At 41.1% G+C, this 144,179-nt stretch overlaps 2 protein-coding genes across 5 annotated transcripts; both read right to left on the reverse strand.

The window, feature by feature from the left end:
• Nucleotides 1–19,226: 19,226 nt before the first annotated feature.
• ERCC3 (ERCC excision repair 3, TFIIH core complex helicase subunit) lies at nt 19,227–50,578 on the reverse strand. Of its 3 annotated transcripts, none has more exons than XM_045558828.1 (15): nt 50,489–50,578; nt 49,973–50,178; nt 49,076–49,312; nt 47,339–47,388; nt 46,750–46,885; nt 46,402–46,566; nt 45,730–45,934; nt 43,862–44,176; nt 38,670–38,854; nt 33,166–33,368; nt 27,869–27,965; nt 26,528–26,645; nt 23,008–23,126; nt 21,150–21,302; nt 19,227–19,697 (listed from the first exon to the last, which is right to left on the reverse strand). In XM_045558828.1, the coding sequence occupies exons 1-15, from the start codon at nt 50,514–50,516 to the stop codon at nt 19,566–19,568; spliced, it is 2,349 nt and encodes a 782-aa protein (XP_045414784.1). In that variant the 5' UTR covers nt 50,517–50,578; the 3' UTR covers nt 19,227–19,565. The 3 variants fall into 3 exon arrangements, with proteins under 3 accessions (XP_045414784.1, XP_045414783.1, XP_045414785.1); XM_045558827.1 differs by having other exon boundaries at nt 49,826–50,178; XM_045558829.1 differs by lacking the exon at nt 19,227–19,697 and having other exon boundaries at nt 21,215–21,302; nt 23,008–23,128; nt 26,529–26,645; nt 49,826–50,178.
• Nucleotides 50,579–54,490: 3,912 nt separating this feature from the next.
• MAP3K2 (mitogen-activated protein kinase kinase kinase 2) lies at nt 54,491–94,681 on the reverse strand. 2 transcript variants are annotated; one of them, XM_045558831.1, is made up of 16 exons: nt 94,604–94,681; nt 91,876–91,994; nt 91,196–91,236; nt 89,656–89,755; nt 84,768–84,881; nt 84,298–84,385; nt 80,723–80,853; nt 79,722–79,801; nt 78,446–78,513; nt 78,177–78,269; nt 77,389–77,595; nt 74,118–74,266; nt 73,600–73,731; nt 69,477–69,606; nt 64,194–64,371; nt 54,491–63,456 (listed from the first exon to the last, which is right to left on the reverse strand). In XM_045558831.1, exons 1-16 carry the CDS (start codon nt 94,608–94,610, stop codon nt 63,231–63,233), a joined length of 1,863 nt encoding a protein of 620 aa, XP_045414787.1. In that variant the 5' UTR covers nt 94,611–94,681; the 3' UTR covers nt 54,491–63,230. The 2 variants fall into 2 exon arrangements, with proteins under 2 accessions (XP_045414787.1, XP_045414786.1); XM_045558830.1 differs by having other exon boundaries at nt 78,177–78,272.
• Between the last annotated feature and the right edge of the window lie 49,498 nt (nt 94,682–144,179).

Here is a 144,179-nt window from a genome sequence, read left to right on the forward strand (position 1 = left end):
GTGTGGAGCAACAAGAGAGACATATCATTATGGATAGAGATGAGCCCAGAGACAACCAGGCCCCCATCTGCCAGCCCCTTTCCCACAGCCCCAGCGGCTCTACATAAGCAGTGCCCAGCCTGCTCTGCAGAGAGCCCTCCGTGGGCAATCTGTAATGAGCCTCTAAAAATGGTTCCCTGCAAGACAATGAAGGAAAAGGCATCTGGATTGGAAAGGGAGAAATTAAATTTTCTTTATTCAAAGATGACAGGATCTTACCTATAGAAAATCCCAAAGAATCCACTAAAAAACTATTATAACTAATAAACAAGTTCAGCAAGCTAGCAAGTACAAAATCAATTACAAAAATCAGTTGTATTTCTACACACTAACAATGAATAATCCAAAATGAAAGTAAGAAAATAATTCCATTTACAATAACATCAAAAATAATAAAATGCTTAGGAATAAATTTAACAAAAGAAGTGCAAAACTTATACTCTAAAAACTATAAAACATCCTTGAAAGTTAAGAAGTCCTAAATAAATGGCAAGATATACCATATTCATGGATTGGAAGACTTAATATTGTTGAGATAGAAATACTCCCCAAATCGATCTATAGATTCAACACAATCCCTGTCAGAATTCCAGCTGGCTTCTTTGTAGAAATCAGTAATATGATCCTAAAATTCATATGAAAGAACCCAGAATACCCTAAACAATCTTGAAAAAGAAGAAAGTTGGAGGACTCACATTTTCCTATTCCAAAACTTACTACCAAGCTATAGAAATCAAGACAGGGCATTACTGGCATAATCACTGCAATAGAATTGGGAGTCCAGAAGTAAATCCAAACATCTGTGGTCAATTGATTTTCAGCAAGAGTGCCAAGGCCATTTGATGGGGAAAGAACAGTCTCTTAAACAAATGGTGCTGGAACAACTGGATAGCCACAGCAAAGAGTGAATTTGTACCTTTTTCTCACACCATATACAAAAATTATCTCAAAATAGATCAAATACGTAAATATACAAGCCAAAACTATGAAACTCTCAGAAGAAAACATAGGGGTAAATCATCATGCCCTGGGGTTTGGCACAATGTCTTAAGATACAACACCAAAAGCACAAGTACCAAAAGAAAAAATAAACAATTGGACTTCAAAATTTAAAACTTTTGTGCTTCAAAGGACACTAAGGAGAAAGTGCAGACAGTCCCTAGAATGGAAAAAATATTTTCAAGGCACATCTCTAATAAGTGACATGTACCTGGAATACCGGAATACTTAAAACGCTCTTAAAACTTGATAGTAGGCCGGGCGCTGTGGCGCATGGTGGCACATGCCTGTAGTCCCAGCTACTCGGGAGGCTGAGGCAGTAGGATCACTTAAGCCCAGGAGTTTGAGGTTGCTGTGAGCTAGGCTGACACCACGGCACTCACTCTAGCCTGGGCAACAGAGCAAGACTCTGTCTCAAAAAAAAAAACTCGATAGTAAAAAAAACAAATAACCCAATCAAAAACAGGGCACAGGATTTGAATAGACATTTCTCCAAAGAAGATATACAAATAGCTAATAAGCATATGAAATGACACTCAACATCATTAGTCATCAGGGAAATGCAAATCAGACACATGAGATAGCAATTCCCACCCACTAGGATGGCCATAATCAAAAGGACAGGTAATAACAAGTGTTGACAAGGATGTAGAAAATTGGAACTTTTACACTGCTGGTGGGAATGCAAAATGGTGCAAACACTCTGGACAACAGTCTGGCAGTTTCTCAAAAGGTTAAATATAGAGTTACTATTTGATCTAGCAGTTCCACTCCTAGATATATAACCAGGAGAAATGAAAATACATGTCTGCACAAAAACTTATACACAAATGTTCATAGCAGCATTATTCATAATAGGCAAAAGGTGGAAACAATCCAAATGTCTACCAACTGATGAATGGATTAGCAAAATGTGGTACGTCCATACACTGGAATATGATTTATCCCTAATAAGGAATGAGGCACTGACACATGCTACAACATGGGTGAACCCTGACAACATTATACTAAGTGAAAGAAACCAGTCACAAAAGACCACATATTACATTTATATGAAATGTCCAGAATAGGCCAATCTACAGAGACAGAAAGTAGCTCAGTTGTTGCCTAAGGCTGGGGAAATAGAAGAGCTGAGGGTGATAGCTAAAGGATACAGGTGTGGTGATGGTTGTATACTTCAAATGGGTGAATTGTACAGGGTGTGAATTATATCTCAATACAGCTGTTAGAAGGAAGGAAGAAAGGGAAGGAGGGAGGGAGGAATCACAATAAATGTCAACGGACTAAACTGTTCAGTTAAAACGCAAAAAAGGGGGCCTCCAACACAGCTCAGCATGACATAGCCAGGGCTGGGCTGGGAAAGTTGACTAAGGCTCTCTTTGGCATCTGCCCACCTTTCTAATCACCCGAACTGTCAATCTGAGAAGCAGTAGGCCAGACGGACTATGGTCTCTCTACTCTTCTGCCCTCAGGTGGAAATGGCTCACCCCTTCTAGAGACCTGGGTGAGGTCCACCTGCCCTGAGGTGAAGACACCTCAGACTCAACCGGAGTGAGTCAGTCTCCAAGGGGTCACTTCTGCCTAACAAATAAGTGGCCCCAAGAGTCAGGAACTGTGGGGAAATGGGCCACTCCTCAGACAAACCCAGCGACCGACCCGACGGGTGTAATCAGAACAAGGGCGCCGGCGGCAGAAATGATACAGACAGTTGACAGCCCTTCCTGGTGGTGGACCGCGGGGCAACACAGTCACAGCACTGAGAGCTGCTGGGACATTGAGAGTCTGAACCTTGGCGCACGGTTTACTAGCTGGATGACCTTGGGAAGTTTGGTCCCACTGCGTCTCAGTTTCCTCACCTGCAAAATGAGAAATAACAGGATTTGCCTCACACATAGGACTTGGAACTATGCCTGGCATACGAAACGAGTTCTAGAAATGTTCATTGTTCTTATTTATTTATTACGTTTCATAACCCTAACCTCATTTGACCTCACAATGACCCATGAAATGGATGGGGATTGCTAGTCTCCTTCACAGATGAGGAAGCTGAGGTCTAGAGAGAATAACTGACTAGCCCAAGGCTCCACAGGTGGCTACGGAGGGGTAGCACAGGAGGGCAGGACCCCTGGTACCCCGCTGCTCTGCCAGCCTGAAACAGCGGCTGGCAGCCCCCATTATGATGTCTACCCTACCACTAACTAGCTGCATGACCTTGGGCAAGTCACTTAGCTAACATGTTGAGCCTTTTCTGTCTGAAAAATGAGAAGTGATCTGTGTACAAGGTCTGTCCAGAAAGTACCCAGTCATGTAGTATCAAAAATAGAGACATTTACTGAAGAAGACACAAGATACAAGAAACACTGTACATAAGACAATGACATATATCTCAGTCCCCTTCAAAGTAAGAAGGGACCTCACACAGTTCTCCCAGCATCTCTTATTTTTTTTTTTTTTTAATTGAGACAGAGTCTCGCTCTGTTGCCCAGGCTAGAGTGCCATGGCGTCAGCCTAGCCCACAGCAGCCTCAAACTCCTGGGCTCCAGTGATCCTCCTGCCTCAGCCTCCCGAGTAGCTGGGACTACAGGCATGTGCCACCATGCCCGGCTAGTTTTTCTATATATATTTTTAGCTGTCCATATAATTTCTTCCTATTTTTAGTAGAGACGGGGTCTCGCTCTTGCTCAGGCTGGTCTCGAACTCCTGAGCTCAAACAATCTGCCCGCCTCGGCCTCCCAGAGTGCTAGGATTACAGGCGTGAGCCACTGTGCCCAGCCCTCCCAGCATCTCTTAACTGAACCCGTACACATTCAGAATTCTCAGGTGTTCTGCTTGTTGCAGGCCTTCCAGAACGTGGGTCACTTTCAACAGATTCTCGACCATCTTCGAAGCGTTTGTGCCATACTTTTATTTGCACTGCACTCATTACATCATCCCCCAAAGCCTTCGGAATCATCCAAATCATTTCTGCAGAGGAATGTCCAAGCTTAACACATTTGTTGCAGATTGGTTACTCTAGTCGCTCAGTCATGTTGACTGTGACAGCCATACAGTACACACACTCACCCATCGGTGTCTAGTGCCCCACTGACTGGTTCATGCATGCGCATCCCAGTCCGTTCTTGGCTGCCAGGTTCCACGGATGTCCTGCAAACAGTGCTCGTGATATTGACGACGGCTGGATGCTTTGAGGACAGACCTGGACAGACCTCTAGGTGAAAGACCAAGACCCTGGCTGAGCTAGCCTGAGTGACTAACGGATGAGCAAGGGAACTAAGGTGATGCGTGGGGCCACAGTGCTCTTCCCTGCAGCCAGCCTCACAGCATGGGCCACACCGGGTCCAGGGCACCTGAGCACACCTGAAGTCTGGCAAGCGTAGGTAACCTCAAGACCACCAAGTACCCCCTAAGTGTCCTCAGAGGGGCTGCAGGAAGATGGGAGCTCCCACAAGTGCCACGTGAGGGTTAGGGTAGCGCCATCTGGAGAGCAGAGGAACCAGCCAACCCAGAGAGAGGACAAAGCAGGGAATGCTGGGTCTGGGCGCTGTGAGAAGGCACTGAGGGGAGTGAGTCACTGCGAGACTGTGCTCTGGCCCGGCCGCCCCCGGGCCATGGGCGCGGTGCCCGGGCAGGAGAGGCTGGGCACGCGGTGGGAAATGCCAGTCTGAACTGAGACGTGTCCTGATCCGACCCAGGGTAACAGGGGCCAGCCTCTCTCAGAGAACCTGTCCCCACGGAGCCGTGCGCCGGGCTTGCAGTGTGAGGCTAAAAGCAGATGGAAGTAGAGGTGGATAAAAGAAAAATTAAATGAAATTTTAGAAATCAGGCTGTATTGAACTCATCAACAAGCAATTAACAAAATATTTTCTACTCTATTTGAAAATTGTCATCCTGACACCTTATGTTCAGACTCTACGTAGAAAAGAGAGAAAATCATGTTTGACCCCTAAAAACTTGTCCGAGGAAAAGCTGTGTGGGGTTGATGTGAGGGAGGAAGAGGGGCCGGCGGGGGTTTCAGAGGAGGTACAATCGTCCCTCGTGCCCCGCTGCCGCGGAAAGGGGTCGCTGAGGCCCCGGCGCCGTCGTGTCCTGCAGGGGTGACCGCACGAGCGGGTGGCTGAAACCGGGTGGGGGCTGGAACAGGACGCGGCCGAGGCGTGTCCCGAAGGACGGGTAAACTCCGGACAGAAGGACGCGGCGGGCGCGAGAGGAGGGTGTTCTCGGAAGAGGCCACCAGGCCCCGTCGCAGAACTGACTGTGCGGGCCGGAGCCCCGGCGAGCGAAGCCCGCAGCCGAGGGCGCCGCGCTGACCCTGCAGGTGGGCGGCCACCGCAGCGAAGGTCATAGCTCCGGGTGGGCCTGGGAAGGGCACGACTCAGGCTCGAGATGAGAGACGTGCCGAATTAGCCGGTCCCAACACGCCCCCTGAGGGCTCTCGCTGAGTCCCTGCCTCTGGTCCCGGCTCGGAACATTCGTGCGTCCACCCCGCGGCTTAGACGTTACGAAACCCCGAGCCTCCGAACCACCGTTTTTCCAACTAAAAATACAAACAAAAAGGACTAGAAACGAGTGCAACACGATCTCGACCACAGAAGGACACACAGTGGTGCCCGGCGCCCGGTGCTCTCGCCCCAGCTGCGCAGGTGCCGCCCGCGCGCCACTGCCCCCCAGGCCCGGCAGCGCCCACCATGCGCGGGAATCTCCTCCCCGGGAACCTCTGCCCAGGTCCCCCCCCCGCGTCCCGTCCCTGGCCGCCCTCCGCGGCGCCCCCTCACCGGGCAATCCCTGCCGGGGTTCCTTCCCCGTCGCCCTCTCTCCCTGGAGGCTCCTCTCCGAGGCCCCCTCCCTGGGGGCCCCGCCCGCCGCCTCTCCCCGGCGCCCCCTCCGCAAAGTGCGGTCCCCAGTTTCCCTCCGCAGGATGCCTCCCCGTCTGCCCTTCCCTGGGGATCCCTCCCCGACGACACCGCCCCGGACACCATTCCTGGAGCCTCTTCCCCGGCGTTCCTTTCCTGGGCCCCCCTGCCCAACTCCCCCTGCCCGCCGCCCCTCCTTTGAGTCCCATCCCTGGACCCCCTCCCCACATCTCTCTCCCCGCCGCCCCCTCTCGGGGTCCCCTTCCAGAGACCCCTCCCCAACAACCCCTTCCCAGCGCTCCTTTCCCGCCTCCTCCTTCCTGGGTCCGCTTCCCGGCGTGCTCTCCCCAGCTCCCCTTCCCCGGAGACCCCACTCCGGCTCCCCTCACTGGACCCCACTATCCGGGTCGCCTCCCCGCGGTCTCCTCCCCGGAGGCCCTCCCGGGAAAGCCCTCCGCGGGCTCCCCTGCCCCGGGACCCCTCCCCGGCGCCCTCCCGGCCCGGCGCGCGGCTACCTGGATCTCGTGGATGCGGCTGAAGCCGTCCCTGCAGAAGAACTCCACCAGGTTGGCGAGGCTGCGCGGCCCGGGCATGGCGGCGAGGCTGCGGGGCCCCCCCGCGCGGTGCCCGGCCCCTCCGTCCCCGGCCCGCGCCCCCGCCGGGAGCCGCGCGCCCTCGGGCTGGGGCCGCCGCGGGGCCCCGCCGCCCAGAAGCCCGCCCCGCGAGGGCGCCGGCCACGGACGGGCCTGCAGGACCCGCGCCCGCAGAGCCATCGAGGCCTCCGATTGGCTTGTTTGCTGAAGCAATGTTTGCCGTCTGGGGGCTGCCCCTGGGCTTGCTCCCCTCCGCTTAGCTCGTTCGAGCGGCGCTGGGCACTCCGCCGCCTGGACGTCGGTTCCCGCAGGCCGTTGTTAAAGGGTCCCTCCCCCAAGGGCTGGGAAAAAGTCTGACTACACTGCGGGAGAATGAGGCTCTTACTGTTTTTTCTTCACATCACATTAATTCATCACTTATGCGTTCTTTGAAACCACAGTTTTAAGGTCAACCCCACCTCCAACCGTGGCCAAAAAAAGGGGAAAGTCTACTGGAATTTTAAAAATGATTTCCTTCCTTCAGAATTACTACTGAAGGTATGCTAAAGAAATCTTACTGGTCTTTTCTGTATTTTAGAAACAGTGCTTTATGACTTCAAGTTATACTATTGTAATTCAACATTCAAAAAGGAGAATAAAAATGTTAGACGCCTTTGCATATGATTCACAATATTGTGATATGGCCACATTATTATTTTGCCACAAGATTTCATAATGACAATGGGATTTCCATGTTCGCTTTCACTGGGGATCATCACTTGTATTCCGGCACACTACCCGAAGTATGTGAGGGCTGAGTGATTTTGCTTTGAGCATGTGGAATTTCTCCGGGTCTCTCACACGCCCTGGTCCTGTTGCACAGTTAAAGAAGCGAACCCGGCCCTGCGCGGTGGCTCACGCCTGTAATCCTAGCACTCTGAGAGGCCGGGGTGGGAGGATCGCTTGAGCTCAGCAGTTCGAGACCACCCTGAGCAAGACTGAGACCCCCATCTCTACCAAAAATAGAAAAAATTATCCAGTCAACTAAAAATAGAAACAAAAAATTAGCCGGGCGTGGTGGCTGGCACCCACCTGTAGTCCCAGCTACTCCCAGCTGCTCTGGAGGCTGAGCCCAGGAGTTTGAGGTTGCTGTGAGCTAGGCTGACGCCACGGCACTCACTCTAGCCCGGGCAACAGAGCGAGACTCTGTCTCAAAAAAAAAAAAAAAAAAGTGAACCCACCTCCACACAGAGGGAGGAGAAGCAAGTTTGCCAGCATAGGTTCAGCTTGCAGTGTCTAGCTGCAGGGAGGCAGTGGCCAGCAAAGGGAAAGACTTGGCATGGGAAAGGCAAGAAGGGTGTCCTGTGGTTTCAGAGAAGGGAACCCACATTCTGAGTTAGCAGCTTACCAACTTGAACTCCCCAAACCAAGCACATTATTTAAAGACTTCATACAGTTGATACTCGTGCGTCATAAAACTTTTTTAAAAGTCCACAAACAAAAAGTATTTTTACTAAATATAACATGTTTAAGTTTTAAAGATGGGATCTTGCTATGTTGCCCAGGCAGGACTTGGACTCTGGGCTCAAGCAATCCTCCCACCTTAGTGTTAGGACGGCCTTGACTCTCCCAATTTTCTAATAACATTTGAAGATCAATCCTCTGAGCTCTCTCTCTCTGCTCTCTCTGCTGTTTCTCTCCCAAGCTAGCAGGCACACTGCTGGGATTCTGTTTTCACAAACATCCCAAAAGAGCCAAAAGAAAGGAAATGTACATCTTTCTCTCCACATTCACCAGCTCACAGCCTTTAGAATTTGTTTCTACAGCCTAAAGGTGTTCCTGAGAAGCTCCCAGACCAGACAACTGGGGATAAACTCCAGGCCTTTGTTTCCTGCCCAAAACCACATCTCAGGGGCAAAAATCACATCCCCTGGGATAGGCCTGACTACATTTCAGAGATAACCAAGTCTCCAGGAATGGAAGAAACAAGAAAGACGGACAACTTGATATCTCAAGACTGCCTGCTAATTACTGCACAACAATTACTATTTTTCTCTTTGTCTCCATAAAAGCAGCAAGCCACTTGTCCCCACTGCTAGCATCTCCCTTCTCTTTCTTTGGGATGCCATGCCGCCGTCTCCCTGCTCTCTCCCCCCTTCTCTCTCTCTCATTCTCTCTGTCCTTCTAAAGGATAAAATAAATTTTACTTTTATATCTTAATCTCTGTATGAGAAACCTTTCTCCACCCAGGCTGGAGTGTAGTGGCATGATCATAGCTCACTGTAACCTCGAACTCCTGGGAGTGAGCAATTCTCCCACTCAGCCTCCGCAGTAGCTAGGACTACAGGCTGTATGACCACGCCCAGCTAATTTTTTTATTAGTGTTTTATTTTTGGTTAGTAGTTTATACCTTTACAACTCTGTTAAATCTACATTGCATTTGATTAGTAAGTACTCACCAAACTCTTATTTATAAGGATCCAAAGAGTGAGACATTGAGCCTGCCTTTAAGGAGCTTATAACCTATTTGAAGAATAAAACAGGTGCACAAATACAAACCAGATTACTCTGTCTCAAACCTGGTACCGAATATGACTGGAATTTGTGGGCAGGAGTGATCCCATCTAGTTAGAGGGTCAGAAGAAGCAGGGGCAGAAAGACCTCCTGAAGGAGGTGGCATTCAGGCAGGGACTGGGGACAGTGCACTCAGCAAGCAGGAGTGGGCAGTTGCGGCTGCAAGAGGAGGATGATGAAGAAGGCTGATAACCTTGCTCTTGGAGAGTCTTTTTAAAGTTTTGCAAAGGTTACTGGTTCCACTGGTCCTCAGGAACAAAGAAGTCATTAAAGGACCACATATGTCAAAGTCAGTTCAGTCCGTTCTGGACAGGAAACTGGTAAACATAGATACATAGCAATTTAAAATGCAGCTAGTTCTCTATTAAGGCTAATTAAGAAAAAGACTGCTATAAAGAAAGGAAGGAAGAAGAGGAAAAAACCACAGAGAAACATAACGAGGAAGAAAGATTTAAACACACAGGGAAGCAAGATTCCACGGGCTCCTTTGCTCTCTCTGTCTTGGGATATCATCTCTGGTATTTCCAAAGTGAGTTTTCATAATTAGAGGTATACATAAAGATATCAGTCTTGACATTTGTCTAAAGGTCTAATGACATTAAGCAGAAGACTATTTTAGCGTCTTGGTACATTGGTATAAATGATCAGTCTGAAATTCTGCAATAGAACAGTATAATGTTTTCTTATTACTGTTTTGTAGCTAATTAGTATTAGTAGAAAACATATATAAACCCAGAAATAGAAAAAATCATTGTGATTGGAAGAATTTCTTTTACCGTAACGAAAAAAAAATTATATAGGCTGTGGGGAAAGTACCCACCATTGTTAATCTAACAAGAACATAGTACGTGGCTGGATACTTTCTGGATAGTCTTTGTACACACAGGTAACTTACTTTGGTTTCTGTCCAGGGTTTTTGTGATGAATATTGCCTTTGTAATTTAAAAAATTATTTAAAATAAAAGTAAATGATTCTCATAGCTGTCAATAGGGGAAGTCAATGGGGAGGAAACAAAGGATAGATTGTTATAAGAAGTCTTAAACATAGGTAAAAATAACAGAAGAAAATATTTTTCCAAAATAGGAAAATATTGTGCATTACTTTGTTCCTTTCTCCTCCAGTGAGCAAGAGAAACAGGTGAGATTCTGACAGGCGGGCGCCATTTGTCCCCATCTGACCTGAAACCAGGAGATTTTGTACAGATGTTTTCCCTCAGGAAAACCAACTTGTTGGCAGGAGGTAGGGAAACAATGAGCTGCCCTTCCCCAACACCACCAACAACAAGAAATACGGTTGTCCACTGAAAGTTAAATGAATAAAGTCCACACATAATAAATAACCATCTGTGGAGGTGAAACCAAGAGATAGTCTTTAGCACCTCCCGGAACTCCAGTCCAGGCGACCGGAGTCAAGCACTGGGATGCAGCTCGCTAGGCAAAGCTTAGCGAACTATGCAAATTCTTGCAACAGAACGGGGTGATGAAACTGGCCCTCAGAAGAGGGAACTACTGTATAAGACATGCTAGGAAGCAAGGCTCTGGCTTCTGAAACCCAGATCTGCCCGTCGTGGTGGGGCAAGAATGCTCTAGCAACCTTCCCTGTGGTCTTCGAGAAATTCTCTCCCCCACGCCAGCTTCCTGTGCTCCGATTTCATGCCACTGCGTGGTTTCAGTTTAAGAACTAATGGCGTCAAAAAGCAAAAGAATGAATGGTATGATCTCATTCCTTCCCCAGACCCATCAACAAAAAGGCGAGACAGAAAAAAAACAAAGCACAGTTATGTCGGAAGACGGAACTCAGAGACCTCAAGCCATGTTCCCTGGGAACCAGGTGGTGCTACGTGAGCCTCGCTGACACCAGCCACAGCAGTCCTGGTTAGCTGAGGCAGAAAATGAATCTACTTCTTCCCACAAAGGAGTGTGGACATTCTCCAGTGGGATTCGTCAGCCAGCAAAGCCTTAGAAGCAATTTTTAAGCTGCCAAAAAAGCTCTAACTTTCCATGATGAAAAAACTATCATTTCCACTGAACAGCTTTATAAAATATTGGTCTCCACTTTAATAAACACTATTGCGCATCAGGCATTATCCTAGGCACCCCGTAATCCATGTAGTTCTCACTGTTGCCTTATGACGTGGGTGCATAACCTTTGTTTCATAGATGAGGAAACAACCTAAAGAGCCCCCCTCAAAAAAGTTAAATTCATGCCAGGCGCGGTGGCTCACGCCTGTAATCCTAGCACTCTGGGAGGCCGAGGCAGGTGGATCGCTCGAGGATTGTTCGAGACCAGCCTGAGCAAGAGTGGAGACCCCGTCTCTACTAAAAATAGAAAGAAATTATCTGGCCAACTAAATATATATATATATATATATATATATATATATAGAAAATTAGCCGGGCATGGTGGTGCATGCCTGTAGTCCCAGCTACTCGGGAGGCTGAGGCAGGAGGATTGCTTGAGCCCAGGAGTTTGAGGTTGCTGTGAGCGAGGCTGACGCCACGGCACTCACTCTAGCCCGGGCAACACAGCGAGACTGTGTCTCAAAAAAAAAAAAAAAGTTAAATGCATAGGAGCATAGTTAACGTATGAATCCAAAACTGCTTCCGAGTTTTATATACCCTTCCCCGCACCTCCGCACCTACTCTGCATACAGGGGAAGAGAATTTCAAGTAGGCCATGCGTAGGGCACAGTGCTTCATAGCACTCACCACCTCCTAGGCACGAATGATGTGACAGAAAGCGAGGAATGGGACACTGGAGTGGATTCTGAGAGGAAAGCGCGTGTCACCGCAGGAGGCTGCAGCAGAGGACAGCTTGTTTGCCCACTGCCTGCTTTGGAAACCCCTCTTCCCCTGTTCCATTGCTGTCCTGGCTGCTCGCAGGGGTTTGGATGGGCCTGGCTGCCCGTGGCCCCCAACCGGGTGGGGTCAGAGTCCTCCATGGGACTTCTGTTAGAGCAATCAGTCCAGACACTCTCCTGTTTGGGGACTGCAATCTGGAAGGCCCCTGGAAGCCCTGTCCCACCACATACAGAGAGACCATCTGGCCACAGAGAGCCCTGACACACTCATGGGAGACAAGGGTGATCCAGCTATGCCACGGGGATCCATCACCCCCTCTGTGACTTTTCAGTTTTGTGAGTCAGCACATTTTTTTCCTACAAAGTGACATTTGTCTTGGTGGCTCAGGGTGTGGTCCTCAATCTTGCCGATTCAGAGATTGCGTTCTGTGAGAGCCTCACTAAATTGGCCTTTCCAGCCTATTTCCTCCCTGTGGACATTGGCAAGTTGCCCGGTGAGCCCAGCCCATACTCTTGACTGTCACAGATCTGTAACCCTTTGACTCTTTACCGGGCTTCCTTGTTTACGAAACAGTTCTGCAGTCCGGGTCTAGAACTATGAACATCTTGAGGGCTGGGACTGGGTCTGACTGGTGGCTGGACTCCCCCAAGCCAATGTGGAGCTGGCACAAAGTGACACTCAAAAACATTTAAGAACAAATTTCTGTTTGAGTCAGGAAAATAAAGAAATCCAGTCCCTGCTACCAAGAGAAATAAACCACAAAACACCTACTTGCCACGTGGAAACTTTTCTGCAATGGTAAAACATGATTTTATTTATTTTTATTTTTATTTTATTTTTATTTTTTTTGAGACAGAGTCTCGCTCTGTTGCCCGGGCTAGAGTGAGTGCCATGGCGTCAGCCTAGCTCACAGCAACCTCAAACTCCTGGGCTTAAGCGATCCTCCTGCCTCAGCCTCCCGAGTAGCTGGGACTACAGGCATGCACCACCATGCCCAGCTAACTTTTTCTATATATATTTTTAGTTGTCCATATAATTTCTCTCTATTTTTAGTAGAGACGGGGTCTCGCTGTTGCTCAGGCTGGTCTCAAACTCCTGACCTCGAGCGATCCTCCTGCCTCGGCCTCCCAGAGGGCTAGGATTACAGGTGTGAGCCACCGCGCCTGGCCTAAAACATGATTTTAACTTTAAGCAAATTACTTTGTGACCTCACTGTCCATCAGACAGAACTGTTGTCTTAGTCTGTTCGGGTCACTATAATATAGACTGGATAGCTTATAACAACAGAAATTTATTCCTCCCCGGCCCGGAGGCTGGAAGTCTGAGATTAGGGTGCCAGCCCCTCCAGATTGCAGGCTGCCAACTTCTCGCTGTGTGCTGACTTGGTAGAAGGGGCAAGTGAGCTCTCTGGGGTCTTTTTCATAAGGGGACTGATCCCATCACGAGTGCTCCACCCTCATGACCCAGTCCCAAAGGCCCTGCCTCCAGATGCCAACACCCCGGGGGTTAGGATTTTAACCTATGAATTTGGGGGGACACAAACATTCAGACCACAGCAGCTATGGTGCAGACTTTGCCAAGGCCTGGGTGCCTCCTTAGATCATCCTGCAGGTGTAGCCCGGAGCCCTGTGGGGTTTGTCCTCACCTCAGCCCAAGAAGCTCCGTGGCCTGCTCCCATGTGGAGGCTGAGTGAGAAATCCAAGGTCAAGGCTCTGGTGAGAGCCTTCCTGCTGGTGGGGACTCTCTGAAGAGTTCCAAGACAGAGCAAAGTAACACAGGGCAAGGGAGCTGAGCATGCTAACATACTTGCTTAGGTCTCTCTCTTCATATAAAGCCACCAGTTCCACCCCCGTGATATACCATTAATCCATCAACCCATTAATCCATTAACCCATGAATGGATTAATCTGATCCAAGCATCTTTTAAAGGCCCCACCTTTCAATACTGCCACAGGGGATTAAGTTTCCCACACATGAAATTTGGGGTCATATTTTAACCATAGCAGTGACAACAGAATTAAACTAGAAATCAATAACAGAAAATACCTAGAAAACTCTAAAATATTTGGAGATTAAACAACACACTTCTAAATAACTCATGAATCAAAGAATTCACCAGAGAAATTTAAAAATATTTCAAACTATGTAAAAATTAAAATGCAAGTTATGAAAAATTGTGGGATGCAGCAAAAGCTGTACTTAAAGGGAAATTTATAGCATTGAATGCATATATTAGAAAAGAAGATCTAAAATCAATCATCTAAGCTTCTACCTTAGGAAACTAGAAAAATAAGAGCAAATCAAATCTAAAGTGAGGAGGAAAAAAGTTCTAAAAGCTAGAGAAAGGAAAAAATAAAAGTAAAAGCAGAAATTAATGAGGTAAAGGATTGAAAAATAATAGGTCCAATTAGTAAATCAAAATGTTTAATTTTTGGAAAAAATATAAAAATAGACAATGTACTATCTATATTTACTCAAGAAAAAAGGGAGAAATTACAAATATACAAAATAAGAAATATCAAATGGGTAAATAACCATTGAAACAGAAGATACTTTAAAAATCCTAAGGGATCACTTTTCAGATCTGTAAGAAAATATTGAAAACCTATATGAAGTGTATAATTTCCAAGGGAAACAGAGTTTGCCATAACTGACCTCAATTAGGGATAAACAGTTTAAACAGACTAATTCCCTGGAAGAAACAGAGAAAATTATCAAGGAACTTCCACATAAAGAGAACAAAGACTTGATGGCCAAATCTTCAAAGACCAGATAGTCACGGTACGTCACAAATTTTTTCCAGAGCATTGGAAATGAAGAAAAACTTCTTAACTCTTTTTATAAAAGTATAGCATTGACATTTAAACTTGATAAAAACAGTAAAAAAAAGAAAATTATAAATATCACTTATGAACATTGATGCAAAATTATAAATAAAATACTAGTCAACAGAATCCCAACACCACACTATGAAAATGATACAAGATAACCAAGTGGAATTTATTCTAGTAATACACATTGATTAAATATTAATAAATGAACTAACACACCATATCTACAGATCTAAGGAGAAAAATTATATGTTTATTTCCATAGATGCTGAAAAAACCTTTGACAAAATTCCCCAACCATTCCTATTAAACACACTCAAGAAGATAGGAATTCATTCTTTTTTTTTTTTTTTTTTTTGAGACAGAGTCTCACTTTGTTGCCCTGGCTAGAGTGAGTGCCTTGACATCAGCCTAGCTCACAGCAACCTCAAACTCCTGGGCTGAAACGATCCTTCTGCCTCAGCCTCCCCAGTGGCTGGGACTACAGGCATGCGCCACCATGCCCGGCTAATTTTTTCTATATATATTTTACTTGGCCAGATAATTTCTTTCTATTTTTAGTAGAGACAGGGGTCTCGCTCTTGCTCAGGCTGGTCTCGAACTCCTGAGCTCAAACAATCCGCCCACCTCGGCCTCCCAGAGTGCTAGGATTACAGGCGTGAGCCACCGCGCCCCGCCAGCAGCAGGGTTTTTGTTGATGTCCTGTATTGGCTTGAGAAAGTTTCATCCATTTCTGGTTTCTTGAGAATTTTTATCATGAAATGACGTTGAATTTTGTCAAGTGCTTTTTCCACCATCCAGTACATGATCATGTTGAATTACTGAACTGATCGGTTTTCAAATGTTAAACCAAACATCCAGTTCTGGGATAAAATCCACTTAGTTGTGATATATTATCCTTTTTATGGATTTTTGAATTCAATTTGCTAAAATTTTAAGAATTTTTGCATCTATCTTTATGATACAGAGGGATATTGGTCTATAGTTTTCTTCAAGTGTCTTTGTCTGATTTTGTTATCAAAGTAATATTCTCTTCATAGAAGGATTTTGGGGGGAAGGGTGTACAGGTAGAGTTGTTAGTAATATTCACATATCTTTTTAATATCTGTGTAATTTGTAGTAATGTCACTTGTCATTCCTGATATTGGTAATTTGTGTTGTCTGGATTTTATTCATCTGTTCAGATGAGTAGTTTCAGTTTCGTATTTCTGTATTTGCTGTTTCCTGCCTCACTGGTTTGCTGCTTTGGTTTCATTCCCTCGTCCTTTGCTTGCTTTGTGTTTCGGTTGAGCTTCTTTCTCTAGTTAATTGAATTGGAAACTGAAGTCATTGATATGAAATCTTTCTTTTCTACTATAATTTAATGCTCTCATTTCCCATTAACTACTGCATTGGTTGTATCCTGCAAATTTTGATATGTAGGTTTTTGTCCCGTGTCCTTTTTGTGTGACGGTCAGTCAGGTGTGGCCACGAGAGGAGGCAAAGGAGAGGCTCAGGAAAGCACGCGTGTTACAGTCGCAGGTCCCAGAAGCGGGAGGCGCAGGCCAGACCAGCCGAAGCCGCACGGTGGTCAGCGCGCCAAGCAGGAGGGAGGGAAAGCCCAGGCTAGACCCTCTCCTGGGGCTTCCTCAGGAAAAACAAGGCAGGATCGGAAACAGGACTGGCCGGTGGAAATAACTTTGTTGGGCTGTAAGCTACAGGGGTGGTCCCCACCTGTCAGACCCTTGGCACTGGGATGATTAAGACAGAGGTCTGGCTCTGGGTTGCTTGCTGAGCACATACATCAAAGGCTGCTCCTGGCTGGGCCCTTGCTACCTCTAAGCCCAGGCTAGGCCCAGGAGTGGCAGTCTGTCACCAGCCAGAAAGGGTTTTAAGATGTCAAAATATATAATGTACAGACAATAAAAAATATAAATACAGTTTTCATTTTCAAAGGATTTTCTAACTTCCCTTTTTTTTGTTGTTGTTGAGAATATCACATTGTTTCTGTATTATGGTTCTCAAGAAAAACCAACACAGAACCAGTTAAGGTGTACACACACATAGAGGAAGAGATTACGAGGGATTGGCTCCCATGATTATGGAGGCTGAAAAGTCTGCCGTCTGCAAGCTGCAGGCCCAGAAAGCTGGTGTAATTTCAGCACAACCTAAAGGCGTGAGAACCAAGGGAGCCAGTCGTGTCAGTCCCAGTCTGAGCCCAAAGGCCCCAGAATCAGGAATGCCGATGTCCGAGGGCAGGAGAAGATGGATGTCCCAGCTCAAGCAGATGAGCAAATTTGCACTTTCCCTGCTGTTTTGTTCTATCCAGGCACCTCCGCGTTGGTGAGGGCCACCTTCTTTATTGAGTCTACAGATTCAAATGCTAGTCTCTCCTGAAACACCCTCACAGACACCCAGAGATGATGCTTTCCCAGCTATCTGGGCATCCCACGGCCCAGTCAAGTTGATACCTAAAATTAACCATTGTATTTTCCAAATATATGAGGGTTTCCCAGAGATTCTTCTTTTATTGATTTTTAACTTGATTCCATTATATAGCTTCTATGGCCTGGCTCCTTTTAAACTTATTGGGACTTATAGGGCCTGGAATCTGTTTTATCTCAGCAAGTGATCTGTGTGTACTGGAAAAGAATGCTTATTCTCCGGTTATTGGGTAGAGTGTTCTATAAATAAATGTCAATTAGGTTAAGTCAGTCGACAGCACTGCTCAAGTCTTGTATGTCTTCATTGATTTGGATCTCCTTATTCTAGAAATGTACAGAAAAAACTCCTAGAATGAGTGAACTTAGCATGATTGCAGAATATTGATATGTAAAAATCAGTTATATTTTTACATATTAGCAACAAATATTTGGAAATTTAGAGAATAAAAAGAAACTTGTTACATGGTATCAAATAAAAAACAAATCCGGACTTAGTACAGAGAGATTTTATTTGAAAGGATGATGGCAAAGGGGTGAGGCAGAGCGGACTACTGTAACAGGGAGAGTGTACTGAAACAAGCTGTGTGTCTGCAGGGCTGGGCAAAAAGGGTTTTCTTTTATAGGGAGGAGGAAACGAGTAGAAAGAGGGTGACAGGAAGTGGGAGGAGTCCAGTCTGTTCTCAGGAGGGGCTGGAGGCAGCGGGTGGGCCAAAGTTCAGGGGCCTGGGTGAGAAGAGAATCTTAACTGAAGTTTAGTTCACAAGCATTTGTTACAATGGATAGGTGGGACAAGCAGTTTAGCTGATCATTTCTGAAGTGACGAATGGGTATCTGGGAGGTCTGTCTGGCCTCGTCTGGCCGAGGGCAGTGTTCATGGTGCAGGGAAGGGGAAGGGTGGTTCTTTCCAATAAGCTGTTTCCCAAAACACAAACAATGGGGGATTCCTTTAAACATCTGTTTTCTAGGATCACAGAGCTCAGGTAAAATTCAACATTGTTAATTAGCAAGAAAAAAAGGCCAGAGATGTGAAAACTCAGGAAGTGCTTGGTATTGTGATCTTACGCATAAAGGTGTGACAGGAGATGAGGCTCTGCAAATAATGTCTTATTATCAGGCTTGAACTTTGGGTGCCAGCCTGTCAGGGTCAAGTGACGGGCACTTTTGCAGGTCTTTGTGTGCATACCCCTGCACGCGGGCCTCGGGTCTGGCTGCGCAGGGCCCTCTCCTCCTAACGGGGGACCCCACTGCACTTCCCGGGGTCTGCACTGACAGACTGGGTAGCTCCCTGGCAGCACCAGCTACTGACCAGACTAGGAGAGTGTGTTTGTCCCCAAAAAGGCTGCTCAGACTAGTGGAATGGGGGGAGGTGGCTCTTGCTCCTGGTGAAAGAGAAGCCGTCTTCTCTGGTCCAGATGTGCGCAGCTGACGACGCAGGAAAAGGGAGGCCGCCGCTGCTGAGCTGCCTCTACCTGGAGGCCTCGTGTGGCACAGGGTGTCAGCCCTGCCCAGGTGTGCGCACTGTTTGCTATTAGAATGAGCAACTGTTTCTGGCCGGCTGATGCCTTGCCCGTGTCTGCCTTCTATGGAACACCCCTGCCCTGCCCGTCTTCCTCAGCACCTTCCAACAAGAGAGCAAAGGCCCAAAGCCATTTTTAAGAATAAAGGAACCAGCCATTAAAGATTCAAGGGCAGTAAACTGCTCTTAGAAGAGGAACCCAGCTTCCCAGCAAGATCTACATCATACTTTGGGGGAGAAATAAGAGACTGTGCCCTCCAAGATGAATCATCAGGAGCTGACCCTGAGGGCGCACGGCTGTGTCTGCTGCGGACAAGCCTGTAGGGCAGCCACGGCCACTGGAAAGGCAGGCAGCTGTAGCCTCAGTCCGAATCTGCCAGGGCTAAGTGAACAGGGACCTCTGCCAACTGTCCAGCTCTTCCCTCCTGCTGGACCACCCTCTCCTCGCTTCCCGGGCCTTCCGTGCCTACGCAGCTTCTGTCCTGGGGTGTGTCCTCGCAGCAGCTCCCTGGCGGTGGGATCATCTCCTGCCTCTGACTGCCACAAGCCGGGCCCTGGTGGAGCTGGTCATCCAGACACCCCTGCCCACGACGAGGCACAAAGCACATCCAGAATGAAAAGTGGTTAAATGCTCATTTTGGTTTATTCAGGAGAATCTTAAGATAAATATGCCTTAAATATTACAAATTTTTATATACAGGAATAACTCACTTCCCAATGAGTTTGAAAAGACCAAAAAAAACATCGTCTCCCCTCCTTTTTAAGGCCTGGATGATCCCTGAAGGCGGAAGCAAGCCCTTGCTGCGTTTCCCGCAACAGTCGGCAAATGCTGAGCTCAGATCAGTGTGGCTAGTGTCAGTGGAAAGTACGTGGATGTGCGGAGAAAACGTTACCCTGAAAACCCCTTTCCCACGTGGGTGCCCAGCACTCAGTCTTCCACTAAGTAACCCACGGGGGCATCATTTCCTAAAGCGCTTGAAAAGCGGGTGCACGTGTTTGGCAGGAGCCTTGCTCCGGGACGAGTGGTACTCCATGTACACGGTGTCATCAGCCCCGGACATGGAGCTCATGGTGCCAAAGCGTCGCGACGCCTGCAGGGGAGGGGGAGAAGTCAATCCACTGTGAGTCTCCACGGGGAAGAGAGGCTCCTTTTATGACGTTCATAATCATCATAAATTTTATACAAATTTAATACACATTATGTTTAAATAACTTACTGATCACTTACTATGTCTCAGGCACTGTTCCAAGCATTTAACATTTATTTACATGTATTATCTCATCTAATCCTCACAACTGCTCTACGCCTCAATCTACAGAAGAGGAAACTGAGGCACAGAGAAATTAAGTAACTTGCCCTAGATCACACGGCTCTGAAGGAGATGGGATTTGAACCCAGGCAGCCTGACTTCAGACTCTCTGTTCTTAAACATAATGCTACAATGCCTTGCTTAATGACAATTTCTGAACAGAATATTTTTAACAGAGAAGACCCTTCAAATCTCCTGAGGTACCACCACAAGGCTTTGAATTGAGTTGAAAGCCAGAAAGCCCTGGGCCTAAGTCTTGGCTCCGCCTCTCGCTGGGTGACCCTGGGCAGGGAGTGATGTCTGCACCTCAATGACTTCATCTGCAAAAGCGTAACTGCATCTGCCCTGAGATGGGGCATGAACAGAAATCCTGTAAGTTAAGGGTCTGACCCAGAGCCTGGTGCACCACTGGTAGCGGATTACGCGCCAAATATGCAGCCAAGCACTGAAGCAATGCCTTCCACAGCCTGGCCTCAGGGGACCCTATGCTGTGAGGACCCGTCGTCACCACAGGACCAGCGAGAGCAGGACGCACTCCTGGGCTGCCCGGGAGAGCGCCCTTCTGCGGCACGAAGGCCCCGGGCCTTGGCCCAGCTGCTGCTCTAACACCACCCGAGTGTCGAAAGCACCTGACTGAAGTGCACTTCTCTCCTGGAAGGGCCTGGTCGGAATTCTCCTACCGGGCTCTCATTAATTGTGGCATATTAACATTTGCCTGGCACATAGCAGGCACTCAATTAAGTATTTGCAAAATACATGAAAGGCTGAGCATTTTCAGAGAACTCTTAAATTTTCTCAAAGTAAGTACTGAAGCTACCGTGGAGTTGCTTCTCAGAGCCATCTTACGGCTGGAAGGCTCAGCTTTGTCACTGAGGAGGGGAAATGACTCCCCCGAGGCCCAAAGTGGCAGCCCTGGGCCTGTCGTGCTCCACTGTGGGCTCCAATGTCAAGGTACTAACAAATCTCGTGCCAGACTGCTGTGAGCAGAGCAGGAAATCACTGACGGCCACCGTGAGCGCAGCTGCGGACACAGCACATGCAGGACGGGACACACCAAAAGGGGAGCAGGGGCTGTTTCTATTCAACTCACCTCCACATTTATCTGTGTTTTCCAAGTTTTTCAAAAAAAATCCCACAGGCCCATACACACACAGGACTATGTGCATAAACGTGCGTCTACAAACGCCGTCCTCGGGAGCACTGCCGCCTGGAGCCCCTCACCTACTCACTCACCTGGCCGGATCTGGAGCCGAACTCCCCTGCCACCACCTCTTCCTCAGCATCCAGGTCAGTGGCTGCCAGGACTTTCTGTAAGAGCTGCTGCTGCTCTTCTTTCGTCGAAAACGCCAACTCTTCCTCCTCCATGCCAGCAAGCTTTGTGATCACCTGCGAAGCCCAAACCAGCAAGGGTGTTCCCTCCTGTTCCCTCTGCCTTGGCCCTGCCCTGCCTTCTGGGTCCACTGCTCTGGCCCAGCCAACCAGGGGTCCAACAACGGACAGCTCCTGTCTGGCATCCTGGAGACCAGCATCAGGACCTGCCTTTAACAGCGAGCTTGACTCATGATCATGAGACGGGGAGGTTAAGGAATTCCAGAGAAATCTGCTTCCAGCACACAGCATCTAAATGATCCCGTGTAGAAGATCAGTAGGCATCTTAGTGACTTTAAAGACTCCTTTGGGTAGCTTTCCCATCTTGCACCAGGGAAAGGAAGGGACAACAGACTGAAAGGCTAAGGCTGCAGCCCTTTGGAAGGGCCCTGCAATCTGCTGCACTCAGCACCCAGGGCTTCCAGTAAGAGTGAGCACTTAATGACAGGACATTGAGAATCTCCTAAAATTTCAAGAGTAAGATAAGCACGGTGGAGACTATGGGGGTAACTTACTACAAGGCCTTCCTGTTCACTGCAGAAAGCCTGGGTTGATTATGTAAGGGGCGTGCCCCTCTCCAGTTCTCACAGTGTTAATTCAAGGAAAACTCCTATAAGTAAGGATCTGACTGAGTCCTTCGGGTGGCCAGGGATCTGGAAAGACAGGGTACACGTGTGTCCCGGCCTGACCACTCCAGGGTCACGACTCTGGGAACTCTAACTGCTGCTCTCGGTGGGCAGCGCTGATGATGCAGCTCCAACCAGCACAGACAACCAGGAGCTCGTGCGCCTTTTTGCTGAGTTCCCCTTTCAAAGAACTCAGAGCAGCTCTCTCTGCCTTGGTGACTCTTGTACCCTCACGGTGCTCTGGGAATCAGGTGTGAGTGCCGCTGTCAGCACAGGCTTTACAGACAGAGAAAAAGGTCACGACGCAGATCTTCGGGAAAAGTGGACTCAAAACCCAAAGCCCAAACATCCTGTCCTCTAGCCCAGCAGGAGAGGTCTGAAAACTGTCACTGCCCCTGGCTAAAAGAGGAGAGGCCAGACAACCCTGTCCTCCTAAGGTTAAAAATGGGAACGCTCACAAATTCATAAAAAGACACAATTAAAAACATATCTGACAAGGCAGACTGTGGTCTTTCACAGTCAAGGACCTGGGACCTGGTGATGGCTTTTTAGTGGATGACGGGGGGAATTTTCTTCCTTGCTTCTAGAACCCTCCACCCACCTCTTCAAAATAAAGCCCTTTGGGACACTAAATCCTGACATAAGCTTAGTATTTGTGTCAACAGGAAAGAAAGCAAATGCCTCAGCCAATGAAAGCTAGCCAAAGCTTTAGAATTTCCCAAGTTATTCAAACATCTGGAGGCACACCCAGGCCGGGAGCGGACAGCTGACGAAAGGAAGAGCTCTCCCAGCTTCACCCCTGAGGAAGTAACCCCCAGGGGTTCAGTTCACACAGTGCTGGACCCAGTGCCGGCCACAGTGCCTTGGCATCTCAGTCCTACCAGGCTAGTACATTTCCCACCAACAGCCGACACTGCCCCCAGCAATTTGTGCAGAGACGAAGGGAGTTTGAGGCAATTCCCCTAATCCCCTAATGTTCTGTGCCTGCCTGAGGTTTGTCCCAGGCTGCTGTTGACAGTGGCCCTCACTTCTCCTGGAGGCTGGCAGACCAAAAACATCTTGGTCCTAGTCTGACCAGAGGCCAAATCAATATGTACCTTAAAGCTATAACCTTGATCTACCAAGAATCTCTGCCGCTTGGTTGAGTAAGCCATTTCCTGTGTGTCCTGGGACACCAGCGAGTAGAAGAAGGCATTGTACTCCTCTGCAACCATCCCTGTGGGGAGAAGGTAAGAGAAGGCAGGAAAGAAGACAACATGAGACATTAGGATGCCAGGAGCTAAAGGTCCCAGGCTCAAAAGCAAGCACTGTAGTGGGAAAGCTCAGCAGTCAGGGGATGATCACCCGGACTTTGCACAGAGCTGTATCAAAATAAAAGCCTTTTCTGCTTCCAAGGACAACATCAAAAAACCGAAAAGGCAGTCCACAGCATTAGAAAATATTTGGGAAGCATTTATCTGATAAGGGACTTGTATCTAGATTATATAAAGAACTACCACAATTCAACAATAAGACAAATAACATAATTATAAAATGGACAAAAAATCTGAAAAGACATTTCTCCAAAGACAATATACAAATGGCCAATGAGCACATGAAAAGATGCTCATTAATCATCAGGGAAACGCAAAATCAAAAGCACAAGGGGTATCAGCCTCACCCCAACTAAGATGGCTAGAATCAAAATGACAGATCATTACACTTGTTGTCAAGGATATGGAGAAACTGGAACCCTCATACACGGCAGTGAGAATGCACAATGGCACAGCTGCTTTGGAAAACAGTCTGGCAATTTATCAAAATGTTAAACACAGAGTTATAATACCATATGACCCAGCAATTCCACTCCCAGGCATATATCCAAGAGAAGTAAAAACATCCACACGAAAATTTGTACATGAATTTCATAGCAGCATTATTCTTAGAGCCAAAAAGTGAAAACAACCCAAATGTCTATCAGCAAATGAATGAATAAATAAAATGTGGTATGTCCAGGCAGAATATTATCTGGCAATAAAAAAATAATGAAGTACTATACATCCTACAATGTGGATAATCCTTTTGAAAACATTATACTAAGTGAAAAGAAGCCAGTCACAGAAGGCCCCAAATTGTACGATTCCATTTATATGAAATGTCTAGAAGAGGCCTACAGAGATGACAGTGGATCAGTGGCTGCCCAGGGCTGCAGGTTGGGAGCAAGGAGAAATGAGAAGCAACTGCTCACGGGTAGGAGTTTCTTTTTGAGGCTGATGAGAATATCCTCAACAGACTGTGGTGATGGTTGCACAATTTTGTGAATATACCAAAACCACCCAAGTGTACACTTTAAATGGATCAATTGTGTGGTATATGAGTTATATCCCAATGAAATTGCTTAAAAAGAAAAGCTCAGAGAGAAAACTCTGGAACACAGAGAATTACAGTAGTCCCTTATCCTCAGGGGGACCCATTTTCAGACTCCCCAGTGGATACCTGAAAACCTTGGACAGTAGTGAACTCTACATACACTGTGATTTTTCTAATGGGGCACACTTACGATGGTTTATTTTATTAATTAGGCACAGTAAGAGAGTAACAGTAAAACAACAATTCTAACAATATGCTGTAATAAATGTTGTCACATGATATGGCCATAACTTTTACAGTTTGAGGTGCATCAACAAGATTAGCATGAATTTTCCTTCTTTACAAGTTCATGGATAGATGATTTGTTCTGGCTGGTTCCCAGAGCACACAGAGACGGAGAGGTCCCCATGGGGAATTGGGGGTCCTTGTGGGTACAGTGGGGGGCACAGAGATGGGGTCCCTGCAGGCACTGTGGGCACTGATGGGGGGGTCCCCACAGGCGCCGTGTGGGGTGTGGAGATGGGGTGTCTCCACCAGCATGGCAGGGGCCATGGGAAAAAAAAGATTTGTTTTTACTACAGATCTGAGCAACTTCAGCACACGTTTTTTTTCTTTTCTTAGTAAGAACTTTTACTTTTTAACCTTAAGGGAGCACTTTATGGCTTCTCTTTGGCATACTGCTAGTATCTCCTCTTGTGGTTTGGGGCCATAATGAGGCAGACGGATGGTTACTTGAACATGAGCTCTGCGATACCTCCACAGTGGATCTGATAGCCAAGCGGGCTACTAAGTGACTAACCGGCGGGCAGTGTATACAACATGCAGATGCTGGACAAAGGAATAACGCATGTACTGGATGCTACGCAGAAGGGTGTGCAATTTAAAACTTATGAATTATTTCTGGAATTTTCTATTTAATATTTGTGGACCATGGTTGACCACGGGTAACTGAAGCTTGGGAAAGCAAAACCTTGAATAAGGGGAGACTTACTGTATCACAGAAACGAGGACAGAAAATATTGTAGCCTGAAAGACCCGATCCTTCAGGAAAATCTGAATATTTTCACTTCATAGTACAAATGTTAGTAGATTAAGCTTCTGCATATTGCCTTTAAATTCAATTGTTTCTTAGTCTTGTAAGAGCCCAGAGATACAAAGAAAGGGGCCAAATATTTTTGTCAAACAGTATTTTGAGTAAGAAAGCATAATTCTAATCGCAAAGGAGTTTCTAAATTAGAGTAAGGAATATGTAATGAATTACATTTATAATTGCTAGCAGATGATATTCCTGTCTGTTTATAAAAGCTGTAGTTTCTCTAGTTTATAAATTCAATCATCACAGGCGTCTTGGCAAGACAGGACTGTCACCCCCACTTTGGATAGGAAAACCAAGGCTCAGAGGGGCCAATAATTTGCCCAAGTCCATGCCATTTCTACTATCTGTCCTGTCGCTATTCTCAATACGATCAATAACTGCCTCTGAAACATACTTGAATACGGTATGATTCAACACATGCCCACTAATCTTGCCATTTCTAAACAGCCTGGCAGTCTAGATGCCTCCTAGGATAAGCAAATTCCTTGAGGACAGGGCCTGTGTCCTTGTCTCAGGATGTGGCCTGGTTCCAGTAAGAAGGAGGTGGCCATCTCTTAGTAGCAATGTTAGTCCCTGCTATGCCCCACGCTGGGGGTCTGGACCCTTTTTACAGCAGTTAGCAAGCACAGGGTGACATACCTCCTCAGTAAAAGCCTTTGCAACACTGCCTCTCACCTCTTCTTCACGGAGCTTGCGATGCCCCAGCTGTGAGCTGCTACCAGGGCAGCACTCTTCACAGGGTAAGAGGGATGTGTCTACTCTGTGGCTGCCCATGCTGCTCCTACCAAACGCTCCCCTGCCTCGAAATCCAGGCAGCTTCCAGCTCCTCCATTTCTGCTGGTGGCCCTGCTCTCTCTCTTCTATATCACACCATTAAGTACTGCCTAGCCCTGGCTCTCTCTTAGTATCTACCCATGCAGTGGCTCAGGGCTCAGCGTAGGGCCTATCCATGTGAACTCCAGGCCCCTGCCAGGGAAAACACCCACGTTTATACCCAAGGCATGAGAAATAATGAAGGGCCCTGGGAATCTTGGCCTTTGCTCTGGGACTGCCATCCTTTCAGAGTCTACTCAACCCCAGAGCACACTGGCAGCTCACCCCTACGCTCTTTCTACCCAAACTGGTTCAAAAGGAGAGACCTCTTGCAGCTGAAAAGGAAAAGACCACTTTACCTTTTTTGGCACGAAGCACCCGCCCTAGCCTCTGGGCCTCCTGCCGCCTGGAGCCACCATGGGATGAGATCTGGATGAGAACATTTGCTTCTGGAAGATCAAATGACGTGTCACCTACCTACAGAAATGAAGCAGCTGTGAGTCTGGGAAGGTTTTTTGCTTTTTAAAAGAGACAGGTCTCGCTATGTTGCCTAGGCTGGCCTCAAACTCCTGGGCTCAAGCTATCCTCCCGCTTCAGCCTCCCGAGTAGCTGGGACTATAGGCATGACCCACCATGCCTGGTGTCTCTTTTTATATATGAGACAGTAAGAATTTAAATAAGCTCTGTAGATAATTTAGAATAACAATCACTCTTGTCCTCTCTGGATCAGGGTTCATCTGATGCAGGCAGAGGTAAAGCAATGGATCTCAGAAAGGCAACTCCGGGCCTCTAGGACCTAGTGTGAGTTCTCCCAAAAGCCACCCTATAGAACCACTACCACGTTTCAGTAATGTTCACAGTGCTGGGTGCCAGAAGCTCGGAGAGGAGAGGGCCCTTCAACATAGACTCACTTTCAGTAATTTATTTTTTTAGCTACAGAAACAAGTCTTCACAAAGCCATCCATAGTCCTATCTGGTGGCCACTGAGACCAGCAGCACACGTAGGACAACACGACCTGGCAAGGGCTGCTGCCCCACACAGGAGTCTGACTGTAGGTGGACTCCGCAGCTCGGGGGCTCCAACCACTGAGGCTCTAGCCACAGACACGCCAGCTGGTGCTCACTTGCTTAGCCATGGTCACTCTGAAGGGAAATCTCACTTCTTTTGGGCTTTGGGTATTCTTAATCTGAATGACTGCGGCAAACTGTGGGGCCAGAGCTTCTGACTAGAGATTAAAGCCATGGCTCAGCTGGGCCTGTGTGAGTCCATGCTGACACTGGCCACCTACCATCAAGCCACAGCAGGGGCAGGACAAAGGATGGGCGATACATAGGATTCTCCAGCTCTGTAAAGAGAACCTCACTTGAATGCCTATTTCTGCCAGAGTAGGAAATAAACTCTCATTCCTTTTATAGAAGAGATACAACTTAAGTCTCCTACATCCCAAAAAGAGGTAGGAAAAACCTTAGTCAAGCAAGGAGCCTTTATAGATTATCTATGATGCATGAAAATCCTAAATCTGCATCTTCCATTACCTAAGAAACAGAATCCCTGTCCCTGGACATGTGGGAATGAAAACATACTCAGGAATTTCCTTCAACAAACATGAATCAGTGTACAGGAATCACAGTGTACAGGAATCACTCCAGGCCCTTGGGGGTGCTAGGGGCCTCACCCCCACCCTGCATGCCACACAAACCTTGGATATGAAGATGGTGTTGATTTTGGGGTTGTGCTTGAAATTCTGGAGAATTTGCATCCTTTCTCCCTGGGACGTAGGCCCATAGATATAGGGTCTAGAGAAGAATGAAGCTGTGTTAGAAAGACCACAGAATCACATCTCAGTTATCCTGGAAGCACATCAGAGGGAAAAAGGAATTCATGCAAGGTTCTCTCTCACAGAAAGCCCTGTGCCTGTAGGAATATCAGAATATCCACAGAAATAACTGGCTGCAGACCCACCACCTGCCAGTCTCCCCCATAAATTCCACGTTCAGGCCTGCCATTGTCTTCAGGGTTCCCTCCTTTACTTCTTTTTCTTTTTGGACTGTGCTTTTTCCTGCTTCAACATCTCGTACTCAAAGCATGGAGTTCATACAAGGAGGGTCCCCAGATTTCAAGATACCCAATGAGAGTGGCAAAAAAAATAGCCACTGCTATGTCCAAACAAAAGGCTGGAAGTAACTGTCTCCCAATGAAACAGGCATGTTCCCGGAGATGAGCAAAAAGAAGAGAGCCCTTCAGCCTTTCTTTTGTTGCCCTCCCATAACACTAAGTTCAAAAAACTTCTTTTATTTCCAGCTCCCTGACAAAGGCACAACCCTATCTAATGACCTCACTGGTTACTGCTCCATGGTACCTGCAAATGCCATACTCCTGTCTTCTGTCTTGAATACTCTGGTGGACAGTTTCTGCAGCTTCCCAAGCATCATAAGGAGGACAAGCCACCAGGTACATGGGGCCTACTAATGCCAACACTGTGTTAAAACAAAAAAATCCATCCCTGCCAATATTCCTCAGCACTGCAAAAGGCAGGTTTCATGTTCCCCAATTCGCACCTGGGGGACCGAGGGTTAGGAGCCCGCTCCCCAATGCCGTGCTAGGAAACAGGCATGGGCGTGCTGCACAGAGCGAACCCCTGCCCGTGGGGAAGCCGGGCAGGGCCCGGGACAGCTGTACACCCAGGCTGACAGCCTCCCATCAGCCCAGCCACAGACGGCCTCGCCTGGTATCGAGTGTCCAGGCCATCACACAGTCTCCTCATTTTCTACACGTGTCATGCTGTGACAAAAGTTTAGGAAGCCCCACTCATCAGAACAGCCTTTCTCTCGACATCTACATTTTTAGGTGGTACTTTTTCGCCTCTGCTATCAATAGGAAAAACTACTCACACAATGGTGAGCCCTTGGTTTCTCTCATACAGGAGACGACACAAAGCGTAACCACTCTCCCAGAAGAGAACCTAACATTTATTGAACACCTACAAGATGCCGACACACAAGAATCCTCCGAGGTAGGTGGTGGTATCTCCATGTGACCGAAGAGCAAAAGGAAGTTCAGAGAGGTAAATGACATTCCCGAGGTCCCAGCTCCTCCTCTTAGGCAGGCAGATCTCCTTCCTCCTTCCTCCAGCAGGTGGGAGGAGCTGGGACCCAAATCTAGTCTGTCTAACTCCAAAGATGCTGCTCTGCCCACCACCCGGCACTGCCATGCAACCCTAACAGCCTCTCCTGCAAAGCGCTTCAGTGACACCCATTCCTTTCCCATTAAGGCTGGGAGAAGCCAGAAGCTCCGAGACTCCACACACACCAGAGCATCACGCTAAGGATGCAGCAACGCCCGGAATCCACAGGATCATTTCAAAAGCAAGAAAACAAGACAAACTAAAGCACTTCATACTTTTAAAGGCTAAAGGTACCAAAAAAAAAAAAAAAAAAGGTATCAAGTACAAGCTGTAATTATCATTCTAGTCCACTGAGACAGCCACAGTCTGCTGCCCTTCATGGTGCCAGACTGGCTCAGTGGACAGTGCCAGGCAAATTAACATCCCTGCCCAAGCAGATGCCCAGAGGCTGCAGCCAAGCAACAAGCCTCAGGTGTGCTGCAAACGTAGGTGGGGGAGGCCCTTGAGGGAGGCCCCAGGAAGAGTCTGGATGGAGCACTGCAATGGGGCCGGGGTGGGCAGGATGATGGCCATTAAAAATGACATGGTAAACATAGGCACTATCTCACTGCCCTGCTCTAATTGACACTAATGTGACAGTGAAGGACACATGCCCACAAGGAGAACAGGAGAAGAAATAACAGCACATGAGAGAAGCAGGTAACATTTTGGAAGCTGAAAAGCAGATGGATGCAGGCACAGTACCTGAGCTAATAGACTAGAGAAGGCAGAAGCCTAGGCTGACATGAGGGAGAGCCAATACAAAACAAGCCGATTTGCTATGCAGAACACAAAGTGGTTCGGGAACTAGTCACCAGCTGCCTTGGAAGGTGGGGTGGTGGGCAGGAGGGCTGACAGGAGGACTAGCAGAGAGAGTGTGAGGAGCAGTGAGATGCCTGCCTGGCAGCAGGCAGGCCTCCTTCCCCCAGGCGGAGCACTGGTGACTCACTTTCTCAGTTCTGGACAGGAAGGTCTGCACATGGGATGCCAGGCCGAGCTGAGGGCAAAGGCGAGACTGAAAGTGAAGCACGAATGCTAAGACTCCACACCCTGCTTCCCAGCCCCGCCACACGCAGTGCCCAGGAGACTGGAAAATTCCTCTCTGGAGAAACTGTTCAGCCCAAGAGAAAAGACCTAAAGATACTGGCATTTGGCAGTCTCTTGACATAAACAGCCAGGTCTCTGCCCAATCACTTGCTGGTGAGGTCCACAAGTCGACAAACCCACTAAGCTATACAGAAAGGTCTGTCAGCTTTTTGGTGCCTGACTCTTAATAAGAAAATACAGCCAAGGATTACCAAAACTCAGAAGAAGGACTCTTGAGAAAACAATCAAAACAAAAAACCTGAAGAAAAGATACGTAGGGAACAGAAGGAAGCTTTAAAAGCTTTCATAGCCTCAGAGAAGGCATCGTAATCAGAAAACAGGAAGAGTTACCAAGAAAACTCTCAGAAATGAACAAGTGTCAAGAGAAGAACAAGAAGACAAGGAAATTAAAAACTAGAAGAGGCAGGGCGCGGTGGCTCACGCCTGTAATCCTAGCACTCTGGGAGGCCGAGGCGGGTGAATCGCTCGAGGTCAGGAGTTCGAGACCAGCCTGAGCAAGAGCGAGACCCCATCTCTACTAAAAATAGAAAGAAATTATCTGGCCAACTAAAAAAAAAAAAATATATATATATATATATATGTATATATATATATATATATATAGAAAAAAAAATTAGCTGGGCATGGTGGCGCATGCCTGTAGTCCCAGCGACTCAGGAGGCTGAGGCAGTAGGATCACTTGAGCCCAGGAGTTTGAGGTTGCTGTGAACTAGGCTGATGCCACGGGCAACAAAGTGAGACTCTGTCTCAAAAAAAAAAAAAAAAAACTAGAAGAAAGGTGGGCATGGTAGCACTAGCCTGTAATCCTAGCACTTTGGGAGGCTGGGGCATGAGGATTGCTGGAGCCCAGGAGTCTGAGGTTGCAGTGAGCTGTGATGATGCCACTGTACCAGCCCAGGCCACAGAGTGAGACCCTGTCTCAAAAAAATTTTTTAATAAGAAGAAAAGAAAAAAGATAAGAAAATTGGAGAAGCTGTTCAGAAGATCTAACATCTGAGAGAGTGACCCTAACGGCTTCCTGAGAGAATGAAGACACACAACCACACATATAACATACAGAGAGGAATCAAAGGGCATCAGACTTCTGAGCAGCCTCACTGGAAGCTCCAATGTTAATTCTAAGACCCAACCAATCTACTGATCAAATGTAAAGTCACTTAAAGATTTACAAACATTCAAAGTCTTAAAAACTTTCCCTCTTACAGTCCTTCTCTCAGGAACCTAATGGAACATGTGCTCCATCAATGTGAGTGACCAAGAAAGTAGACTTGAGACTGGGAAATAGAGGATCCAACACAAGAAAGACGCCCAGGGAATCCACAGGGCGATGCCTAGACAGCAAGCAGGCCAGAGCAGAATGGGAAGATGAAGAGCTAGTGGGGATTCCACCGGGGAAAGAGAGAAAAATGATCTGAGATTACCTGACTCTATTGGGTTTATGGTTACGTGAGGAATCTGGAGGGGAGAAATTATTAAATGTATAGAAAATCAAGCAAAAGCAACAAGGCAATTATTAACTCCAGGGAAAAGAAATATTTACAAAAAAGAAAATGAAATCACAGTACACTATATGGCTCTCCTGAACAATACTTATACAGTCAAAACAATGTAGCACTGGAGATTAATTTAACCCCCAACTTGTGCTATTACTGGATTGCAAGGATGGTGGGAGAAGAAACAGAGGGATGGGGTAGAGAGTGGAGTATGTAAGAAAGCTAAGTCCTCAACTCCTATAGTAGGAACAAGCAATTAATGATAATCAGGAACTTCCTACATAAACTATTATTTAGAAATATGAAGGTAAACAGTAAAAAAGCCTTGAAAGTGGCTGCCTTCAGGGAATGGGAATAGGAATTGTGTGTAGGAAGAAGGGAGCAGGTAATTGCTGTTTTTCATAATAATCTAAATGTTAACTTTACTAAAGAAAAACTGTCTAAATTGAAAAAAAGGTATAATTTTAGAAATTTGAGAAATTTAATCTTTATATGCCTGTTTTTCCATCTACATAATAGGAATAATACCTCACATGGCTAAGGTGAGAATAAATAAAACACGTATAGTACAGCTAGCATAGAGCTTGCCAAAGAGAAGCTAGTCATAATCATTCTTCCCTCTCCACCCCCACAAGAAGAATGAAGACCTGGCTACACAGAGGACCTTGCCTTCTGTGACACAGCACCTGCAAGTCCCGCTGCACTATGGAAGGGAGCACAGGCCCCTTCCTCCTTACTTGGCAGAGAATTTACAACAGGTTTAAACACGCTAGGTTTAAACACAGATATCTGGGTGGGGCCATGGGTTCAGGAGGACACGGGGTGAGCACTTCCTCTAAAGCTCTTTCCTGGGATGCTGGCCCAGCCTACCTTGCCTTACTAGCCCCTGGACAACACGGTGTGGCCTGGTCTCCTTGCACAGTGCTCACTCAGCCTGAAACTCCAGATGCCAACTCCCACCCACCCTTGGAGCCCAGATCTTTGACAGGCCCCACCCAGCTCAGTCCAACTCTCTGGCCCCGCTTTCTGAGATCAGGATGACGAGGCTCGCTTTTCTATATGCTCTGACTTCTGACTCCGACCACTTGCTTCTCAGTCTTGCCGGGTTCCTAGGCCCAGGGACATAGAACTAAGTTCCTGAGAGCTTTAAGAAAAAAAAACAGGCACCTCCTGCCCTCTCAGTGGGGAAGATGAATACTTGCCAGGAGGCAACTCCAAGTTTTCAATGCTTACTTGTTCAGCCGAATGGCATATTCCTTCAGGGCAAACACATTGTCAGCAAAGACAATAATCTTGTCATTCCTCCTCTCGTGAAACTTGATCAGAAACTGGCAAGCCCTGAATTTGTTGGGGTTCATGGTGTATAGCAAGATTCGTTTCTTGGTTTTGATTGCCACATACTCCCGGTAAAACTCAGGGGACATTGGGCACCAAACCTGTGAAACAATAAGAGTCAGGGGTCACTCTTAACACCATACAATTAAAAATTCTTGAAGCCCCTTCATTTGGCAGAATTAGCTTTAAAACAAAACCAAACCACTGGTATGTAAATTATATTTCACTGTAACTGTCAAACTGTAAATATGCACATGCATACAACAAAACTAAACCAAACCAAACACTTAATGTTGAACACTCTCACATATTAATAATCACCTAAACATTTTAAATGCAATCATACCAGGGAATAATTTTCACACTAGCTGTAAGTGAGGGAAAGCAGATTCTCAACTAGTGGTGCCAGTAATTCCTCCATTCAGAACACACCTCCACACACGAGTCAGCACTGCTACTAGGAACTGCCCCCTACACACACACACACACACACACACACACACACACACACACACACACTTCCCCAGCAGGGCCAGCACTGCTTCAGTTAGGTTCCTGGTGCCATCAGCATGTAGCCTTTCACTGCCAGGCTACCAGGCAGCAATGTGGTATGAGGAGCCTTCATTCATCCCTGTGCCCTGAACCCCAATCCTCACCCACAAAAATCTATGACTGGTAAGCTCGCAGGCTAGTATAAAGAATCGTCTCAAACTCAGGGGTATGGTAGGGTAAAGAATGGAAGACATTGCACATTTATTAAATGATGCGAAAGCACCACTGGATGCAAGACATTAACAATCCAGGAAATTTCACAGACAAGCCCCCTGACGATCAGGCCTGACCAGGCCTGCTGTCCCTACTGCTTCCCCAGGCAACTGGGAAGGATTTCTACCTTGGCCATGAGGAAAGTGGCTGCAACTTAGGCAGACATTCCATGGTATATTAATGGACCATCCATTATTAAAGATCAGCTGATCCATCTATCTCAACCTTCCAACACTAAGTTTACTAATAATTATATAAAATAAGACTTTTTTGTGCATCCTAAAATCATCTCAAGTTCCAATGAATAAAAAGCAGAAGAGTGGTTCTAGAACCAAGCTGCCTGCCTGAATGTGAATCCTGGCCCAGCCATTTATTGGTGTGACCTTCAATAAGTGACTAACCTCTCTATGCCTCGGTCTCTCTCCTCCTATAGAACCACGATGCTAACAAGGGGAGAGGTGACACAAAGGTGACAAATAGAGCTGTTTTGACAGTGTGGGCACCCAGGGAGGCTCACTGAAGGCCTGTCAGTGTGTGGGATCTGACGAGTCATGGTCCCCTCCACACCGCAGCAGCCCTGCCTCAGGGCTGCCGCCAGCGACCAACATGGCACACTCCCTCAAATCTTTGCTCAAATGGACCTCAGGGGGCCTTTTCTGACCACTCCATTTAAAATCCCACTCCCAATTTGGTCTGAAGATACACCTCAAGCAACACAAGGCGATTCACTCCAGGCTTGTTTATAATCGCAAAATGCTGGACATCTAAATGCACAAACACAGGAGGGAGGTTGTATAAACTATGGTATGGCTGCACAATGGCATACACTGCAGCTGTAAAGCAGAGTGAGAAAGACCTCTATGAAATGCTATGGGGTGATTTCCAAGATGTGCTGTTAAGTGAAAAAAGCAAAGTGCACAAGAGTGTCTACAGTATGCTACCTTTTGTGTAGGAAAGAAGGGGAAATAAGAAAATGCACACCATCTGCCCATTTGTGCAAAAGAAATACAGGAAGAATCAACAGAAATGACGAGAGCGTGGCTCAGAAGGGAGTGGTAGGAGGGTGGGGAAGAGTGATGCTCCCCAAAGTAGACTTTTGTATGGTTCAGACTCTCAGAACCACATCATGATGAACATAAAATATCAACAAGGATGGAGGTGGATGGCAGAACAAAAATGGAATAAAAATAAAAACAAATGAACTTAACTAAATTTCAAAGGAATATCATAACCATACAGAAGTGGGGGTGGAAGAACCAAACTAAGTAACTTTTAAACAGCTGAAATATAGTACTTGGACTTTATACCCTCAGGCCACAGACAAAAAGAATTATAACCAGATATTGAACTCTATTTTTGTTTTTCATAGTGGTATTGATTAGCAATTCTGAAACTCTTTTATGTATATTCTAGGATTAAACAAATAAGGAAGTTTCTGTTATGAATAATGGAAGCCAAGTTTCTCACTGAGAAAGGAATTATAAATACGGAAAGAGGGAAGGTTCAAATGAAATCTGTGACACTGGATTACATTGAAGTTATCACTATAAACTCATGCTTTTTATTACAGACAGATGACAAGACAGGCACAGATGTATGTACATGCATATATGTACACATATACACTCACACTTTCTCGCTCTGTCCTCACCTGCGTTAGCAGACCAATGACATCCTAGTAGTAATGAACACACCTAACACCCAGATCTTTGTTTTTAAATTCCATTCTTTACTAAAAGGACCCAAGGTTCCTTGGAGAAATGGCTCAGTCCATGGCCAGGGGAGGGAAGGCACCAGATGAGCCTGAAATAATCTTGCTCTGCCAGAAAGCAAGGACATGCTCAAAGAATGGCATGTCAAATGGACACAGGAGCCACGTGGAAGAGTGTCCCACTAGTCAAATCTGGAGTAATCTGAGCATGTAGGTAAGAATGATAGTAATATTCCCATGGGCCCCTCTATGCTAGATCCTGTGCTTGGTGCTGCTTATAAGCAAAAGGCAGCTCCAGCAAATATACTGAAGTGCTGTGAGTTCCAAAGGTCTCAAGGCTGTATACAGATGCAAAGGATCCTCTGGAAGCTTTGCACGAGCACAGACCAAAAAGCCTGTGCTGACAGGCTCTGAGGTTTTGGTTGTGACCAGCACCACTTCAGTGTGATCATCACAGTTTCTTACATTGCCACCCTTGTGCAATTATGAGCTATCAGTATATGCCAAACACTGTGCTGAGCTCAAATCCACAGGTGTTACTGCTGTTACATTTTCTGGCTCCCTCTGGGTGATACCCTGTTGAGATTTTATTAGAGTGTCCGGTTCTTTACAGCCAAAGCAATTCTTTATTCACAGTAAAGTCTTTAAAACCCTACGTTTCACAGAATATGAAACACAAATGGCCCATAAAAATGTCATTAATAAAGAGCAAAATACAAAATCAGAATATGAAGGGTTATCATTTCACACTTATCAGATTAGCAAAAATTAAAAGAAAAAATTCACTATTAGGTGTTGGAGGAGACATGGTGCAACCTCGCTCACCCCTGACTACTGGTAACAGCAGGACATGACTAGGAAACTGAACACCCACAGACCCTTCCACCAGCAATGCTGCTCCTAGGTACACCTTCAAGGCAGTGGCTTCCACACTTGGACTGCTTTACACCACAAACCAAACACACACACACACACACACACACACTCAGTTTTATGAAACAATACATACCCTTACTAAGTATTATAATTCCAGTAGATTCTATACACTACTGGTCACAACCCACTAAAATGATTTCACCACCCTACTGTGGGGTCACAGTCAACAGTGTGAATCACACTTCTTTAGAGAAACTCTTACACAAGGGCCCTAGAAAATAGGGACAAAAATATTTGCAGCAACAATGTCATAATAGCAAAAAACCCCTAAGTTCCAAATATGTAGAGACAAAAAATAAATCAGTGGTCGCCTAGGGCTGGGAGCAGAAGCAGGGATCACTGCAAACAGGCACAAGGGAATGTTCTGGGGTGGCAGAAATGGTCTAAAACCAGGTTGTGGGGACAGCTGTATGACTCTTTACATCTACTGACATCATAGAATAGTACATTTACAACAGGTAAATTTTATGGTGTATAAATTATACCCCAACAAAGCTGTGAAAAAAAGACCACTGGCCAGGCGTGGTGGCTCATGACTGTAATCCTGGCTCTCTGGGAGGCCCAGGTGGGTGGATCATTTGAGCTCAGGAGTTTGAGACCAGCCTGAGCAAGAGTGAGACCCCGTCTCTACTAAAAAAAAAACAGAAAGAAATTAGCTGGACAACTAAAAATAAATCTAGAAAAAATTAGCCAGGCATGGTGGCGCATGCCTGTAATCCCAGCTACTCGGGAGGCTGAGGCAGGAGGACTGCTTGAGCCCAGGAGTTTGAGGTTGCTGTGAGCTAGGCTGACGCCACGGCACTCACTCTAGCCTGGGCAACAGAGTGAGACTCTGTCTCAAAAAAAAAAAAAAAAAAAAAGACCACTTAGCAACTTAAATGTCTATCAACATTAGAAAAAACTTTACTTTTACTGCTGGGTAGTATTCCATTATATGTATCACACTGTGGTATATCTGCACCATGGAATACTACACAGCCATCTAAGGGAATCAACTATAGCTACATGCATCATTAAAGGAATAATGCATTAGGCAAGGAATCCAAACACTGAGAAAAGACAGAAGTCAAACAAGAACATACATAAATAACCTCATCACCATTTATGTAAAATTTTTTTTAAAAAATCAGGCAAACATATGTTAGGGAAATATAATAGGAGGTAAAATAATAAAAAAAAGCATGAGAATGACATATATAAGTTCCATGATAGTGGTTACCCCTGACAGGCAGGGGAGACACACCGGAGAGGAGCAGAGGGCCTCAAAGGTCTGGCAATGCTGCTTCTTAAGATGGGTGTTGAGCACACAGATACAACCAAAGGGTAAGGACTTTTTTCAAGAGAGCAGGTCCATCCGCACAGGTGCCTCCCACTTAGCTTTACCTAAGAGGTCCCTTTTCACCACCTCAGAACAGAGGCACCCTATTCTAGCCACTGAGGGATAGTCATTTTAAGGTGGTAGAAAGAATTGTTGTTGTTCATCTGAGATTAACCTCTGAACATGGATTTTTAGCATACACTTGTGCAGGTATTCATTATAGAACAGTATGGAGAATGTGTGCTAGAAAGAAAATGATCAAGGTCACAGCCTGCCTTCTTGGGGTATCAAAACCAATAGGCTTGACAATGGGAGTGGCCTAGGAGGTTGCCCACGCAGAACCCCCCCAGAATTCCCTTAGGGTGGGGGCAGGAAGCGCCCAAGGAGTTCACTCACAGCAAAGAGGAGCATGGACTTTGGACCCGGTGGCCTGGATTAGCATCTTTACCACCGACTGAGATCTGGCACAAGGGATTTTGTTCTGCTCATCTGTGAAGTGGGTATAATACTGTCCCCCTCACAGGGTGACTAAGGGCATTGCATGAAGTAGCAGCAGGTTAGCCCATGCCCTGACCTATGTATCTGCCCACAAGGGATCAACCTGATCATTTCCCTTTGTCCAAGGGAGAGGAGTCCCTCCCTCAGACAGCCACCCAGCTTGAGCCCAGGTACCTCAGCACACTGGACTTTGGCGATGTAGCCACTGTTCTGCAGCTCCATCCAGTTGGCTTCATACAGCTTAGGCCCAATCAGAAAATTTAAGTCCACGATTTTGTCATCTTCCCGGACGAGGGTTGCAGTCAAACCCAGCTTGCAGTGGGCCTGCACGATGGTCAGCACCCGTCGGAACATCTTGGCTGAGGAAACAATGGGAGCATTCACTCTGTCACTGTTTAAAATTCTCAAGTACCAGGGCATTTTAAAATGCCTTGTGACACCACATGGGATAATCCCTGGGTTTCGGGGCCATGGGAACCTGGCTCTAGACAAAAATGACTAGGTGAGAACACTTCATCATCACTTTTAGACCTGTACAAAAGACAACAAAAAGGAGAACAAGAAGGAGAAATGACTTTGAGGAAGCTCCAAGTTAGAGAACCACAGCATTACCCTCACGACAGCTTGGTTATCAGCACAGCACAGATGGCAATTTGAAACATGATCTACAACGTTTGTGATACCATTAAGCTCTAAATTACACACACATTTTATTCACCCTGAAACTTGTACCCAGGTACAGAAAAGATAGCTGGGGTAGCTGGGGACCTGGGGGGAGAGAGAAATGAAAACAGCCAGCTCTGCTCAACTTTCTACCATCTTCCCAGAAACCAGGGAGAAAGCCAAGTCCAAGGGAGAGATGAAATCGCAGGCACATTATGCCCCAAGCAGCCCTGCCCACTTCAGCAAACTCCCCTCTCCAAACTTACCAACTACATTCACTTTGGTAAACCAGCAACTTCCTTCTTCTTCCTTTCTTTTGAATGTTATTAACACATTTCCTTCTGATTTATCAAATAAACACATAAATGGGATGAAGGTTCATTTTAAAAGACCTAGCATATAGGTTTCCATGGGCTCACCTTTTAAAAATTCTAATGCTCCAAAGGAAGGTTGAGATGTTTAAGTCAGGCTTATCTTACAAAATAATTAAAGGTAGGGCTAATGATACTTCAGCAAATAAACAGACATAACAATCTAAGGAAAAAGAAGCCAGGATGCAGCAAAACACAAATCAAAAACGTTAAGAACGTTAAAATAACAGAGGGTTATCTAATGCTAAGTATATGTGTAGTTTTTATAGTTACACATACTGAAGGTTAACAGTTGGTACACACATCATGTGCAAACTCAGACAAAAAAACACAACACAAAAAACAAACAAAATCAGTGTCAGAATTATCTGCAAGGAAAGACTGTGCTGATTCCAAAAAACAACAGCCAAGGACCACAGACCAGGCCCCTCATGTTAGAGGGACATGGTAGCCAAACTAATGGGAGCCCCAGGGAGGCTGCACATTGACCCAAGGGAAGGATGAGGCAAGACCCTGCCTGGACACTGGCGACTTCCCTGCAAACCAGTCATATCCTTCTATTACCTTCTCGAGACTACAGCTGCAACAGCTGTCACAGGCGAATAACTCACATACAATGCAGTGTACGGCTCAATACATTTTTCCACAGGCACACACCTACAGAGCCACCCAGATTAGGATATGGAGAGTTTTGGCACCCAGAGGTCTCTCCCTGACCCCTCCTGCCAATGACCAGCACCACTCTCCCGAGAGAACCACTACTCTGACTTCTGTCATCAGAGAGAAGTCTGCCTCCTTTTTGAACTTCATATAAATGAAATCACAGCACATACTTGTGTCACTCAACATTATGTCATGGTTGTCATTTGACATTTATGTGTATGATCATTTTACTGTCCCTCCCACTTTGTCTCCAGTGCCAGTCACAGTACTTGGACTTGGTAGTTTCTCAATAAATACCTATTGAAATAATGAAACTGGCACAATGCCCAATACACGGGAAGCACTTAATATATGCAAGTACGGTAATACAAATTTCTTATTAATAAAAGACCTACTAGAGTTCCTTTTGAAAGATCTATACAAGAGCACAGCAGTCTTTACCTTTTGAGATAACTCTCTAAGATGGATCATTCTACCTAACCCAGCGTGGTAGACATCGAGCAGGCAGGAAACTTACTCTGATTGACTAGCATTTCCTTATTTTCTCTCTGAGCCAGTAAGCATGGCCAGGTCATGGAGCTTAAGAAGCTCAAACTCAAAATTGCTTAGGGCAAGCTGGTTCAACCCAACCACAGACAAACTGATCCAGTGAGACAGACAAGAGAAAAACATACACACACACATCATAATCAGGAATGGTGCGGGGTGCACCTTTGTGTCCTTGTCATCAGATAACCAATCCCAAGTGTGTGCTGCCACCCGCTGGGACCCAGAGCACAGGTTAAAGAAATCAACACATACCAAATGTAGAATAGAGCAGAAAGCCTCAAGCCCACCCAAGCTTCAAACACAGCCTCCAACTAAATTGCTACAAAGCAATTAAACTCATTTGTAGGCAGTGATCCTCTGAATCATCAATTTTCAATCCTAACAGACTCAATACCCACCCTTCCTTTAATCATTTTTTCAGTTTAGTTTTTAAATTATTGCAGTAAAACTGACATTTTGGGGGGAGAGTCATTCTTATGAATTTTAATCTGAATACATTTGTGTAGGCATCACCATAATCAGGGAACAGACCTACCCATCACCTCAAAAAACTCCCCCACACTCTCCCTTTACAGTCATGCCTCGCTAGCCTCCACCCCGGTAACCACTATTCTGTGGGGCCAGCATTGTATTGTCATTGTCTTTTCCAGAATGTCATATAAATCAACTCATACACTATGGAACCTCTTGAGACTGGCTTCTTTCACTCAGCAACACGCCTCTGAGATTCACCCAAGTAGCTGCACGCATCCACAGTCTGTTCCTTTTTACTGATGAGTGGTGTTCCAGTGTATGGGTGGACCACAGTTTGTTTATTCAAATACCCACTGATGGGCATTTGAGTTTTGGAGATTATGAACAGAGCTTCTATAAACATTCATGTTCGGGTTTTTGTGTTAGCCTATTTTCATTTATCTAGGACAGGTGCCCAGGAGTGGGACTGAAGGGTCATCCAGTAATTTTATAATAAACTGACAAACTGTTTTCCAGAGTGACCATGCACTCTGCGATCCCTCCAGCAATGTGTGAAAGTTCCAGCTGCTCTCTGACCTCATCAGCACTGGATGTCAGTATTTTTTATTTTAGCCTCTAATAGGCATATAGGAGCATCTTGTGGTAGTTTAAATTTGCATTTCCCTGATGGCCAATGACGATGAACCCCTTTTCAAGTGCTTATTTGGCATTTGTATATCCTCTTTTGGAAAAATATCTATTAATTTCTTTTGCCCATTTTCCAACATTCTGCCATCGTCTGAATGTCTAACAGGCAACTCAAATCTACATGTCTAAAACCTAGCTCCTGCTCATAACCCTCCAGATCTGCTCCTTTGACAGCTTTCCCTGTTGCAATTAATGCCTACCCCATCCTCCCTTTGTTCAAGCCAAAAAGCTCAGTGTCATCTTGGATTTCTCTTTCTCTGATCCCACATCCAACCTGTCAGCTGAAGCTTCATAAGATAGATACCCAGGGTCAGGTGCGGTGGCTCATGCCTGTAATCCTAGCACTGTGGGAGGCCGAGGCGGGAGGATCGCTCAAGGTCAGGAGTTCCAGAGCAGCCTGAGCAAGAGCGAGACCCTGTCTCTACTAAAAATAGAAAGAAATTATCTGGACAGCTAAAAATATATACAGAAAAAAAATTAGCCAGACATGGTGGCACATGCCTGTAGTCCCAGCTACTCGGGAGGCTGAGGTAGAAGGATTGCTTGAGTCCAGGAGTTTGAGGTTGCTGTGAGCTTGACGCCATGGCACTCTAGTCCAGGCAACAGAGCAAGACTCTGTCTCAAAAAAAAAAAAGATAGCTACCAATGATACCTTCACCCTTACTTCATTCCCACTGGCTCACACCTCTTACTGGGATTCCACAAACTCATCTCTTTGCTCAAATCCCTTAGATGGCTTCCCATTCACTCAGAGTACAAGCAAAACTCCTTACTATGGCCTGCAAGGCCCCAGAGAGCTGCCCCAATACCTCCATCCTTCCTCAGCCTTGACTACTCTTCCTCTCCTCTTCTCTGGCTGCATAGCCATCCAGTGTCGTCCGAACGTTCCAAGTACTTTCCCACTATAAGGCCTCTGCCTTGTGGCTTCCACCAGAAAGACCCCTGATCCCTACCTAGCCAGCTGTAAACATCTCTAGGCATCTTAAGAAACCCACAGGTGCTGGAGGAGCTCGTATTACATGGAAAGAACCAGACGCTGCGGCCATTTTGACAACATTTTGAAAGCTGTACGTGAAAATGACTCAGATTTAATTTTATTCAGAGTAAACTCTATTTTAGACTTAATTTATCTTAAACTGTTCATCTTAATCCCTTAATCTGTTTTTATCAAGAAAGGTTTCCTTAGAATATCATGCATCAATAAAAGAAACAAACTACTGATAAATGCTACGACATGGAGGAACCATTATGCAAAGGAAGAAGTCAGACACAAGAAAATATATATTGTATGATTCTGTTTATATGAAATTTCCAGAAAAGGCAGATCTATAGAGACAGAAAGCAGTTCAGTGGTTGCCTGAGGCTACTGAGAAAAGCAGGGATTGACTGCAAATGGGTATGAGGGGGATGTTCTAAAACAGGATCATGGTGATGGGTGCACAACTCCATAAATTTATGAAAACTCACTGGATTGTACACTTATAATGGGTGATTTTATGGTATATAAGTTAAATAAAGCTGCTAAGAAAAAGAGTTTGCCTGCAATACTTGGAGAAATAAGATTTTTATTACGTATTGACTAAAGACCAATACTTTAGCCTTTAAATAAAACATAACACCACTACTGCAAGGGCTTTTCAGTGCTCCTAGCCCAGTTTTCACAGGACCATAAAAAATGGGTTAAGGGCAAATTGGGCTGCAACAGTAAGAAATATGAAGGAAGGAAATATCACTGTCTTACTGATTACTCTGAGTCAGTGATTAGGGAAGCTGTCACTGAATACACCCCCATCCCTACTCCACACTTAAAAATTATTTAAAAGCTTTACCCAGCAAAACTATTTCATAGCTTTACTAGCCAGCTGGGTGGACTACACAGCAGTCCCTCCCCTAACCCAACAACTGGAAATCAATTTTCACCTGTACAACTAGTGGAGAGCTCAGCTTCAGCCTGCTTACCTGGTATGGTGTGCACTTCATCCAGGATCATGAGGCCCCACTCCTGGGTTTTGAGCCACTCCATGACTCGCTCAGCCTCCCAGGACCTTTTGGTGGTGTGGCCCAGCATGGAGTAGGTGCTAATGGCAATGGAGCAGCCTATGGGCTTGTCCTTGGCGTCAGAGGTGAAGCGACAGATCTGGCTGTCATCGATGGTGGACCACATCTTGAATTGGGCTTTCCACTGTTCCACAGACACCGCCGAGTTGCCCAACACCAGACAGCGCTTCCTGACAGTGCATGCAGCAGTCACACCAACCAGGGACTTCCCGGCACCTACAAGAAACCAGAGGGTGATTCTACCAAAGGCCAGGTTAAAACAAAGGACAGGGATAGGCAGAATGAGTCATTAGTATAGGAATCTAGGAAAATGTCTTACACCAGTCCTTACAGCTGATACCTACGAGGCACTTACTGCTCCAGTCTGTTTTCTTCTTTGTAAGGAGGAGATGGCCCATTTTACACACACAAGAGAACCAGTAGGTGGCAGGTGCTCCTGCAACACTTCACATGCATCTCATTTAGATGCGAAAATCTCAAAACAAGCCAGTGAGAAAAGATACTCCTGTCATTGCCATTTTAAAAATGGCAAAAACTAAAGCTGAGGAGCACTTTGCCAAAGGCCATAGGACAGTGACGCTGCTGGGGCACAGAGTGCCTACCCCAGAGCCCCACACCACTATTATCCTCAAATAGCAAACAGCCAAGAATGCAGCAATCCACTAAGTGTGCATGTCACTGGAAAAGACAGAGGAGATGAAATTCCAGGTGCTTCTGAGTTTACTACCATCACCACCTGAAGACCAACATAAAAATCAAGCTATTCCTTTAAACAGAAATTCTTATTTTACCATTAAAATAACCCACAGAGCTTTGAAAAAAAGAACCTCCTTGACTGGGCGCAGTGGTTCACGCCTGTAATCCTAGCACACTGGGAGGCCAAGGCCGGAAGATCGCTTGACATCAGGAGTCCGAGATCAGCCTGAGCAAGAGGGAGACCCCGTCTCTACTAAAAATAGAAAAATTAGCCGGGCATGGTGGCACACGCCTGTAGTCCCAGCTACTCGGGAGGCTGAGGCAGGAGGATCACTTGAGCCCAGGAGTTTGAGGTTGCTGTGAGCTAGGCTGACGCCACGGCACCCTAGCCCAGGCAAGAGAGTGAGACTTTGTCTCAAAAAAAAAAAAAAAAAGAACCTCCTCTCCCCTGGAGATTTTGCCTCTGTAAATCAAGGGTGGGGCCCCCAGGTGAGTCTGTTATGGCTTCTGGCTAAGAACCTAGGCCAGGATCTGACATTACTGAAGACAAGTGAGGTCAGACAGGTGCCAGGCAGTTGCTACCACCTTTTCCTAAACTTGCACACCATCATAAGCTGTCCAGAAACAAGGAAGTTTCTGTATTAGGGTGTCTCCAAATACACAACTCCCAAGACCGATTTCAAGAACAAGAACCTACCCACTACATAAAACAGACCCTTGCCATCTGCACAGTCTCACCCCTCACCTGGTCTATTTTTCTTCACCGACTCCATCACCACCAAAGATTTTAGACATTCTTTAGTCAATCTGCTTACCACCCCAGTGGAATGAGCTCCGAGGTCAGGGGTGTTGTTCTTGCCACCACTATACCCCTAGTGCCTAGGCCAGGGCCCCACACACAGCAAGCACTCAATAAGTATTTGTCAAGTCATGAATGGACAGGGGGGTCGCCCAACCTTGGCTATTTCCTGGCAAGGTGTGATTTAGGGAAAGGTGCAGAAAGCAAGCGGGAAGCAGCTGGCAGATCCAGACAGAGCAGACTGGCCACCTTCTTCCTTCATGTTATCACTTACCACAAGGAAGAACAATGACCCCCGAACGTGCACGCCCATTCCCAAACATCTTCCGCAAGCTCTTCTCCTGATAGGGTCTGAGAACAGCTGTGGGTTTCAGGTCAATGTTGATATCAGGGTTGACAGAATCATTCCGGAAGTCATATTCTGCCAGCAGAGGGTATTCCAAGTGGATGCAACGTTTCTGGAGCTCCTCAATCATTTCCTGGGGAGTGAGCAGGAAGGTTTTTAAAATCTTATTAATTCCAAAGCATGCTCAAAACCACCACATATTCCACTGGGCCCAATTGTCAAAAAAATGGCATTTTATCTAGACTTCCACAATTTTAGATAATGCTCGGGAACAACTGGGTTAAAGCATAGAAAAGCAACCCAAACTAACAACAATGTCATAAGGAAATCTAATCAGCAGCCAAACCAACCCTCTGCCACTGTTTCTCACATCTCCTCAGCAGCTTGTGAAGACCAGACTACCAGCCTGAGGAGGAGGACACTTGAATCCAGCTCCGTCAGGAGAAATGATGCCATGCCTGGTCCCCCAACACCAAAAAAGAGAAAGCAATTCAACAGGGACCCCTTCCTCGCACACAGATTACAGGCAGAGCTGACACAGGGCTGGACCGGCTTCTGACACAGGTTTAGTGAAGGAACCAGGAGGGGACATTCACTGACCTGCTTGACTTCAAAAGATACCGTCTGTGTCTCTTCTTCTTCTTCTTCATCCTTGTCCATTTGCTCATAAAAGTCAAACAGGTCTGTGGGAATGTCAGATTTACCCTGTGGATCTGTCACTAGGGAAGTGGAGGGCCCACTGCTGCCTTCAGCAGTCTTAGAAATCTGTAAGAGAAAGGTAGGCTCTGGACTTGCACATGATATTTAATTCCGTTGTTATCAAGCAAGGGTTGAAGTTGTAAGGGGGAGAAAACAGCAGGACTACTAGGTTGCAAGTGCTGGATCAAAGACACCTGAGCTGAAATCCCAAATGCCCGGCCCCGAAGGGTGACCCAGGAGCCCACATACAGCAGATTTGCTTGTGAAAGTCTCTGTGATGAGCTCGGTGGCTTCCCCTTCAGAGTTCCTCAGGCGGCATTCCCGGATCACCGGGTCCTGGAGGAGATGCTGGATGACATCAGGGTGGGAGCTTTCAACAAAGTACCTACAAGCAGGGGAGGAAGACAGTACCTACTGACCAATAAGCACTTCTAGACGATTCCACTACTCATTCATTAGATAGTCTGGAAATAGAATCCTCATGACTCTCCCCACTCTCTCACTACCCCCAACCCTTTATCAAATCTGAGCTATGAGTTACTGGCCATAATATAACTTGAGAGTTGTGGGCAAAGTCCCACCTTGAAATCAAGTAAGCAGGAGTCTGAGCCCCAGCTCCACTACTACAGGAAACACACTGGCCAGTGAACAAATTTCCAGTCTGGGCCCATCTCCCATCTCCTGGGCCCAGACTGGAAATTCGTTCTTCGGGGTAATGATCTGTGCTTCAGGGTAATGAGAAAGAGGTACAGACAGTCCATAAACATTACCAGCGTCTTCCACCTGGTGTACAGACGGTGAAAGTGCCTTGGGACAGACCTGTCATGGAATCTCTTACCTGTTGTGCTTCAGGACCAGCTTGACTTTTCCATAGCTGACAGTACACAACTACAAATAGAGACAATACCAAACAGGCAAAATGAGCAATGAGCAGCTCTTTCAGAACACGTTCATACAGGTCACATCTTACCCCTACCAACCAAGTGAAGAGTTCATTTCACTTTAGGAAAAGCCAACCTGAAATCCTAAAGGGATCAGATCTGCCTACACTGAGCTTTATCCATTGGCCTTTGCTTTCTGCCTGGCTAATTCTGATGCACATCGCTTAATTTATGAAACAATGCTTAAAATTTCCCTTGTATTCTTGCCTTCTCCCTCCATTTCCACAGTCTCCACCCTAATCTGGAGGCTCATCCTGCCACAGCTATTACTACAGCTCCCAGCACACAGTATGTGCTCAGTAATTGCTGCATAAATAAAATGCAAAGCTTCCTGGCCTCATCACCAATGTTATTTCCCCAACTAGAATGTAAGTGTCTTCATGGCAGAGCAAACAGCTTAAATCCTCCCCAGTTCCCAACAATCTTTAGAAAGGAATGCAGCAAAGGTTGTGTGTAACCATGAAACTCAGACCAGACCTTGGGGGGCTGCCCACCCCACTGCCGTCTCTTTGACCCACCACAGCACCACACCAGCACCTACATCCCTGCAGGCAGCTCCCAGCCAAGACTGGGCAAATCCATGATGCTGATGCGGCTCATTCCAGCTAGGTGCAAGACTCTCTCCCTGGGCACCCTTCCACATTACAAGAGAACTCTCCCTATGACTCCTGTAGCTACTGTGGGATTGGCTGCAGTATGATACTGGATGCCTATGGTACTCTTCTGTCACTCCAGATTTGGGGGTCTGAATCTGACTCCCTCTAGATCAGCCAAAGGCAAAGAAAGCTACTGTCCATCTCTTCTAAATGGTAGTCGTCCGTCTCTCAGAAAAAACCCAAGCATGTTCAATCGCAGTTCACATGGAACCCTCTCTACTTCAACATTCTTAGTTCTTGTTGACTTTCTCTGATGGAACTTGTTGACTCTTGGTTTCATGCAAGTATTTAGCCTTAGATGGAGTTTACCACCCACATTAGCCAGCTTGGGCTGCCATAAAAAATACCACAGACTGGGTGGCTTAAACAATAGAAATTTATTTTCTCAGAGTTCTAGACGTTAGAAGGCCATAATCAAGGTCCCAGCCTGTTTGGTTTCTGGTGAAGGTTCTCTGCCTGCCTTGTGGACAGCCACCTCCACCTTGTCACTGTATACTCACATGACAGGGAGAAAGAAAAAAAGCTCTCTGGTATCTCTTCTTATGAGGACAGTAACCTACTGGATCAGGGCCCCACACTGAATACTGAATTTTGTCTCAATTACTTTCATATTCCAGATACAGCAACATTAGAGAGTAGAGTTTCAACATATAAATTTGAGAGGAACACAATCCAGTCCACAGCACCACCTACTTTGGACTGCATTCCCAAATAATCCTGGCCAGGATGGGCCTGAATTAGGAGCCTCACCGTGTTAGTACCCATAACTGGGAGCAACCTGGGAGAAGCTGGTCTCAGCCATAACACAATACTGGATCCAGAAGGGTAACAGCTGGGGCAATCAATTATTATGCTCCCTACAGGAGAGCTGAATGGCACATTTTCATGGCTGCCAGAGGCTGACAACAAGTCCCCTCTATCCCAGCTATCACTACACTACCAAGGCAGACGGAATTGTTAGCCTCAGCCCCCACTTGCCTTAATAAATTGAATAATTCCATCAGGGACTCCAGTCTTGCTGAGCTTCCTGAGGTACTCAGTGATGTCACTGGTTTGCAGCCCAACACTGACAGCTGCATACAGGGAGTAGGCAGTTAGTTTGTACTCATGCACATGGGTTGGTCGGCAGACTGGCTCTGCAATAGCCACCAGGAAGTCTTGGGCATATTTGTAAACTGGAGAGAAGGCTTCCAAGAAAATATGGCCGTCAGGAGCCTGACAAACACCAAATGGACACAACCAACAAAGAAATTAATGAGTTGCAGAGAATATTAAACTCTTGCCCATACCATTATGAAGAAAGAATAAACGCTCAACACCAGAGATATTTTTGCAAACCCTTCTTCAGACAACTGGGAGGCCTGTTACTTTGATCAGATACAGAGTAGTAGACAAAAATAGAGAAAAAGGTTTCCAAACGCAGTAGCTGTTTCCCACTATTTGCCTAGGGAAGCCCACCATACTGGCTATCCTCAAGTAACCCTTTGGCTAGACTTCAGCTGCACGTAGAACATTAATGATTTTAAGTTGATCAAAGGCTGGCTACCAAGATGTCTCCCCTTAATTTCAAAAAATGGGAAAATAATTTGTTACATGATAAATGCTATTTATTGGGCAGACTAAAAGTACCTCCTAACATGGGGTACGGCTAGAAAGGGAGGGAGAGTAAATACAGACGTTAGAAGCTCAGGTCTGGCCCGCACATGTGTGGTAGCCGCTCATTCCTACCTCTGGCTGTTCAAACGTGTTGGATGAAAGCTGTCTCTTCCAGTGCGGGGGAGTGTCCCACATTTCAAATCCGGCTTTGGGACTGCCCAAGGTGTAGCTGCCACTCCACGAACTCTCAGGCCCTGCCCTGGCTAAGGGCGCACTTACCACCCACAGGGGCCTGGAGGTGTGGTCGTCCTTCAGAGGCATCTGCACCCTGTAGTCCTTGGCTCCGTATTCATCCACTTTGGTGCCGGACTCATCCACCTGCTTCCCGGCCGCCGAGGGAACCGCTTCCTGAGAGTCGTTCCCAGGGGCGTCGTCTTCATCTTCTTCCTCATCCTCGTAGTGCCGCTTCTTGGACTTCTTCTTGTCTGCAGACACCGACACAGAAGTGAGCCCAGCAGGTGCCCGGGATTCCCTCCGCACCGCCTGGCGACATTTCACCCGCGCCACGAGTCCTAGCCAAGCGCCTCCCGCATCCCGCGGGCATCGCGTCCCTCAACCGCCTCCTACCCAGCCTAGTTCGCCGGGCTGCGCCCGGGTTCGGCATCTCCCCCCACAGCGGGGCCCCGCGTGCCCGCGGGAGGGCCTGCGGGTCGGCCGCCGCCGAGAAACCCGGAGCAGCTCGGCCACAGAGCGGCGAGTGCAGGGGAGCCCGGGCGCGCCCGCGCCACGTCTCACCGCGGTCGGCCCTGTCTCTCCTGCCCATGGCAGCGGCGGCGGCAGCGCGCACAGCGGACGCCGAGGCCTCACCGCAGCGTCGGCTCTCAGAGGAACTTCCGGCTCACACAGGAAGCTCCTTCGGCGTCCACATAGGAAGTCCCGCCTCCGGGCGCCGGGCCACGTGGTGTGACCGTTCCCCGGGCCGTCTTCTCCTCTGTTCATTCCTCAAGAATTTCAGTGAAATACTGTATTTATCGAGCACCTGAGCAGTGAACAAATTAAAGGCATAGTCCTTCTGGAACTTTTCTTTCCTTTTTTTTTTTTTTGACAGAGTCTCGCTCTGTTTCCCAGGCTAGAGTGCCGTGGCGTCAGCTTAGCTCACAGCAACCTCAAACTCCTGGGCTCAAGCGATCCTCCTGCCTCAGCCTCCCAAGTGGCTGGGACTACAGGCATGCGCCACCATGCCCAGCTAATTTTTTCTGTATATATTTTTTAGTTGGCCAGATAATTTCTATTTTTAGTAGAGTTGGGGTCTGGCTGTTGCTCAGGCTGGTCTCGAACTCCCGACCTCAAGCGATCCTCCCTTGGCCTCCCAGAGTGCTAGGATTACAGGCGTGAGCCACCATGCCCGGCTGGAAGTTGCATTCTAACGGAGCGATGGGCAATAAACAAATAAATGTAGCGTTCAGTGCTCTGAGGAAGAATCAACGGGGGCTCAGGGTGACTGGCAGTGCCATTCTAAATAGAGTGGTCCCTGAATACGTCCTGAGGTGGTGTCATCTGAGCAAAGATCTCAGGAAAGTGAAGCAATGTCCTTTATAAATACCTAGGGAGGAGCAGTGCGGAGCGCACAAAAGTGAGATCCACACACGTTTGCATTTAATTAGAAACAGGGCGGCAGTGTGGCTTGAGCCGGGGCGCGGTGCAGTGCAAGCTAAACACTGGTTCTCAAAGTAGGGTCTCCTGGCTGCAAAAACATAACATGGAAACCAGTTAAAACGGGTTATAAAGGCAAATGCAACGTGTCTGGCAGCATCCCAGACCAATTGAGTAAAAAAAAAAAAAAAAAAAACTGAAGGTGGGGCCAACAACCTTGCTCTCCAGATGATTCTGATGCTCAAGGTTGAAAACTGCTGATGGAAAGCCTTGTAGGTAATGACAAAAACTTTGGGTTTTATTACAAAATGAGAAACCACAGGAGGGTTCTGAGCAGAAAAAAATGACAATCTGATTTAGTATTAAAAGATTACACTAGCTGCTTGAAGATAGACTTTACAAGGCCAAGGGCAGCTACTGCAGCAGTCCAGTTGATAAACTGGCTGGCTTTACCAGGGTGTTAGGGGTAAAGGTGATGAAAAGTGGTTCAATTCTTCATCTATTTTGTAGGTAGAGTAGATGGGATTTGCTGGCTGACTGGATATGGCAAGTGAAAGAGAGCAGTAAAGGATAACTCCAAGATTTTTGGCTTGAGCAACTTCAAAAATGATGATGTACTTGGGGAAGGTACAGGTTTGGAGAATGGTTTTGGACATATTGAGTGGGAGTGGCTGTATTAGTCTGCCATAACAAAATACCACAAACTGCATGGCTTAAACAACATACATTTATTTTCTCACAGTTCTGGAGACTATGAAATCCAAGAATAAGGTCCAGTAGGGTTTAGTTCCTGGTGAGGGCCCGCATCCTGGCTTGCAGATGGCCACCTTCTTGCTGTGTCCTTACAAGGCATAGAGATAACTCCAGTGTCTCTTCCTCTTTTCATGAGGACACCAGCGCTGTTGGATTAGGACCCCTTTTGTCCTTTTATACTTTGTTATCTCTTCACAGGCCCTATCTTCAAATAGTCACATTGGGGGTCAGGGCTTAACGTATGAATTTGGGGAAGGATGCAATTCAATCCATAGCAATGGCCTGTTAGACAATTAAATGAAGTGCCAAAAAGGAAATTGGATATGAGTCTGAAGTTCAGAGACCTAGAAATATGAATTTTGGAACTGGCAACATATCTATGGTATGGAAGCTATAGAATTGGTTGAAATTACCTAGGGAATGAATGTAGGTACAGAAAAGGTCCAAGGACTGGAGACATTTCAGAGTGAAGAACGGAAGAATGGAAGCTTAAGAAGGAATTGTTAAACAAAAAGAACCAGAACTTGAAGATTTGGATAATTTTTAGCATACTCATATTGTAAAAAATGAGAACATATGCTCTGGAGAAAATACTAAGGATGTGGCTGGACAGCCATTTATTTGCAAGAGATTAGGTATGTGGCTTATAGATCCAATCAACCATCTCAGCAGAAGATGTCAGTCCCTGACAGTTTGGACTGAAGAGGCAGAGATGACATGAAATGAAGGCAGGCTGTTGGACTTCTGGGATTCTACAGGTAGGAAAGGGATCATAGGGCAGTAGAGATCAGTGTGACTGCTTCTGCCATCACAGGCCTCCTTGGGCCATCTCCTTAGTTCTGAGGGCCACAGCCCCAGTAAGTCCTGAGAACAGAGCATCAAGCCAATGGGAATTATTCTCAAGCCTTAGAAGCTAATGTAATTTTCCCTGCTTTCAGACTTGCTTGGGACCTGCAGGTCTTTTTTCGTTCCTATTTCTCCCTTCTGGAAGGGAATGTCTATTCTCTGCCTGTCCCACCATTGTAATTTGGAAGCAGGCAACTTGCCTGGTTTCACAGGTTCACAGAGAGGAATTTTGCTCCAACATGAACCATACCAAGTCTCAACCATAATTGTTTTTGATGATTTAGATGAGATTTGAGCTGATATGAGTTGATGCTAGAATGACGAACTTCTAGGGATATTGAGATGGGGTGAATATATTTTGCATGTGGGAAGGATATGAAGTTCTAGGGGCCAGAGGACAGACAGCTATGGCTCAAATTGTGCCCCCCTTAAAAAAGATATTTTGAAATCCTACCCCTGGTACTTCAGAATGTGATCTTAATTGGAAATAGGGTCTTTACAGAGGTAATCGAGTTAAAGTGAGGTCATTAGGGTGAGCTCTAATCCAATGACTGGTGTCGTTATAAAAAGGGAAACACACACAGGAGAACACCACATAATGATAAAGCAGAGATTGGAGAGATGCTGCTACAGCCCTGTGGACACCTTGATTTCAGACTTAGCATCCAGAACTGTGAGAAAATAAATTTGTTATTATAAGCCACCTAGTTTGTGGTACTTCACTACCATAGCCCTCACTGTTGGACATTTAGACTTTGAATTTTGAGCTTTTTTTTTTTTTTTGAGACAGAGTCTCACTCTGTTGCCCGGGCTAGAGTGCTGTGGCATCAGCCTCGCTCACAGCAACCTCAAACTCCTGGGCTCAAGCAATCCTCTTGCCTCAGCCTCCCGAGTAGCTGGGACTATAGGCATGTGCCACCATGCCCGGCTAATTTTTTCTATATATATTTAGCTGTCCAGATCATTTCTTTCTATTTTTAGTAGAGACGGGGTCTCGCTCTTGCTCAGGCTGGTCTCGAACTCCTGACCTCGAGTGATCCACCTGCCTCGGCCTCCCAGAGTGCTAGAATTACAGGCGTGAGCCACCGCACCCGGCCTGAATTTTGAGCTTTTATGGGTACACCATGCCACATTCACAATCATTTTCAAAGGATTCCTAGCTATTAAATTGCTACGTCACAGGATATACAAGATTCTGAGGCTACTGACTTGCATTGTTAAATTGTCCTCTATATGAAAGTATTAATCTAAATTATCTCCAATACCATGTGAGAGACCATTCCTCATACTCAGTAGGTAAGATAGTAAGGCTGTGTTTGCTTTTAATCACCAGGAAGTTCTGATTTGGGTAATCAAGATGTCCAAGGATATACTAGAGCAAGTTGGGGAGAACATTATAGACTTATTAATAGATACTGGAAATACTTGGTTTAGTTTCAATATTTCTAGATCAGTGTGCACTTTGTCTCCTGGACAGTGATTAACTCAAGCAAGAGGGGACAACTGCAACTACACAGTGTCCAAGAACAGATCTGGACAAACCAATCACAGTGGAAATAAATATCAGCTTTATTAACACTCAAAGTGCCATTCATTTATATTCATTCCATAGTCCAGAAGGTTACTTAGAGTAAGCCTTTGCACCACAATCTTTCCAAAAAATGAACATGTAAGAAAAAGCAATTTTCATTGTGCTAATTATTGCAGGCCTTCATGCACGTAAATCTAAACAAAGATGTGTGCCAACAATATACAAATTTCCATATAAACAAATCATTGATCACTAACAAAATATAAACATGGTTTCTTTTATATTAGATTAAAAAAAAGCTCTTTATCAGCAAGAAAAAACAAGTACATAGAAATTATAAAACTCAGAAATTTTATACATTTTTACAAGCACAATTTTGAATGAACAACTCAAAATCAAAATGTGCATGAAATGTGGCACATACCACACTATTTCTGGCTTCTGGTAGGTTCTTCTAATCACCCCAATTCCTTTTAACATAATAAGCTTAGTGACATTCAACTTCAACAGAGGACTTTATTCCTAACGTGAATAATTTTACACGGTACCGCATATTAAAAAGGTTTTCTTTAAGTACAATAACATTGTCAGATTGGAAATTTAGTTTCCAATTCTTTTTCTGCCAGTTACTTAAAACACACAGTACAGTATAAAGACACAATAATGTATGTTTGGACATTTCTAAACCAATTTCTAGTCAATTACAGAGAATCACAATATGCCAATGTATTGTTTTATAAACTGAGTTTGACCTTGCCTAGTAAGGGAAAAGCTAAAAGTTGAAATCTTTTGGAGTAGAATAAAGGAAATACTCAAAAACAACAGGACAGGCCAACAGCAACTAGAGATATAAAATCTTGACATCTCTTCAAACAATTTAGTTTCTCACATTTTTTCATAGCTCTGAGAATTCAAAGGCCATTTTAGTGGACAGTGTGTTTTTGCTACTGCTAAAAAAAAATTTATTTTTCTCTTAATTTGCATTTCATAGAATTCTCAAAAGAGAATTCAATGCTTTTCCTTGCAACAGTATTTTAACTGAGCTCTAAGTACAATTTGTGTCCAATTCTGGAAATACAAATACATTTCGAATGATTAAAAACAAAATTAAAAAAATATTTTTGATCAGCCAGCTGAAAATATATTTATATAGTAAATAATCTCTCAGAAAGCTTTTATATATATTTAATTATCCTAACTAAATAGTACCCTTATAAAACAAGTTCATAAAAATGTAGAAATGAAATGAAAATAAGAACTTACTGGGATATATACATGTGCCTACAGACAGAAAAAGACATCTCCACACAAACACACATCCCCTGATACAGAGTTACAAAGCATACTTTCAACTTAGTAATGGATTTTAGAACACATTATAAAATTAGAAAGTAATGTTGAACTCCTGAGTTCTTCAAAAAAGATAGAACCATAGATAAGTATACTTTGTAAAAGCAAGAAGGTCCATTTAAGTCAGTAATAGCAGTGCAGTAACGGATGGCTACATCTTGAAAGAAGTTAAAACACAGAGACACGGACAGTAGTTCAATGCACGCATTCATGATACTCATACACTCATTAACAATTATTGGTCATAGTAGTAAATCAGTGTACAAATTAAACATTTCCCAAAATGTGCAAAAAAGTCAATCTTAATAGGAAAAAAACCCTTTGTACATAATTATAAACTTCCCAGCATTCAACTGAGATTAAAAACGTTTACAGAGAGAAACCAATAGGTTAAATATAGAGAATTTAATGGCTACATTTAAAAACATACATTAAGTCAAAGGGTAAATTTACAAATTGATAATCATAGTTTGCAACAATTAAAAGTTTATTCTCAAATTTATCCAAGTTTACTTTATTTACAATGACTAAAAAGAATCATGAGAAATGTCAGAGATGTCAGACATTAAAAGTATTTTTGGTATTAACTCTTATAATATTTCAGAATGTTGGGTAGAAAATTTTAAAACCAATAGCAATAGAAAAAATGTAAACCTTTCACTTACTAAGATTGCATTAAAACAATTGTTTGTTTTTAAAGAAGTATTCTTATCCTTAGACACTGTACTTTCAATTGGATAGAGTATATTGCAAGGGTTTGGCCCACTTCCTTTTGCCCATAAGCCTTTCCAGCTCAAAGGTTCCCACTAGTCCTCCCTTCTTATTCCAGGTGGAAAACAATCTTTGGAATAATATGTCAAATCCATTTTGTAGTCTAAGTACCTAATAGAGTTTAAGATGTAATTTTGTCACTTCTCTCTCCCCTCCAAGTAATGCTAATGCTAAAACCATCATTAGTTACATATGCTTTTAAAAAATAAATTCTAAAAAAATATAAATAATTGAACACAAAAGTGCTTTTCAGTACAGTCATGAACTTTACTGTTCTCAACTGGCATTAAGGGATTCAGAAATCCTTATTTGGGGACAAATCCTGCACATTACTGGAGAGCAGACACTTCCTTATGTTCCAAAATGTCTATGGCACAAAGCAGAGGTCAGTAACCTACTTTTCTTCACAGCTTTGCTGAAATGCCCCTCAAGTCAAACATAAGTTCATAAACGTTAAGACACTAGGAAGAAAGTACGCCACCAACCTGAGGCATCAGGTGTATCTATATCAATGTGTATCTATGTGCACCTATGGTCAAGTGACGTTAATAAGATTGGCACGTGTACAAGCTTAAGTTTGTAATGTCTATATAGTTCCTTAATAGAAGTAAATTCTGCATGTCTAAATGCAAACACTGAGCACCTGTCCTTTTCCTTAAAGGATAGACTGGCATATAAATTCTACTAGTACCTGCTTTATCATTTTTATACTATTAGCTTACAAGAGGGTAGAAGTAACAGTGCTAATAATTTTGGCTATGAGTGCAGGGAATATAAAAGCTTTGGTTTAAAGTGATTCTGATAATACAGAGTGTGTTACAAACAAGAAGTCATTAGGCAGAGGGAATAATACTACTCACTAATTTAATGCTTTTGCTGTTATTAACAAAAATACCATATGACTGTCAATTAAAATGCACAATTATGAAAAATATGAAGAATTATGTAAGAGACTGTGTACAGGCAACAGATAAAATTTATTCTTTTCTTACTGTAGCTTAGACTCCTCCTTTACCCTTCTGAAGCTCAGCCTTTATGCTTGCACTACCGCTGAGAAAAGAATCTCTAGGTTCCCCTGAGAGCTCATAACCATCTACTGCTCTTAAAGGTGAGCATGGGAAACGGGGAGTGCCCGATACTTCCCACACCTGTCTATCATGGTATCCCATCCAGACCATGGCAGAAGTCAAAGCCAAGCTAAAGACGACTAGGAAGTAGGAGCAGTGGCTTCACGGCACACCTTCCCTAGCCAACCAAAAAGAGGTAAAAGAAAATTTCCTTTTGAATACTTGGTAAACTAAGGAAGCTTGTTTTGATAATGTCTGGCAGAATTTCTGTTTCAAAGAGTTCATGAAGAACTGTGTAAAATCAACTACTTCCTACTTAAGAATTATATATAAGCTTATTATTATACACACACACACAAACTGAATTTTAATCTACTTTTAGCAACCAAGAGCATGGCAATTTACAGTAAATACTTTTATTAAACACTCATTAGTACTAGCTACTCGTGGAAAATGTACTGGCATTCCTACCCAAGGATGATTACAACTATCCATTATCAAAAGGTCATATATTTTTGAGTTGTTCTTCCAAAAACAGAGACTGATCTAATTGAACACTCACACCACCTTTCCCTACTTCCTTCCTACCCCTGCTCCAACTCTAAACACCACACACAAACACACACAAACACACACTTTACAGAAAAGTAAGCTAGAGTATTAGTCAAAACATTAGCTAAAAAGTTAGGATTAGAATTCGCTATCCCTGGATTTCTTGCTCATTGCTCTAAGCCTCACTGCCTCAACATTTGTAAACTATTTGAACGACTTCTTTAGGGCAAAAACAACCACGCTAACTCTGCTGTGAAAATCACAACTGAACTATGATATATAAAGAACTTGGCCAGTGCCAACATTGATTGAAAGTCAACCTGGAAAACAATTTACTATGTCTCTTTAGAATGAGAATACCTCTTTCTATGTTAGGAATTCACATCTAGTGGAGACTGCAGTGCATCTATCACACACAAATGCTAAAGTTTCTCTCCTAACGTTACAAAACAATAAATAAATAAAAAAGGAGGTAGAAAAGGGTAGGAGGAGGAAGCAGGCATTAAGAAATGTTTTAAGGGCCAATACACAGCCTAAGGCCAAATGAAGTCATGAAGCCTACTGATTTTGGAAAAATCTTCACTTTGATGGGTAACGAATTATTATTAATACAAAATAAAATTAAGGCATACAGAGAAAAAGGCACTACTAAAAATTAACAATTGAATTGCTTTTCATTAACATTTAACCGATCTTCAAATAAATATGAACATTACATTTGTAACAAAGGCCAAACTTAAAACAATATGGTTGAAAAGAAATTGTCCTGATCTTAACATAAATAACACTGTTGACAGAGTTCAGTTTCTATCAAATGTTTTGGGTATTTTCACAATTTAGACCAAAAGAAAACATTTTTTTTCTTTAAAAGAGAACTCTGGGGGAAAAAATGCTGTTATGGAATAAATGCTCCCCATCACTGGAACTGTCTGAGTAGAGGCTGGTTTACAGTAAGAGGGGGTCCTGAGAGAGAGGCTGTGTGACCGGGGCAAGGGGAAGTCCCCCAATTTGAGGATACCTTTACTCTATTCCTGGTTGTTAATGACATTTCAGTTTATAACAGCCAATAACTATCCCAAATTGTTTTTCCCTTACTTCATAAAAAAATAATCATAACATTTTAAAACATCACTGCTGAACTTTCAGAGTTGGGGTATGCCATAAAGTAACTGTGCCCATATTCCTCCTAGACTGTCACCTCCTCAAGAGTGTTAATTTAGTACCTGATACAGTAAGTCAAAATTATTGAATGAGCAAATGAAAAAGATTCATTTGGTTTATGAAAAGGATAGATTTGTACACTTGATTGACAACGGGTGATTTTTTCATCAAGGTATGGGTTCCTAGACCCCAAATGAAATCATTGGCACAGCGCTTTGCCATGGACCAAGGAATCTCCATTTGGCTTGGTTATCCTGCTAAACAATTCACATTTGACTTTACTTTCTTTGTAATTTCACTTATTTTCTAACAACTCCATCTCAGAAACACTAGAGAGCAAACCTATGACATATATAAGAGCTGGAGCAGCAGAAAGCTAAAGAAATAGTTTCACTTTTTTGCTGTAGTTTCTACTGGGAATAAGATAAAGACTCTCTCAAGTGAAAGCCAATTCAACTTACTCTGAAATCAAAGTTTTAACTTTTCTTTCACAGTTCAGCAAGTGTATTAATATATCAATTTTTATAAGCATTATGGGTTACTGTGCCTTTTAAAACTCTGTAAGGCAATAGTCATTTTTTTTTAAGTTAGAAAGATGTTGTGTAAACAAGTGCTGAAAATTTTCAAGATATTCATACTGAAATTTTCAGTCTGTATACTTTTAAATACATTTTAAAGAATTACCAATTGAAATTTCTATTAGTCATTATGATATTTCTCAACCCTTTTATTTGATACATTTTGTTTGCAATGTAAAAGATCTTACATTTGGTCCAAGCCTAAGTCATGCCAGTTTGAATCTCTCAAGGCCTAAGTAGAAAGATATTTCCTGAAAAGCATATATAAGACTGCTAGTGTATCTTCTCCAGCACCAAAAAGTCTGCCACTGTCAAAGCAGAATGCATTTTAAAGGCACAAAGTCAGCAGTCTAGCCATTTTAAGCCTCAGCAAAGAAACATTACAGTATAGAAGAATCAGTTGTGCATTTAGAAACAAAATACATTTAGAGTAATCCTAAAAAGTTCAAATTTCATTTGTTGATCCATACCATTATTTGAAAGAAGAAAAAAACGGAGTGTTATATTTAACGTCCCCTGATAGAGGTGTTTCCTTTCAAAACTTTCTTTTTTTTAATTTACTTTTGGTCTTCCATACCCGCACCCCCACCTTCAAGCTTTTTTGTTCTAGTAGTTTTTACATATATTAACTTTTATTGTGGTTTTTGGTACCTTCACAACTTGTTTGAAATAAATTCACATCATATTTTATATAATAAATCTGTAAACTGTTAGTCTATTTTTAAGTCTTTACATAAAGAACATTACTTTCTCATAGTTAATATTTTTCTTATAAAGCAAAGGCCCTCTGCAGCAGTGTTAAAGTAGTAGTTTCTTTTCAAGTGCCTTTATTTTCTATAGCATTTAGAAAAGAAAAAGGAGACTGAAAAAAGCAGACAGTTTTGCTTTGGGTTCCACAGTCTCCCCCAATTTCTCTAAAGAGCATTTGTGTCATATTCTGCACTGCTGGTTACCCTGACAGACCAAAAATGAGCCAAAGGGAAATCACAACCACACAAGACAAAGATATGAAGAAAAAGCCCACTGGTCCAGAGACCATGATCTTGCTCAAGTAGAAAAGACACTCTCACTCATAAAAGATAATGAAATTATAATAGATCCACACACTTGGGGATTATGTTTCTAGCACAAGATTTGGCAGTTGATTTACCAAGGTGGGGGCAGCTAATTCATGCTCTTCTTTGCAAGCTGCTTCATTTGATTTGCAGATACAGGAGAAGCATTGACAACTAATTTTGTGCTTTGACTTCTCAGACAACCTAGTGGAATTTCAAATATTCCTACAGGGAATGCCAGGTAAGACCTTGATACAGTAAACCAAGATCTACCTAACTTCAGAAACAAAGTATAAAGAGTCCCTAAATGAGCGTAACTTTTGGCAGAAAATAAGAATATCTGAGTCCCCTATGAGTCCCATGACAGGCATCACATTTAGGGCCTCCAAGAAGACTTATTTTCTAGATCTTTAAAAATAAAGTACCTAGCACTTGCTTTAATATGCTGAAAAAATTGCAGGTGGCCAAATTATTATCTTCATGTTTTTTAATAGTACAATTCCATTAGAGATAGTGGGACCTTTCCCAGCTGTCTTGTTCCATTTAATGTCCTTGCTCTTACTGGATACATTATACTAGAAATAGCTGGCAGTTTCTGAACCTTTCTGTTAGTAGTTAATACTTTGTTTTGATATGCTTTTCTTTGCCCAAAATTATGAACTGACTTTTAAGGAAAGACTATATACAGATGGCAGAGTTCAAAAAGCTCAATGTTCAAATTCATTTTGTTTCTAAAATGGAAGAGTTACTGATTTGGGTGCAATATGAAGCTGGTAAAGAAGTGATTCCTGTTTGCTGTTTGTTGAGATCATTCATCCTTGACTTAAAGTAGTGGTATCTGCTCTTGTAAAACGCTCACTTTGCATGTATCACTTTCTCTTTGAAATTTACTTTTTTACATTTACTGCTTTATAAATTTCTGTTTTCAGTTTATAACTGGGACTGGTCTTTACATCAGTTAGAGACCTCAGCACTTTTGACATTTGGGGCAGAATAATTCCCGGGGCAGAGTGCTTTCCTTGTGTAGTCTATTTAGCAGCATCCCTGGCCTCTACCCATTAGATGCCAGTAGTATCCTCCCAGTTGTGACAACCAAAAACATTTCCAGGAATTGCCAGATGCCAAGTGAAATTATCCTTGCTCCACTGTTTTACATGATATCTGGTTTTCTGAGGTGTTTTAGTATTCTATGATGCCAAGAACAAAAGTTTCATCTCATGACACTCACTAGCTTTAAACACAGGGATACTCTTGGCTGAACTCTTAGTTCCTAAAGAGTGTTAATTATGGGGAATTAGGAGCTAAAAATAGGAAGAAAGTATCCATGATTTTGATTATTTTTCCATTCCTTCAATTTTGGGACTTTCCCTCTCATAATTTAAAATACACAAAACTTTTTTTTCATTATTTCTGTTGACTAGCAAACGTGGTCTCCTCTACTGCTCGCATATTTAATGAGAACACTATCCTTTCATCTTTTACTTGAATTTGCTCATTGACTTTAAAATAAAATAGTATTCTTTTAAGCAGAAAGCTATCCCTCATGGTTTACAGATTCCAGTAACATGGATCTATTATAGTGTTTGCTTATTATACTGGTTAGGATTAACAAACATACCTTTTAGAGATTCATATCTTCTATCAAGATTTCTACTGAGCAAAAAGCTTGGTAGACAGAGGTTAGGATCTAAAGAATACAGATATAAGAAGGAACCTATATTCTTTAAGTTGAGTACCTACCCTAAACTCAAGTTTAGGGCTCAATCCCACAAATGAGGATCTATTTTAAATACTAGCACTAAAAACTACAAATTATACATCATTTTCTTCTTATTTTCCAGGTCTCCCCATCACCACCAATATGTCAGTGATATAGGGAAAGATTCTACAATCTTTAGGTATTCCAAATGATTTGTTTTTACTAAAAAGAGTGACTATGTACTAAAGTGCTTTATCTCTCTGAACCACATCAGTACATTATAAAAATTAAAAAAAAAAAAGAAGTTTCAAGTTCTTGTAAGGGAAAAAAAGATTAAATATAAAAAATTTAGGTTACTATTATTATTAAACAAATTTAACCAAGAATCAAGAGAAATACTTTCCCTCTTGTCTTTTTTTCTCCCCCATCTCTCTTTTTTTATAAAAAAGAAAAGTGCAGTCAGAGAGAAGGTGAATGAATAGATGGGAGCTGGGCAGAGGCACAGGAGAGGTTACTGGCTGCTAGTGATAATGCACAAACATGTGCCTCAAGAGTTCATCAGCGGAAGGTCTCAGTTTGGCCTCTACAAAAATCCGTTTGAGGAAATCTCGAGTATGGTCTGAGACATGAGGTGGCAGCTTTGGGTTTGTTGGCTGAGTGGCGATTTTAAAGATGGCAGCCATTGCTTCAAACTCGGCCCAAGGTGGCTTTTCAGTTAGCATTTCTACCACAGTACACGCTACGCTCCTAAAAAGAAATACAACACAAACAATATCACCATAAAAGAAAGCTAGTTAGCTAGAAAATGAGAAAGAGGAGTGTTTAAATATGACTTGATTTCAAGTTTAAAGTTTCATTGAAAAGTTGTAATTACATAAAACTGTAACTAATATATAAAAATCAATGAAAATACACCACAATTTAATGACTGTCACTTAAATGGTTAGGCAAAGAACATTATTCATTTTATTACTTATGTTTTATATAATTATTCATTTTATTATTTTTGTTTTGTAACCGGACATTAAAAATAATTTTTGTCTTTATCTTACAAAGAATACAAGCAATAGAAATTTCTGCCATCAGGTATCTAAAATGAATGTCTATTAAAATCTTTTCTAAGTGGGAAGCAGAAAATGGCCACTTTATATTCTAACTTAAAATTATTAAGCAATTAAAGATTAACTGAATTATAAAACACTGACAAAGATTACTTTTAAAGTTCTTTAGGGAAATAAGATAGCTTTTTAATGTTACGGTTTGCTTAGGACCTAGAGAAGGGAAGATAGATTCAAGGACTCTAAATATTTAGTCAATTATAAGCCTCAAGGAGACATAATTAAAATGGTGTTAATTCTTGCAATTCTTACATCCTATTTCAGAAGTACAAAAGACAATTTAAATCTGGCTTGGTAATTTCAATCCTGGATGGAAATACATAAGAAGGCAGGTAGTCTTCAGGCAAACCTAATATCAAAACCTACCAGATATCTGCTTTTCTGCCATATCCTTCTCCACTGATCACTTCAGGGCTCATCCAGTATGGTGTGCCTGTGACGGACTTCATTCCTGTCCCCGACAGACAGATGGTCTGAAGTCGTTTGCTGGCCCCAAAATCTCCCAGTTTGACATTGCCTGTTGAATCTCGCAGAATATTGGCACCTAAAAATGATAGCCTAATTTCATTAATTTTATTGGCACTCTGGAATATAATATAAAAGAACAGCAGCAGAGAATGACTTAGTATACTCTTCAATCTGTCTCCTAAATGAGGGTGCCTTTCATCCTCCAAGCAGTACCTGGCATAACGCCACTCACACAGTGGGTGCTCACAAGGATATGCTACATAAACACTGAACTTGTAGTCAGTTGTGTGTGCTTCAGGTCCTAAGAAGGTTCTGCCACTGAAAAGGACTGGTACAGGTTGGAGGTGAGGGTGAACAAGAGGAGAAAGACGGAAAGGGCTAAGAACAAAGCTCAGTGAAGGATTAGGAAAGCAAAAACAGGCTCTTGGCCCCCAGTTCTCTGTCAAAGCAAAAAGTCCATGGCTGAAGCTTACTTCCCTGAGAAGCCAGCATCTCAGGGGCTTCCTGAGGGACCTTCACAATCAGAAACTTCTAGCTTCCCCCCGCCCCCAATGATTTGCTTTATATTCTTTTTCTTTTTTTTTTTTGAGACAGAGTCTCACTCCGTTGCCCAAGCTAGAGTGCCATGGCATCAGCGTAGCTCACAGCAGCCTCAAACTCCTGGGCTTAAGCAATCCTTCTCCCTCAGCCTCCCGAGTAGCTGGGACTACAGGCATGCGCCACCATGCCCGGCTAATTTTTTTCTATATATATTTTTAGCTGTCCAGATCATTTCTTTCTATTTTTAGTAGAGACGGGGTCTCGCTCTTGCTCAGGCTGGTCTCAAACTCCTGAGCTCGAGTGATCCTCCCGCTTCGGCCTCCCATCAATTTTTAATATTTTAAATGTCTTATAAGCAACCTTTGAGCTTGTCATCTGTTTTAAAATTTCTTTTATTTTTATAAGTTCTAATAATATAACTTTTAAATTCAGACAGCTTCAGATTTACAGAATAATTGCAAAGACAGTACAGAAGAGTTCCCATATACCCCCACACCCAGTTTCCATATTATTAAGATCTTAAAATAGTATGGTACATTTGTCACAATTAGTGAACCAATATTAATCCATCATCATTAACTAAGGTCATACTTTATTCAGATTTCCTCAGTTTTTCCCTAATGTCCTTTTTCTATTCCATGATCCCCACACTACATTTAGTCATCATGTCTCCTTAGGATCCTCTTGGGTATGACACTTTCTCAGACTTTCCTTGTTTTTAATGACTTTGACATTTCTGAGGAGTCAGGTTTTTATAGAATATCCCTCAATTAGGATTTGTCTCATGTTTTTCTCATGTTATATTAGACTGGGGTTGTAAGTTTTGGGGAGGAATGTGAGAAGTGCCATTCTCATCACATGGTATTCAGGCACATACTGCCAACATCACTGTTGGTGTTACTCTCATCACCTGGCTTGAGGTAGTGTTCATCAGGTTTTCACTGTAAAGCCAATCTCCCGCCTTGGCCCCACTTTCCATACTGTACTCTCTGGAAGAAATTCACCATGCACAACCCACAATTAAGGAGTAGAGAGTTATGCTCCAGGCTGAGTAGCTACATAAATTACTTGGAATTATTCTGTAGGAGAGATTTGGGTCCCTTCTCCCCTTTATTTATTAAATCATTCATTTATATCACTATGGACCCATATTTATTTTACACTTTGGGTTATAATCCAACACTTTTATTTTGCTGCTCAAATTGTATCAGCTTTGGCCATTGGGAGCTCTTTCCACTGGCTCCTATGTCCCCTTGCCATATCCCATCATTGTGTTTTTGCTTTTTGGGGTGTTTTTGAACACTTTCTTACTTTCTGGCACTAGAAGATGCTCCAGGCTCACCTTGTATATTTTATGCACCAGTCCTGGAATCAGCCATTTCCCTTTTAGTGGAGAAGGGTATCAAAAACCAAGATCCAAGATCTGCACACCAGGGTCATTTGGTTTTTATTCTCTATTTTCCCCTGTCTTTTGGGGGAGACTATAAGTCTAGTTTCTGCCTTTTATAAATTATTTCTCTTCTCATTTTTAACTTTTCCTATAAACTATTCTCTAATAAGCCATTAATTTTATTACCTAATTTTAATTTTTAAATTTTACTTCAATTCTTATTAAGTCTTCCATAACCTTAACCATATTTTACATTAAAAAAGATTCTTCCCTTTTGTATTAGTATCTCTAGTAAAATATATACATACATATGTTTTGTCCTCTTACCATTTTTTAAAAAAATGATCTCCAAGAACAAATGAGGAAAATCTACATTATAGACTAGAGAGGACAAAGACTTTCAACCCCTATTATGAGCTTTTGTACTTGTCTTTCTGTTCTCCCAGAAAATTCCCCAGCCTAGTCAGTGATGTTTCTCTAAAGCTTCTATGCAGGGGCAAGTCCAGGACCCATTCTCTGTATACCTTAAGCCTAAATTTGCCACAGTACTAGTGAGTCTCTAAAATAGCACTGCTTATTTAACATCTCTACTGTCTCTTACAGGAGGACTGTCAAAAAAGCCACTGTCTCTAAAATATTTAACCAGTGGAGGGACAACAAATAAGCCAGTTTTTATTCACAACAGAGATATGAACAGGGAAGAACAGTCTCAGGAGGTCAAAGATAGGGAGAGAGGAATCACCAATGCTGAACCAATGCTGGAGGCTTGATCAGATTCAGGTTCCATTTTGGGGGTTGGAGTGTGGAACAGAACTGGATAGATGATATTATATTCTAGACTGTCTCTATTTTAGTGATGTCAGCAGCTACTAATGTTTAATGCCTTTATCTATTAGTTCATTATTCCTTCTTCACTTGTTAGCCAAAATACTTCTACAAAGATAAGTTTCTTTTCGTCCACTATCCGGTCTTCTGTGGTATAGTTCGTTTAAAAAAAAAACAAAAAAGGCAGAATAGAGGAAGAACTAGCTTTTGAAGTAAGCTGGGTCCCCAGCAATAATGATCCATTCATTTTCATCTTAAGTTTCATTAAACTCATGGGTTTAAACTTAAAACCAATCAACTATCTTCCTTTCTCTTACCAGTTAAAAGTTGCTCATAAAAATTTGGGAAATATAGAAAAAGTCAAAAGTCTGCAGAAGAAAACAATTATCACTCATCTTGCCATTTGGTGATGAGTACTGTTAATCATACGGAAATTTTCCTTCCAAGTCATACCTGATTTTTACAAACTTGAGATCACATTGCACATTGAATTTTTTATCTTATGTTTTCCCCTTATCAATATATTTGCCCTATAATGTTTTAAAATCAGCTTGCTTCCAACCTTGTCATTTGACCAGGACAGTTCATCACTCTTTCTGGCAAGGTTAGAAGATCCACAAAGGGGGTAGCTCCCTCAGCTCCACTGCCTTGCCTCATTCTGGTGGCTAAGGAGAAGCTGGCTTGAACACAGATTATTCCTAATAGAATTAATTTCTCTAGGAGGTTCTTTAAGCTATCAGGTTTTGTACTTAACAACTGAAGTCTGCCTAAGGTAGGTAGATCATGAACCATGTTCCCATCCTTTCGCACTCCCCATTCTGGTATATGTGATCTGGCTCAGGCATTCTGCAGATTCTGCTCTGTCACTAGGAACTGGTTAGGAATGTTCTCCTTGGCCCGAATAAAGCCTCAGTCAGGATGTGCCACAACACAGGAAAGAAGCAAAAGCCTGAGAGCTCTTAAGAGCCTACAGCAAGACTCTATGAATAATACATTTATACACACACACACTCTCTCTCACAGTTATGTGTTGCTTAATGACTGGGATATGTTCCGAAAAATGAGTCATTAGGCGATTCTGTCGCACAAACATCATACAGGGCACTAACCGACTACATATCTAGGCTATATGGTATAGTCATCATTGTATATGTGGTCCATCACTGACTAAAATGTCATTATGTAGCACATGACTATATGTCTATCTATTCTTTTTCTTTTTTTTTTTTTTGAGACAGAGTCTCACTTTGTTGCCCGGGCTAGAGTGAGTGCCGTGGCGTCAGCCTAGCTCACAGCAACCTCAAACTCCTGGGCTTAAGCGATCCTCCTGCCTCAGCCTCCCGAGTAGCTGGGACTACAGGCATGACCCACCATGCCCGGCTAATTTTTTCTATATATATTTTTAGTTGGCCAGATAATTTCTTTCTATTTTTAGTAGAGACGGGGTCTCGCTCAGGCTGGTCTCAAACTCCTGACCTCGAACGATCCAACCGCCTCGGCCTCCCAGAGGGCTAGGATTACAGGCGTGAGCCACCGCGCCCGGCCTATTCTTTTTCTTGATGAATGGATAGAGTGGTTTCTAAACTTGGAGTCACAACCCAGTTTTTTACAGAACCAAACCCCCAGGTACGCTTTACAATATACAGCTTTAAGCACTCTCAAATTTTACACCTCTCCACCACTCACTTTTGTGTCATTTCATGCATTTACTTACATACTTGATCCCTGAAAACAGATGTGTTTTTGAGTTTTAAAAAGTGAGTTTAACTGAGTTGGAGTTCATCAAAGCTCAGTTTTGGGCCTTTGCTTCCCTCCTTTTTATTCTTTCCCTAGGTAATGAAATCCATTCCCCTGAATTTACATATGACCTCAAGACAAAGTATGTCATCACTGTAGCTAACTTTTGAAAGCTTTCTAAGTATCAGGAACTGTTTTAAGCATATTAGATGCATTAATTCATTTAATCCTTACAAGAATCCTATGAGCTGGATACTGTTATCTCCCTATTTAAGAATGAGGAACTGAGGCAGCACAGAGAGATTAAGTAACTTGTTGAAGGCCACGCAGTTCACGACCTTATCAAGGCCTGAATTTGAATCAAGCCATCTAGTAGCAGAGGCCCTACTCATAACTACTCTATTCTAATGCCCATGCAATATGTATGAAAACTGGGCTTACATGTATGGTCTCTTAAACTTTATTGATTCTGCGAACCCCCCCAGTGGAGCTATCCATTTGTGGAGACCTGAACATCGAATTGGTCTCATGGAACATAGACAGAGTCCATGAGAAAGCAAGAGAACTGTTTCTCTGTGGTATTTTAAAGGCAGATTAATTTACATGTTAAATGTTTTAACCATATCACTTGTTTCATTGACATTCACAAAAAACTATCTACTTAAAATAAAAAATACGTCATTACTTACCTTTGATATCTCTGTGGACAATCATATTACTGTGCAAATAATGGACACCCTCCAGAATCTGACGGGTGTATTTTCTAGTCACATTCTCAGTAAGAGCTCCATATGCTTTTAATTGGTCCTTAATTGAACCCTAAAATAAAAGAGAACAACAAAAGAACCTATTGTATGGTTTGAAATGAAAACCACTATTAAAGCTTTATTTTTAAGAGAGTCCTCTTCATAACTAGGAGGTTATCTAGTTGGAGAGGGCAGGAATTCTCAGTAAAAACATACTATGCCATGCAATTGAACATAAAAGTCACCTGTATTTCCTGACAAGAACTGTGGAAGAGTATGGGTTACAGCTGAAGGAAGCCTTTAAAAACTATGTTTTGACGGATATTCTTGTTTATATTACTATGTTGGTTCTAACTACCTCCTATCCTATTCTTTGCAATCCTGTTTTTAAAAATTCTCCAATACTTTTATCTGGCTTTTTTTGCCCTGAATATACTTTTGTTTTTCCTACTCGCTCATATAAGCATGTCGTACTTGAATTTTATTTTATTCTTACTGTTTTTAAATAGTGTTTTATTGACATCTGCTGATTTCTCAAGAGAAAAAATGAGTGATTAAAAAATCAGAACACATATGAGATTTTTAAAGTTTCTCCCTTATGTACTCAACACTCTAGTTCAAAACATGAGAAAATAAAGAGGAATTTCAAATTTTCTTAATCGTTTTTTAGGGCAGGATGAGGTGCCACCTCTGAGGATGCTGAATCAGTAAGAGGTGAGAAATAGGCACTTGGATTTTGAAAAAGTTTCCCTAATGATTCCAATGTGCAAGCTGATTAATAATCACCCACTTAATTTAAAGATGGAAATAGAATGCTTCCTGAGGGACAAATAATTTTTTCAACAAGAAAATATATCCAAATGTTTTTGCCTTTCCTTGAATTTTGGTAAACTATGTACTCTGTCATATGAAAGTAGATCCTAGATTTTACAGATTTAACCATTTGTCATCTCCACCATTCACAAGCCATTGCAGTTTGCAATTCTGTAGACCCAAACTTGCAAACACACATGTGGAAAGTCTTAGGCATCGAGTGTGCCCAGTCAACCACTCACTCCTACAATTCAGCATGTCTTGTTTGTTCATAGTCTACTTACCATGTCTCTACTTGCAGTAATACACAGAATAACTCTGCTAGAACTGAACTTTCCAAACGAAAAGGCCAAAAAAATACTTGCAGGCTGCAAATGGGTGATGGAGTCATGGATCCTCTGGGCAGCTGTGTCAGTGGCCTATGGCTGCTAATAGCTCCCTCAGCATAATGTGTTTACCTCTGTGTACTATAAAAATGTTAACTTCTTCACTGCACACAACTGAAACAAGTTGAGAAGCACTGTGCCAGCTAAAAATGGAGTGTGGGGGGGGGAGAGAGAGAGAGAGAGAGAGAAAGAGAGAGAAGAAGAGAGAAAGGCAGAGAGAAAGAATAACAGAGAGAAGCCAGTCCAGGCACTGAAAATAAAAGAAAGTTATGGTTCTAAGTCTGAAAGTAGTTCTAGATAAACTAAGGAATGGAATGCTAAATTTGGGAAAACTGAAGAATGAAATGATAATTTTCACAGGGCTTGAGTCTAGGGCACAAAGGGGCCCATCACACTAAATTTAAGGAGAGAAATTACGTAGTATCATTCACAAACTGAGGATTCAGCAAAGTCTAGGAACATATGTATGTCCAGCAACTGCCATGGGCTTGCCATATGTTGTATAATTCATTTGGATTTTCAATGAGCTATTATTAATTTAATAACATGCTTTTCAAATTCAAGGAATGACAACCCAAGCTTTGGAGGAGATAGCTGCCCTTATAAACCAAGTGTACCTAATGAGAAACATAATCTACCACCTCTTCCTGAATAGTCCTGATTTAGTCTTTTTATTTTTGAGAACAGAGTCTTACTCTGTTGCCTGGGCTAGAGGGCCGTGGCATCAGCCTAGCTCACAGCAACCTCAAACTCCTGTGCTCAAGTGATCCTCCTGCCTCAGCCTCCCAAGTAGCTGGGACTGTAGGCGTGCGCCACTATACTCGGCTAACTTTTTTTTTTTTTAATATATTTTTAGTTGCCCAGCCAAATTTCTTTCTATTTTTTAGTAGAGACAGGGTCTCACTCTTGCTCAGGCGGGTCTCAAACTCCTGAGGTCAAGTAATCCTCCCGCCTAGGCCTCCCAGAGTGCTAGGATTATAGGGATGAGCCTGATTTAGTCTTAAGATGGCTGAATATATAAAGATTATACATCTCCATTTGTGATATAAATCAGTTTTAACCAACAAAATATTTTCATTAATCTTATCTTCAACAATCTGGATCTCTTCACACTTATTCATAATTATTTTCTGTTTTCAATTTAAATATTTATTGCACAAACAATAATGGAAATCTGAACAAGAGAAAAATCTTTCACACTCTAAATACAACACATTTTCTATTTTTCTATGTCTCTTCTGTTCCTGTCCAAATACAAATACATTTTTAATGTCATAAACATCACTAAAAAGCATTTTATATTCTTTTCCTCTCTCTTATTACAAGTACTTGCTCCATGGAACAACATGCCCTTCATAATTTTAATTTTTAACATATATTCTCTTGAGAAAATGCCATCATAATTTATTTCCACTATGGGCACTAACACTCCCTTTTTTCCCCATCACATATAATACTAAAATATTAATAAATGAACAGAGTATGTCCTTTCTTTTGGATTACTTTTGTAGAATAAATTTCTGTGAGATTACCAAGTCAAAAAGCTTCAACATTTTTATAGCCTTTAATATATCCCCCAATTTGTTTTCAAAGAGGATTTTTTTAAACAACCTGAAATACACAAGAGAAGTTTTGAAAATAAAAAAGTAGTAATGATAACCACTGAGTAACAATGGTGTCACTACAAACGATTAATTATTTATAATTATAAGAAACAAGCTTACTATTGCTCTTGTGACAGTGAGGATGGTTAAGAATATTACTACCAGATATTGCTCCACAGACAGTTTTATTTATCCATACGCTCAAACTGCAACTTTGTACATACATTTGTAGAAACAATTCTAATCAGCTACCCCCATGAAGACCTATAAATCAAACTCCTTTTTCTACCATACACTACCTTTTAAATTATGCGAATACACGTATTTTTACATGAGGAAATATACCAACCATCATCTTGAAAATCACTAATATAAGAATGTACACCACAAACATGAAAAATAAAATGTAAGGAATGACAGAGGCCACAAATCACATTTTGTAACTCCTGATGAAATCATTGACTCGAGCAATGACTGTATCAATCGGCATTTAAAACATCAGATGGATGGTTGAAAAGGAAACGGATATTCATATGTGCCATTGCTATACCTCAGATTACTTTCTGGTCTACAGAAAAAAACAAAACTGTACAATGCAGAAATCAGTACATCAATCATCCTAATCTAGCAGTCAACCTTAGCATCGCTATAGTGGAACCACCAGAAACTGTATATCTCCTGAAGGGATACACCATGAAGTACAAAGCTTCATCTATAATGTATCAAAATAAAAAAGGTTTAACTCGAATCTAATTTAGACTTTAGATCTAACTGGGAGTTTAGAGGAAATAAAGGAACAAATTAAATGAAACCCATGAGAATACAATTTAAAAAATCCATGAGATGAGACTTAACAGAAAAACTATCCTTTTTGTCAAAGCTGTATCATATAAAAATTGACTGCTCTAAATAAAAAGAGAATTAAGGGACATAACAATTTTAAACGTAATATGTGGTCCTGAACTGGAACCTGGTTTGAATAAATAACTATAATGGGTATTTTAGGGTAGTCAGGGAAATCTGAGGATGAAATGGCATGATGTCTGTAACCTACTTTAGAATATTTCAGCATTAATGAGTTAAGAAAAATACAAAGATATATAAAGAGGATAGAAAATAAAATGTTACCCAGTTCTAATTTAAAACCCTTCCAAAATGTCCTTAACTAGGATCAACATTCTATAATCAAAGTTTTTGTTTTTCTTTTGTCAACTAAGACTTTAAATAGAATATGTCTATTTTCAAAAAGATGCACTGACTTACCCCTGGCATATATTCCATAAATATGGAAAGTGTTTTTTCCTGGGGATCCCTCAAACAGCCGTAATACTGAACAATTCGCTCATGCAGCAAGTTCTTCAACAACTGAATTTCACACTCAAGTGCATTGACTTCCTGAAAGACAGAACTCACTATTAAGTCTTTTCAACATTATTAGTAAAACCAAAAAATTCTAACTTCACAGACTATTATGGTGATTTCAGTCTGAAATTTTTACTTCCTAAGGTACAAACATTTTGAAGTCTCTAACAAATAAATTTTTAAACATCTCTTGATGGCATGCTAAAGCAACACTAAATCAGATTAGGAATATAACTAAAGTACTAAAAAATAAAAACCCAAAGTACAAGTAGATAAACATATTTAATCACCTATTTGTTTTGCAAATAATTTGTACTAAGAAAAAAACAAAAATTCTACTGAATGTTATTTTTTTATTTTTATTTTTTAGTACAAATGCTTCTTTTATGTGACAAAGTAGTTTGTGCAGTGATTTTTACCTTGCTGGTCTCAGGGCTATCTGGGTCAAATTGAACTTGCTTAACAGCCAATTCTCTTCCTGTATCAACATCATAACAGAGGTAGACTCTACCAAAGGCTCCTTGGCCAAGCAGTTTGCCCAATCTCCAGTTGGTTGGAGCTCGAGGTGCTGAAAAAGAACACTTTCTTAAAATGGAATAGTCATATGGTACACAAATGGTTAAGGATGAAATGAGTGTACTGTATTAGTGATATTCCTTAATTGAATGTACCTGGATATAGGGGAAAATCATAACTATCCAAATTCATAATGGTTACCATCTTTCAAAATTTTTCTCTTTAGTCAATTTCCTAAGCATTCTAAACCCAAACAGGGTTCATAGCCCCATGACTCATTTTTTCTGAGATTATTTTTTTCCTGATTACAAATGTAATAACATCTTTCACTCAATCTAAGATGTCAAAAACTGTAAGATGCATTATTGCTAATCTTTTTTTTTTTTTTTTTTGAGACAGAGTCTCACTTTGTTGCCTGGGCTAGAGTGAGTGCCGTGGTGTCAGCCTAGCTCATAGCAACCTCAAACTTCTGGGCTTAAGCAATCCTACTGCCTCAGCCTCCCGAGTAGCTGGGACTACAGGCATGCCCCACCATGCCCGGCTAATTTTTTTTTCTATATATATTTTTAGTTGTCCAGATAATTTATTTCTATTTTTAGTAGAGACGGGGTCTTGCTCAGGCTGGTCTCGAACTCCTGACCTCGAGCGATCCACCCGCCTCGGCCTCCCAGAGGACTAGGATTACAGGCGTGAGCCACTGCGCCCAGCCTGCATTATTGCTAATCTTTATTACAGCAATATTTGTAATTAGTTTTTCAGCTTCTGCCTACAACATAGAAGGCTAGAAAGAGCATCACTCCCATCCTAACAGCAAGAGAAATCTGGGTAATCTAAAAATCATAACCTTCACTGACCATATCAGAAAACTATTAATAAGATTGTAGGGCAACCAAGTAGCCTGACATCTAATGAAAAACCAGTACTTCCAAGAAGAGATGGAACAGCAGCACTGGCTCGCTTGGGGCAGAGCACAGAGAAAGACTCACACAAGTAGGTAAGAAGAACTCAGCTCCATTTTTAACAAGTGTGAGTTGGTAAGCATTTTGAAGCTTTGGGAGATCCACAGGTGAGTTTACACCTGGTCAAAGTCTTTTCTGTGGACCTCTACTATGCACTCTCAGGAACAGGAGACCAGAGAAAGCCTCTCCTGGTGGCCGAGGCCTGGAGAAGGTGAATGGTCCACTATTATGGGAAAGGTAGAAAGCTCCTCCCAAAGCCTTCTCCCCTAACAAATAAGAGCCTTAACCTGCTGGAGGAAGAGCAGCAAAAACCTGTCACCACCAGGTTACGGGTAAAAACCCATTGATTGCTAGGGGAATAGAAAAGAAAGAAAACTCTAACCCTGAAAGAGGGGCTGGAAACCCTCTCTGGCCCTGACCATTAGAGTTCTCCTACTCCTGGAAGATGGGCAGGATCCCTGAGAAAGCCCATCTCTGAGAACCAAGGAAATTAAGCCTGCCCAAGACTGAAGGTGGACAGGATAACAGAGAACCATCCATTCTACCTCTCCTATACTAGGCTAAAAAGTAGCAGCAATCTACTGAGAAAGGGACAAGGGCACAGAGAGATGGACCTTCCCTCTCTGAGAAGTCGGCACACAGGAAGGCCAAAGGCTGAGGGTGGAGCAGGACCACTAAGAAAATCCCTCTAGAAAACCAGCACAAGATAACTACAGGAACCTGAAGTCAGTGGTGCACAGGGACTGTAGCCACAACAAAATCCAAACCCAGCACAACTCCTGACTAGATTCACTAAAATTCCCACAATAATTGCCTAGCAGAAGATCATCTGTGCCTATTTCCAGGCATAAATTCTATTTACCCCAGTCTCCATTGTTCTATACTCGAGGTCTGGGATTCAAAGTAAAATTATAAGACACACACAAAAAAGCAAACCAAAAAAAAAATCAAAAGAGAATGCAATCAACACAATCAGACTCAAGAGATTCAGACAAAAAATTTAAAATACCTATGATTAATATGTTAAAGGTCCTAATGGAAAAGGTAGACAACAGGCATGAACAGACAGAGAATTTTGGCAGAGAGATGGGAACTGCAAGAAAGAGGCAAATGAAAATGCTTGAAATAAAAAACAGTAACAGAAATAAGGAATTTCTTCAATAGGATCATGAACAGACTGAACAGAGCTGCCGGGTATAGTAGCTGTAATCCTTGCACTTTGGGAGGCTGACGAAGGAGGATCATTTGAGGTCAGGAGTTCAAGACCAGCCTGAGCAACATAGCAAGACCCTGTCTCTACAAAAAATAGAAAAATTAGCTGGGTGTGGTGGCGTGCACCTGTAGTCCTGGCTACTTGGGAGACAGGCAGGAGGATCACTTGAGCCCAGGAGTTTGAGGCTGCAGTGAGCTATGAGCTATGATCATGCCACTGCCCTCATGTCCAGGCAACAAAGATAGACTCTGTCTCAGAAAAAAAAAAAAAGACATTCTTCTTTTATTTTTAATCACTTTAATTGAGAGCTGTCTAAAGCAAAAATAATAGCAACGTAGCATGGAGTCAGAGATGTAAAATAAACTATGACAATACTAGCACAAAAAAGAGGAATTCAGGTTTGTAAATTGTGCTGCAATAAGTACCTTTGAACAAGAATCTCTGTATGCACTGCTTACATGATAGAGTCCAAATACTTTGGAATGTGATCTTAGTTACCACTGTAGGCCTATTCCTACTGTCTCAAGTAAGATCCCTGACATCACCCCAAAATGAACTATTCCCCATTTTCAGAATATGCCATGGCCTCTTGCACCTGTTAGCTCCTTAACTAGTGAATTTCTAGCCACATTTAAGATTTAGATTAAATGCTATACTACAATAATTATTTCTCCATATATCATTCTCCCCATTAGACTGTCTTAGAGGTCGTGTTTAAAATCTCAGTGCTACGCACTCAACAAGGATATATAGACTGAATGGATGAAAAAAATGACTAGCTGTTAATCATTTTCCTAACAAAAGCAAAGGACAGAATTATCTAATTAACAGTGATACCATGCTTATACCTGACATTCCAACCCTTTTTAGAAACAGCACCATTACTTCTTTTGAGGAGTTCATCTCACCCTGAGGACTAGCTAGGTATTTGTTCCTTTTAATACTGTAAAATTCTGCAAAGGTTTTGCTATATAGTTCACTATGCCAATTTCTATTACTTACAACGGCTGGGTGGGCTGATGTCCATTACAGTCAAAGTAGGATTGTCTATGTCACTTCCCCTTCTTCTTATTCGACTATCATCATACTCTGGGGTAAAGATACTGCTTCCACTACTAGTGCTTAAGGAGTGATCGGTAGGACTGAAACTCACAGGAGACCGGAAGCTGGTCCCCTGGGTCCTTCTAGCTCTTGGAAAAGTTTTACGACCTAAAAAACGAAAACAGAATTACCTTATACCTTTTATTAATATGTTATGCTTTAAAAGTATTTGAAATAGCAATGATTGGGAGGGAAAAAATAAACAGGATCTGAATCCAAATTCAAATAATCTCTGGTGGCAAAACACAAATCATATAAAAGTATCCCCTCACTTTTAGACAAAAAGGAGAAAAAATATTTTACTCTCATTTCCAATAATGATTTTAAAATATAAAACAAAGATTTGAAAGTTTATAGGTAGCAAGATTTTTTCTCTTAAAGGGATAATACAAATATGAATTTCATCATCAAGGAGTAATTTTCTAATTAATACCATTTAAAAATTACTCCTTTTAAGGGAAAGACAAGTATTATGAGATAAGTTGACACAAAGCTAAAATGTCATTGTAGTTTTAGTTATGACCCACTCTTCTCACAACAGCTGTTTTAACCAGAAAACTAAGTGATGTAGGAACAAATTTATTTCTAATGATATTATACAAATATGAGATTTTTTAAATTTATATTTATTTTTATTGTTTTTGAGATTTTTAACAACTGTTCTTGTGGTCAAATTGCCAGAAACTTACCATCATTATACTCTTGGTGATGATATGAAACATGATACCTTCTTGGATATGTTCCTCCTTTTCCAAATTTCTCAAAGATAGGGTTATCATAATCTGCTAAGAAACATATAATAAAATCATGTTATTAAAAAGTCAAATATTTTTAATAATGAAAAGCACATTTACAGATTTTTATTTGATTTTTCAAAAATCTCCCCTCTCCCTCCTAGATAAAACATTATCCAATAGTGACATAAACATTTCAATGTTTAGAATTTATAAAATCTAACCTGAAAATTCCTGATGGTTATCTGGGTAGCTCTGTGCCCTAGGCATTCGTGATTTTGGATAGCTCTCTCTATAAACAGAAAATGTCACATTAAATTAAGAGAAAGTATGTAAAACAGGACAGTTTAAAAAAAATCTTTAAGCAGTGTGTGTGTGTGTGTGTGTGTGTGTGTGTGTGTAAAGGCGCTCACTCCAAAGGTTAAAACTAAAAAAGAGAAACTTCTTTTTAAACACTTATTTGGTACATGTAGGCAAAAAGCCTAGCTTTGAGAATGATATATTTTGGAATCAAAGGTTTTTGGAAACACCTGTGTTTCAATCTGAGCTCTGCCACTTAACTGTGAAACCCTGACAATAATTTTCCGAGACTGTTTCTGCAACTATAAAAAGGAAACAATAATTTCCAACTCATCAAATGTATACAACTAAACTGCTCAGGACAGTGCTTTGCAAATAGTGAGTATTCAATATATAGCTTTCTCATTACTATTGAATTTCTTACATGTCTACCTTGAGGTAGAAATTGACACTGAGGTTTCATATACACGGATCAGAGAAAATTAAATGCACATTTCCACATAGTATTAGTTATCTTTTCTGAATTTGCTTCCATAAAGCAATCCCTGAGGAGATTAAACAACTAAAGATTTTAATATTGACTCTTCTTTGTGTGCTACAGGGTGACCACCAAGAACACTGTCCTATTGAGAACAGGAGGGGGAGCACTGATAACAAAAAATTCATGGTTTGCAACTTGATACTGCTCATACTCCTGAACAGCAATTTCACAAAAGAAAAGTAACTTTAGTTTTTGAAATGACAACTAACACACTGGGCCACAATTACCAAGAATGTAAATTATTTCTAATCTGGTATCAGAATGAACATAATCCTCAACAGGTGAAATATTAATAAGTCAAGAAATCTCCAAAACCAAACATAATGAAAAATTTGATAGCAGTTTCACAAACACAGTTTTAAAAGTAAATGATCATAATTTCTCAGTTTGCATTTGCCTTCAAAGACATAATTTTGGCAAGCAGGAATACTCAAAATATTACAATCAGTTATCATTTTAACTAATAAAGACACTGAGTCCCATGAGGTTAAAGGATTTATTCACACCGTGGAAAAATTCACTTGCCATCATTATTGACAAATATCAATTCCTCACATCCTTCTGAATAAGCACAAAGGAAATGTGCTGATAATTCAACATGCTATCAGTATGCATATTTACCCGTACGTATTAAAAAACAAAACTACAATCAGTATTACCCATCCAAAGGACTGTCAAGTGATGGACAACTTCCTGAGCCAGAATTTTCAGGGCTGCTTAAAGATAATGGATCCAGCATCTAGGAAAATAAAGAGTTCTACCATGATTCAATCTGACAGAACCAAAAGCTACTTTTAAAAAAACTGCTTTACTGAAATATAATCATGTAACATAAAATTCACCCAATTAAAGTACACAATTCAATGGCTTTTAGAATCCTGAGGTGGTGTAACCCTCACCATAATCTCAGAACTCCATACCTAATAGGGGTCACTCCAGAGTTACTCATTTTTAAATGTCCCCTACATCAACCACAACTTCAAAATTTCCTAAGAGAAAAATATTTCTCTATAGACTAGTAACTAAATAATTAAAAACTAAAATACTTCACATAATTTTGCTTACTGAAACTGAACAATAGCCCCACCCAAATTAAGACTAATGACCCTGTGACTGCTACATTATTAGAAAGTGTGAAGTACTGCAGTAGTGTGTGCATCCAATGCAATGGTAAGGAAATAACAATGTCATGAAAACATTTCAATACTAAAAAAACTGAAGCATTTGAAAAAATGTTTTAGAAAGTTTACAAACCTCAGTTTCACAAAGTTGAATATTTGTGGTTTTATACTTTCTTTCAAACGTTAAAAAAATCTAAATACTAAATCCCAGGATTATAAAGCAAATGCCTTCATCATTCATTCACTTACTTAGAGATAAGCAATACAGAAAAACCAGCTTTATTCCACTCTTCTTTATACATCAATACATACAGGTACACGTAAATTAGTGGGCATTTTCATATATTTTACTATTTTGTTCAGTTAAGAAGATAGATTTGAGGAGAAGAGGTAGCATGTGCGTGCGTGCGCACGCACGCACGCACACACGCACACACACACACACACACACACACACAAAACCAGGTACCTGCCAAATCACATTGATCCTGATGACATCCTTTAAATAAAATGAAAAACAACATCGAACTTTTGCTTACTTGGTCCATGCTCTCTGGAATGAACTCTCCTTCACTGTTGATACTAGTGAATGACCCATTCCGGGCAACCTGGTGTAATTCATCTGGAATGTATCCTGGGGGAGGGGAACTTCTATCTCTACTAGTAGAACCTCAAAGGAGAAAAATTATATGATTTATATTATCAGCAAACAAATCAATTTTTGCTTTAATTAAATAGGTTATATTTCTGAAATATATCAATAATTTCAGCCAATTAAATTCAGTTTTTATTAAAAGCTTATTAGAATATTCATGATTGTAAAATGTCAAATGTTTTTATACCCTCTGTAAATTCGTACCCCGCTATAGTTATTAACCTCACTGTAATATTCATTTACGCTTACTAGGTAGCATGGGTCTTCTGACTGCTCATGGGCTGATAATACCACACAGGTTTTTCCATAAATGCCACTGCTTCTGAACTTCTAGAGGTCACTCATACCCAAGTATATGTTAGCTTTTAATATAATTTATAAAAGGCATCACGATGTAGTGAAAGAACATGGACTTTGCAATCAGACCTCAGTTTAAATTCCAGTTCCAGTTATTTACCAGCTGTGTCTTGGGAGAGCTATGCAATCTTCATGAACCTGTATCCTCGTCTGTAAACATGTGAAAGTAAACATCCCTTACTTGAGAAGGGGGTTGTGATGGTAAAATTATTCTAAGAACATATGTCTTACACACTTGGCTCCATGATAGCCTTTCCATTCCCTCTCTTTAATCTTTGGAAACCTAAAGTGAGAATTACTTCTCAGTCATTTAGCCCCTACTAGGTTATCCCCAATTTGGAATTCTGGATTATATTTTTGGGTACTTAAAATTAGGCTTTATTTATGGTGAGTTATATTCCTGGAATTTGAATTTCTTTGTAGTTTAGAAAAATGGAGAATCTGGCATTCATTTAAGACAGTTCATTTAATTCATCATATTTCTTAGGAGATAATAACCTACTTTAGTTGACCTGGTTCCGTGGAAATGATGCTATGATTATTAATACAGTTTCTCCCCTTTCCTTGTAATTTTTAAAAATTAAACTATATTAAGCCCTTTAAATGACCAAAAATAAAATAAAATTAAAATTAAACTATAAAACAGATATGGGAACGTTATGCGACCATTTAAGTTCTAGTCAAATTTAAAGCAAAAAGGCTTTAGCCGTATGTAAAGGGGTCACTGTAAGCATATGCCAGCACTTGTTCATGAGATAGGGAAAAAGAGAAAACTGTTTACCAACAGATGTGCATAAAAGAGAGCACTGTCTGTACTGGTCTGTAAAATGATTAGGTACTCGACTTTGAGTCAGGGTTGATTTAGACTTCGTATCAACTGTAGCCACAATGATCATATTAGTCCCTAATATTTTTATGCCTTTCATATACCCTTGTTTATAAAAGAAGATCAATATATTCAATCTATTATACTAAAAGGAGATAGGGAAGAAAAAAAGGCTATGAAAACTTCATCTCCTTACTTGGCAACTCATTTTTCTTAATTTTTGTTAGTGATGAGTATGCCAATGCACTATTGGTTGAGATGTATACACCAGCATACATTCTCATCCCAAAGAGAGTTAAAGAGAATAATTAAAGAGAGTAATTGTCAACATACAAGAAAAAAGATAATGGTTACATCCATTAAAGCCACTTCAAGTTTAAAGAAGTGCCAATAAAAGACCAGTAATTCTATACTTTACAATTTCTAGTTTCTTCTTATGCTGGCACTGAAAAACACAAATATTTATTAGAATAAGATCGAGGTATTCAGTGCAATTTTAATTCAAAATGAATTTAAAATGCCAATTTAGTGCATTTAAGCTTATTCTGTCTAATGCAATTAAAGTGAATTGGCAGTTTTGCTTTGTTTTTTTTTTTGAGACAGAGTCTCGCTCTGTTGCCCAGGCTAGAGTGAGTGCCCTGGCGTCAGCCTAGTTCACAGCAACCTCAAACTCCTGGGCTCAAGCGATCTTACTGCCTCAGCCTCCAAGTAGCTGGGACTACAGGTGCGAGCCATCATGCCCGGCTAATTTTTTGTTTCTCTTTTTAGTTGACCAGCTAATTTTTTTTCTATTTTTAGTAGAGATGGGGTCTCACTCTTGCTCAGGCTGGTCTTGAACTTCTGACCTCAAGCAATCCTCCCACCTCGGCCTCCCAGAGTGCTAGGATTACAGGCGTGAGCCACCGCGCCTGGCCTCAAATTGGCAGTTTTTTACTTTAAAATGACAGATACTATAATGTGATGAGAAATAGGGAGTAAGAAATGCACAATTAATAGTAGTCATGCTTTCCAGTTTGAAAAATAAAATGCATTTTACAAATGTTCTCTCAACTTATTGATACAATAATCCCATGATTTAAAAATGAAGACAAGCTTACTGGTCTCAGGTTAATCAGAGAGCTAGAATTTGAATTCAGGTATCTCAAATGTTCTTTCGCCAAATTTTAAAATTATATCAAAATATATCCAAATGAGGACAAGCCATTTTTATTTTACTTGCATACAATCTCTGCTGCTCACATTTCTAGCACTTCTGAAACCAAAAGTAGGACTTATACAAAGCAGACACTTAGAAGAGAATGGTCATAAAACAGCTTTTCCTGGGAACCAAAAGAGAAGATGAATAATACATATATATTTTTTGGTGGTTCACATGCTAATTTAATCTTTTCTTTCATTATGAACAACGCTCTCCTGTGACCAGTCTGTTTTAGATTCCCAACCACATCTATTCTGTCCCACTCTCCTGCTTCCTCCCTATTCATTTGTTTCTCATCTTCAACTTTTCCCCTTCAAATCTATCCCTCATATATGTTTTCATGGTATTTTTAATGATCACATCCACTGCCCTCTTTATTAAAAACATTTATACCAGCAGTGTCTTGAGCAGTATAATGCTTTTATCATATAAAAATGTAGGTTACCAATGTTTTATATAAATTGAAGAAGATGCACAAAACTGGGGCAGTTTAGAGCACCCCTGCCTTACCCATGCCTTGCTAATAAAGCCTCCTCAAAAAACAGCCACAGGGTTCCTTATTTCTTTATACCATAAGCTTAATTAGAAGAATACATTATTAACAGTAAATAATAACTGAATGCTAATAAAGTGAGAATAAAGCATAATCTGAAAATTCTTAACAATCTTTATTTTGATAGCATTCTTGGCGATAACTAAAACCCTAGAGAAAGGCTCATGAACTTAGAATCCAGTGTATCTATTGATTGTAATATACTAGAATTACTTCTTTTAATTTTTTCCTCCATTATATTTGTACAATTAAAACCTCTTCAAGGTTTTATTTGAATTTGTTAAACATTTAAATACCATGGGTATATAAACAAAGAATTTAAATTGGCAATTACTAATCCTGTAATACTTGAAAAGAATTTCCAAGGGACATCGGATATTAAAATGTAGTTAAGTTAATTAAATTACACAAAGTACAGAAACAGAATGCTATTTATCAGGAATAGGTTTAGGTGCTGCCCCTACATTAAAGGATGAAGAAGAAATTGAGAAATCATCCATTTCATAATTTAGACATTAGCTTTACCTATTATAGAAAGCCGTTTTTTCCTCTCTGCTCCAAATAGTGTGTTGTCCAAATCTTCTAGTGATGGCAATGGTTCTAAATTAGTAGCCTACAACAGAAAGAAAGACAGTTAGTGCTATTCTTCCCCTTTGGGGCTTTAAACAGAATCTCTCCTCTACCAAATACAATCTAGCTATTCTATATTGTTTGTGGGACTTATCAAGTCTTCTACTCCTTGAAATTTTAATTCTAACATAATTCTTCCCAAATCGTCAGTATCTATTAGTTTCATATGTAAAATATATTATACTTATTTATAATTGTGACTCTGGTTTTACAGAGCAAGGATATTAAACTATAGCAATTAAAGTATATTACATTTAATCACATTGAAAATATATCAATGATTACAGAATATAACTCTATTTCACATATTGACTTTTAGGCATAAGTCTTATAATTCTTACTAGGAAAAAAACCCTAATTCATACCTGTGTATTTCCATTTATTACAAGTAATATCTTTAGGCTCTTCATATGAATACTACGATCCAGCAGTTCCACAGCTTTGTCCAAGTCATCTTGGGTAGTTAATGGAATTACCAACTAAACAAAAAGGAACATAAGGAATTATGCAGCCATCTCACTAGGTGTCAAATTGTTCCACAGCATCTCTATTACTAGGGACTTATAAATGTTAAAATACCTTACTCTTTGATTTGTTACTATCACAAAAGTTTGAATGAGTATATGTACCTAGATTGTTCTGTTCTTCCCATCCTACCACCACTAAAATCATACAATGAATATGAATAAATGCTTTAAAATTTTGCTTTATTAATCATTACATTCTTCTATAAAATACATTTAAACATTAATTTTCTAGAATATTTCCATAATACTAAGTTACAGTATACTCACCACAAAAAAATTAAAGAACACACACAGATCATCTTTTCATTTGAATAGATGCAACTTTTTTTTTGTTTTTTTTGAGACAGAGTGTCGCTCTGTCGCCCAAGATAGAATGCAGTGGCGTCATTATCATAGCTCACTGTAACCTCAAACTCCTGAGCTCAGGTGATCCCTGCTTCACCCTCCCAAGTAGCTGGGAAAACAGGTGTAGGCCAAGATGGTCATCTAAGTTTTCTATTTTTAGTAGAGACGGGGTCTCACTCTTGCTCAGGCTGGTCTCAAACTCCTGAGCTCAAGCAATCCTCCCACCTTGGCCTCCCAGAGTGCTAGGATTACAGAAGTGAGCCACCGCACCTAGCCCCTCCATAGATGCAACTCATAGCTCTTTTTCTAATAGTAACCACAGATTTGTATTCTCACCTGGTGTGCTCATCAACAGATCAGCATCCTGAGCATCTGCCATGGATGACAGCTGTTATGGAGGGGTGCCATTAGTAATATACCTGCAATCTACTGCCCACTTGGGGTTCATCTCTCTGAGCCTGGTGATCTGACCATTACACTCTAAAACAAATAAGCTAAATGGGTTAGCCATCCCATAGGAAACCCTGAATGTGGAATCTGCTTTCACCAGTCCTCTCATGGATCAGATGTTATTTCAGACAAAAGCACCTGAGGGCTATGAGGAAAAGTGTGATTCACACAATTTAAGAAAATCAAAATACCTTTTTTCAAAAAATGTCAACTTAGTAGCTTAAGAATACTCTGTCAATAACTTCAAAGTATATTTCATTTCATTGAAAGAGGGACAGAGTAAAAACAAGTGAACATATTCCACACTTGTTAAAATTTTGAGAGGAAGACCTTAATACTTATTTTACTATACATTTATTTATAATTGGATTGCTTATTTTTCCAAGATAATGCTGCTTTTGGGGGAAAAAACACTAATTTAAATGACAGTAACCAAATACGAACATAAATGATTCTGCTCTTTTTCAGTTTTTGGCTGTAAAATCTGGACATCCCGGAGGAATGCCTGCATGCAGCTTAGACACTGCCTACAGTCTTGATGTCAACACAGGTGGGAACCTGTGTTCTAAGGTCACCTATTACAAGCTGTAAAATGAGGACTAAGATCAAGAACAAGTCCCAGCTTATCTAAATTATACTAAATAAATCACAGAATGTTTTTCTGCTTGGTGAATTAATTTCAGCCTCATTCGTGAAATCTATTTCCCTCTGACTTATTTGTGATAGACCAGTTGTTTGTTGATATAAATCCTTTCTGGAAAGGAAACTTAAAATTGAGTCTAAGAACACCTTAAACAGAACTTAAATTTGAAAGAAATGAATTATCTTCCTGAGTTTACATAGTGAAGTATGGAAATAGCCCACAAAAAGGTTTTCTGGCTCCACTCATCTAAAATGGGAACAATTTTAGAAGACCTTCACTTTGCCTGAACATCCCCATATCCGTCCCCCATAACACCACACTCAAAGAGATACACAAAGCCACCTTATTAGATAAAGAGGAGCCAAACTAACAAATCCAACCAATCCCAGCTTAAATTTCCTGGTTGTTTCAATTCTAACAAACTGGAAATTTATAGGATAGCAGTTCATTTTGAATAGAGCAATTTATATTGCACTAGAAAAAAATATTTATAGAAGTAGAATAACATGCCGTATAAATAAATCAGTTACTGGCTTGTCTGCAGGTTCACAAAATTAACATCCTGTCTGTATAAGATTTTCCCTAGTACCCACAATGTCCAAGATCATGTATTTGGTTTGGGACAACGTGTCACATGAATCAGGACATGGTTAACTTACAGAAGAACCACAGATTCTTATAGAATCTTAGGATTCCAAGAAATCTTAAAAGTAATCTTATCCTAATGCCACCTCTACCACATTCCTGCCAAGAGGCCACCCAAATATAAGGGCAGAACCATTCACAGAAATCCTTCATAAAGCATGAGAAAAATAAACTAAAAATGGAGAAATTTTCTATTTTTTAGAAAATGGAAAAGTTCTTGAAACTACAGTTAGCTTGATGTCAATCCTCAAGAAAACCCCAGACGAAATTACATAAATAAATAACTCTTAACAGAAATAGCAATTACAGGAGCTAGCACAGTTATATGGACAAATCATGCCAAATTAACCTTGTTTTTTTGATAGACCTACTAGGCTGGCTACAGATAAAGACAATATAGAAATCAAGCAGGGGTAGGAGGTAAGAGGTGAGGGGCAAAAACCCACCTAACGGGTACAATGAACACTATTCAGGTGATGGACACATTTATAGCCCTGACTCAAGCCATGTAACAAAAACATCTGTACCCCTCCCTTAGTATTTTGATATAAAAAAAAATTTTTTTAAAGACAATATTATTGTCTTAAAGTTTTCCATGACACAATTTTAGACCAAAAGAAAAAAAAAAAAAAGATACTTCTGGCTCCCTTGAATCATACTTTGGGGATAATGATTCAAGTTGAAGTCATTTATGAAAAAAAGACACTGGGAAACACTTGTAGGGGAATCGAGAAGACAGGGAAAGAAAGGAGGTCCATAATGGGTGTATTATCAGCAAGTTACCACTGTGGGCATCCATCCCCACCCCCACCCACCCTTGAGGCCCAGCTCCCATTCCCCTTGTCCTTGTATGTACTTCAACCCCATGGCCACACCTCCGGAAAGCCCTCAGAGCCTAAGGGGCTGGCAGCTGGAAATCAGGCCAGCATGAACAGAAATAGTAAGTGCTGAGACAGGAACAGCCAACATGGTGCATTTACAACTAACTGGAAACCCTAAAAAGTATCTGAAAAATAAAATTTCAAGGTACTACTATAGTATAGTATTCATCACTTCATTCAGGTATATTAACTGTTTAGAATATAGATTTTTGCTTATCAAAATATTTTCGAGTGAGGTGTAAGTGGTTTCTTCAGACAAGCTACATTAGCATTTTCTTTAGCTTTAAATTAACAATAATTCATTTAAAATCTAATATTTTCAAATAATTTTATTTCCACAGTGCTTTAACATTTGCAAAGCACTTTCACATGTCTTCTTGCATTAATGTTTACTAAGCTCTCCATTGTCACTCCATCCTTACTGGTACTTTTCCTATTCCTGAAACATGTAAGTCTTTTCCATCTTAGGATTGTTGGTATGCACCACTTTCAAGCCACTCTCTCTACCAACCCTGTTCTTTCCCTGAACCTCTTTGTAGGGCTGGCTTTTCATATGTCTCAGTATGAATATCAGCACCTCAGTTAGTTCTTCCTTAACACTGTATACAGGATACCTACTGCCCTTGCTTTTATTTTTTCTCATAATACTTTATGCATTTCCTTCAAAGAATCATATATTTAAGCAATTCATTTATCAATTGTCTGCTTGTACCATAGGTATACAAAGTCTACTCCATGAGGAGCTGCAATTCATTGTCATAGCCTGAAAATTTAATAAATATTTTCTGAAGATTAAAAACCAAACTGTCCTATAAATTTTAGAATCTCAAGATCTTGAGATCCCATAGGATCTCAAGAACTAAAAGAAACCTCTGGCCGGGCACGGTGGCTCACGCCTGTAATCCTAGCACTCTGCGAGGCCAAGGTGAGTGGATCACTCGAGGTCAGGAGTTCAAGACCAGCCTGAGCGAGAGCGAGACCCCGTCTCTACTAAAAAAAATAGAAAGAAATTATCTGGCCAGCTAAAAATATATAGAGAAAAAATTAGCCGGGCATGGTGGCACATGCCTGTAGTCCTAGCTACTTGGGAGGCTGAGGCAGAAAGGATTGCTTGAGCCCAGGAGTTTGAGGTTGCTGTGAGCTAGGCTGATGCCACGGCACTCACTCTAGCCTGGGCAACAGAGCGAGACTCTGTCTCAAAAAAAAAAAAAAAAAGAAACCTCACAGATCATCTAATCCAATCCTAATTTTACAAGATTAAAGAGGGGTTTCTCCGTAACACATAGCTCCTCAGTACCAAGCAAGCCCTCAAGATCACATGTACTGACCCCTAAACATCAGCATAATAACCTAATCAAGTCCTAACCAACATTAAAATAATCCTTTAAGTTTTAACTAAATTGTCTGACTACCGAGGCTCTACTGTCTGTAGCCAAGTGAAAGCATGAAAAGATAGTTCATCAAAAGTGCACATAATAAAAACAAAACATAAATAAACAGCAAACTTACAAGTAATACATATATTTTCTCCTATAATAGACTATCATTCAATTACTTGCACAGTAGTGCGTTCTATTATTTTCCACAAAGGAAAAAAATCTATCTCAATCAGTTAAATTTACTTGTGATATTTCATTCCTCCGATATACCATATATTTATAAATTCCTAAATAAAAACATAACAAGCCTAAAGGAATTTTCTTAAATGAACATAGTACTTTCCAAAATGAGAACTACTAAAAGTTAAACTCTACATATTTACCTCATTATTGGTATAATGCAGATCCATAGACTGTCCAAAGGCAATTTTAGCCTTAGACCTCAGATCTTCCAGTTTAACTGGTCTGGGGAACTGAAGGATTCTATATAGACAGAATTTTAAAAATATTTTATTTTCTTAGCCAAAGTTAAGTAATATACTTCCAACAGGTACCTCTTGTTAGATATAAAATTAAGTAAAAATTGTGTAAATGTTCACTTAAACACTACAACAGCTCATTTTTGATCAAGTGCACAAATTTTCAACACAAAGTTTGAAAACTCTGAAGTTTGTTCTATCCTAATAAAAAATTTTAAAAGGAAATTTTCAAAATTTTCTGGTTTTAAATTTGTACCGAAAACGGTCACATGAATGTTAAAGAGCAATGTAAAATGTCCATTGAGGAAAAGTGATTTAACTCAACTATGTGAAATCTGCACAAAAGAATGTAATGAAACTGTTAAAAAGAAAAAAGCTGTATATTGGGGATTCAAATTTTGATTTCTGTATCCTTATCAACTCAACATTTTTGAGCACATAGTCATAAAGTATACCTCCAAAATAAATATTTTAAAAGTATTACAATTGTAAAATGAATTAAAATTCTTGTGTTTTCTTCCTATATGCCAAAGGATTGGCCTGTGCTGCCCCTACAGAGCATGCACCTAAAGCCGGGAGACAACCAGAATAGACTGTAAGCCCCACAAGGGGAGAGACCATGTCTGCTTTGCTCACATTATTCCTCCAGGGCCTGCCCTAGCATATATTTAATAGTAAGTGCTCAAAAACTAGTGCCGAATAAATTTAAAAATTGGGGAAATATCCATAAAAGAATCTTAAATAAAAAAGTAAATTGGACAATAGTTCTGTGGTATATTTGGTCTTTTTAAACATCTCAATGTAAAATATGTTTACATCTTCAAGTTATACGATTTGTGAGCCACTTTAAAGTCCTTAAAACCAGTAGACTTTTCGTTCAATTAATTCAATGAGACACTAATAGCAGAAATGAAATTCCATCTTCTCTAACTCCTATTAGATCTTGTTACCAATTCTGTCATCAACCACCACCACCACTTTGCACTGAGGTACAGAAGCCAAGTGGAAAGCGAGGTTTACATCTCTACTAAACAGTTTGCAGCCACCATTCCAACTCACCTTCCTCAACATTACTAATGAAATGCATATCATAGCACTGAGGTCTCTTGAGAATAAGCAAAATTGTGAGTGTTAAGTCCACATACATAAATTCTGTATAGTATTTGGAGGGATGATACAATCATGATAAGGGAAAATATATTTAATTTATAGACCTTATTTTTTCCTAATATTACAAAAAAAAGACACTAATAATTTCTAATGGTTAGCCTGAATTTTGACAGATTCTATCTTAAAACTAAGCTCATGTTAGACATTAGCAAAGGCTCCCCTATTTTCAATTTGTAAACCATAAAACTTCATTCAAATCAAAGAACCTTTAATAGCTTAATTAGAATACATCTGATTAAATCAATTAATTGACAAGTGATGTTTCCTTCCTTACCTTTTTTCTCCTCTATGTTCAAATTTGACTCGGACATCATTCTGTAATGAAATGACAAATCAGTCATACAATCATTCAGAGATCAGATAAAATTTCTAGAATTTCTAAATGATTTTCTTTCCTAAACATTCATTTAAAATACAGCTGAGAGGGAAAGAAGTTTCATTTTTTGTATCAGCTCCAATCAATTGATCATGTCTGCCAAAAAGCTGAGTTGAGAATTATGTTGCTGAATGTGGGCAACATAGAAAGAATACCAAGATCTATTAGTGAAGGCATCGGGGTATGAGACTTTGCTGATCCTGCTAGAGGAAAATATAGAATACTGTATTTCTACCATTCATGCTTGGCATCCCAAATTAATTTCACTTATAAGAATCAAATCATCCTCATTTGTAAACATCCAGACTAGACTATTTGTAAAACAAAATAAAACAATTTGCCTATCTTAAGTGCTTGAAGGATGGATGAAGTATCTTCTTTAGAAAGCAGTTACCCCATTAAACAGAACTACCATTTTTTAAAAAATGCACACTCCTATGGGAAAATGTGTAACAAACAACAAAATACTTGATTCAAAAGTATAAAGGCTAAACACAAGTCCTCCATAAGATGAGAATATTAGGGGAAAAAATTCAAATAATAAAATATACTTAGTAAATTATTATTAAAACAAATACCTGTTTTTTTGGTGATGAAGATTTTGCTTTTCTAGTTTCCTGTAAGGATAATGCTGGTCGACTAGCCTTATGAAGAACAGCCAAATCTTGCATTATTGAGTCCAAAGCTTGCTGATCATCTAGGTATTTTTGAAATAACACATACACAGAATTTTAACTTCAACATATAGACAGCAAATACAAAATTTATAAATAAATTTATTTAGAAAATACATCTAAAACATTCTCAATGCCTACACTTTGGGTGAAATAACATTTTAATTATTTAAAAACTGAAGGGAAAAAAACCCTAAAGACAGATAACATTAAAATTGCACTAGACTCAAGCTGTAGCATCAGCCTAGAGGTTCATATATAAGATACTTATAGATGAGATAAAGTCATTTTCATTCTCTTAATGATTTAATATGCTAGTATATGGGTCAAAACAGCCTTGTTACAACAAATTTTTTTCTGACTCCTAAACAAAACATCAAGACATCTAAAATCTTAAAAAAAAAAAGTGGGGAAAAAATAAACTTTGTATAAACACCATCATTATTCAGCATTTATATTCGAAGTACAGACTTCCTTTTTAGAGTTTTTTTTTCTTTCATCAATACTTAAGAGTCCAAAACAAAAAGCTTCATCTGTGGATACTGGCCTACTGGTATTTGGAAATGCTCTCTCAAACTTTTTCACCATAAAGTTTAATAAGACTACAGACAGACTATTTAATGACCTTGGCCAGTAACAATTTAAAAGGTAACAACAGAAGAAAAATCCATTCCTTAGAAAAAGGACTGAGTCTGTAAAACTGAGGGAAAGGATCATGAACCAAACATATGAAAGATTTCTTTCTGAGATTATAAGCATGTATCTCCCAGTAATGCCAATTATAAGCTCTCTGGAAGACTTCAGGGGCAACTTACTTGATTTTCAGCAGTAAATCAATTCTACTAATGATAATCAACAAATGGTAAATAAAGGAATCAAGAGACTTCACGGTTTACATTCTACAAGGTAATCATTTTGGTGAACAATATATAATTTATGTTCCTAGAGTAGTAATAATTAAAACATGCTATATCTTATAAGGGAAGTCATTTTTAAAAATCTGACAATACAATAGCCTTAATAGTCTTTCAAACACAAAAATAACTGACTTCTTGAATTTATTATTTTTAATAACATTCAACATATTCTACCCCGTAGCAAAATTATTTGCATATTAAAAGTTAAAAGTAATGGTTGTAATGGCTTTTTTTTTTTTTTTTGAGACAGAGTCTCACTCTGTTGCCCGAGCTAGAGTGCTGTGGCATCAGCCTAGCTCACAGCAACCTCAAACTCCTAGGTTCAAGCAATCCTTCTCCCTCAGCCTCCAGAATAGCTGGGACTACAGGCATGCGCCACCATGCCTGGCTCATTTTTTTCTATGTATATTTTTAGCTGTCCAGATAATTTCTTTCTATTTTTAGTAGAGACGGGGTCTTGCTCTTGCTCAGGCTGGTCTCGAATTCCTGACCTCAGCCTCCCAGAGTGCTAGGATTATAGGTGTGAGCCACCGTGCCCAGCCTGTAATGGTTTTTTTAAATAAATTCCAGGTTAAGAGAAAATTTTATAATCCTTCACAAATATTCTTTGTAAAATAAAATTGTGTCACAATGTTAACTTAGCCAAATAGGTAACTGAGCCAGTTGGGTACAATATAATCACAACAGGTGTACTATCAATAATAGGTCCGTGCCAGAAATATGTCACTTATTGATAAAAATAAATTTCTCCTCAGTCTGATAAGCCCAGAATGATCTCAACTGGAAAGAAGTTGATGGGATCTTATTGAGAAACGTAATACCTTTAATTCTACACTGGGGAGAAAGGAATGCTAATACTTACATGTATCTATGTTGTTCTAATTATTTTATTAGAAAAAACTTTTAAGACTTGAATTTAGGCATTTTTATATGTTTAATATCACAATGCCAAAATAAATAAATGCCTGAGGAGGCTTTGGCTAAAATCTCTTACCACATTTCTATACACCTTCCTTGTCATGAGTACAGGAAAAAGAAAAAAGAAAAATTAGTATTATTTTCTATCATATATTAATATGTAAAAAAGGAAAGGGCCATCAGAACAAAAGTTCAAATCTTAGGAAAATGACACACACAAAAAAGGCAATTTAATTGAGTTTGTTCTTTTTCAGGCTTGAAGAATAACACGGTAAATACTACCAGTAGGGAATTTACTTTGAGGAGGTTGACAAGTTGTAAGCTAAAAAATTCACAAAAGGATCATCATACATACATAGTTTGAACATACTCAAACTATAATAAGCTCTGTTCTTATGATTATTAGACTATTTTGCTCTATTAAGAATCCCTATGGTGGCTATAGGGCACTAGGCAGATTAGACATGTTATAAATATCATAAGGATCATGAGTTGCCCCAATAGGCAGTGAGGATGCCCAAAGGATACCAGACTCTGACCAACTGGCACACAGAAGCAGTAGTGGGTTTCTGACATATGTTGAAAGCAGTCAACTGGGCACAAAACGAAACTAAGTTAACATTATGACAAAATTTCATTTTATTTTTCTCTTGCCATCAGAGTCTGAGCAAATCACAATCAGTATCAGCATAAAATTTCTTCATAAAAAGGTTTATAATAACATAATAGAGAAAATTTTTTCTCTCTCATTCTATCCTTTAATTATGGCTGAAAAAATGCTTTTAGTTTGAACTCACCCATCATGGCAACCAGCTCAACAATTTGAAAATTAGGAAAATGGTTCTCCCATCAGCATTCTTTATTTCTTTAGAAGCTAAAACGACAAATATGCTCATAAGAAGAAACAAAAAAGACAGCCACAAACAAAAAATATATAAGCAAATATTCCAAAATCAGAAAAAATCCAAAATCCAAAACACTTCTGATCCCAAGCATTTTGGATAAGATACTCAACCTGTACATGTTGTCTACAACAATACACTTTAAATTTTAAGACAAAATAACAAAAAGAATGGAAAAATATATACTATGCAAACAGTAGCCAAAAGAGGCCTAGAGTGGAAGCACTCAAAATAGATTATGATACAAAAATTGTTGTTAGTGACAAAGGGTATTTTAGAATGAACAATGGCTAATTCATCAACAAGATATAGCAATTATAAACTTATATATACCTAACAACAGAGTCTCAAAATACATGAAGCCAAAAATTGTAGAACTGAAGGAAGAAACACGCAATTCAAAAATAAGAGTTGGAGACTTTAATGCTCCACTTTCAATAATGAATCAAGTAGACAAAAAATAAGTGAGTAAACAGAAGAGTTGGACACTATAAAACCAATAGACTTCATAGATAATCTACAGAACATTCAACCTCAGAACAGCAGAATACAAATTCTTCTCAAATACATGTAGAACATTTTCTAGAATAGACCACATTAGGCAATAAAACAAATCTCAGTAACTATAAATGGACTGAAATCACACAAAGTTTATTCCCTGACAATAATAAAACAAAATTAGAAATTGATAACAGAAGGAAATTGGGGAAATGCACAAATAAGTGAAAATTAAACAGCACACAAAAAGAACCAATAGGTCAAAAGTCATCACAAGGGAAATTGAAAATACTTTGAGATAAATGAAAATGAAAACACAAGCCAAAACCTGCTCGATGCATCTAAAGTAGAGATAAAATTTATAATTGTAAATGTTTACATTAAAAAACAAGATGTGATGGTATTTGGAGGCAAGCGGGGGAAAAAACCAAGAAAGACCTCAAATCAATAACCTAATCTTCCATTTTAACACACTGGAAAAAGGACAATGTAAACGGAAACAAGAGGGAGTAAAGTGGAAATAAACTAGAAAATAGAAATACCACAGAAAACTTTTAGAAAACAATGAAACCAAAACTGGTCCTTTGAAAAGATCAACAAAACTGAGAAACTTATAGCTAGACTAACCAAAAAAAAGAAGAGGGAAGACACAAGTAACTAAACTCAAGAATTAAAAAAAGGAGCGTTACTACCAACCTTACAGAAATAATAAAGGATAAGGAAATACTATGAACAAATTAGATCACCTACATGAAACAGAGAAGTTCCTAAAAAGAAAAAACTACCTAAAAAGAAACAAACAAAACTGACTCAAGAAGAAATAAAAAATCTGAACACACCTATAAAGAGATTGAACTAGAAATGAAAAATTTCTCACAAATAAAAGCCCTGGAACAAATGGCTTCAAACATTTAAAGAATTAACACTAATTATTCAAAAACTTCAAAAAAATAGTTGGTACACTTCCCAATTCATTCTGAAGCCAATATTATTCTGATACCAAAACCAGACAAAGACATCAGAAGAAACTACAGAGTAATATGTCTTATGACTATAGATGAAAAAATCCTCAACAAAATGCCAGCAAACCTTATAAAGAATATTTTTTAAAAAGAGGATTATATACCGTGAACATTTGGAATATATCCAACAAAAGCAAGGTAGGTTCAGCAAACAAAAATCAATCAAGGTAATAAACATTAAAAGAATCAGAACAAAAATCAAATGATCATCTCAAATGATACAGAAAATACATGTGCCAAAATTCAACATTCTATAACACTCAAAAGATAACAAAAAGAAAGGAACATCCTCAAGTTGGTAAACAGCTTGTGAAAAATCCACAATTAATATCATACTTAATGATAAAAGACTAGATATATTCCCCCTAAGGTCAGGAACAGTACAAGGACATCCAATCTTGCCCCTTCTATTATACATTGTTCTAGAGGTTCCAGTCAGAAGATGATGCAAAAAAATGAAATAAAAGGACTCCAGATTGGATAAGAAGTAAAACTATACCCCTTTTTAGGTGACATAGTCTTGTATAAAGAAAATCCTTAGAAATTCACAAAACCACTATTAGAACTAACAAACAAGTTCAACACGGTTGCAGGATACAAGATCAACACTCAGCAATCTGTTGTGTTTCCATACATTAGCAATGAACATTCTGGAAACAAAATGAACAAATCAATTCCATTTACAATAACATCAAAAAGAATAATGTACTTGGGAACATATTTAACAAAAAATGCAAATCTTACACACTGAAAACTATAAACACCGTTGAAAGTAATTTAAATAGACCTATATATAGAAATACATCCCATGTTCATGAATAGGAAAAACATATTTTTAAGATAGCAATACTCCCAAAGTGATCTACAGATTCAATGCAATTCCTATCAAAATCCCAATGGTCCCTTTTGGCAGAAATGGAAAGGCTGATCCTCAAATTCACATGCAACGGCAATAACCAAAACAATATTGAAAAAGAAAAATAAAGTTGAGGATTCACACTTTCTGATTTCAATACTTACCACAAAGCTACAGTAATCACAACAGTGTGGTATAGGCATAAGGATAGAGACCAATGGAACAGAGAGTCCAGAAATAAACCCAAACACCTATTGCCAACTGATTTTTGACAAGGATGCTAAGACAACTCAAGGGAGAAAAAATTCTTCAAAAAATGGTGCTGTACAACTGGATATCCACATGCCAAAGCATAATGTTGGACTCCTACTTCACATAATACACAAAAATTAATCCAAAATAAATCAAAGACCTAAATGTAAGAGCTAAATCTATGAAACTCTTAGATGGGAAGAGATGTGTAAATCTTCATGGACCTGGATTAGGAAATAGTTTCTTAAACATGACATCAAAAACACAACCAAAAAAAGAAAAAATAAGTTGGACTTGATCAAAAGTAAAAACTTCTGACTGGGCATGGTGGCTCACACCTGTAATCTCAGGGCTCTGGAAGGCCAAACCCCTAAGCCTCCTGAGGCCAGAAGTTCAAGATCAGCCTGGCCAACATAGGGAGACCCTGTCTCTATAAAAAATTTTTAAAAATTAGCTGGGCCTGGTAGCATGTGCCTGTAGTCCTAGCAACTCAGGAGGCTGAGTAGAAAGAATTGCTTGAGCCCAGGAATTTGAGACTGCAGTGAGCTGTGATTATGCCACTGCACTCCAGTCTGGGTGACAGAGCGAGACCTTGTTTCTTAAAAAATAAATACAAACTTTTTTGTGTGTATCAAAGGACCCTATCAAGATAGTGAAAACAACCCACAGAATGGAAGAAAATATTTGCAAATCATATATCTGATAAGGGTCTAGTATCCAGAATATATAAAGAACAATTACAACTCAGCAATGAGACAACTAATCCAACATGGGCAAAAGATTTCAACAGACATTTCTCCAAAGATACACAAATGGCCAATAACCACTAGAGAAGATGCTCAATACCATGGTATCAAGGTCATGCAAATCAAAACCACAATGACATACCACTTCACACCCAGTAGGATGACTATAAATCAAAAAGACAATCACAGGTGGTGATGAAGATGTGGAGAAACGGGAACCATATGAACCACTATTTCCACTCTTACATATATACCCAAGAGAACTGAAAGCATATAACCACACAAAAACTTGTACAGTAACATTCAGTGCAACATTATATATAAAAGCCAAAAAGTCTGCTGGGCACAGAATCCTGGCACTCTGGGAGGCCGAGGCAGCAGGATGGCTTGAGGTCAGGAGTTTGAGACCAGCCTGAGCAAGAGTGAGAACCCATCTCTACCAAAAATAGAAAAAATTAGCTGGGTGTGGTGGCACATGCCTATAGTCTCAGCTACTTGGGAGGCTGCAGCAGGAGGATCACTTGAGCCCAGGAGTTTGAGGTTGCTGTGAGCTATGATTATGCCACTGCACTCTATCTGGGGTGACAGAGCAAGACTCTGTCTCAAAAAAAAAAAAAGCACCAAAAAGTAGAAACCTAGATGTCCATCAACTGATGAATAAACATGTCAGGTATCCATACAATGGAATATTATTCAGTCATTAAAAAGAACAAAGTACTGATACATGCTCCAACATGGATAAACCTTGGACATGCTAGGTGAGATAAATGACCAAAAAGGCCACATATTGTATGATTCCACATATATGAAATGTCTAGAATACGCAAATCCACAGGATTCCACATATATGAAATGTCTAAAATAGGCAAATCTATACGATTCCACATATATGAAATGTCTATACTGGCAAATCCACAGAGACTGAAAACAGATTAGCAGTTTCCCAAGGGCTCAGTGATGGTAGTCAACGACTGTGAACAGGTACAGACTATCTTTGGGGGCTGACGAAATGTTCTGGAATTAGACAGTGGTGATGGTTGCCCAACTTTGTGAATAAACTAAAAATTACTGAATTGTAGTTTTTAAAAAGGTGAATTTCATGGTATATGAATTATATTTCAAAAAGGAAGGAAGGGAGGGAGGCAAAAAGGAAGGAAACAAAATAGAAGTGGCAGGTTCTATGAATAACTGAACATTTGCCCCCCCTACAGGAGCAACAGCCTCAGCTCCAATCAATAGCTGCCTATAGGAGTTCATGTTCAGTATCATCAGATATGTTGATTTTTCAAAAAGCTCTGAATGCAAACTTTAATGTGAGATCTCCCCATTTTCAAATATTAGCAACTAATTCAAATTTTTACATAAACACTGTGTATGTTCTCCTTTCGTGCTGCCATTTTGCAACCACTGACCTACCTATTCTAGTTAACTCCCTACCTGAGGATAACATATATATAATATAGTTTGAAAAAACAAATTCAACATTACAAAAACTTTAATTCCTTTTTAGCTGTAATGTTATTTTGAAATGTCAAGTAACATTAAAGAATTATCAAAGGAAAAATGTAAAACAAATACACATGAATAGAACATAAAACATGAAAATGCTCCTTTCATCACCCAATCAGTACTATTTCCAAAGGCACCCACTATGTTACCTTAGGTTTTAAGATTTTTTTAATCAAGACAAGTATAGGATTAAATTTTAAACATTTGAGAAACAAACCTCTAGTCTAAGCACCATATTTTATAAGTGAGTAATCTTAGAGCCAAAAAGATAATATAACTTACTCAAAGCCATAAAGCTGGGCGAAGCTGACATTTAAATGCCCATTTATTTCTCATTCAAGTAAACTTTCCATAATACCAGTATGTCATTCCAGTTCACCTTTTGGGAAGGCAGCTGGAATAGGAAATTCTCTCTCTCAATTCTTTCCCAAAGGAGGTGGGAATTAAGTGTTTTAGTTCCAAAGGTTTCCCTGTGCACACATGTGTATGTATGTGTGTGTTTATGTGTATTATGTGTTAGGTGGGAGTGGGCATAGGCTCAAGATTTAAAAAAAAAAGCAGGGAACCAAAATATATATGCTCTCAGGAAAGTGTAATGCTGACTGAGTAACTAAGTGGGTAATGGCAGTGAATTTAAAGTATGGTATACCTACATATGTGGCAATTAGAGTATTTTACCCACACATGATTGAAAAATAATTGACAAAAAAAAAAGGATACATATATATATATATATATATATATATATATACAGAAAGACACAAAGTAGTTGAGGAGGTTTTATTTAATACATTTTCTTTCTACAAATTTAAATTATCAATCAAACTTTTCAGTTTTTAACTTAAAATGTTTAAGAAAATATTTGACTAACCTCAGAAATAAGGTACTTCAAAAACTAAAATTTTTCCAACTAAGTAAATCAGTATCATTTCTTTCAGGAAAAGCAATAGAAATTCTCCAAACTACAACAGTTGAATAAAAGAAACATATACCTAATGGAAATCAGCTCAAGGCTGCATTTATATAAAATAGTTATAGTACATTTACCAATATTCTGAAGGTAAAATGGGAAAAACCACAAAGGTATTATAAAATTAAGTATATAACAAATTAAAAGGAAAACACGAAGATGAAAAGACAATAGTCAATCATATCTATAAATGAAAGATGTTACCCATAAGATTATCCAAAGATTACTTCAACTTTTCTTTTGTTAAACTAGGTTATACTAAGAACACTGTTACTTCCACCAAGACTAGCACAAAGGATGATTCTCCCTACACCCCCCAAAAAGGTAGTTTAAAGGATGGCAGCCAAAAACATAAATATCCATTGCAGCTTCCATGGCAACGTATTCTCATGATTCTCCATTCCCCACTGCACTTCTCACATCTCACCTTAGTCTGCTCAGGAATCTCTTCTTCCTCTGCCTGGCTATGACACACTAGTGTCATTTGAAGTTCCACTCTCACATTACTGCTCTTTTCATTCTACTGACTCTGTTGGAGGACCTCCACCCTTTTCTATGATTACAACCATCATCACCTACAAGCTAAGTGATAACTCCCAAATCTATATCTCTAAGCCAGATAGAGCTCACCTTTAAACTCCAAATTATAAAAAACTCTTTGTGAGACATTTCCATTCCTGGTCACATGCTAAGGATTGCAGAGTAGTAAGCTAAAAACAGTACGTGATGACTTCCTTGAGTTTCCAGGCTGATTATATCAAAAAATTAAATCCCTTATTTGGACTTTGTATTTATTACCCTTTGTATTTATTACGAACAGCCAAAAATAATCCCTGATATAGTAAGACAATGAGAAGATGAGGCTTTGGGCAATCACTCCCTGATTTTATCTCTTTTACATATAGGATTTTCCTCACAAGATTGTCAGACTATTTTCATAATGGAAAACCTCAATTCACAGGACATTGGGAAAGTACTCAGAAGGGTATGGGCTCAATAATAAAAAAAAAAAAATTGCACCATGTTAAATGCTGCTCTGCTTCCACGTAACAAAACTTAAAAGCAAGACACAAAGGATCCATTTCCAAGTAATTTAACACATTAACTGCCACGTGAGTTGCATTTAACTCACACTAGTTTTGAGCCCAGGGCCTCCTGAACCATATGTAACTAACACGTATCTTTACCTTGGGAGCCACTTGAACTATTTTTGAAGTTGCATATAACTCACACACAGAAAACAACACAAAATAACAGATTTTCCATTAAATTAGGATTGTTTTGTTTTCGAAGTTTTTAGTCTATTTTCATAATAAAACACTGTGGCCCCAAGGAAAAAAAATTTTTCTCCAGTGTCCCAGTCAATGTGTTAAATGCCTCCCGGAATAAAGAATATTTACAGGGCTCACACCTGTAATCTTAGCACTCTGGGAGGCCGAGGCGGGAGGATGACTTGAGCTCAGGAGTTCGAGACCAGCCTGAGCAAGAGTGAGACCCCCGTCTCTACTTAAAAGAAAAAAAAGAATATTTACAGAAATACAAAAAAAAAAAAAAAAAAAAAAAATCCAGTGCCCAAAAGGGTAAAATTCATAACATACGGTATTGAATCAAAAAGTACCAAGTAGAGAAGCAGGAAAATGTGAGCCAATCAACTAATACAACACAGACCCAGAAATGACACAAGTGATAAAACTAGTACAGTTGACATAGCTACATTCCATATGTTCAAGGAGACAGAGGAAAGATGTTAAGTGGAGACATGGAAGATATTTTTTGAATAAAATTTTTACAAATGAAAAGTGCAACGATCAGCATAACAAATACCTTGGATAAGATTCACAACAGTAAATCAAACATTGGAGAAACAAGATTAGTAAACACATGAAAATAAAGACGAAACATAAACAGCTGAAAAAGTGAACAAAGCACACATGAAGGCTAAGACAAATTGAAGCATCCTAACATAATGTGATTGAAGTCCCCAAGTGAAAGCAAAACAAGACAGAAAATATAATTGAAGAAATGCCTTAACTGTTACAAATTTGATGGAAACCATAAACACACAAATCCAAAACTCTCAATGAACCCAAAGCACAAGAAAACACCAAGAACATTTTACTTACCCAGGTACATCACAATCAAACTGCTTAAAAGACACATTATGTACAAAGAAACAATAATAGGACCACAGCAGACTTCTCACCAGGAACAATGCAAGCCAGAAGACGGGAACATCATTCAGGTACTGGCATGCATCAGAGACACTGCAGGTTCACTTAGAGAACCACAATAAAGCAAAATAACAAAACAGTGAGTGATACTAATTTTTTGGTTTACCAGTACACATAAAGTTATGTTTATACTATAGTCCCTTAGGTGTGCTATGGCATTAGGTTTAAAAAAAGTACATACCTTAACTTAAAAATACTTTATTGCTAAAAAATGCTAATGATTATCTGAGCCTTTAGCGAGTTGTAATCTTTTTGCTGGTGGAGGGTCTTTGCCTCCATATTGATGGCTGCTGACTGATCAGGGTGGTGGTTGAGGTGACTGTGACAATTTCTTAAAAGACAACAATGAAGTTTGACACACTGATTGACTCTCCCTTTCACAAGAGATTTCTCTGTATCATGCAACGCTGTTTGATAGCGTTTTATTCACAGTAGAACTTCTTTCAAAACTGGAGTCAGTCCTCTCAATCCCTGTTGCTGTTTTGTCAACTAAGTTCGTGTAATATTCTAAATCCTTTGTTGTCCTTTCAACAATGTTCACGGCGTCTTCACCAGAAGTATATTCCACCTCAAGAAACTGCTTTCTTTGCCAATAAGCGACTCCTCATCCATTCAAGTTTTATCATGAGATTGCAGCAATTCACTCACACCTTCAGGCTCTACTTCTAATTCTAGCTCTCTTGCTCTTCCACCACATCTGCAGTGACTTCCTTCGCTGAAGTCTTGAACCCCTCAGAGTCATCCATGAGGGTTGGAATTAACTTCTTCCAAACTCCTGTTGAAATGCTGGTATTTTGACCGATTCCCATGAATCACAAATGTTTGTAATGGCATCTAGAATGGTGAATCCTTTACAGAAGGGTTTCAATTTGCTTTGCCCGGATCCATCAGAAGACTCACTCACCGTCTGTGGGAGCTATGGTCTGACAAAATGTATTTCTTAAATAGGAGGAACTGAAAGTCGAAATGACTCCTTGATCCATGGGCTGCAGAATAGATGTGTTCACAGGCATGAAAACAACATTAATCTTGTACATCTCCATCTGAGCTCTTGGGTGACCAGACGCATTGTCAATAAGCAGTAATATTTTGAAAGGAAGCTTTTCTTCTGAGCAGTAGGTCTCATCAGTGCACTTAAAATAACAGTGAGTAAACCCTGCTGTAAGCAGATGTGCTGTCATCTAGCACGTTTGTTGTTTCATTTCAGAGTATAGGCACAACAGATTTAGCATAATTCTCAAGGGCCCTAGGGCTTTTGGAACGGCAGTAGCTCCTACCAAGAGAGTCAGCCCGTCCTGTGAAGCTTTGAAGCCAGGCACTGACTTCTCATCTCTAGATACAAATGTCCAAATGCCATTTTCTTCCAATACAAGGCTGTTTCCTCCCCACTGAAAATCTTTTGCTTAGTCTAGCCACCTTCATCACTTATCTTAGCTAGATCTTCTGGATAACTTGCTGCAGTTTCTACATTGGCACTTGCTGCTTCACCTTGCACTTTTATGTTCTGGAGATGGTTTCTTTCCTTAAACCTCGTGAACCAGCCTCTGCTAAGCTTCAGACTTTTCTTCTACAGCTTCCTCATCTCTCTCAGCCTTCACAGAATTGAAGATAGTTAGGGCCTTGCTCTGGATTAGACTTTGGCTTAAGGAAGTATTGCGCCTGGTGTGATGTTCTATCCACACCACTAGAACTTTCTCCATATCAGCAAGAAGGCTGTTTTGTTTTCTTATCGTACGACATCCTTCCTCACCAAGCTTAGTCATTTCTAGCTTTGATCTAAAGTGAGAGATGTATGATTCTTCCTTTCGCTTGAACGCTTCACTAGAGGCCATTGTAGGGTTATTAATTTCAGTATTATTGTGTCGCACAGAGTAGGGAGACCTGAGAAGAGGGAGAGCTGGATGGTGGCACAGTCAGAATACACACAACATTTGTTGATTAAGTTTGTCATCTTAAATGGATGCGGTTCATGGTGCCCCCTAATAATTCAATAGTAACATCAAAGATCAGCGATCACAGATCACCATACCAGATATAATAGTAATGAAAAAGTTTGAAATATTGTAAGAATTACCAAAAGGTGATACTGAGACACAAAGTGACTACATGCTGTTAGAAAAATGACACCAAAAGATTTGCTTGATGCGGAGCTTCCACAATCCTTTAATTTGTGAAAAACATAATATCTGCAAAGTGAAATAAGCTAAGTGAAGTAAAACAAGGCGTACATGTATTGAAACAAAAAACTGTCAACCTAGATATCTAGACCTGGAAATATGTCTTTCAAAAATAAAGAAGAAATAAAAACTTTTCCAGATATTAAAAGAGAACAAAAACAAAAAACCCGTGAAGCATAATAAAGAGAAATGCAATAAAACAAGATATATCTGTATATTATTTTTAGCTGAACCATTTGAAACTAAGCTGTAGACATCATGACACTTTACCCCTAAATATGTCAGCATGCATCTCCTAAAGATAAGGACATTTTCTTACATAGCCAAAATAGCATTACTGTTAATTTTCTTTGCTGTGATAATTCTTTAGTGTACTCTAAAATCTACCCATATTTAAATCTCCCTTTTGTACTGAACTGTCTTTTATGGCTCTTTATACCCATCCCCACCAAACCAGGATTCCATCAAAGTTTATTCATTGCATTTGATTATTAAGTCTTTTTGATCTCTTCTATCTAAACAGCCTCATCTCTTTCCCCTTTTAAAATGACACTGATTTTTTTTTAAGAGATCAAGACAGTTGTCTCATAAAATGACTCACATTCTGGATTTGCCAGATTTTCTTCCCTCGTGTCATTTAGCTTACTCCTGGTATTTCCCCTATACTATTAATTGTAAACTAGGATTCAGTTTCAAATTAAACATTTTGGGCAAGATTACCTAATAAGTGATTCTGTATACTTCATATGACTCTCATCAGGAGACATATATGTTCTAATCCGATTGTGATGCTAAATTTGATCACTTAGTTGAGGGGATTAGGGTAAGGCATATTTTCCCCACTGCAATTAGCAAGTAATCTGTGGCATGATAAATTAGCACTGTGATTTCAATCTGTTCTCCAATAATCTTTTACCTAAGAGTTTGTAGTATCTTCTGCTAATCCTTGTCAGGCTAACTTTTATTTATTTATTTATTTTTTGAGACACAGTCTTACTCTGATTCCCGGGCTTGAGTGCCGTGGCATCAGCCTAGCTCACATCAACCTCAAACTCCTGGGTTCAAGCAATCCTACTGCCTCAGCCTCCCAAGTAGCTGGGACTACAGGCATGTGCCACCATGCCCGACTAATTTTTTCTATATATTTTTAGTTGTCCAGTTAATTTCTTTCTATTTTTTAGTAGAGATGGGGTCTTGCTCTTGCTGGTCTCAAACTCCTGACCTCCAGGGATCCCCCCGCCTCCCAAAGTGCTAGGATTACAGGCGTAAGCCACACCGCCTGGCCTCAGGCTAACTTTTAAATTTCAGTGTTAATAATTTTTTGTTAGTCTACAGATGGAAAGAAAATCACAGGAATTGTAAAATACTCTATGCTGCAAAGTTAATACAAGTCTGATTTTGTGATTTTTTTTAAGGTTTTTAATGATGAATTTAAGATATCTCTTGTTATGAATTTTAAAAGAAACCTGGCTTGAGAAAAATGAAAAAAATTCAATGTCTGTCTTTTCCTGTATTCTTAAGAAATGTGTTTAAATTTTTCCTAGCCTACATTTATTGCACAGGAATAGCCAGAAAATACAATGTAAAGGAATGGTGGCTCTACTGAAATACATTTTGAGAAAATTGTTTGTTTTCTGGTGGAATGGCAGAAGTACTGGATTGAGACTCAGAAATCAGGATTCTAGTCCTCATTCTACCACTATGTGAAGGTCAAGAATTACAAGTTTTTAAACTTTACTCCATGTTCTCATTTCATAGTGATTGTGCTGGTAAACATTTATGAATAAAGAATGAATTTATGATAATGAAGTAAGCTGCTTACTTTCAAAAGTGAACCTCATTTTTAAGCCAAATATAAGTATATATAATATAAAATTGAATTTGTTTCTCAACTAATTAGCATTTACTTAGTAGGTGACTGTTTTAAATAAGGTTTCATAGTAGGATTTCCTTAAGTAACATGTTCTCTCATTAAAAATATGACATTTAATTCATGAAACAGTTTACATGAAATTTTCCCACACATCTAGCATATAACTGTCTTGTCTGTGGTGGAGCTAGGACTTCAATGCAGGCAGCCTGGCTCCAGAATTTGTGCTCTTGCTGCTTTTCTTGTTTTATCAGGGCAATGAGAAAACTGGATTTGCAATATTCACCAAGTAATATAAAAAAATCATTCTTCAGTATTAATATCATTCATTGAGTACCTACTATGTACCAGGCGGGGAGGGTACTTGGAGAGACCCTGAAGAATAGACAACAGTTGGACTAAATTAACAAATGCTACACATTAACCAACTGTGCTTATAATGTTTATTGAAAAAATCTAAAAATATAATGAAGAAAAACAAGGTAGGGAATAGCTAAGAGTACAGGTTTGGGAGTCAAACGTGAATACGAGTCTCAGCTCCACTTTTTAATCTGAGTTTCACTTTCCTTCTCTATAAAATAGGGATTATACTACCTGATAAGTTATATCGTTTAAATGATATGTTTACGACAATGCCTAGCATCTAATTATTAAAAAAACTATTAGTTATTGTAAAAGTCTCTCATAATCCATATAGATCATGCCTATTTTGATGTACATAGAAGCTCCTTTCCTTAATGTGATTGGGACTGTGGTATTCGATTTAATTAAATATTAACATAAAGGGATTAAAAATGATAAATTTTTATCTTATTTTATTTTGCTTAAAAAAACAGATGTAAAGTAGTCTATGATCCACTTCGTGTTGGATGATTTTCCCCCTAGTCTTTTACAATTGCTTTCCTATACTTGATTTAGCAATAATTTTTTTATAACCAGCCTTTGAGTCTTTCTTAATGTTCAGCTTCATTTTTATGGAAACAATGCTCTTTTCACATTCACAATTTCATTTATTTGTGTAATATTTAATTAAGCTGTATAATTATAACAAGTACATGAACAACTAATTCTTGGTAAGCTGAGAGCAGAATTATACTGGTTTGATAAAAAATAAGCTTAACTAGTGGTTTAGTAATTTACTGGAAGCCTCTACAGACAGAATGGAGAGTGTTGGTTAATTTGCCAATTAGTCTGTTAAGCAGGCTGGATAAGAGAAAATAATGTTGCCCTGCCTTCTAGTATTTCTGAGTATATGGATGGATGTATTGTGCAGATATTTAAACAAAAATTTCAAGGCTACCTAGTCATAACATCTCAGTTTTGTTTCAGCTCTTCCAAGTTTTTTTAAATTTGTGCCTTTGGTTTTTCTTTATGAAGCAGTGGTACAGTGGACAAGTCGGAGTTTGCAGTGGTATCTGAGAAGCCAGGTATGCCCAGCTGCTGGAGTGGTACCACACCCAGCACAAAGTCTATGAAGAGCTGTCGCCTCTGCATAGCTACCTCTTCTGTGGTTCACAGGCAAGCTTTTGGTGGTGGACCTGGGGCTGCTGTTTGGTCAGCAGGCTTGGCAATCAGGAAGAAGAGCTGTATGCACAGTAGAGCAGACACATGGTGGAATTTGCTGGCAACTCTGTACTTCTGTATTTAACCATAATCTTCAGAGAGTATTTTTATTCTTTTGGCCAACTCTAACCTGGAACCCTATGGGAGGAGGGTTCTGGGAAATGTAGTTTGAACTTAACCAAGTTGTCACAGTACAAACTGCCACAGCAGTTAAGGATGAAAACAACCACGGTGGAGGATGTTAGAGTTGTGGCAGTCCACAGTGATAACAGATCTAGGCTCATATGATGTGAGAGAGCAAGTTGCTTAAGCTCTCCACACCTTTCATGAAATAGGGAGACAACATTAGTATGTACCATATAGAATTGTTGTGAGGATTAACTGAATTGTTTATAAGTTCTTAGTATCAGTGTCAGCATAATACAAGACATTATAAATAGTAGCTTTTATTAGTAGTAATTACAGCAATAATGAGATGAGACTGAGAAATAGGAAGGGTATTTTTTTAAAAGATGAGGGAGAGGGAAGAGAGAAGATGAGTGGAGATAAGAATAAAGTAGAAGACAAACTTTCTGTATTTGAGAATATTGCAGTCTAGCTGCAGAGGGCACATGTAAATCTATGGAATAGTTAGGAAACTATTATATGAGGTAATATCCTTTAAGAAAGAGGGCTCTGCCATGAGTGGAGAGATAGCAAGTGCTGTCATTCCAGTGTAGTTAGGGTACAGTGATAATGTATGTGAACTGCCTAGCACACTGACAGTCCACAGATGATAATTCCATTCCATCATCATTTATACTGTCAATGGAAAAGAAGCCAAACTCTGTAAAATAATTTTAAAGAGATTTATTCTGAGCCAAATTTGAGGACCATGACCCGGAGCCACGCCCAAGAAGCCTTGAGCAAGTGGACTCCCTGTGGCTGGGTTACAGTTTGGTTTTATATATTTCAGGGAGACAGGGGTTACAGGTGAAGTCATAACTCGATACATGGAAGGCATACATTGGTTTGGCCCAGAAAAGGTGGGCCACCTCGAAGGGGGGAGGCCTTACAGGTTATAGGTGGGCTTAAAGATTCTTTGACTTGTAATTGGTTGAAGACATGAAGCTTTGCCTAAAGGCTTGGAATGTTTTAAGATAAGGAGGTCTGTTAATCAGAGACAAGCCAAGGACATATATTTGTTGTGTAAATTGAGGACCTGAGGTTTGTCTTGCATACCCTTAGGCCGGATAATCGGTTCCAAAGGATGTCTCCAAGAAGGGAGGGGGGCATAATGGGGCATGTCTGACCTCCCGCCTCGCGGCAGGCAATTTAGTTTTAAGATATCCCCTCGGACAGGAGGGAGTCCATTCAATTAGCTGGTGGAGGGGGGAGTCTTAAGATTTTATTTTAGTTCACAATATTAACAGATGGAAAGATGACCATGTGAAGAGGACAGGGACCACTTAAGCTGGTTCTCTAAAAGATGATTAGGACAAGTACAAAAAAGGAAGGAGGCATTTCAGATGACACAGAGAGAAAAGGTAGCCATCAATAAGGTACAAGCAAGCACTTCCTACCAAAGATATCATTTGTAACTTTGTAGCTCAGTAGCTACTGACTTCTACTCTTCGCTTCTTTTGGTTATCTATTTGTAATATCTAGAGATTGTGTTTGCTCCTATTTGGGTCAGTTTCCCACCTCTGGACCATCAGTTATGGCCACGGATGTGGGACTACACTGTACAATTTGGTGATACTCTCAGTTATCAATTGGGTAGTTGGAGGTGGTGGTGGTAGAAGGGACAGTTTCCACAAAAAGGGGATTTCTGCAAACGGTAAGTGACTCCTGTCGGTGTGAATCATTCAATCACTCCTTTCTATCTTACATCCTATAGCTGTTCAATATTATTATTCCACCCTGTTCTTTTCAGTTCCCCAATTAAGCATTTTATTCTTGTTCTATTTGTTTAGGTTGACCATATGTACCAATTTCTTGCTAGCTTTGGTTCTTCTGGAATCAGTTTCCTTCTTTATGAAGTATATCTTTTAGAAATTTCTCAACTAAGGGTCTTTTGGTGGGAAACTATTTTTTGTTTACCTGAAATCTATAGATTTTGTTCTTGAATATTTTAGTTGTGCATGAAAATCTAGATTGGCAGTTATTTAATATTTTTCCCTCAGTATTTTGAAGATATTCCATTCTGTCTTCTGCCATATAATCAGAAATAGCAGGCCATATGGATACTTTATTAATAATTTTTTAATTATTAGAATGTATATAATTGGCTTTTGGATGGAAGTATTCATATTGGTTTTCCTTTTTTCTTACTATTTTACTTTTAAACTTCGCTGAACATTTATTGAAAATCTTACGGAGTGTCAAAGAGTATCAGTAAAATAAGCCTGTAAGAAATTTGTAATCTAGTTTTAGTTCACTTGTACAATTATTACCAAAATGTCTGACTACCTTCTACCACTAAAGATAAACAGATAAATCAGTCATTGTTTTTATAATCACAGAGCTTCATTCTGGTGGGGGGATGGATATATTAGGATGACCATATAATTTTTTATCCAAACTAGGATGCTTCTGGGTATGAAAAAAGACTGTCTTAATAATTATCTTGGGCACATAATGTCCTGATGGTTTCATGGGTATATCTCCAAACTCATCAAGTTGTATATATTAAATATGTACAGATTTTTTATGTCAATCATATCTCAATAAAATGGTTTTAAAAAATTATCCTGGGTTGGCCAGGTGGGGTGGCTCACACCTGTAATCTTAGCACTCTGGGAGGCCAAGGCAGGAGGATCGTTTGAGCTCAGGAGTTCAAGACCAGCCTGAGCAAGAGTGAGACCCTGTCTCTACTAAAAAACTAGGAAGAAATTAGCTGGACAATTAAAAATATATAGAGAAAATTAGCCGGGCATGGTGGCGCATGGCTACAGTCCCAGCCACTTGGGAGGCTGAGGCAGGAGGATCGCTTCAGCTCAGGAGTTTGAAGTTGCTGTGAGCTAGGCTGACGCCACAGCACTCTAGCCTGGGCAACAGAGTAAAACCCTGTCTCACAAAAAAAAAAAAAAAAAAAAAAAAATTATGCTGGGTTAACAAAAATAGACTGGTACTGTCCTTAGCAAACTGGAATGCATGTTTATATGTACAAATGACTATGGACAATGAAATATTTACAAAATACCATAGGAATATTTAATATTATAAAATATAAATGTTCTAAAAGTTACTATTAAATATAAAAGTGTAAGTAGTAGCATAATATTAGAATGCTGAAAGTATATTTAATTAAGCAGTGAGGGCAATGGTACTACTGATCTTATAGGAATGAAGTATACCTAGATGTCAGCCTAGCCTAATGAAAATGAGAAGTAAATAGACAAAGCCTCCGTTTGGTAAAAATCAAAATAAAACAAAAAAACAACTTAATTCCAAATTGGGTAGGTAGAAGATCATGCCCAGAAATACGGTGCAAAGTGCTCAGAGTGCCAGTGAAGTTAACTGGAAACGGTTTCCTGAATAAGTTAATTTGAGATGCACATTAGGAGTAAGGATTACTAAAGAGGAAGGGAAGATGGGCATTCAGGGGATGGTCGGAAGCCAAGGCTCAGAAGTGGGAAACCCCAGCAAGTCCTTTGGGAAAAGCAAGTAGGTTGGATTGACTAAAACAGATGTGTGCTCTATTATGTTATGGTTGTAAGGAGAGTCAAATTTGAAATTTGTTTACTTAAGGTGTTTGTTAATGGACTACATGCAAAGTGCCCCTAGGTGCTGTGGGAGATACAAAGACAGGTAAGTACTGTTTCCTGCCCTCAAAGAGCTCCCTGTATAATTAAGACAGAAAGGTACACAAACCACCTTTTTATAAAACATAGAATGAAGGGGATTACAGGAATCGATTTGAGAGAATTGGCTAGCCTTGGGTTTTTACGTTGGTGTTTGAGGTTCTGGCAACATGCGTTGACTTTGGAATTCTGACTGAGAAGTACTATGCTTGATATTATTTGCAAGTTTTGATTTATATGATAAGCAGCAGAAAGTGTTAACTCCTCTCAGCAAAATATGAATGTGTTCGATATAAACCTGTTTTGACTGTAGCTCTGGTCACGGCTTTATTATACCAGTATTAAGGTACATATTTTGCTTACTTTTTAAGCTCTGGAAGGATTTTAGAATTTTTTTAAAGAAGTTAGTATTTTGTCATTTTTTAAATCAAAAGATTGGTTAGGAGAGCATACTGGTACATAGTAGATGTGTTAAATGTTGGTTGAACAAATAAACCAATGAGAGGCAATATGATATACAGTAGTCCCTTGGTAGCCATGGGGGATTGGTTTCAGGGCAGCGCCCCCTCACCCTTCATGGATACCAAAATCTCCAGATGCTCAAGTCTCTTATATAAAATGGCATGACATAGTATTTACATATAACCTATGCACATCTATGCATATAAATCATCTCTAGATTACTTGTAATACCTGATATAACGTAAACGCTATGTAAATAGTTGTTAACTATATTTTTTATTTGTAATTTTTACTGTTATTTTTAATTTTTTAAAAAATATTTTCAAACTGTGGCAGATATGGAGGGCTGACTATAGTGCGTTAAGAGTGGATTCTGAACAAGACTGGGTTCAAATCCAGAATGTAATAAATGTTAGTTATTCTTTTTGGAATGCTTATTGCTCTGGTATTATTCTAAGTGCTTCACAAATAATGTATTTAATCCTTATGACAATCGTATGAAGTAGATACAGCTGCTGTCCTCATTTTACACATGAAGACACACGGATTAAGAGCCATTATTGTAATTACTGTCAATGAACACTGAGTGATGTTTCAGTAAACCAAATATGAGTTGTTGCATCTTCCTAGCGCTTGATAGAAATATCAGGGGACAACAGTCAGAATACAGATACTTTACCTACATCAGCCTAAAATAATTTGAGAATTTTTAAAAAGCCTAAATTTGCTCTGTTTTAAGAGCTATCCTCCTTCCCCTTTAAGATAATCTAATAAAATGCAGAAAAAATTAAGATTTTAAGCATTTAAACAAATTCCCCAGCATTTTCAGTACGGTTTAAGAATTAAAAGGGAGGAGGACTCCTAAGCATATCAACTTAATTCTGTTTAGCAAACATTTGCATCATTATTACTATATGCTAGGCCCCTTCTAAGCACTTTACAAACATTAACTTTTTTTTTTTTTGAGACAGAGTCTCACTCTGTCGCCCAGGCTAGAGTGCCGTGGCATCAGCCTAGCTCACAGCAACCTCAAACTCCTGGGCTCAAGCAATCCTCCTGCCTCAGCCTCCCGAGTAGCTGGAACTACAGGCATGCACCACCATGCCCGGCTCATTTTTCTATATATATTTTTAGCTGTCCATATAATTTCTATTTTTAATAGAGATGGGGTCTCGCTCTTGCTTAGGCTGGTCTCGAACTCCTGAGCTCAAACAATCCACCTGCCTCGGCCTCTCAGAGTGCTAGGATTACAGGTGTGAGCCACCTCGCCCGGCCTACAAACATTAACTTAATTCCCATAGCAATCCTGAGATTGTATTGTACCATAAATCTCCATATTACAGTTAAGGGAACCAAGGCAAAGAGAGAGGTTGTCATTTGCCTAAGGTCACACACCTGGCAAGTGGCAGCTACAGATATCACTCCCAAGCAGTTTGGTTTTACAATCTGAGCTCTTCACCACTATGCTTGCTGTCTTTATTTTTGTAAGGAACATGACCCATTGAGAGAGAAAATGTGGATGAGTAAGAAGGAATTTGTTACAAATTACAAATGTTTCCGTATAATATCTTTAAAAGGAGAAAAATCAGAATTTGCTATTTGGAGTTTAATATGCCTTTAACTCTGAGATGTTTGGAGTAGAAGAAGGGAACTGACATTTATTAAGAAGGAATCTTATATGTTTTCTTATACAGCATTTAAAGCAAACCTGGGATACAGTCTCTCTGTCTTCATTTCATAAACAAGGACATGCGTTTCTAATAGCCCAGAGGCACACACAACTGCTAGGTTTTGAACCAAAGTCTCTATGTGACTCTAAAACGTTCTAAGGCAATATTCTGCTTCCTAAGGAAATGTAAAAACTCAAATTTAATTTGCCATGTAAACTACATATTCTTTTGAAATATCAATTCAAGAAATGATTAAACATTTTATTAACTAAAAGATCTTTTAGAAACTTGATAAGAGAAAGGAAGCAAATATATCCTAAACATAATGATTATCAAGGCAACAGGGACCACTAGATGAAAAGATTTTTCTCTGCCTTTCTGAAGATGTACAAGCTTGTTTACAAATGACTGCCACTTTATATGAAGTGTGATCTTTCAACCAATTTGACATTACATATGATGTATGGCTAATAAGTTATTAATAAAACTTAACCAAATTTATTGTTTCTATAGAATTATTATTTCCTTTAATCATTCCAGCAGGCTATATATATATATATATATATATACTGTTGCTCTTACTGATATTACTATTTAAAGTGTTTAGGGAACACTTTGTAAATTCCCTTTAAATTTCAATTTTATATGGTTTTAAATAGATAGTATGATACAAAGTTCAAACCATATGAAAAGATACATAGCAAAAGGTCTCAAGACTCTCTCTTCCCTATATCCCAAGCCACCCAGTTCTTCTCAACCAGAGGTGACCAATGTTACCAGGGAAATACTTCTCTGAAATTGTCTGGAGAATTTTTAAATACCTGCAATTAGGATATATCTAACCAATGATGGCAGATTTAATTTTATTTTTTAAAAGTTAGAATTCATTTACAATCTAGCAAACAAAAGGGTCATCAGTTCAGATAATATAATTTTCAAAAAGCAAAAGCAAGAGGTGTCTTTAGGGTAATGAGATGTGTTGTGTAATTCATAAATTGGTCAGAGTTGCAGTGCTAGTAGCCCTAAAGAATAACTTTTTTAATAAATTGATTGAGATAACTGATATACAATGAACTGCACATTTAAAGTGTATAATAATGGTAAATTCTGACTTATATGTGAGACTTTGAAAAGCTTGTAGAAAAACAGAATTAAAAGATAAAAATAAAAAATATAAACTTTATTTCTCAATATAAGCTCCATCAAGTTCAAGACACTTTTGTAAACGATTGATATCAGCCATTTAATCCATCCTTAAAGAACTCAGGTACCTTGGGAATTTATCCACATCAATGTAGTCTTTTTTACATTACTAACTAAAGAAAAATATGTGCTCTTTAAAGATTTTTTTAAGATCAGGAAACAAAAAGAAGTCTGAAGAAGCCAAATTAGGACCATAAGATGGATGCCTAATGATTTCCCATCGAAACTCTTACAAAATTGCCCATGTTTGATGAGACGAATGAGCAGAAACACTGTCATGGTGAAGGACTCTCTGAAGCTTTCCTGCGCATTTTTCTGCTAAAACTTTAGCTTTTTCAAAACAGTCTCATAATAAGTGGATATTATCATTCTTTGGCCCTCCAGAAAGGCAACAAGCAAAATGCCTTGAGTATCCCAAAAAACTGTTGCCATGACCTCTGCTCTTGACTGGTCCACTTTGCCTTTGACTGGACCATGCCCACCTCTTGGTAGCCGTGGCTTTCATTGTGCTTTGTCTTTAGGATTATACTGGTGAAGCCATCTTTCATCTCCTATTACAATTCTTTGAAGAAATGCTTCAGGATTTGATTTTACTTCTTAAAAATTTCCATTGAAAGCTCTGTTCTTGTCTGCAGCTGATTTGGGCGCAATGGTTTTGGCACCCATCAAGTGGAAAATGTGCTCAACCTTAATTTTTCAGTCAGAATTGTGTAAGCTGAACCAGTTGAGATATCCATGGTGTTGACTGATGTTTGTGCTGTTAATCGTTGGGTCTCTTCAATTAGGGCACAAACAAGATGAATTTTACCTTCACAAATTGATGTGGATGGTCTGCTGCTGCAGGCTTCATCTTCAACACTCACTTGTCCCTTCTTAAAACAAGTTTATTTGTAAACTACTGATTTCTTTGAGGCATTTTCCCCATAGTTTTTGTAAAGCATCAATGATTTCACCATTCTTCCACTTAAGCCACACCATAAATTTGAAGTTTGCTCTTACTTCAATTTTAGCAGAATTCAAGTTGCTCTGATAGGGGCTGTTTTCTAAATGATGTCTTATCCTTCTTACTGCCTCAAACTAGATCCTGTTCAGACGTTGTTCAGACATGTTATAACAAGTGAATTTATTTTAGTACAAAAAAAATTGAAATCTATGCATCATCTTTTCATAATATGCATTTTCCATGAACTTTCTGAAGACCCCTAGTGTACACCTATAAAACCAACACCCTTCTCAAGATAGCAAACATATCCATCACCTCCAAAAATTTGCTTAGGCCCTTGTAATCCATCACTATCTTACCTCTATCCATTGTTCCTAGGCAACCAATAATCTGCTTTTGTCACAATAAATTAGTATGCATTTTCTAGAATTTTATATAAATGGAGTAATACAGTATATACATGACCTTGGGGGGGGGGTCTCCTTCTTTCACCCAGTGTAATTATTTTGAGATTCAATCATATTGTCACATGTATCCATAGTTTATTCCTGTTTATTGCTGAATATTGTTTATTACACTGTGTGGGGATAGACCACAATTTGCTTAATCATTTACCTGGAGGCAGACATTTGAGTTTCCAGTTTGGGGCCATTACAAATAAATCTGGTAAGAACACTTGTATACAAGTATTTGCATGGACACACGCTTTCATTTTTCTTCAGTAAACACCTAAAAGTGGAATGGCTGAGACATACGGTAGGTATGTGTTTAACTTTTTTAAAAAACTGTGAACCTTTGAGCTCAGGAGTTTGAGACCAGCCTGGACAACACAAGGAGACCCGGTCTCTTAAAAAAAAAAAAAAAAGACTTATCTCATTAGCCAGTTTTTAAAAAAAGACAAAAAAGAAAAAATTGTTTTTTAAAAATTGACACTCTCACCAGAAGTATACTGTGTTTTAGTTGTACAACATCCTTGCCAACACAACAGCCAGCCAGTCTTTTGGAATCTCATTGCAGCTTTTGGGGGAAGGGGAAGGAAGGTGAAAAGGAAGGAATTTTGTTTTTGTTTTTAGCAGTTTTAGGTTTACAGAAAAACTGAGTAGAAAGTATAGCATTCCCATATATCCTCTTACCCTCTCAACTCCTCTAGTTTCCACTATTATTAACATCTTCCATTAGTGGGGTTCATTTCTTACAAGTGATGAACCAATACTGATCCATTATTGTAAACTAAAGTCCAGAGTTTACAGTAGCGTTCACTGTGTATTATAAATTCTGTGAGTTTTGATAAATAAATAAATAAAATATAAGGATACATATCCATCATTACAGTATCATACAGAATGATTGCACTGCCCTAAAAAATCCTTTGTGGTCCACCTGTTCATCCCTCCCTCCTTCCTCCTGAATGCCTAGCAGCCACTGATCTTTTCACTGTCTCCATAGTTTTGCCTTTTCTGGAATGCTATACAGTTGAAATCAACAGTATGTAACCTTTTCATATTAGCTTCTTTCACTTAGTAATACGCATTAAAGGTCCCTCCATGTCTTTTCATGGCTTAGTAACTCATTTCTTTTTATTTCCTGAATAACATTCCATTTTATGGATGTGCTACAGTTTTCTTTATCCATTCACCTACTGAAGAGCATCTTGGTTGCTTCCAAGTTTTGGCAATTATGAATAAAACTGCTACAAACATGTTCGGGTTTTTGTGTGGATGTTAAGTTTTCAACTCGTTTGGGTAAATACCAAGGAGCATGATTACTGAATCATATAGTAAGAGTATGTCTAGTTTTGTAAGAAACTGCCAAACTGTTTTCCAAAGTGGTTGTGCCATTTGACATTCTCAATATTGTAGCATGGGAGCATGTTAGCTGCACAGCTTCCTTGCCAATACTTGGCCAGTCTTTTGGAATCTAGTGGTTTTGATTTCCATTTCCATAATGACAAATAATACTGAACATAATTCATGTACTTATTTGCCATCCATATTATCTCTTTTGGTGAAATGTATGTCCAGATCTTTTGCTCATTTCTCTATTAGACTGTCTTTCTATCTTGGGTTATAAGAACACTTTATATATTCTAGATATACTTTTGTCAGGCATGTAAGTTTGTACATATTTTCTCCTAGTCCATGGCTTCTGTTTTCATTTTTTAAATGGTATTTTCTGAAGACTAAAGTTTTGATCTTCAGAAGACATCATTAAAAAAATGAAATCTTTGCAAAACTCAAGGTCACCAAGATTTTTTCCCCTAGTTTAAGCTTTTATATTCAGGTCTATGATTCATTCTGAGTTAATTTTTATATGTTACAAGGTAGGGGCCAAGGTATCCATTTGATCTACCACCATCTATAGAAATTATCCTTTCCCCACTGAATAACCCTAACACCTTTTTAAAAAATCAAGTGTGTGTGCATGTGTGTGTGTGTATAAAATATATATACTACATATATATGGATCTGTTTCTAGATAATCTGTTCTATTCCATTGACCATTTATGTATCTTTATGCCAATACCCCACTGTCTTGATTATTATAGTTTTATAACAAGCTTTGAAGTTAGATAATTTTAAGTTCTCCAGATTTCTTCTTTTTCAAAGTTGTTTTGGAATTCCTAGGTCCTTTATATTGCCATATAAATTTTACAATCAGCTTTTCTGTTTTTACAAAATAGCCTGCCAAGATATTTACTGAGATTTCACTGAATCTGTTTATCAATTTGTAGTGAACTGTCATCATAACAATACTGAATCTTCCAATCCATGAATACAGCATTTCTTTCAATTTATAGGTCTTCTTTAATTTCTCTTAGCACTGTTTTATAGTTTTTTAATTACAGATCTTGCAAGTATTTTGCCAGATGTGTCTTTATTTCATAATTTTGATGTTCTTGTAAATGATATTTTATACTTGATCTTAGCCCAAAGGCAGAGAAGCAATATAAATGACATTTTAAAAAAATAATGAATTCAAATTTCTGTTGCTACAATATAGAAATCCACTTGAATTTTGTGTATTGATTTGTATCCTCCAATCTTGCTAAATTCACTAACTAGTTTTAGTAGTTTTGGATATTCCATAGGATTTTCTATACAGATGATCACATTATCTGCAAATAAAGACAGTTTTATTCCTTTCTTTCCAATCTGGATGCCTTTCATTAATTTTTCTTGCCTAACTGCACTAGCTAGAACCTCCAACACAGTGTTGTTGAATGAAAGTTGTGAGACCATTCTTTGCCCTGTTTTTGTTTTGTTTTTATAACAGCTTTGTTGAGATATAATTCATATACCATATAATTTACCCATTTGAATTGTATAATTCAATTTTTTAGTAATTTTTAGAGTTGTGCAACTATGGTCACGATCAATTTTAAACATTTTCATTACACCAAAAAGACAATTTGTACCCTTTAGCCAACACCTCCCAATCCTCCCATCTCCCCAGCCTGAGGCAAGCACCAGTCTATTTCTCGTTCTATAGATTTGCCTATTCTAGGTATTTCATATAAATAAAATCATACAATATATGGCCTTTGTAATAGACTTCTTTCACTTAGTGTACTGTTTTCAAGGTTCATTTGTACTGTCTGATGTATCAGTACTCCATTCTTTTTAATGACACGACAGTATTTCCATTTTATCAATATACCACATTTGTTCATTCATTAGTTGATGGATATTTGGGTAGTTTCTGCTTTGCCTCTATTATGAATAATGATGCTATGAACATTTGTGTACAAATTTTTGTGCAGACATGTGTTTTCAATTCTCTTAGGAAGTGGAATTGCTGGATCATATGGCAACTCTATGGTTAACCTTGTGAGGAACTGCCGGACTGTTTTCCAAAGTGGCTGCACCATTTTACATTTCCACAAGCAGTGTATGAGGGTTCCAGTTTTTCCATATCCTTGTCCACACCTGTTATTATCTTTTTTTTTTTTTTTTTTTTGAGACACAGTCTCACTCTGTTGCCCGGGCTAGAGGCACCGTGGCATCAGCCTAGCTCACAGCAACCTCAAACTCCTGGGCTTAAGCAATCCGACTGCCTCAGCCTCCCGAGTAGCTGGGACTACAGGCATGCACCACCATGCCCGGCTAATTTTTTCTACATATATTTTTAGTTGGCCAGATAATTTCTTTCTATTTTTAGTAGAGACGAGGTCTTGCAAAATCTTGCTCAGGCTGGTCTCAAACTCCTGAGCTCAAACAATCCGTCCGCCTCGGCCTCCCAGAGTGCTAGGATTACAGGCGTGAGCCACCGCGCCCGGACTTATTATCTTTTTTTCTTTAAAGGCAGAGTCTTGTTCTGTTGCCCAGGCTGGAGTGCAGTGGCCCAGTCATAGCTTACTGCAGCCTCAAACCCCCCAGGATCTCAGCCTCCAAAGTAGCTGGGGCTACAGAAATGTGCCACCACACCTGGCTAATTTTTCTTTTTTCTTTCTTTCTTTTTTTTTTGTAGAGATGGGGTCTTGCTCTTGCTCAGGCTAGTCTCGAACTCCTGGCCTCAAGCAATCCTCCTACCTCAGCCTCCCAAAATGTTAGCGATTACAGGCATGAGCCACTGCACCCAGCCTGTTTTTTTTTTTTTTTTAGGAGACGGGGTCTCATTATGTCACCCAGGATTGTCATGAACTCCTGGCCTTGAGTGATCCTCCTGCCTTGGCCTCCTAAAGTGCCAAGATTACAGGCATGAGCCACCATGCCTGTCCTATCTTTTTGATTGTAGCTATTTTAGGGCATGTGAAGTACTCCCTCATTTTGTCTTTGATTTACGTTTCACTGATAATTAACGATGTTGAGCATCTTTTCATGTGTTTACTAGCTATCTGTGAATCTGCTGTGGAGAAATATCTATTTAGATCCTTTGCACTTTTTAAAAAATGAGTTGTCTTTCGCTATTGAGTTATAAAAGTTCTTTTGTATCTTCTAGGTCCAAGTCCCTTACTAACTATGCGCTTTGCAAAATTTTTCGCCCATTCTGTGGATTTCCTTTTTACTGTCTTGATGGTGTGTCTCCTTTGAAGCACAAAGTCTTAATTTGATGAAGTCTAATTTATCTTTCTTCTTTTGTTGCTTGTGCTTTTGGTGTTGATCTATGAAACCACTGCTTAGCCAAAGGTCAGAAAGATTTACTCCTACGTTTTGTTGTGAGTTTTTACAGTTTTAGCTCTTACATTTGGAGCTTTTATCCATGTAATTAATTTTTGTATATGAAGTGAGGTAGGGGTTCAACATGTAGCTGTCTAGTTGTCCTAGCACCACTTGTTGAAAAGACTATTCTTTCTTCATTGAATTCTTTCAGCACCCCTGTCACTTTGCATTGTTTTTGATCTTAGGGGGAAAGCATGCAGTCTTTCATCATTAAAAAAGATGTTAGCTGTATTCTCCCTAGATGCCCTAATCAAGTTGAGGAAGCTTCTCCTTCTATTCTTTGTTTGCTAAGAGTTGTTATCGTTGGTTTTCAAATTAGGAATGGGTGTTTGATTTTGTCAAATGCATTTTCTGTGTCTACTGATTTGATCAAATGGTTTTCCTTGTTTCACTTTGCTGATGTGGTGAATTACACTGGTTTATTCTTTAATGTATACCAACTCTGCATTCCTGGAATAAATTACACTTGGCCATGGTATGTTATCCTTTCTGTATATTGTTGATTCAGTCTGCTAAAATTTTAGTTATAAATTTTTACACTTATGACAATCAGAGATATTAGCATTTGGAGTTATGTTCTTGTGTCTTTGTCCAGTTTTACTGTCAGAGTAATGCTGACCTCACAGAATGAATTGGGAAGTACTTTCTCTTTCGTAATTTTCTGAAAATGATTATGTAAAACTGGTATTGAGTGTTCCTTAATTAGTTGGTAGAACTCATCAGTGAGGCCATCTTGGGCTGGAGTTTTCTCTGTGCGAAGATTTTTTTACCACAAATTAAGTTCCATTAGGAGATACAGGACTACTCTCGTTATAAATTTCTTCTTGAGTGAGCTTTGGTAGTTTCTTTCTTTTAAAAAATTTGTCAAGTTGTTAACTTCTTCATAATTTTTTATTTTCTTAATATTTGTAGAATTTATAGTTTTGTCACCTCTATCATTTCTCATGTTGATAATTTGTATCTCGCCTTTTTTTTAACTAATCATCCTGCTAGCAGTTTATTAGTTTCATTCATTTTCTGAAAGAACCAGCTCTTAGTTCTATTAGTTTTCTCTTAATATTCTGCTTTCTGTTTCCTTTATTTGTATTCTGATTTTTATTATTTCTTTTCTTTTTACTTTGACTGTAATTTGCTCTTCATTTTCTACTATGTGTAACTGTAAACTGAGGTCACTGATTTGAGACCTTTCTTCTCCCTACTATAGGAATTTTTAGTGCTATAAATTTCCCTGTAAGTACTACTTTAGGTGCATCCCATTTTCATTTATGAAATTTTCACTTAAAAAGTTCAAAATACTTTCACATTTCCCTTTTGATTTCTTCTTTGACCCACGTGTTATTTAGATGTACATTATTTAGTTTCCAAATATTTTGGGATTTTTCAAATGTCTTTCTATTTTTTCATTTGATTTGTGGTCAGAAAACATATTTTATGTGATATTTAAAATAACTTATTTCATAACAGATTAACAAGATATTTAATAAATCACAAACTTTGTCATAATAAAATTGTTATTAACATTAACATTTTGAGGCTTGTTTCCCAGACTCTTCCTACTCTCCAACTACTCTTCATGTGACCTTATAATGTTCTAAAAATATCACGTTCGATTAATAGTGCTGTTCAGGTCTTCTATATCCTCATTAATTTTTTGTCTACTGGTTCCATCAAATATTTAGAGGGGTATTAAACACTTCACATTATAACTATATACTTGTCTATTTTTCCTTTCATTTCTATTACTATTTCATTCATGTACTTTGAAGGTCTTTTATTAAGGTTACGAATGCATAGGACTTTCTTTCAGTACAAGGGTACCTTGTTTTATTGCAGAAATTGTGCTTTATACAAAATGAAGATTTGTGGCAATCCTATATTGTGTGAATCTGTTGGTACCATTTCCAACAGATTATTAACACTTGTTGTGTTTACTTTGTGTCTCAGTATCACCTTTTGGTAATTCTTACAATATTTCAAACTTTTTCATTACTATTATATCTGGTATGGTGATCTGTGATCGCTGATCTTTGATGTTACTATTGGAATTATTAGGGGGCACCATGAACCGCATCCATTTAAGATGACAAACTTAATCAACAAATGTTGTGTGTATTCTGACTGTGCCACCATCCAGCTCTCCCTCTTCTCAGGTCTCCCTACTCTGTGCGACACAATAATACTGAAATTAATAACCCTACAATGGCCTCTAGTGAAGCGTTCAAGCGAAAGGAAGAATCATACATCTCTCACTTTAGATCAAAGCTAGAAATGACTAAGCTTGGTGAGGAAGGATGTCGTACGATAAGAAAACAAAACAGCCTTCTTGCTGATATGGAGAAAGTTCTAGTGGTGTGGATAGAACATCACACCAGGCGCAATACTTCCTTAAGCCAAAGTCTAATCCAGAGCAAGGCCCTAACTATCTTCAATTCTGTGAAGGCTGAGAGAGATGAGGAAGCTGTAGAAGAAAAGTCTGAAGCTTAGCAGAGGCTGGTTCACGAGGTTTAAGGAAAGAAACCATCTCCAGAACATAAAAGTGCAAGGTGAAGCAGCAAGTGCCAATGTAGAAACTGCAGCAAGTTATCCAGAAGATCTAGCTAAGATAAGTGATGAAGGTGGCTAAACTAAACAAAAGATTTTCAGTGGGGAGGAAACAGCCTTGTATTGGAAGAAAATGGCATTTGGACATTTGTATCTAGAGATGAGAAGTCAGTGCCTGGCTTCAAAGCTTCACAGGACGGGCTGACTCTCTTGGTAGGAGCTACTGCCGTTCCAAAAGCCCTAGGGCCCTTGAGAATTATGCTAAATCTGTTGTGCCTATACTCTGAAATGAAACAACAAACGTGCTAGATGACAGCACATCTGCTTACAGCAGGGTTTACTCACTGTTATTTTAAGTGCACTGATGAGACCTACTGCTCAGAAGAAAAGCTTCCTTTCAAAATATTACTGCTTATTGACAATGCGTCTGGTCACCCAAGAGCTCAGATGGAGATGCACAAGATTAATGTTGTTTTCATGCCTGTGAACACATCTATTCTGCAGCCCATGGATCAAGGAGTCATTTCGACTTTCAGTTCCTCCTATTTAAGAAATACATTTTGTCAGACCATAGCTCCCACAGACGGTGAGTGAGTCTTCTGATGGATCCGGGCAAAGCAAATTGAAACCCTTCTGTAAAGGATTCACCATTCTAGATGCCATTACAAACATTTGTGATTCATGGGAATCGGTCAAAATACCAGCATTTCAACAGGAGTTTGGAAGAAGTTAATTCCAACCCTCATGGATGACTCTGAGGGGTTCAAGACTTCAGCGAAGGAAGTCACTGCAGATGTGGTGGAAGAGCAAGAGAGCTAGAATTAGAAGTAGAGCCTGAAGGTGTGAGTGAATTGCTGCAATCTCATGATAAAACTTGAATGGATGAGGAGTCGCTTATTGGCAAAGAAAGCAGTTTCTTGAGGTGGAATATACTTCTGGTGAAGACGCCGTGAACATTGTTGAAAGGACAACAAAGGATTTAGAATATTACACGAACTTAGTTGACAAAACAGCAACAGGGATTGAGAGGACTGACTCCAGTTTTGAAAGAAGTTCTACTGTGAATAAAACGCTATCAAACAGCGTTGCATGATACAGAGAAATCTCTTGTGAAAGGGAGAGTCAATCAGTGTGGCAGACTTCATTGCTGTCTTTTAAGAAATTGTCACAGCCACCTCAACCACCACCCTGATCAGTCAGCAGCCATCAACATGGAGGCAAAGACCCTCCACCAGCAAAAAGATTACAACTCGCTAAAGGCTCAGATAATCATTAGCATTTTTTAGCAATAAAGTATTTTTAAATTAAGGTATGTACTTTTTTTAAACATAATGCCATAGCACACTTAAGAGACTACCATATAGTATAAACATAACTTTATATGTACTGGAAAACTAAAAATTAGTGTGCCGTGTGGGGGAGGGGATGGGTGTATACATACATAATAAGTGCGATGCGCACTGTCTGGGGGATGGACATGCTTGAAGCTCCGACTGGGGGGGACTGGGGGGGGAAGGGCAATATACATAACCTAACCTTATGTACCCCCATAATATGCTGAAATAATAATAAAAAACATTAGTGTGCCTCACTTCATTCACTTTATTGTGGTGGTGTGAAACTGAATCCACAATATCTCCGAGGTATGCCTGTATATATTAATATATTTACAGACAAAGTAAATATGGCAAGATATCAGCAACTGTTGCATCTAGAGGGTGATCATATGGCTGTTTACTATAACAAATTTTCTATATGGTTGAAATTGTTTCACAATAAAAAGTTCGGGTGGAGACTATAGAGCTCCAATTCTACAAGACAACAAAAAAAAAGTCAACCTGAAACCAAAGCTGTAGGAAATGTGGAGTAACAAACATGACTTCATTTTAATACAGCACCTATTAAATGTAGTTTACCCCTTTGGTAACAATAAAGTTAACTAGAAACAAAAGCTCCACCTAAATCATTGCTTTAAACATTCAATCTATAGTGTAATCTTATTTAAGAAAAGCCTTTAACAGCTAGTTCTCTCAAAACAGACACATGGAGAGCATGTCTTCATAACCTTTCTATAAGGATATCATATTCAACATAATTCAACAAGAATCAACGTATTTTAACCAAACAAATCAATCTGTGAATCACCAACTCGTTAATGCCGTAATTTGACCTTTCCTCCACAGCTATCACAAAGACATTGAATTACAAATTTTCTTCAACCTGACAATATACTAACAAAATTATAGAGTACCATAATTGGGCATCAATAAATTTCTTAAACATTTGCAACTATGCCTGAAGCTTCAATTACTCAATGAAATGTATCAACATTTTCTTCTGTAAAGTGCTCTGGTTCTTTTTTTTTTTTTTTTTTTGAGACAGAGTCTCGCTTTGTTGCCCGGGCTAGAGTGAGTGCCGTGGCGTCAGCCTAGCTCACAGCAACCTCAAACTCCTGGGCTTAAGCGATCCTACTGCCTCAGCCTCCCGAGTAGCTGGGACTACAGGCATGCACCACCATGCCCGGCTAATTTTTTCTATATAGATTTTTAGCTGTCCAAATCATTTCTTTCTATTTTTGGTAGAGACGGGGTCTCACTCTTGCTCAGGCTGGTCTCGAACTCCTGACCTCGAGCGATCCACCCGCCTCGGCCTCCCAGAGTGCTAGGATTACAGGCGTGAGCCACCGCGCCCGGCCATCTGGTTCTTTATTTTTTCAATAATCATGGTTTAAAAACATAGTGCAGGCCAATACTGAGACTTTTCAGTTAGCTTATAAATACTGATTAGTAACACTCCACGTAAATGAAAAAAAAATCACATCAAAAGATAACTTTCTACAATATTCTACACATTAAATTTTGACACTGAGCTCGGAAATATTGCATAAGACAATGCATAAATTACTGTGTTGACATTGCCACAGAATCTAGCAACAAATTTTGCAATAAGGAAATCTCAAGCAAATAACCCAACTGCAAGTTCCCTGTATGCATCAAGAACTACAATAGCAAAATTGTAAGTTTTCAAGATATGTGCATTTTCACCAAATATATTTCTTCCCTTTTTGCACTGGGGAAATTTTTTCTGTCCAGTCCTACTACTTAAAAAGTAAAGGTGCCTGGAGATATTTTTTAAAGGTAATTTTTTTGAAAAGCCAAGAAAATGGCTAGACTGCAGCAAAACACATCAAACAGCCTATGTTACGAAAAAGTAAACTGTATTTACTAATGTGCTTAGAATGTACCCCCAGGAAGAAAGTGTGCAGCTAGTCCCATTTTCCTCACGTATTTATTTTTGCAAGATGTAGAAATACAGTCCTACAGAAACACATCTGCATATTCTAATCAAGTCTTACTAGCTGCATGACATTGGACAAATATCTTAAGCTCTCTGACCCTCAATTTTTCATGTGTAAAATGGGAGGCCAACGTACCCTCCTCACTGGGCTGGGAAGATGAAATAAGATAATGCAGGACAACTAGTCAGAGCAGAGTAAAAGCACAGTAAATGCTAGCTGAATACTTCGTAAAGAGAGAAGGGGAAAACAACCTTAATCCATAGATTATCGCATAGTGCCGGTGCGAGGACAAGCACTTTTTCGCTTACTGAATGTTACATTTCTGCTTCATCCCAAGGACCAGCTGCAACCTTCCTTCTAAAATCCCTGCAGAGTACGTGTCTGACAGCTACACAGCCCGGTCGCCTACTTCTCGCCGACCTGGGCTTCGGGACGGGATGCAGGGGGCCCGAGGTCCATCCACCCTGCAGGAGTCGGGCAACAACCTAACGAAATCTCCGTCCTCGGAGCAGCGCACAGGCCGCCGCCACCCCCTCCCGCGGCCCCGGGTCCCCCCACCCCCAACACACACACGCCCGCGCGCGCACACGTACCGGCCGGTCCGAGGGGACGTAGAGGGCCGCAGGCCCGAGGAGGGGCCGCCGCCGCCGCCGAGCCCGCCCCTCCGCCCCCGCGCGGCCTGTCACCCCGGCCCCGGTCGGGGGAGGCCGCGGGGTCCCCGGGGGCCGGAGGGGCGCGCGAGGAGTCGGGCGCGGGCCGGCGGGCCAGGCCCGTCCCTCCCTCACATGGAGCCCGGGCCGGGCGGGGCGGAGGGCGCGTGGACCGTCGCGGCCGGCCGGGTCTTCTGGACGCCCCTCGGTGCTTCTCGCCGCCGCAGCCCGGAGGCCCGCGGGGAGCAGAGCAGGAAAGGAGGAAGCCGCGGGCCGGCGCCGCCAGAGACCAGAGAAGGGGCGGGAGCGGCGACTGCGCAGATGGCGGCACCGGGCGTCCGCGTCGTCGTCCTCGTCGTCGCCGCCGTGGGCCGCGCGACCCCCGAATGCCGCGTCCAGCGCCCGCGACACCCTCGCCAGGCGCCGCCGCTGAGGGCAGCCCGGCCGCCACTACATACAGACCCGTGACGTCGGGCGTAGCGCGGCGCACGTCACGGCCGCTCGCTCGTGCGCGCGCCCACCCGCCCGCCGGGAACGCACCCCGCCGCGGGGGCGCGCCCGGCCGGGGAAAGCGTGCCGGCGCCTGCGCAGTGGCCCGCTGCGCCCACGCACGCCCGGCCCCGCCCGCCGAGCGGCGCGGGGATTCCCAGGCCCCGGCGCGGCGCCGCCCGGGCTCCACGCAGGCTGCGCTGTCCGTGTGCGCGGCGCGCACGCACCTGGCCCGGCGCGCCTGCGGGGCGCGCGGTTCCGGACGTCCGAGCAGGTCCCGCGCAGCACTGCGGGCCGAGCCCAGGGGTGGCAGAACAGGGAGAGGCAGCGACCGGCGCTCAGTCATGGCAAGTCGTTTGCAAGGCGAAAAGCCATCTGCCTCTTAATTTGTGGATCCAGTTTCAGACTGTTTTCCTAAAGGATTTTGGAAATTACTATAGGTCTGCCACCTAACCTTAAACCACTACCACCTGGCGACTGGCTACGTTTTCTGTTTAGTTCTTATCACCATCGACCGATGGTTGTATACATCGGTTGGCCCCGCAAGTATTAACTGTCCAGTTTAATAGATGCGGAACACTCAGCCCAGAGATGCGTTGACACCCCACCCCCAAAGCTAGTTCAATCTCTTTCACAAATCCTTCCTTTGCTCCCCACTGCCCACGGGTTAAAATGCAAATTAACCAAGCTAGAATGGGAGGCCTTTCCTGGTGCAAGTAACCTGCATTCCAAGGTTTTTACCCTGCGCTATTCTGACCCATTCCCACCGTATCTTTTTGCCTTTCCTGAAATACTCCTTACAACTCCTTGTACTATTTTTCCCTGTTCAACTTCTGCTTGGTTTCTGGGTACATTCTGGATCCCACCCCTTCCTTCATATTCCAGACACATTTCCACTCCAGCACTTGGAATGGGAAAGATGGGTGTGGCACCCACTGGGCCCCAGAAGTAAGGACCTGCCCCAGCTGGGGAGCCCTATGGCCTAGCAGTCATGGGAGCTGGTGCCTGGGGGGCAGGGACTGAGGGAGAAGGTGTTGTGTAGTATCAAAATAGCTGGGTCTCCTTCCAGGAATTTTTATTACAGGCCCATTAGCAAAGGTGTCAAAGGCACAGGAACAAGGATGCACACCTTAAAAATACAGAGCTACATGGAAAATCAGTTTGCTCTCACTTGTTTAAAAAGTGGAGAACTTTTAAGCTTATATACACATAAATCTCAAGGTCTTTAAGATTCGTTTTGAATCTAACATTCTAAGACCTATTTTCTATAGAAGGAGGGCCTCACAGTCCTTGAGGATAGCATTTAAATCTTAAACTTTTGCCTTGTTCTCCCAGTTCCTGGCCTGACCACATAGCAGCCATTCAATAACTACTTGTTTGTTTCCTAAGGAATCTAGAGATAGATTTTTCCTCATACCTCTGCTCACTCCTCCACTCCCTTCCCTCGCCTACCATACCTAGGGACTTCATTCACTTCTGGGTTCCTCAGAAACACCCTATGTGTATATTTGTAGTAGCTATTCTTTCTTTTTTGCCATTTTCTTTTTATATTGGTGACTTTTCCTCTTGTTTAGATATTAAATCTCCAGTATCCTTGATTTTTTTTAGTATATATGATTACAAATTAGTGATCTTAAGATGTTTTTCTTGATGAAACTATCATTCAGTGAATATTTTTTGCCTTCCACTGTGCCTGGGATTGCAGTAATAAAATGACATAGTTCCCACTTCCCAGAAACTCAAAATCTTGTGAGGAGGGCAGACAGGTGAACAGGTAATCATAATACAGAGTGACTTGCACCGTAACAGGGATGTGTATCAGGTGCCACAGCAGCAGAGAGGAAGATGTGACAGGTGTGCCTGGGGAAGTGAGAGATGACTTAAGACAGTAGGCATGGTGTGTTCCTTTTCTGTTGCTGCATAGCAAGCTGCCACCGACTTACTGACTTAAAACAACACCTGTTTATTAGCTGACAGTTCTGTAGATCAGAAATTTGCACAGGGGCAAGACTGGGTTCTATACTCAGGGCATTACAAGGCTGAAATCAAGGTGTCAGTTGGAGGCCCTTGGTAAGATCCTTTTCCAAGGATTCTTGTTGTTGGCAGAATTCAACTCCTTGTAGTTGTAGGATTGAGGTTCCTATTTCTTGGTCATGCTTTAGGCTCCTAGGAGCCACTTACATTCCTTGCCACATGATCCCCTCCACCCTCGAAGCTAGCAACAGAGAACTGCATGCATGTCAAATCTCCCTCCCACATCAAATGCCTTATTTTTCTCCTTTGTTACCAGCCAGGGAAAACTCTGCTTTTAAAGAGTCCATATGATTAGGTCAGGCCTACCCAGAAAATCTATTCCTAAAGTTGACTGTGTCATATAACATAACCTAATCATAGGAGTGAAATCCATTATATTCGCAGTGCCGAGGGTTATGCAGGCTGTGTATACTAGTGGGCAGGGATCTTCAGGGACGTGGTAGAATCCTGCCTGCCACATAGGTAGAATCCTGCTGAAACTTGAATGGGGGTAGATATTTGCTGAGAGAAGTAAGGACGGAAGAGTGGGCATTCCAGCCAGAGCAAATAAAGTGCGTACATGCTTGCAAATGTGAGGGAACATGCCCTGCTTGGGGATCGTGAGAGTTGCTGGCCACAGGGTATTGGGAGAGATACAGGCAGGGGTGAAGCCAGGGAAGGAAAAGAGCCATGAGGAGATGAGGAAGGGCATTGGAACAGGCCAAAGAGCCAGGTCGGGGGACGAAGGTCTAAACTAGAGCTGTGGCCATGAAAATGATGTGAGAGTATAGGTTGGGTTGCATTCAGGTGTGATGAACACTTGGCCCAAAACAGCTTAAACAGGTTTATTTTCTCACGCAACAAAAATCCAGTAGATGGGTCCAAGGTTGGTTAGGGCTATGAATAGGCGTCTCTGCAGTCAAAAGATGGCCATCTCCACTCCAAACATCATGCTGGCCCACGCACAAAAGGGGGGAGATCTTCACCCTCTCTCTTTTTCTCTCTCTTGTTTTAATAAATTTTTTACTTTAGAATAGTTTTTTTAGAGACTGGCTCTCACTATGTAACCTAGGCTGGACTCAAACTCCTGGGCTCAAGCAACCCTCCAGAGTACCTGGGGTTATAGGAGCATGCCACTGCACCTGGCTTTAGAACAGTTATAGGTTTACAGAAAAATTAAGAAGATAGTTCAGAGAGTTCCCATATGCCTCCACACCCAGTTTCCCCTGTTTTTAAGATCTTATGTTGGTATAGTACATTTGTACAATTAGTGAACCAAGGTTGACACACGATCGATCATTAACTAAACTCCATACTCTATTCAGATTTCCTCAGTTTTACCTAAAGTCCCTTTTTTGTTCTCAGATTCCATCCAGGATACCACACTACATTTAGTCATCATGCCTCCTTAGGTTCCTTTTGACTTGCCGAGGTTTTGATGACCTTGACAGTCTGAGTAGTACTGGTCGGAGCGTTTTGTAGAGTATTCTTCAGTTGTGATTTGTCTAATGTTTTTCTCATAATTAGACTGAAGTTATGTGTTTGGGGGAAGACCACAAAAGTAAAGTGCCATTTTCATCACATCCTATCAAGGGTGATATCTTAGTCCATTTTGTGCTACTATAACAGAATACCACAGACTAGGTAATTTGTAATGAACAGAAATTTATTTCTCACAGTCCTGGAGGCTGGGAAGTCCAAGATTGAGGGGCTGGCATCTGGTGAGGTCCTTCTTGCTGTGTCATCCCATGGTGGAAGGGAAAAGAGAGGGTGAGAGAGAGCACAGGAGGGGCAGGGGGGCAAACTCGGCCTTTTACAAGGAACCCATTCCCAAGACATTAATCCATTCATGAGGTGCCCTCATAACCCGAACACCTCTGCATTGAGGATCAAGTTTCCAACACATGAACCCTGGGGGACACATTCAAACCATAGCAGGTACATATTGTCCGCACGATTTATGACTGTTGATGTTGATCACCTGGCTGAGGTGGGGTTTGTCAGGCTTCTCCACTGTAGAGTTACTCTGTTTCCCTCTTCCCATACTGTAGCCTGCAAGGAAGTCGCTATGCACGGCCCACACCTAAGGAGTGGGGAGTTATGCTCCACCTCCTTGAGTGCAAAGTCTCTCCATAAATTACTAGGAATTCTTTTGCACAGGAGATTTGTCTCTTCTCCCCCATTTACTTACTTATATAATCGGTTATTTATATCAATACAGACTCACAAATATATATTTTATACTTTGGGTTATAATCCAATGCTGTGTTTTTATTTTATTGTTTTTGGGTTTTTTTTTTTTTTTTTTGCTCCAATTTTTCCACGTTTGGTCATTAGGAGCTTTTTCAGTTGGTTCCTGTGTCCCTTTGAGACACTCCAGTCATTGTGGAGTTTGTTTTGTTTTGTTTTGTTTCTGAGGATGTCCTTACCTCTGGCACCAATGCTCCAGGTTTATCTTGAGTATCTCCTGCCTCAGTCCTAGAATCAGCCATTTCTCCAAGGGGCCCTGGTTCCTTTTATTGGAGAATGATATTAGAAGCCAAGATCTGGGGCTAGGTGTGTTCAGGATTCTCTTTCCGTTAAGGACAGTCTTTCCCAATAGCCGCCCCCCCCCCCCCCAGCAAACTGCTCCTTTTGTTTTTTGCAGCAAAGTCAGTTGTTTTTACAGCATTGGCTGCTAATTGTGCTCCCAAGTTCATTCTCCTGTTTCCATTAGAATAAAATTTTATCTGAGCACATAGGACCCCCATAATAAAGCATTCATTCCCCAGCCTCCCTTGTAGCTAACTGTGACCAGGTGACTAAGTATTGGCAAAATGGAGATCAGTGTAGTATCCATTTAAGAACCTTCATTGAGAGACCCTTCCCTAAGAGACCACTGCTTTTATCTTCTGTCTTCATTCCTCCCTCCATCTTCTGTGCTAGAGTACCAGCAAACTATCTTGGAAAGCGAGGATATGGGGCCACACAGGAATGGTGGCTCTGAGAGTAGAACCCCCTCTCCAATCTGGACCACTGGGCTCTGTACTTTTGCATGAGAGAAGTAAATGGCTGTTCCTGGTAGCTGAATGGACCCCTAACAGCATCTTGTTGGTTGGAGCTGGGTTGCATGGCTGTGCTTGCATAGGAGTCGGGATCACTGTGCCACCCCTGGGGTGGACACACTGCCCAGCCATATTTGAGCAGAAGCTGGATTAGCATACAGAGGGGATGAATGGTGGATGGCTGTTACATAGCAGCCAATGTTTCTGCCCTGAGAGGCTCATGAAGAGGCAGGACGTGGGGAGCCAGAGCTGACTGAAGCATACCCTGTGACCCTGTGTGTAAATGTTATCCCCGGGGCAGTTGGAATGGAGACCCACTTTACTGTTGTTACACAAGGCAAAATGTTAGTAAATCTGATTTTTAAAAGTCCACAGTGCTTACAGAAAAGTCATTTGTGGGATTTTTGCTGTTGGAATGCCTATGAAGTTTTCTGAGTGTGGAAAGAGGCAATGTGACAAGATTTCTGATAGAGAATTGTCTTCAATTCTCTATGATCTTGATCATCTCTAATTCTTTCATCCATCGGTTGCTAGGACAAAACTTACTTTAAAATTATATATTACATATTTCTCTTTATCATACATATTTATAATAGAAAATATGGAAAACACAAGAAAAAAGAAAAATCTATCATTCTTTCTGTAGTTCTGTTTCCATCCAGTTTTTTCTCTATGCGTAAACCTTTGTTGTTCTGGTGATTTTTATTTTTAGATAGTTTTTAGGTAGTTGTGATCTGCATCCCACTTTTTTCACTTAACACAGCATAAGTAGTCTTGCTTATTTTCCCTTATAGTTACAAATATAATTTTGAGTAGCTGGAGTGTATATTTAAAGTTTTAACTTCATTCTAATTCTTTTTTAATGAAAGATGTTGCTCCCTCCATGTGATGTCTTCTGCCGTGTTATGACACAGTAAGAAGGCCCTCACCAAATTCAGCCCCTCAGTCTTAGACTTCCCAGCCTTCAGAACTTTGAGCCAAATAAACTTGTATTGTTTATTTAAAAAAAAAAGAAAAGATAAGAAAGATGTTCATAAAATGTACATAGAACTCATGACAACTTCTTGGCTGCTAGAGAATGCAATAGAGAGATCTCTTTTTGCCCTTAGTGTTTGAGACAGGATGAGAGAGACCACATAAATACCAATGCTAACTTAAATCCAAGACATGAAACTCACACGCTTGCCATGGAATGACCATCCCCTTCCTACTCCTGTAGCCCTTGTCTTAGCATTACCCAATTTTGCTCATTTTCATGATACAAAGCAAAAGAATATTATGGATTACTGTTGGGGGAGAACTTCTATTTAGGAAAAGAACCCAGAGGTCCTTAAATTGTATGAGTTATCTAAGTTAGTGCCTTCTAGGCCTTTATAGTAAAAGATAGGCTTTGAGACATCAAATTACACACACAACAAAAACAAAAATAGACAAATGGGACTGTATTAAACTAAAAAGTTTCTGTACAGCAAAGGAAATAGTCAAGAGAGTAAAGAGACAACTTGCTGAATGGGAGAAAATACCTGCCAAGTGTTCACCTGACAGGGGACTAACATCCAGAGTGTACAAGGAACTCAAACAACTCAACAATAAAAAAACAAATAATACCATTTAAAAATGTAGACCAAGGACATAAATAGACATTTTTCAAGAAGACATACAAATGAACAGTAAGTGTATGAAAAAATGCTCACATCACTAATCATTAGGGAAATGCAAATCAAAACTACAATGAGATATCATCTCATGCCAGTTAGAATGCCTATTATCAAAAAGGCAAAAAATAACAGATGCTGGCAAGGATTCGGAAAAAAAGAAACTCTTATATACTGTTGGGTATGTAAATTAGTACAGCCATTATGGAAAACAGTATGGATATTTCTCAAAAAAACTAAAAATAGAACTACCATATGACCCTGCAATCTCACTTCTGTGTATTTATCCAAAGGAAAGGAAATCAGCATATCAAAGGGATATCTGTGCCCCCATGTTTACTGTAGCACTAATCAATGTAAGTGTCCATCATGTATGAATGGATAAAGATGATGTGGTACATATACACAATAGAGTAATACTCAGCCATAAAAAACAATGATATCCTGTCATGTGCAGCAGCATGAATGGTACTGGAGGCCATTATGTTAAGTGAAATAAGCCAGGCACAGAAATACAATTGTCACATGTTCTCTCACTCATATGTGGAGATAAAAAATTTGACCTCATGGAGGTAGAGAGCAGAATGATAGTGACCAAGGGCTGAGGATGTGTGGGTTGGGGGGTAGGCAGATGAAGAGAGGTTAGTTAGTGCAACGTTCCCCAACCTTTTTGGCACCAGGAACTGGTTTCATGGAAGACAGTTTTTCCACAGACTGGGTGGGGTAGGGGTGGGAGAGGATGGTTTCAGGATGATTGAAGCGCATTACATTTATTGTGCAGTTAAATCTCTCTGCTAATGATAATCTGTATTTGCAGCTGCTCCCCAGGGCTAGCATCACCGCCTGAGCTCCACCTCAGATCATCAGGCATTAGGTGTTCATAAGGAGCCACAACCTAGATCCCTCCCATGCACAGTTTACAGTAGGGTTCCCGCTCCCATTAGAATCTAATGCTGTAATCCAAGCACTCTGGGAGGCCAAGGCGGGTGGATGGTTTGAGCTTAGGAGTTCGAGACCAGCCTGAGCAAGAGCAAGACCCCGTCTCTACTAAAAAAATAGAAAGAAATTAGCTGGACAACTAAAAATATATATAGAAAAATTAGCCAGGCATGGTGGCACATGCCTGTAGTCCCAGCCACTTGGGAGGCTGAGGCAGGAGGATCGCTTGAGCCCAGGAGTTTGAGGTTGCTGTGAGCTAGGCTGACGCCACGGCACTCTAGCCCAGGCAACAGAGTGAGACTCTGTCCCAAAAAAATTAAAAAAAAGAATCTAATGCCACTGCTGATCTGACAGGAGGTGGAGCTCAGACGGTGATGCGAGCGATGGGGAGCAGCTGTAAATACAGATGAAGCTTCACTAGCTTGCCCACCGCTCACCTCCTGCTGTGCGGCCCAGTTCCTAACAGGCCACGCACCAGTACCGGTCCACAGCCTGGGGGATGGAGGGCACAGAGTTAGTGGGTACAAACATACAGTTAGAAGGAATAAGTTCTAGTGTTCGATAGCACAGTAAGGTGACTATATTTGACAATAATATATTGTATATTTCAAAATAGCTAGAAAAGAAGATTTGAAATGTTCCTCAAAGAAATGATAAATGTTCAAGGTGATGGATATGCTAAATACTCTGATCATTGTACATTGTAGGCATGTATCAGAATATCATTTGTATCCCCTAAATGTACAGGTATTATGTATCAATAAAAATGTTTTTAAATATCAACTTGCTAACAATGGTAACCTGTTTTTTCAGAAGTTGGCTGTCTGCTTGGGACCTCCGGAAGGCCTGGTGGACCGCTCTTCACTTCCAACTTCTGTGTCTTGACAGCAAAATGAGAATTATCTGTTTCTTCCTGTCCTCCTATTTATATTATTTTCTTATTCTCTTTCTGTTCCTCTTTTTCCTTCTCTGTTTGCCTTTTCCCCACCCTCTTTAATTTGCCATGTTTTATTTTTCACAAATATCCTCAGAAGTAGGTCAGCAGAATTATTATTCTCATTTTGCATATGAGGAAAAAGTGACAGAGAAAGGTCAGGTGGCTGTCACCAGGCCCCAAGGACACCAAGTGGAGCAGCCAGACACAACCTCAGAGCCCATCTGGCAGGCTCTTCCTCCCGCAGTTTCAGGGTCCCCGACTGCCTAATGCCTCAGGGTGCCACTCCCTGTCCTGCCAACTCCAGCTGCCCCTCCCGGAACCTGGGGCTGTACCTCCACAGTCAGCCTTGCCGTGCTTGAAACCACTGGCTTCCTTCCTCCGAGCCCTCCCAGACCCCTCTCCAGGCTGGTGTGCAGGACCCTGAGCCCTCTCGGCACTGTCGAGGGGCTCACACCATAGAAACAAATGAAGTTAGTCATCTTCGTCCTGTGGCTCCTCATGTCCCTCAACCTGGCATGACACAGCTCCTTCCACCACTGGTTCCTGCAAGGCCAGTCACAAGGGTTGGCATTGCTTCTTCATCATAGGCCAGCCTGGCTGAAGCCCAGCAGGGCAGAGTCTGTGTCCCAAGAGGTGGCAGTGCCACCCGTCCTGGGCCCTCCGGACCAGTCTCAGCAGGGCTTCCTGTGGCCTCACACTGTCTGCCTTGTTTCCTCTGGGCCAGGCGGCTCTGGCCAGGCTGGACCACAAAGAGCACGAGAGTTGGCAGAGATCTCTGTCCGCCCTTGCCAGCCTCACTCTCTGAGGCTGAGGCTCAGCCTCTCATCTGAAAGACAGAAAAATGCATCCTGTCCCCAGGACTGTGGTGGAGGCCACCAGGGTGAGGCATGTGAGAGCCACTGGAGACAGACAGCACTTGTCCTCACCTCTACTTACAGGGGGCCCCGCACCACCTCTCTGGTTCTTGGAGTTCCCTCCAGTCGTTGGCTCTGAGAAGCCAGCCAGCTACAGCCTTGAGGACAGCCGAGGGTCTGTGCAAGGAGAGATCTGCGCAGGTTTCCGTCACTGTGGGAAACACAGTTCACCATGTGGAGCCCCTGACACCAGCCTTTCTCTGCCTCTCCTGCACTGTCCCTGACCCTCCCACCATCCTGGAGAACCACCCTCTCAGGTCTTCTGCCATGGAAGTAATTCATGCCAAGGCAGAAAAAAAAAGGCTGAAAGATGTCACCCCCAGGAGGTTTATAAATGTGTGAAATTTACAGAGGCATTTCTAAATGGAGAAATTGCTCTGCCTGGTCAGACTGGCCCTAGTTCCACCACCCTGAGAACCAAAGACTGAGCTCCGTGCATTTATAAATTCCTGCTGTCCTCAGCCTGATCACACTGAGTCCCAAGCTTACAAGTCCAATCTCAATGCCTTGCACCTCACCTGCTGCCTTAAAAACCTGCAGCCTGAGGCAGCCTAGAAGCTGTGACATCCCAGTTCCAATGAGTTCATCTCACACCATGAACTTTATTTCAGAATGCCATTCTTCACTAAAAGGAACCAGGGCTGGTGCAGAAGTACAAGAGCTTGGAACATCTTACACCTGTGAGTGCGGACGTGCCAAAAAAAAAAAATCAACGGGGCGTGTTATAAGGACATAGGAGTCAGTTTAATGGGGATGCTTCTGGCCAAATCTGGGACACATTGAACATTAAAACAATAATAGTAATAGATTATATCCTATGGAATAAAATAATCCTTGAGCACATAATGATATAAACATAGGAAGAGGGGAAAGCTCTCCCTAACAGAAGAATGCAACACCAAATGTGAAAGGAATGGTGGAGTTGGGAATTCACAATGGATATTCGAACTAGTGAATGAAAGCTTGATTAAGAACAGGATTCTTACTCTCAAAAGTCTCTCCTCTCAAAGTAATAATTACAGAGGGAAAATAGTAACACCTTACCAAACAAAAGCCCTGGAGACCTGCAGTTTAAGCTTGCAGAAGCCACCCGCTGAAATGCCCTCCAACGGTGACCTATGTGCATGGTATGCTCAGCAACTTGCGCTCAGTGTCAGTCTACTTCTGCCAGCTACAAACCTCAGTGTAGCTGAATTCAGCCCATATGTGGTGATTATCTACCAAAGAAGTACCTTTCAACTCAAAAAAATACCTATTTTGAATGACTGACCACCTGGTCTAGAGGTCAGACATGGCTTTGAATTTCTGCCAATTCAATTTCTGCCCAAGAGGGGCACAGAGGAGGGGCACGAAAAGGACGGCAGCCCAAGAAGCAGGTCTTACTGTTACAGCTTCTGAGATTCAACCTTTCATCTATTAAATGGGGATAATAATAATGCTCATTTAATTCCATTGCTGGGTATTTCCTCAGGAGAAACGAAAACCTACGTCCACACTAAGACTTGTACGTGTATGTTCCTGGCTGCTTTATTCATAATAGCCCCAAACAACCAAAATACTCATCAGCTGCTTAGCAAAGAACAAACCAATGATAATATGAATGAATTCCAGAAGCATTGTGCTAAGTGAAAGAAGCCAAACAAAAGACTACATCTTATATATTAATAAATCCCACTTATATGAAACTCCAGTAAAAGCAAAACCTATAGCCAGGGGCCAAGGGTGGAGGACTGTCTGCAAAGGGGCAGGAAGGAATTTCCTGGGGTGAGGGAAAGTCCTGCAACAAACATTGTGTTGGTGGTTACAAGACTATACTGTTGTCAAAACTCATCGAATTGTACACCTAAAATGGGTGAATTTCGCTGTATGCAAATTAAACTTCAATAGAGCTGATTTGAAAAGACCTACATTACAGTGTCATTGTGAGGATTGATGGGGTAATATATATGCAGTCCCAAGTTCAGTGCCTGCCCTGAGAGGAGTCCCAAAATAATAGCCGTGACCATGCGGTAGGGTTTCAGGGCAGGAGTGCGGGCAGCCGGCCGGCCTGGCGGGGGAGCGTGCAGCTGGTGAGTCACTAGGTGATGCAAGGTGCAATAAGAAAAGTGCAGGTTGGAGGAGGGGCTGTCACTGGTGCAGAGCAGCAGAAGCCCCACCTGCCGCTGGGAAACTGCATGCACTCCGGTCGCAGGAGCCTGGTCGGGGCCCCCGCCCCCTGCTGCGGGTGAAAGTCCAGCCCCGCAGCCGCTGGGCTGGGAGCTCAGACAGAGAGTTGAACAGGCTGCGCTGGGCTGAGGGGCGCAGAGGAGGGGCAAGGAAAGACCAGCAGCCCAAGAAGCGGGCCTCACTGTTAGAGCAAGTAATCGCATCTATTTATACATGTTATGTCTTTATTGCTCGGCAACCAGGTCTGGGCCGGGCGTGGGCCGGGAGGAGGGGGTCTCTGTTGCAGCGCGTTGGGGTGACTCATCGCTGCGCACTCTGGCCTCTGGGCCTAGGGTAACAGACTCGCAGGTTTCAGGTTGGGGCTGCGGCCAGGCTTTCCTTGCCCTGCAATTCCGGGCTGGGGCAGCGCCAGCTCCCTGCTTCTCACCTGGCCCAGAAGAGGTAGCGGAAGGAGCTGGGGTTCACGGAGCCGGCGACCACCCCTTGGCTCCTTGGTTCTGCGACCTGCCAACTGTGTAGCCTCGTGCAAGTCACAACCTCTCTGACGTCAAAAGGAGAATATGAGATCATGTTGGAGCGAGTCCTTACATTAACTTACACACACCCTCTCCCCTCCACTTGACAATGAGAAAACTATGGTCCGGGGCAAAGTTAACTAACTTCCCAAAGTCACCTAATTTGTACATGCAAGAGGCAGGATTTGAACCAGGGTCTTTGTGGTTCAGAGCCCTGCATGTCATATCGCCATAACTCCCCCCCTTGTGTACTCAACATGCCTAGTCCACTTGCCCGGTGCAGGACCTCTGCATACCTGGGCTTAGCCTGGCGGGATTATCTGGGGCAGCCCCTCAGAAGGTGGAGGAGTGTAGAATTCTTGATGTCAGAGTCATCAGAAGTTTTCAGTTGGAAAAGTACTGGATGGTCCCAGGGAATGGGGTACAGCTGCCTTCCTGCCTCGGCCTGCCCACCGCTGTCAGCCATTCACGTGAAACTCCAGCTCTTCTGTTACATACCTGGGCCACCTAACAGCGTGACACTTCCAGTAGCAGATTTTGACTACCAGTTTCCTTATGGCAACAGGAATCTCTCATCCATATCTGGCCATGTCACTCCCCTACTCGAAGCACTTCCGTGACTCCCCATTGCTCAGAGAGCTAAATCTAAATTCCATTGTATGTTGCTACATATTCTAAGGGGTATAACAAATAAATTCCATTGTACAACAGGCAAACAAGGCTTCCACAAAACGTGCCACACATAACAAGGGTGAATACAGTGTTGTAAAGTTTTAAGGTGAGTATGTGTCTGTATGGTAGGTCATGGTGTAAAATATATATACATTTGTGCTGTGGGTGGCCATCGGGAGGGTGTGAAAGCCCCAGTCTAGACGGTCTCTGCACCTGCCCTCCCTGAGAGCCCCCAGGATTTCATGACTGGCAGCCACGGTGCAGAGGGAGCCCTGCCCCGACGCCCACGGCCCGTGAATGTGGCGCAGCTGCAGGCCACCTCACCGTCCATCCACAGCCCCTCCACTGTTCCTCAGTTTGAGAAAAGGAAACAATAAATGTAGACATTGTTAAAGAAAAAATAGAAAAGTAGACTTTTTCTGCTTTCTTACTATTTTAAAAATAATACTTATAGTTAAAAAAAATTAAAACTCCTCCCCTCCCTCCCAACTCCAACCCCCAGGTGTACGTCCCAGAGGCAAACTGCCCCCCCCCCCAAATCCAGAGGCCCAGCTTCCCACAGGCGCTGCCAGCCAAGGATCCAGCAGCCAAGCTGCCCTCCCCCGGGCCTCCCTCTCAGAGGCTGTTTGTCCCTCTGCCTCTCCCCTCCACCCTGCAGTTTGCCTCTCTCCTTCCCATGCTGCCCTGCCTGCCCGTCAAGTTCTGCATTTTCATTTAACCAGGTTAAATCTGACAGGTGCTCAGACATCACTTTCTCGATACCATTCTCCAATAAAACAAGCCAGGGCTCTTAGAGAAATGGTTGATTCCATGGCTGGGCCAGGGAAAGCACCCGATGAGTCTGGGGCATCTTGTGTCAGATGGTAAGAAGGACTCAAAGCAGGACAGAGGAGTGTCCAAGGACACAGGAACCAACTCAGAGGAGCTCCCAGTAGCCAAATCTGGTACCATCTGAGCAAAAATAAACAAAAGCAATGGATTATAACCCATAGAATAACAAAAATATCCAAGAGTCCCTACAGATATAAAAATAATGGAATAAATAAATGAATAGGGGAAATTCTTTTTTACAGTAAAATTCCCATTAATAAATGTAGAAGGAATGATGTACATAGAAAATCGTCATTTAGTAAAAACCACAAGAAGAACTATTGCAGGCAGGATTCATCAATGGGTGCTAAAATTAGTAGGCAAAAATATGATGAGAAACAGGATATTTACATAGTCCTACAGCATCTCCCCACAGGATATTTATTAATTACAAAGGGAAAATAATAACTTTACAGTGGAGAAACTTCAGAGAGACACTACTTTAACCAAATGATCAAAGTTAACATGACCAGTAATTAGACACATCAACATATGTTGAGACAGTGTCCTGAGAGGGGCACATCACTCCTGTGGCAGTCTCACCAAAAATGCACAACTTCAGTCTAATACTGAGGAAACATCAGACAAATCCACAGTGAGGAATATCCTATAAAGAAACTGGCCAGAGTGTCAGAGTGACAAGCAAAGACTGAGGAACTACCCCAGATTGGAGGAGACTAAGTCCCATGTGGGATTCTGAATGGAATCCTGGAATAGAAATAGGATATTAGTGGGACCCCAGGGGGAATGGCAGGGAGAGGTGCAGGCCCAGCTTGGGACAGCCCCATCTAGAGGTTCTTCTTTCCTCTCCAACTGCCCTCAGAGGTACACCCCCTGCAAACCACAGCACAGCCTCTGAGATCAGAGGTAATGCAGGCATCAGGATCAGCAGGATCCAGCAACCCTGGCTCTATTTCTTTGACTCCTTAGTTATATCATCCCCTGGGGCTGTCTTTGTCCTCAGGCTGCTTCCTTCCTGATAGCCAAGTAGCTGTTTCAGGCTCCATATCTGCTCACCACACTGGAGGAGAGTAGGGCTCCTCTGGGGGTTCTCTTTTTAAAGAATAAGAACATTCTTTCCCCCAGGAGACTTCAAACTTAGCCACATATTCCACTGGCCTGAATTTGATTATAAGCCCATTCCTAAAGTAATCCTTGGGCCAGGAAATGCCATGCACAGAGTGGCAAGAGCAATGGGATCACTCTTTGATAAATCAGGTTCCACAACCCCCACTTGGAGGTGCAGGCAAGGGTCTGAGCATGGGTAAGGTTTCCCTGAAGCACATGTGGAAGGGAAGATGCCTGAACAAAATCGAGGTGCTATTAGGAAGGAAGGAGAGAGAATGCAAGCTGGATAGGCAACAGTGTCCACAACTCCAAGCAATGTTCTCCTTTGTAATAACTGCCTTCCCTGGTGGAGTTTCCTGATCCCTGGTGGAATTTCCTGCTCCCTGGTGGAGCAGAGGACATGCCTGGCAGCAGGCATGGACTTTCCATTCCTCCTGGTGGTTACATTTCTTACTCTGAATGAGTCAAAGCATATTCTCCTTTATACAGCAGGTTCTCGGAGCTGATTTACAAAAAGCCAGATCAAATGTGTGACTCCAGACAATATCAAGTTTCTCCCTCATGGAGAGGGGGATTCACAGTGGCAGCCACTAGCTCAGAGACTTTTCAGGTCCCTTGTCCTAGAGAAGGCTCCTCCTGGGCCTTTTGAGCCCCAGGATTCTGAGACTTTTAAGTAGTGCCCAAAGGCTTACATCATTAAGCACCTACACTCAACAAATTCACAATCTTATTTTTGTTGCTTTGCATTGTTCTCCAACAGCTTTAGAATCTTCTCCAAGACAGA

Source organism: Lemur catta, chromosome 8 (genome assembly GCF_020740605.2).
Source record: "Lemur catta isolate mLemCat1 chromosome 8, mLemCat1.pri, whole genome shotgun sequence".
Classification (NCBI taxonomy): Eukaryota; Metazoa; Chordata; class Mammalia; order Primates; family Lemuridae; genus Lemur; species Lemur catta.

Excerpts from the sequence above, each read along its gene's own strand:
- MAP3K2 (XM_045558830.1), bottom strand. Across the intron at positions 80,854-84,297 it reads AAAACGGCTTTCTATAATAG|GTTCTACTAGTAGAGATAGA; the intron begins GTAAAGCTAATG and ends TTCTCCTTTGAG. Across the intron at positions 77,596-78,176 it reads TCACCAAGAGTATAATGATG|GTCGTAAAACTTTTCCAAGA; the intron begins GTAAGTTTCTGG and ends TTCGTTTTTTAG.
- ERCC3 (XM_045558827.1), bottom strand. The coding sequence starts at position 50,516 with ATGGGCAGGAGAGACAGGGCCGACCGCG. Across the intron at positions 38,855-43,861 it reads TGAAGTGCACACCATACCAG|CCAAGATGTTCCGACGGGTG; the intron begins GTAAGCAGGCTG and ends TTGTTTCCTCAG. Across the intron at positions 19,698-21,149 it reads TCGGCTCCAGATCCGGCCAG|GCGTCGCGACGCTTTGGCAC; the intron begins GTGAGTGAGTAG and ends CCTCCCCTGCAG.